Source organism: Mustela nivalis (genome assembly GCF_964662115.1).
Source record: "Mustela nivalis genome assembly, chromosome: 6".
Lineage (NCBI taxonomy): Eukaryota > Metazoa > Chordata > Mammalia > Carnivora > Mustelidae > Mustela > Mustela nivalis.
Window position 1 is genome coordinate 146,271,572 of NC_139025.1, and position 144,179 is coordinate 146,415,750.

Sequence of the window (144,179 nt, forward strand, 5' to 3'; positions counted from 1 at the left end):
AGTGTTAGTATTCATGTGATCTCACCCAAACCCACAGATGAGGGAAATGTTTTAGAGGAAATATATAAATACATAGGCACATAGACATATATTTATATATGTGTGTGAATAAATATACATATATATGTGTGTATCTATCTATCTATATCTATATCTATATCTATATCTATCTATATCTATATGGAAGAAAAAAATTATGCCCACTGGCCACCCATAGATTAAGAAAAAAAAGCAGTATTTAATTTGGTACTAACTTATGAATCCTAATTTCAAACTTTGTCTCCATTCATAGGGACTCTTGGAGCTGAGTTTGAGTACACATCTAGTGAGTGATAATCACATTACATAACAAACATGGTCTAAATTGGATGGATGGAGGGAAGTCCTGTGAAGGAGGTGACAGCAGGGAAAGGATGGATGAGAGCATGAAAGAGAAACCCAAGAAATTTGAGAAACAAAATATAATATAAAATGTTCCATTTTAAGTCACTTGGGAAATAAGTTGTTGGCTCTCTTTCAACATCCAGATTTGTCATCCAATATCCAATGTCCAATAACGTCTTCCACATAAGTTGTTGTTTTGTAGAAATCAAGAAAGGAGTTGAATAATCTTTCATGTCAAAGTGTAAATTAAAATAGAAAATAGAGGTGTGAACAATAATTCAGAAGAATCAGAAAGTTAGGACCAAAGCTAACCATGAAAAGGCAAAGCCCTTCTTGTGGCTACAGACATCTTAGGCAGGGTACTGGGCATTTACAAGCCAAGAGGATGAGCCTGTCTTACTGGGGTCTTACTTGGTCTTAAGAGGCCAAGGAGACATTTATAGGGAAAATAGATGCTGGTCAAGGTGGAGGTAGGACGACCATACAACCAGGTTTGTCCAGCTCAGTACCAGTGTATCTCTGTTGTCCTCAGGTCTTGTCAACTTTTGCATTTGCCCAGATGTTCCATTTTCTAATCAGATATCATGACCAATGATTATATCAAAATAAGGCAAGTTGAGTTTGATAGAGGTTTCGCTTTGCAGTTCCAGCTTTTCTTACAACCTCTAGCAACACATAAGATGCATGTGCAAATGGCTAAACCTACATACCACCCCCAACTGTTTCAAGATGAAACAAACTTAACCATTCTCTCTCAAATGACAGCAAGCAAGTTACCTGAGGATAAAATGAACTGGGCTTGGACATGAATGTTTGGGAACAGCTAATTCTGTTGATTTTAGGAGGAGGAGGATTTTGTGCTGCTATCCCCAGCCAACCCCATGGTCTGGGTCACAGTCTGAAAGATGCATAAAGTCTTTGGGCTGACGTTGGCCAGACCAATGGAAGATGTGGGAGGAGGTTAAGTATGTGTGTCAAAGTTACCAGTTGTTCAGGAAAAACTTCAATTTTCCTTTACTCACACTCACAACACCTCTCACACGAGTTGTGTGGGTTTTTTCCAAGCTGACCAGTTCTCCAACACCCGCTCAGTGTCCTATAATTCTCTTCAGTTCCAACACCATCTACCTGGAGACAGCATCAGATCTCACAGGTTAAGGGCTCGGTCCCATAAGATGTCCCACATTTCAGACACAATCACAAGCCCTACTTGGTCGCTTGTCTAAGCAACCAGCTATGAATCAGAGGTCCCAGGACCCCCTCATGAGTTAATGTGCTAAAATTGTTCATGGAACTCAGAGAAACACTCATATTTATCAGTTTATTATAAAGGATGTGATTACATTTTTGTAAACAGATGAACAGCCAGAGGAAGAGATGCCTAGGGCGAGGTCTAGAAGGGTTCCATGTGCAAAAGCTTCTTTCCTCATGGACGTGGACTGTGCCATTCTCCTGGCATTTAGATGGGTTCAACCCAGGAGCTCTCCAACCCCATACTCTGGGGATTTTTATAGAGTCTTAATCATGAGATCATGATTGATTATTAATTCATTTTCCAGCCCATCTCTCCTCAAGAATGAGGGGTGGGCCTGGAAATTCCACAATTTTTATCATGGGTGATAAAAATCACCCAGTGCCTATCCAGGAGCCCCACCAAGGGTCCCCTCAGCAGAACAAAGGGTGTCCCTATTACTCAGGGAATTACAAGGATTTTATGAGTGCTCTGTCAGGAACTGGGGTCAAAAAGTGAAAAATCAGCATGAGCAGGAGTCAGAGATGTATATATCCCATTATTTCAGAGTTATTTAAAGATCACACCTGAAGACAAGTTCACATATGCAGTTCTGCAGGAAATATATTTACATATCCCTCTGAAACATGAGTTGTCATTTAGATCAAATGAAAATTATAAAATTTAGGTCATTTAGGCCCTTCTAAAATAATTTTCTTGCTGTTCTTCTAAGTTTTCTTCTGCTTATAAAAAAGCAAAGCAACAGCTGTTGATGTGCCAGTGCAATTAGAAGAACAAGAACTTTGCAAGCACAAGATGCTTCAAGTAGAAAATGAGGTTGATTCCCTAAATGGTGTAATTTTTTCGTGAAGTTTACAAAATTCTAACAAAGCTTTTTGGAGGTCATCCTATTGCAAAAGTGAAACACCTCTGAAATTATTGTAAATGAACTATAAATTCATTTATAAAAATTCAACATCAAAGGAAAAGGTGTTTGGGGGATGGTATTACACACAAGTTTTGATGGAGGACAGCATCATGAAAAAAAATATTGTTCTAAATTAAGAAACCGATGGAACAGAAGTCCTCTTGAATTGGTTGCAGCGAAAATAGTCCATAATTGCTTCCAGATAAGCAGTGACACTCTCTCAATCAGAAAGAAGCTGGAGTTCACAAAATTTATAAATATTTTTACATATATTCAGGGTTTAGATAAGCCACATAATTTCAAGGATGGGGCTGATGTTGAATTAAAATATATTTTAACAATCTGAGGGGTTTGAAGGGGCAGGAGGTGGGAGGTTGGGGGAACCAGGTGGTGGGTATTAGAGAGGGCACAGAGCTCCCATGGAGCACTGGGTGTGGTGCAAGAACAATGAATACTGTTAAGCTGAAAGTAAATTAAAAAAATTAAAAAATATATATTTTAACATGGTGGTCATGTTTTCTTTGATGCGGATCATGTCCTATTTTAGAAATGTTTGACTGTTGGGAGATTTCTCTTTAATCAAATGAGGTGATCTAAAATGTTATGAAGCAATTTTGTAAATGAGTTCCTTAATTTTGTTTGTGTTACTTACCGAGACTTATAACTTGCTCATCAAGTCCCCTTCAGATTGCCAAGTTGTGCCCACCCATCCAAACTGCTTATGCTGTGAAATGTGTCCAGTCCCAACTGGCTCCAGCTCAGACCCTTAAAACTCTCCTCCAGCCTTAAAACTCTCCAGCTCAGACCCTAAAGCCTAGTAAGTATCCTTCTCTAATTTCCCTATTTTGAGAAACCACTAAGACTCTGTGGCGGTGGTATTCTCCCTCTCTGCAGAAGGTCTAATAAACTCAACTTTACAATTTCGAATTGATTGGTTAGTTTCAATCAAATGCACCCTGATTTTTTTGTACTGAGTGTGTCTTTCTTCATCTATGCTGGCACCATCAGTTCTACCTCTGTGTTTCAATTTCTCTTGTGAAAAATGTTTTCTCTCCACAACTGATGAATTGTTCAGTGCTACCTCTGAAACTAATGATGTACTATGCATTGGCCAATTTAATTTAAATAATTAAAAATAAATAAATAAATAAATAAGTAAATTCACCTTTACTGAGGGAAAAAATTTTTTTTTTCTCTGAAAATTATTCTCACTACTTTTCCTGCCACTTTGCAATATCAATCATAAGATTAACAGTTTTCTTTCATCTTTATCCTTTTCCAGGGCAGGTGAAGGGTTTTATTTCAAAGAAGAGGCTGATGATCTACCAGGGGCTGAGGTAGGGGAAGTGCAGAACTATCTGGCCTTTAGTCACCATTTTTTTTCTCTTCATGACTTTCTCTTTTCCACGAACTGAGACTGAGAGCAATTGTCATGACTCTTCTAGAACAGGACAATCACTGGAAGGGCTTATTAAAGCCTCCATTCCCAGGCTTTTCCCCAAGATTTGGATGGTGGTATTTCTAGGGTAGAGCCTACAAATTTGCATTTCTTTTTTTAAGATTTTAATTATTCAGTTGAGAGAGAGAGAGTGCGTGCGTGCATCTGACTGGAGGGAGGGGCACAGGAAGAGGTGACCAACTGAGCTCACCAGGCGCCCCATGAATTTACATTTCTAACTGAGGTTCCAGGTCATGCTGATGCTGCAGGAATGGGGACCACACCTTGAGTAGCCCTACCTCTCCAAGTAAGTAAAGCCGCAGATATTATCCGGTCGTTCTTCCTCTGAAATAAAGCAGTATGTAATTGCATTAAGATACTGCAGTAAACAGGGCACCTTGGTTGTTCAGATGGTTAAGGGTCTGCCTTTAAGCTCAGGTCATAATCCCAGGGTCCTGGGATTGAGCCCTGCATCAGGTTCTCAGCTCAGGCAGGAACCTGCTTTTCCTTTCCCTGCTCCCCCTGCTTGTGCTCTCTCTCTCTCTCTCTGTCAAATAAATAAATAAATAAATGCATAAAATCTTTAAAAAAAATGATACTGCAGCATTACTCACAATAGCCAAAACATGGAAACAACCTAAGTGTCCATGAATACATGAATGGACAAAGAAAATGTGGTATGTGTATACAGTGGACTATTATTCAGCACAGAAAAGGATATCCTGCCATTTGCAACAACAGGGATGGACCTGGAGAGCATGGTGCTGAGTGAGATAAGTCAGATAGAGCAAGACAGATACTCTGTGATATCAATTATACATGGAACCTACAAAGCCAAAGTCATACAGAATAGAATGGTGGTTATCTGGGGCTGAGTTGTGGGATTCAGGATGTGTGGGAGGGAAACAGGGGAGATGTTTAAGAATACAAAGTTGCAACTAGTAGATAAATTCTGGAGAACTAATGCATAGCATAGTAATTATACTCAACAGCACTATATAATAAACTTCACAGTTGCTAAGAGACTAGATCGTAATGATTAATCATCACAAAAGAGAAATTACAATTATGTGAGGTATTAGCTAATGCCACAGTGGTAATCATATTCAATATATAAATGCATTAAATCCACACATTGTATACCTTAAACTTGCACGGCGTTATATGCTAATTTTACATAATTAAAAAATTATGTACCAGAGCAACATTAAAAAGATTGGGAGGTTTATCACAGCTAAGAATGCTACCATTAACTGAACTGTATATATCCTATCATCAGGATGCCCGGGAGTGCCTGGTTCTGTTTTCAAGATGAACAGGTGCCCTTCCTTGGGGTTGCACGGTGGTGCTCTCCTGTGATGTCTGGCCCGAGTTAAGGCTTGATATTGACATCTGGTAAAATCAAGAAGACCTTGAGTGCTCTAAGAGCAAATTCTCCTTCCCACTCTCTTTCCATGGATACGGTCTTAGAGCCAACATCCCTCCTTTTCCAAGGGACCAGGCACAGCGCCTGCTTATTCTTAAGTATGGGCTTTAGTTCCCTAGGATCCCATAGAACCACTCAAGCCAATCCTATCCCCCTTCAGGAACCAAGAAGCAATCATCCCCATGGCCCCAGAGCACAAATCCTCCTCACCATCGGGGTGAAAAGGAGGCAACTAACACATGCATTTCCTGTAACAGATACAGTTTCCTAAGAGGGGGCACGAGGCTGATTCCAGGGTTTTGAAGTGAAAGCAAACACAAAAGTATTGCACCACGCTGATATCTAATTATACCCAACAAGCTCCAAACCTAATATTGAAACAGGCAGGAGTCGCGAATGTAAATACCACAACTTCAGTCACTTGAGATCCATGCACTGTGTTAATCACCATTCTAAAAGAGAGCGCAGAGATAACAACAGGCTTTCCAACCAGGGGAAGAAGCAAAATCTGTCCGTGTAACACAGACTTCACCAAGCAGATGAGACCGTCTTTAAGGAGGGACCAGGTGGGCTCAGCAGGGCCCTCTGCCATCTTACCGCCTCCTCCTGTCCATGGCACCCCCTTCTGCATCCACCTCCATAGCCTCAGTCCTTATGGCCCATTTTAGGAGTAAACAAAACTCCCAGAGTGGGAAATAAGCCACAGGAGATCTTGATTTCAATGATCCTTGTCACAGATCATCTTTGTCACTGTGGTTAAGTAACTGGGCATGAGCCTCGGACAACTCCAGAGGGTGCACAGCTTTGTGAAACAGGTTTCCAGGTGCTCCCACCATTGGAAGGTCTCCAGGAGGTGTCCAGTCAGGTGTCCGGCTCAACCTTTCAGCATTTGAGATGACCAAGGACAGGGAATGAGAACTAATGCATGTAAATATGCTTCCTCACTGTCAGCGATGGTTGAGAATGAACTGAAAAGCAATGTGACTCCTCAGATGTGCCTTCTGGAGGCTTCAGTGCATTCTCTGAACATGGGCTGCTGCACTTAGTCCAAGTAAGAAGACACAGGCAGATTTTCTCCCTCAGGACACTGCTGTGCTCTCTGTGACTCAGGGAGGCCTAGAAGCTCACTGTTTTCTCAGTGTGCTCTGGCAATTGTCCAACAGCATGAGACCTCTCAGGGCACGACAAGCCTCCCAAGAGCTGGGATATAATCCCTTCACTGAAACTGTTCTTGCCCTGAAATGTGGGAAGATTCTCCCAGCGCTGACCCCCAGCTGTCTCTACTAAAATTCATCTTGCTCACACATCAATTCTCTTGTCTCTGGCCCTAGAAACAGTATTTCTGTCCATGTTACAGGGAACAGATTTAAACTGCAGATTCCTGGGGTATCTGCGTGGCTCAGTGGGTTAAGCCTCTGCCTTTGGCTCAGGTCATGATCCCAGGGTCCTGGGATCGAGCCCCGCATCGGGCTCTCTGCTTGGCAGGGAGCCTGCTTCCTCCTCTCTCTCTGCCTGCCTCTCTGCCTACTTGTGATGTCTGTCTGTCAAATAAATAAATAAAATCTTTAAAAAAAATTGCAGATTCCTGGGCCTCTGTTATGCCCTAGCCAGGTGTCGAGGAGAGGTACAAGATAACAGCGTCCACCTCGACAAGTGTAGATAAGGAGGATCAGTTATAAGACAACATCACAATGCTGTGACAGCCAAGAAAAGAGCACTCTGGAGCACTTTGGAGGGCACCTTGCTCAGGCCTTCAAACTTTGAAAGGACAGGCATCAGCCATCCCTATGTCCATGATGTTGTACCATCTCCAACTCCTTCCTAAGCAGAAATTATCGCTCCCCAAGTCTGTTCCTCATCTTGTGTTTGTAAAAAAATGAAGGGGGCGCCTGGGTGTCTCAGTGGGTTAAGCCACTGCCTTCGGCTCAGGTCATGATCTCAGGGTCCTGGGATCGAGTTCCACATCGGGCTCTCTGCTCAGCAGGGGCCTGCTTCCCTTCCTCTCTCTCTGCCTCTCTGCCTACTTGTGATCTCTCTCTGTCAAATAAATAAATAAAATTCTAAAAAAAAAAAAAAAAATGAAGGGTGCCCATGAGTAGAATAAAAAGTATTAGGATATAAACCTTAAAAACCGTGAATAAGAGAAAAACTAAAACAAAGGGAACTTGAATATTTAGAATGTTGATACGTAGAAAAAGGATGAGACGTCAGACTTCAGGAAAAAACCCTAAAAGAATGCAAGAATTATACGCAACAAGACAGTGATGATAGCAGAGTTTATAAAACAAATTCTCTTGGCCTGGGTAAAAATAAAAGTCCTACCATAAGCTGTTCATGGAATGGTACATAAAATAATTTAATGCCAAGCTGGATACAAAGTTGGTTGGCCAAAATACTCTAAACAAATATAAGCAGATCTTAGATGTAGGCAATGCAATATTAGGTAAGGTAAAATTCAAGGAAACCAGGGACTAAAAGAAAAGAGAAACATTTTAAATTCATCAAAGGTATATTTCAGCAAGATCTCAAAACCACAATGAACCCCGAAGCATCAAACAACCTCACATCAAAGCGTGTAAAGCAAAACTCTTAGAGATACAAGCACTCGACAAAGCTGTAATTAAGGTGGGAGAATTTTAAACCTCTTTCTCTAAATCTGACAGATCAAGTAAACAAAATTAAGTAACTTTAAAGATATACTTTATTTCGACCCAATTACTATGAATTGAAAGCTTATTTAAAATTAATTTGTCCTCAGAAACAAAGAGAAAAAAATTTGAAAATGAGCAAGGGACTTGAATAGACATTCTTCCAAAGAAGATACACAAATAGCTAACAAGCACGTGAGAAATGCTCAACACCATTAGCCATCTGAGAAACGCAAATTGAGGAGTGCTTTGGTGGCCCAATCAGTTACACACCCCACTCTTGATTTTGGCTCAGGTCATTAGCTCAAGGTCATGAGATTGAGCCTCATGCTGGCTCTGCCCTGGGTATGGAACCAGCCTCTCTCCCTTTTCCTCTGCCCCTACACCCCCACCCAACCTGGCTCATGCTTTATCTCTTTCTCTCTCTAAAAAAAAAAAAAAGAAAAAGAAAAGAAATGCAAATCAAAACCACAAGATACCATTTCACGACAGTATACTAAAATAATTATAATAAAAGTAATCTGTGAATAATGTGTTGCTGCAGATGTGGAGAAACTAGAATGCTCCTGATGGTTAGTGGGAACGTAAAATGGTGCAACCACAATGGAAAGCAATTTGGCAGTTCCTCCAAAAGCTAAACAGAATAATCGTATGATCTAGCCATCCTACTCCTAGGTATATCCCCCAAAGAATTAAAAACAAGGACTCCCACAGATACTTGTTCAGCCGTGTTCATTGTTCACAATATCCTAAAGGTGGAAACAATCCTAGTGACTGTTGGAAGTTGAATAGATGAAGAAAATGATTCTATTTATATAAAATACCTAGCAGAGGGGCGCCTGGGTGGCTTAGTTGGTTGTGTCTGCCTTTGGCTCAGGTCATAATCACTGGGTCCTGCAGATGGGGTTTCCTGCTTGGGTGAGTGGAGCCTGCTTTTCCCTCTCCCTCTGCTGCTTCTCCTCATTGTGCTCTCTCACATGCTCTCTCTCTCTCTCTCTCTCTCTCTCAAATAAACAAATAAAATCTTTAAATAAATTAATTAATTAAATTAAAAATGGAAATATCTGGCAGAAGAAAAATCATAGCCACAGAAAGTACACTGAAGGGAGCAGGAGTCAACGGGGAGTTATTGCTAATGGATCCAGAGTTTCTGTCTGTGGTCCTGAAAAAGCTTTGAGAACAGTGTTGATGGTTGCACAACACTGTCAATTACTTAATGCTGCTGACTTTTTCAGTTAACACGGCAAATTTCATATTCTATATTTTACCACAATAAGAAATATTTTTAAAAAGTAAATTTGTCCCTTTGTAAGAGATCAATTATTTTTTGAAAAAAGGATTAGAAATAAAGAATAAAGAAAACAATGGAATCGCTTGATTTTAATATTAACTCAAAATTTGCCATCATGTGCCATAAATGCATTTCCCCAGGATCAAGAGGTACATTTTTCTTCACTCACTCCTTTACTCACCCTGTATTTGTTCATTCTTGGATGACAATGTCTTACAAGTATTTCATATATTCTGGATCCTGCACCTTTTATACTTAATTATTGGACTTATTAATAAAGGCAAAAAAAAAAAAAAAAAGAAGAAGAAGAAGAAAATAAAACATGACAGAACTGGATCTGTCAATAAAAATACTCATGGGAGGGGCAAATGGCTGGCCCAGATGAACTCTTGGTTTCAGCTCAGGTGGTGATCTCAGGGTTCTGGGATCAAATCTCATTGGCTTCCATGGTCCGCATGGAGTCTGCCTGAGATTCTCTCTCTCCCTCTCCCTTTGTCCCTCCTACTCATGCTGTTTAAATAAAATCTTTTAAAAAAATTATCATTTGAACATATGTCAGTTCTTCAGAGGCCCACGGGTGCTATCATTTGTTAAATTCTTGGTCCCCTGAGAATTCCCATGAAGGACAAGGAAATGAGCTTTTGTTTTATGCCAAGCATATCAATGAATGTTTTATCAAAATCTTTGCAACCTTTTACCGTTAGGAACCATCACCTTATTTTATAGATGAAGAATTACACACGGAGAAGTCAAATGAGTTGCCAAAGGACTCACACTCACAAGCAAGTATTACAGTCAGGGAGGAATCCTGCCTTCCCGGATTCCAAAGTCCAGGCTCCTCCTAATATATCATCCTGCTTTCCTTGGCTGAAGGGAAACCCAAAGAGACAAACATTGCTAGATTTGATCATAGATGATAATAGGAATAGTAATCACATTAAGATAAAGAAAAGGAGGAGGAGGAAGGTAGCACCTTGCAACTAACACATCCATTCATCATCTCATTTCATCCTCAAAACAACCCTCAGAGGTAGAACAAGTCTTATCTTCATTTTATAGAGGGGACCATGGAGACTTATGGAGCTCAAATAACTTGCCAAAGTCTCACAGCTAGAAAGCAGGGGACCAGGAAGAAATATTTTCATAAGACAAAAAAATAAAAAATTTAAAATTTAAAAGGTGGCAATATTTTGAAATCCCTTAGACCTTGATACAAACATGCCAGAATTAAGTTTTTCTTTGCTTTGTTTGTTCTTTTCTTTGCTCTCAGAGACTAGCCACTCCGGGGTGGCCTTAGCACTGTTTTTCTGGGTCATCTGTCCCTAGATGGCCATTGTAACCAAGACTAACCTAGGGCCGCCTCACCTTCAGGTCTGTGAAGACTTCCTGTAGCAAAAACAAACTGGAAGGGAAATTGAGACTGTTCTTCTTGCCAAGTGTGCTATAGGATCCTCAGAAACTTGACCTGGAGATGTGAGCTTAATAGAAACAATAGCTACGTTTTTGGAGGCTGCCACTGGGACTGGATGAGACTGCAAGAGCCTTGCAGAATCTGTGCTTTCTTTGTCTTCCTAGGCATATAGCTAGGCAAACTTTTCCATCCCTTTGCATCCAAATGTGGCCACGTGATGAGTTTTTCATAATGAAATAGCCACAGGAACAAAGTGTGGTTGAGAGTGGTGTAACTTCTCCACACTCCCTCTTTTCCTGGCTGCCTTTTACCACTGCAGTCTGAATTCAGAGGATAATATGGCTCTAGAAGATAATGGAAACAAATAATGACAGTTGTCTGGAGCCTTGAATGACCACATGGTGCTGAGCCCCTCACCCACAACTCACATTGCACCAGACATGAGAAATAAACTCATGTTGTGCGAAGCCACTGAGACTTACGGGTGCTGTGTTGTGTAGATAACATTATTGACAACAACCAGAACAGTCGGTGTCATGACTCCTATTTTGCATGTATGATAACAACAGTTGGAACTTTCTGAACCTTTCTTCCATACCAAGTGTTCTAATTTAATCTCTTGCTATCCTTATTTTACAAATAAGATTAACAAAGAGCCAATAGGTTAAGTGAACTCTTAGTCTCACAGCTAGTGCTTGGTGAAGCCAAAACATGACTCCATGCCTGAATATTCTGGCCCCAGAGGTGGTCTTTACCAATGGGGTAATGCTTAAATGGGGTGGGCAAGGTCCCTCTGTGACTTCTTAGCACCCATATTTTTCTCTTACCCACTGCATCACAACAAAAGCCTTTTGATTTCTGAACTTGAACAGTGGAGCTTATGGTAAAATATCAACCACCACAAATAGGACTGGCCACTAAGCAGTTGTCAGAGAGAGCTCAGTTTATGGAAGATGCCGATGACCTTGGCTTCAGGATAGAGGTCACTGGTGCATTATTTTGCCCCACCCCCTTGGTTCCACCACTGGTAGATTTAGAAATAATGGAATAAATGGAAAATAGAGTCTTGGACAGAGGACAGCTATACACTGCATGAGGCTGTGGTAAAAGGAAAGTGTACTTGGATCTTTCTGGAAAATATGTTCCACTGGAAGTACTCTACATTGTCTAACAAACCTAGCGGTTTGCATGCTTCTGTACTTGTGGTCACCACTGATAGCCCCTGGTTTATTTTTGCAGGAGTGTGAAGCAGCTGAAAACAGAGATGTATGTTTGTCATGTCTGCTGAAAACAAGAAGGTAAATCCGTTGCCCCTTCTACTTCTACTTCTACTGCGGTGGTCTCCCCCTAAATTGTTTCTGGGTTCCTGCCTCTCCTCCTGTTAGCATGAATTCCCCTTTGATGTGGCATGACTGTATTTCTGGCTGACCCATTAGCTGCTATTCTAGCTTCTTACAACATTTTCACTAATGTTGAAAAATTATAATAATTATTAAAACTGTTGACATTGATTACAGAGAAAACATCAACGATGTAATCCTGGCACTTACTAGTTGTATGTTCTGTTCCAAACTCATCCACTCTGGCCTCACTTTTCTCCCAGCGAAATGAGGTCATTGATGTAGATCTCTGAGGCTGCCTAATGTCCAGTGAGCAGATTTAGACTTGAGTGTGACTGGAGGATATGAGAGAAAAACATGATAGGAGGTGCATAGTGGGTGGGAGCCCAGTGTAGGGAAGAGGCCACTCGAGGTGCCATAATACAGTTCTTACAGAATGCCTGCCTAGGGTTGGCTCTTCCTTTGGCTGATAACATGGGATTGTTAAGAGTTCCGACCTGTTCACTGATTGCACAGTCCTTCTATCTGGAGTACATTTGTGTCTTGAGTCTTTTTCAAAAGTCCTATGACAATTTACTCAGACTAGAAGAGAACAATGCAGGTAAAAGTTTAGGGGCTATCCATGAAAGGTTTTCTAGCTGAGACCTTGACATCCACCGCACAGTTTGTCCTTGTAGACTCGACACGTCATGCGATGATGTGTGACTCTGAGATTTATAGATGTATCTTTTCTCCAGGCCCTTCCTGGCTTGCTTTGATAACATGTAATTAGCTATTTCCCTCCTCTATTAAACTCTCCATATTATCACCACCATTCTAGCTAAATCAGTCTCAAGAGGCCAGTATTAATGAAACAAGGATTGGGAGATCTGTCTTCATTAAGTGAAAAACAGAATAACTGAGAGAGTCAAGATGGAAAAATAAACTACAGTGTGGGGAGGCCAATGAGAATCCATTGCCTAGATTTCAAACATTTAGAATTTAATTAAAGGCATGCCATAGTTTGCTGCAAGTTCTGGAAGATGTTTCCGCTTCCATACACATTCCATCTCCAGTTGTGACTGTGATCCAACGGTTCATTGTTTTGGAGTGGAGTGTCTGAATTTCTAAAATTGTATGAGAACATGAATTGTATATTTCATGTTGCAGAAATGAATGCTAGCCTACTTGACTCAATTTCTTCTTCTAATTCCACATCAGTGGAGTATAAAGTCACAGACCAAACATTACTTGCCTCCATTTGAAGTTGCTATAGAAAGTTGGTTTTATCTGAGATGAACAGCTCCAGACTACAGACTTGTGATGAGAAAAATGGACTGTTCATGTCCCTTCCTTAGTTTTAGAAATGTTTCCATGCTGCATTGGTGATATGTGCAAATGTAAAACACTATCCATCAGATCTGTTCCCCTAGTACAGCTGGTATCACCACGAAAGTGACCACTTGCCAAGATATAAAGGAAGAAAAAATGCCTTAACTCAGGGGAAGCATCCAATTTGTATGCTTCTATGCCCTGTCCCCTTCGCTTCTCTCGGCTTCAGACTTGAAGCATTGTCCCTGAGTCATGTGTTTAATTGGAAGAAAGGGATATTACATGGATGCACACAAATTAGCAAGAGAGGGCAATTTAATTACAAAGGAGGCAGGATTCTTACTGAGAAATATTGATGGCTCTGTCCTGAAAGTTTGCACCTCGTCTGAAATGTATTGGAACTGAAAACTAAAGAGGACGCTTTAGTGCACGCTCTATAGCAGGCTTAATATGGAAGACAAATAGAAAAGTAGTTTAAATGTGTCATGTAAGTGCTATTTTTGCTCATGAACTAAAGGCATTTTATAATCATTTTCTCAATAATCTTCCCTCAAAGGCAACTTTACTAATCAGTTTAAAGGAAAAAAAAATATCAAGATTAGGCCCCATGTGCTACTAACCAGCTCCACAACCTTAGAAGAGAAACTGTAATCCACTGGTCACCAGATATAAGCCAGTATTGTGCTAGATACCATCACTTCAGCAGACATGCTCTGATTCTCCTTTTATTTTATCAGGCACCAGGTAAGCTCTGAAGATGAAAAGATGAAAAAGACACAACCCTTTCTTTCAAGACACTTTCGGTCTAGTGACAAACATTAAATCAGTCAGGGGGGTCAATGCTATACTGTACATAGAGTGTAAGGTATGGTTGGGGGGGCGGTCCAAAAGGACAGAGATGTCATGCATTATATCTTTGAACCCTTCTTAGTTGATTCTTATCCCATTTTAGCAGAGTAGGAAACCAAAATATTGGAGATTATCACACACTGCCAAAGCTTAGGCTTCTTCTACTACACCAAGGAAGGGAAACTTTATACCTCTTTTTCTACAGAAAGAGATGAGAATACCACCCTAGGGCAACAAGTAGTTTGGTCGGATAAAAACAAAAGCTCTAATACTCATTGATCACATACTAGCTTCCAGATACTTCTAAGCACCTCCCATGTATTAAATTATTTGTTCCTTTCACTGCCTGTTAAATTAGGTGACATAATTATCATCCTCACTTTACTAATGAGGAAAAGGGATATACAGTACCCTACTTAAAATGACACAGGTGATAGGGATTTGTGGCATGAGGCTGTGAACCCAAGCGGTTTGGCAGAGTGCTGAGAAGTGAGAGGTACTGGGGAGTCATAAGGTTGTAGGGTTTTCCAATAGTAATGCTCTTGGTGGGGGTGGGGAGGGGTGGGGAGGAGACAAGAGCCTGGTTCTATCAGAAGGCAGGTCCACTGGGGGCATTCAATTCCGACTGTACATAATGTGGGGAGAGCTCAGGACCTCACTAGTTGGAAGACCGAGGAACACTCTGGAAAGACAGCCTTCTAAGGAAAGAGCAAGTTAGAGGGGCACCATTTAAATGCAAGGCTGTGTGTAAGCTATGAAATGCCCATATTCTGGGCTCTTAACTCCTGCCAGGGTTCTGCCTATCTCCCTGGAGGAGGCTGGGTGTTATGGCCAGGAGTGGATGACCATGTGCCTGTTAGCCCTGGGAAAGGCAAGAGTTCACTTCCAGAGCACTACCATTCTGTGGAAGAATGGCTGGTTCACTGATCTTTCATGGTTATGGAAAATGTACTCCATGCCTCTCTTCTTCTGAGAGGTTAGAGTGGTGGCATCTTTGGAGCAACAGGGCTGTCATGTCCTCAAAGACTAACCACCATGGTATGATTTCCCACTCTGCTTTTAAATGACCAGTTCACACATCACTTCTTATTAAGAAGACCAGTCATTTTTTACCTTAACCAGGGCAACCACTTCACCTTGGTTTGCTCAGGACCCATCCAGTTTTAGCACAGAAAGTCCCATGCTGCAGGAAACCCCTCAGTCATGGAAAAACCAAGACTTGTAATCACCTTATTTTACTTGGATCCCATAGGGTCTCTTGTGAATCTACAGCTGGAGACTTAGTATATATGTTTCATCACTGTATGCCTCTCCACCAGGTATGCAACTCCTAAAGGTCTTTGTCCTTGAACCTCAGTAGATGTGCCTCCCTCATCCAGTCTCCTAGAGGTTCAATCTATGAAAGAAACAGCACATGTACACCTGTGACTTATAATGCGCAAAGCTCTTTCCATGTGTCATCTCATAGAACTTTCCAAAAGCCCACAGAATAGGCTGGGCAGTATTTAGAAATATTCTGACTTTATAGATAATATAGTAGTTGTTCAGGTAGAGATGGCTTACTGAAGATAAGTCAGGGGATGACAATGATGGTTTACAACCTCCTCTGGACTGCCCAGGGAGAACCTAAACCTGGCCCCCATTCTCAGAGGTCAGAAAGAGACCAAAGAAAGAGGCAGTCCACTTTAGCTTGTAGGGTGGTGGGTTTCACAAGCAAGGGAACTTGCATACAAGGCATGTCTTGGGTGGCCTCGAGATGAGTAAGTAGATTTTCTTTACTTGCTTACTAAATCCTAAAAATTTATACTGTTATTAAGTTAATTGTGTTCAATTGTATACACAGCCCTGATGGTCTCAACACCACATCACTTTTGGGGCAGCTTCTGAGAGTGGGAAAGCCAAGCAAAGAGCACATTCCAAGGACAGGGAGGAAGGAGGAGCCTCCTGTTGCTGGGTCCAGCTCGTGGATCAACTGGCAGTCACGTCCTCTCAATGACCTTCCCCAACAGGCAACGTTAGCCCTTCCTTTTTCAAGATCATGGCTTTAGAATCTAGCTCACATTCAAATCCCGGGACAGCCATCTACAAGCAATGTGACGTTGCACAGGTTGTATAACCTTCCCGTCACTCCACTTACTCATCTGAAATTTGGGCCAGTAGCCCAAAACTTATTGAAGTGAATGAAGCCACGTGTGTATATGATAAATGCTTGGAAAATGATACCTTTTGGAATCGTTTGTCGTTGAATAGTGTGTTGTTTCTCATGGGTGGGAGGACCATTTGAATTAAAGGATTCCTTGTCAGAGGAAGAGGTTTAAATCTTCCCAAAGGAGCTCAAATGGGTGAATTAGTCAGAACACGACGGTGTGTAACCCAGGATGGAGAATGAGAGTACCAAAGGGGAAAGAGACTGGCCCATTCTCAGGGTAAGCTAGGAGATGGAGAGAAGAGAGAGTGAATTTGGAAGCCCAGTCCTGGAGCTCTTCCCTGCATGGCGCCCCCTGTTGTTACTCCCCATCGCTGGTCAACCATTTATGCCATTCACACTTTTCTTTTTTTCTTTTTTTTCCCCCTTAGCATATTACTTTTTATTAAGCCAGGAGAAGTTTCAAATTATTTTTTAAGAAACATATGGCCAACTCGAAAATCAAAGGACTCATTCCCCGGGCTACCTGGTGGACTTCTTGGAGAGTCACAGAGTACCCACAGTTCTCTACGTGCAACTCTTCTTACCCCCCCCCCACCCCTCAACCAAACCTCTAAATTGCCAAAACATTCGTGTATAGTCACAAACCAGTGTCAGTGAAGCTTACATACTTTTGTTTTTTAAAAAGATGAGGTGGTAAGGGGCTGGGCAATGGTAGTAAGCAAAAGATGTTTATAAACTCCCATAATGCCATCAGCCAGACCCCTGGGGCTAACACACACAGGGCTACATTTGCTTCCGGTATTTTGTCGGTTTGTCTAGACACACCTGTGGATACACCTGAGTGTATGTGTGAACACCTGCTTTTCTGCTTTTCTGAATAGCCCCGCCCTTTGCTCCCCCTGCTGATAGTCCAGCTCCCTCTGCTTTGGAGAAGCAGCAATTCCCCACTCCCATCACACAGATGTGGAGAGGGCTGCTAGTCAGAAAACCCCAGCCTCCCCAGCCTCCGGTGTGGTTGTTACGTGACCCTCGTGGGCAGTCTGTCCCCAGGAACTGAGTAAGCGCCTGTAATAGAGAAAGTTTATTTTCCACCTTCATTGCTGAGATGGAGACATGTTAGCTCACATTCATTTTAGACCCTAATAATAAATTAAGTTGTTTTAAAAGATTAGACAGATTTATTTGTTTGCTTATTTTAGAAGGGAGAAGGAAAGAAAAAGAGGGAGAAAGACACTCTTAAGCAGGCTCCTTGCCTACGGCGGTTTAAAAGGTTTAAAAGGTTTAAAAGAGAAATGAAATGAAATGAAATTGTCTAATAAACAGAGTGGTGAAAAAAAAAGTCCATAGCACTTGACAATAAGGTAATAATAATACTAGCATATCCTAACGACTTTTGTGTCATATAAATTCTTCCTAAACATAATGTTTATGTTTCATGCTGACCCTGGTAAATAATGCTGCTGGACAGGTCTAACATATTTGCTTTATTAGATTCTAGAGGGAATTTCATGGTAGTGTTCTCAATGATCATTTGTATATACAATTTTCAGGATATGTTGCAACCCTTCCGACTTCATGATTCAGTAGAAAGGATCCACATAGCCCCTCCTAGTAACCGTTGAAGAGAAACACAACGATCTCTGTTTCCACTCTCGTTTGCCCTTGGAACAAACACCTATTTCACATTGTATTGGAAGCTAAAACAAAAAAGCTTGCCCTGTAGGTGGTTTATGGATGTGAAACAGTTTCCTCAGAAAATATTTTTTCTAAAGATTTATTTTCTAGGACTATTAGTGGTGATAAACGATTTTAAAAAGTTAAGAGGATCTCTATCGGGGTCTGATTTTCTGATGTTCTCAAGTGCATACGAGCTCCCCAATGTTTTGTTTTCCCCATTCTCTTCTTCATGCTGTTTGTAATAGGACGTTGGCTGTTTCATCAAGGACCAGCTCTGAAATTCCACACCCTGATGTATAGGCTGCCTCTTTTTCCTTACTAACGTGGAGATGGCAATTCCACTTTCAACAATGCCCCATGAGGTCAGCTTTGCTTGAGGAAATAAAATCTCCTAGAAGCAATACTCTGATCATACACATCTATTTCTTCTTTCTCAAAAAAGTTTGTTCACCCTGTTTTTAGATAGTTGAGAATGCCCATCACATGTTTTGAAATAAGTTTTATATGGTTGCAGTTACGAATGTGAAGCCATAAATGCCATCAGATGCGATGTTTTGAAATATTTTGAATCAAACAAGATGTATTTTCTTGAGAGCTGATTCTACGTAAGCTAGCAAAAAAATACAGAACAGATCTTTGCTCCTTTGTTCAGGATGAGGCGATTCTGGTTGGGCCCGAAGAGCAGCAAGATTTTCAAAGAGAGCTCTGTCGTCTTGGTCTGTGTAACATCCGTATTGGTTTCCTAGGGCTGCCTTGACACATCCCTGCCATGCTTGTAGCTTAAAACAACAGAAATTTATTTTCTCACAATTGTGAAGCCCAGGGACCCAAAGTCAAGGTGTCAGAGGGGCCGCATTTCCTTTGAAGGCGCGAGGGTAGGATCCCTTCTTTGTGTCTTCAAGCTTCTGGTGGCTACAGGAAACCCTTGGCATGTGGCTGAGTGGCTGTGAACCGCCCATCTCTGCTTCTAGCTTCACGTGCCCCTCTTGTCTTCTGCCTCCAGTCTCCCTCTGTCTTTCCCTTCTAAGGACACTTATCATTGGGTTTAGGGTCCACCTGGATAATTTGGCGGTGATCTTGTTTCCAGATCCTTAACTTAATGACATTTGCAAAGACCTTTTTTTCCCAAATGAGGTCGCATTCCCAGGTTCTGGGCAGACCTATCTCTTGGGGTGTCCCCGGCACCTCACTACAGTGCCCGATAATCCATCATTTTTTTTAAAAAGTAATACTTGCAAATTGACCTAAACCAGTGTAGTTATCCATCATTACTAGGTTCTTGCTGCAGCTGTTGGGAATGTCCAGTGGCTGAACGCAGGTGAGAGAAGAGAGGTTGAACAGAGGTCTCCTCCCCCAGCTGTTCGCTACCTGGTTGAAGGTTACAAGGCAGACAAATTGCAGACCACATTCTAGTGGACACAAGAACATTCATTAGCTCCTCCACACAAAATCATGTGCCCATCTTTCCTGTAACTCCACGACTCCCTCACTCCTGGCCACGTCGGGCTCATGTCAGTACCTTGCAGCGCAGGCGTGTGGCATATGCAACAACATTCTAGCGACGGGATTCTGCTCACTCTCTAGGCTAGGATTTTCAGAATGGTTGTTTGCAGCCCGCTAAGATGTTCTGAAATAAATTGAGTGCATTGCAGCCGGCAACTAACAAAATGAAATAGAGTAGAAGAAAATGCATCACATAAAGTGAGGGTAAGAAACGCTTTCTCTGGACACTCGTCCTTTCAATGTGCCTGTGTGTGTGTGTGTGTGTGTGTGTATTAGGTTAAGATGTAAAAAGTATTTATCACTGTGATCTAAAAAGAATAAGAAATTATGTCCTAAGGGGACCGGGGCACAGGATTTAATGGAGCCCTTTGATCAAGGTACCACTTAATAATTATTGACTGGGAACCTAGACTCACAACCCATATGTAGGAGGGAGGTTGTTTTTCTAGAATTATTTCTACTCAGTCTACAAGACTCAATATAGCTCATTTCACCAGTAAAAAAAGTCATTTCTAACATAATTCATGCTAATCAGCAAATTCTCTAAAGATAGTTGATGGCTTGAAACAGCTTCCCTAGAAGGGGAGATTCTGGTTAAATTCATTAAAATGCTAACTACCTCTGGAGTGTGTATCCTGATGGGAGTACCTCGACTGTTCTCTACCTGTCACTAAAGGATGAATAAAACAATATTATATTCTGTACACAGAATATCATATGGTGTGAGTGTGCACAGATGAAACAGTCAGCATTAAATTTATCCTGCCCTGTCACCTAGGGCTGATGGAAAGGCTCACAGAGGAAATAGTCATATTAAAAAGAAGATTATAATCTAATACATGGCACAATATTGTATTATAACGGTTGATAGTCAATGTAAAACAAGCCATAAGAAAACCTACCTCCAGAAATCTCACGGACACCTGAGTTAATGGAGTTATACACCAAAACTAATCTAGGGGATTACAAGGATGTAATCCCAAATCTCATTGTTTAGTCATAGCTCAAGCAGTGGTTTCAGATGTCTTCTCTTTATTTGGAGCACTATCCAGTCCCTAAAAAAGATGAGTAGTTACCCATTACCTGGAACATAATATATATGTCATAATAAATAGGTCAGAGGCAAACTCTGACCTCCATGCTCTGCTTTTCTCTCTCCGTGAGCCCATCGTTGGGAGCTCATGTATCAAAGTATATGAGAAGAATTGCCCCGAACGTTTTTTTTTTTTTTTTTAAAGATTTAATTTATTTGACAGAGAGAGATCACAAGTAGGCAGAGAGGCAAGCAGAGAGAGAGAGAGGGTGGGGGGGAGGAGGAAGCAGGCTCCCCGCCCAGCAGAGAGCCTGATGCGGGACTCAATCCCAGGACCCTGAGATCATGACCTGAGCTGAAGGCAGAGGCTTAACCCACTGAGCCACCCAGGCAGCCCTGCCCTGAACTTTTTTTACACATGGTACCCAAAGACTGAACTTGGAAGCCAGTTACGTAATTCTCAGGGTCCAGTGAAAAATGCAAATGAGGAGCCTCGGGGTCCCTCAGGGTGGCTCAGCCGGTTAAGCGTCTGCCTTCGGCTCAGGTCGTGATCTCAGGGTCCTGGGATCGAGCCCCACATCGGGCTCTCTGCTCAGCAGGAAGCCGGTGTCTCCCTCTCCCTCTGACTGCCTCTCCCCCTGTTTGTGCTCTGTCTCTCTGTCAAATAAATAAATGATAACTTTTTAAAAAAGAAAAGAAAATGGGGAGATTCCTGTCTTCAAAAAAGCAGAAGAAACCTTTTCTATCCCTTCTGTTCTTTTTTCCTCAACTGCGCCTAGTGGGTTGTTTATTATTATTATTATTATTATTATTGGCTATTAAATTCTGTGCCCCCTTTGTACCTTGGATACCTGAGGAGTGAGAGCTGACCTTCACAGGCGCTTGGCCCTGCCCTGTGCCTCGGTGCATATCTGCAGAAACCATCCCTCCCTGAGCCTGTCCCCAGGCCAGCAGCTGTTCCTGGGCTGGGGGGTGGAGTGGGGATTCTGGGCAGCAGGCAGCAGAGCCCCACGTGAGGGAGGGGGCAAGGCTTTACGCCTCTGGTACATGTTCCATTGTCCCATTGGACTGCACCTATGTAACACAAATTCAGCGATACAAGTATTAAGAATTTCCAGACGGCATCCGTGGACCACCATCCCTAAGTGCAGGAGTTCTGGGAGCAGAGCCTTGTAATAGTACTGGCCGCATGCTCGTGACCTTGGCCCTGATGGGTATGTGCCTTTGTCCAGGGCTCTGGTTTCTAGGGGCTCTTTCAGCAGTGACGCCTTTGAGAAAAAACATCCAAGATTCTTTCTAGTACATTTCGCAGAGTCAGGGAGGAAAACACAGCTATCTTCATAGCAGTACTAACAACAGCTGAAAATCTAGAGTATTCCCTATTTAAAAGACTTCATGTGTTATAATTCGGACAGTCCAGAGGTCAGCACCTAGAAATCTGGGGGTGAGGCTCAAGTTTTTAACCCTTACCCATGGAGAGTTGAACCCTGTGAAATTCTCAACATTCAACTGCTTTTGTTTTCCCCAACTCAAACAGCAGATCTACAGTGAAGGTCAGGGTTCAGCTGAACGTGCCACTTTCATCCCCTGTGGACGTCATTCTTTTCCTGTTGTATAAACTTTTCTCAAACGCCTCCCCAACCCTTCACACAAGATGTCATTGATTAAACCACACAGTGCGTCCCCTTAGCTGTTGCGGTCATGTGTATGGGGACTTTCCTCATGATGATGCCGTGTCCACTAGGGGAGGACAGGAGAGGTGAGAGTACAGGGCAGCTGTGAGGGAGACCTGGAATTCAGGGGTGACCTTTGGCCTTGGGCAGAGTTCTTCAGGTTCCCTTTGAGTTTGCAACCACCCTCCCCTTTGTGGCTGAGCCCACGCAAACCACTCTGGTGTACCTTCTCCTTGCTTTCTCTTCCCCTCTCCTTCAGGTCTGGCTCACCCACCTACAGTTACAACTCCGCTCTGAACACTAGCTTACCCGAAGCCGAAGCCTTTTCTCTTCTTGTACAAAAGCTTCTTTTGATCTTTGCGTTCCACCCGACAGGACTAATGGCTTCGTAATGGAAGACAGCCTACCTGCCTATGGCTTGGTTGCATCGATCCTAATTTTATTGGATGGTTTTCTCAGTAAAAGTTAATCAGCCCTGATAGTGAAGGGTGATACTGCTGGCTCTCCGAGCATATTTACATACTACAGGAGGCCCAGGCTTAGCAAGACGTTCACGGATACATTTACTATATAAAAAGCACCCCACTGGGTCTTATGCTTGGACTTAGACACTCTGGGGAGATGAGGTTTGGGATGTAAATGATGGCTGTAGAAGACAGAAGAGTGATGGTATTGGTGAGATGAGGAAAAGCCTGGTCTTCGGTGTTGCACGCTCTCAGGCACGGGAACAGACCCTCCCGGTGCCCTGGAGTCCTGCTTCCCTGTCTGTACACACACAAGACTGTGAGACCAAAGTGCGGACTGCAGAAACGCAGGGCTGGGGGATTTTGCTGCCCTATTCTGTTTGAGAGAAGAGACATCGGTTTCCCTGAGCACCCAAATTGGCATCCAGCATTGGAATCTTGGAGCTTGAGTCATTCTGTCTCACCATGAGCTATTGCCCCGTTGCATACTTTAGAAAGTTGAGGCTCAGGGACTTAGCAACTGGCTCAGAGTCAGAGAGCAGCTCGAAGGCGGCACCAAGAACCAAGTGCAGCTGCATAAGGTAAGGTTTCTCCTTGTGGACAGAGCTTATGGCCTGAACAGACCTCAGTGCCAGCTACCCTAAAATTCCCCAAGAGCCCTGTACCCCTCCGAGTGCTCCCTGCACAGCCACTAAACGCACAGCGGGAACTCAATGCTCCCACCTCCCAGGACCATCAAAATCCAGCATTTGTTTTGTCGACACTGCAGGGCAAGGGAGAACCACCGCATTCATAGGTGCCTGAGGCTACCTTATGGTTCGAATCCTAGCCTTCTGGGCCCTGGAAGACCACATCGGTGGAATCCAGAGAGACATTTTAGGACTAAGAAGGATTTAGCTCTTTGTTAAGAGCAGAGACCCTTCCCCTGTTTCTGTCCACAGGCCCTTTCTCTCCTCTTTTGAAGTTTACACTGAATCTTGAACCCTGGAGGAGGAAAGGGAGATCTACCTCCCTTCTGTCCCCTCAGGGCACCTGCTGCTAAAAACAACCAGGGAGTGTCTGGCTTGAATAGCTGAATAGTGGGAGGCTCCCCCACCCCTCCCTAATCTTTCGTGTTTTTCCACCCACAAAAGGTCCTGGGGCCAGCCACCACTTGCAGAAAGCCTGACAGCACTTCCCACTGCCTCTTTCTGAGCTTGCTTGACTTCCCCCTCCCTGGACACGGTAATTGTGATACCCCCCCGCCCCCCCCCGCCCCCCCAACTGCTGCCTCCCCCACCTCCTCAAAAGAACAGTTTGAAAGATCCATTTGAATGGAATGGCTTGATTACAATGGGGAGACAATTGGTTGAATAAAGTCAATTATCTTTCCAGTGACAGGTGCCCACTTTGAAGTCTGGGCACCTGCTGGCGTAATCACTGAGGCTGACATTTCCAGGCCCTTATTAGAAAGGGAATAATAGAATGCCAGGCCTGAATTTTTTTTGGTGGTTTGTATTTATTTACTTATTTATTTATTTTTAAAACAGGCCAAAAGGGTGAGAGTGATCTACAGCTGTTGGGTCATTACCTTCCCATTAGCTAACAGAATCATGAGCCGGGGCCCTCCAGTGCTGCCGGAGCTGTCTAAAGACTCTACCCAGGCCGGTGCTGCCTGGGGATGTGGGAAGGGTAATTAACTCCGGGTAGCAGACCAGCAGCACTGGGCTCCCAGCTTTAAGAGAGTTAACCACTCAAACCTGGAAAGTCATTCAGTTCTGAATATTTAGCTACAGGAATGAGGGGGAATCAGGGCATTTCTTATTAAGCTAATTAGGGAGACATCCTATAAGGATGAAGAAAAGATGATTTCCCCCATGCCAGGAGGGCATTCGCGTACCCCCTCCCTGTCACGTGTAGCCCGTATTCTCAGCTGCACCTCCCTCCCGGCCCGGTCTCCTTCCCTCTGCCCCGTCCCACTGGGCTCCTTCTCCATACTCACTCGGACAAATGGACGCCATGTTTGTTAGAACAGCAGGTGGCTAGAGTATCTGTGGGCTGTGGCAGCAGTGGGAATATCTGGGGACCAAGGAGAGAAGGCAGATTTGTTTATTGCGTTAAAATACATCACTGAGTTAGTTATGCATAGAGAAGAATAAGCTTAGGTACTTGCCCTCTAGGAATTCATAATTTAGATCAGGACTCAAAATCCTATACTTATAGGACTGGACAGGGCATATAAATATGTGCCACTGGCCGATATATCGAAGGCACCGGTGGAGACTGTGCAAACTAGAGAGCCCTGTCCTCTCTAAAGGAGGCCACCTCCATTCGGCTCTGGCCGAGTGGTCACTGTGGCTGTGTGAGCCCAGGGTCGCCAGAGCTTCTGATGGTGTGAGAGAAGCTAGGGTCTGGATTGCATGTGACACTCGCCAGTATTTTTAAATGGTATGTTAGCCAGTAAAACACTTGCACACTTTGATTCCAGTCTATGGGCCACCAATTCATACCCCACGTTTCAGAGCAGGTTGGCTTCTCATCCTGGAGAGGCTAACAAAAAGGGAGGGGGTCATCATGAGCATCATTCTGGCTTCTTTTCTTTTCTTTTCTTTTTTTTTTTTTTTACAGAAGTCACCATGGTGTTTATTATTTGCCCTTTACCTATGACTTCCATTGTATTTCTATCTCCCACTCAAGATTAATAACTTCTTTTATAAAAATTTAACTTAATTTAATTTGTGTGTATGTGTGTTCCAAATTCATTGTTTATGCACCACACCCAGCGCTCTATGCAATACGTGCTCTCCTTAGGGCCCACCACCAGACTCATCCAAGCTGCCCCTCCAAAACCCTCAGTTTGTTCAATCTTTTTTTTTTTTTTTTAAAGATTTTATTTATTTATTTGACAGACAGAGATCACAAGTAGGCAGAGAGAGAGAGAGGAGGAAGCAGGCTCCCCGCTGAGCAGAGAGCCCGATGCGGGACTCGATCCCAGGACCCTGAGATCATGACCCGAGCCGAAGGCAGAGGCTTAACCCTCTGAGCCACCCAGGCGCCCCAGTTTGTTCAGTCTTGTAATGCACCAGGCCCTTCATTATCTCATTCAGCCTCATAGTATAGGACAAGGGCATCACTATGTCAATTTTATAAGTGAGAAGACTGAGCCAAGGTGCCTTCTATCAGACTCTAGGCAAGAAAGAGAAGAGACACTCAAACCTGGAAATTTAGGGACTTTTAATAAAGGGGCTAACTACAAATGAGTGGACAAGAAGCAAGATTTGGAGAACTCAACAAAACATGGTATCATACCCTTGGGAAAACAACAGTGGGGAGCTGTTTTTACCTCTGCATCTGAAGATACAAGGAGAGAGTGGTCACACTCCCCTGTGCGTTGTTATACTGAGAGGGTCGTTGGTCAATGGTGACAGCCTTTAGTGACACCCACAGTGACCAGACACGAAGAGGACCAGGGGAGAAAGTGTGCTGGCCTCACTCTCCTCCCCACCTCCAATGTGCTCCCCATCTACCCATTGGCCTAAACTACTGCAGGCCCAGGGGTAAGGAAACTCACACTATGATCTCAATATCTGCATCCCCCTAAAGTTGATATGTTGAAATCCCAACCCTCAATGTGATGATAGTACAAGGTGGTACATTTGGGGGATAATTAGGTCATGAGGGTGGAGCCCTCCTGAATATTTGTACCCTTTATACATAGGATTCCAGAGACTTTCTCTTTCTTTCCACCATGTGTGGATCCAGTAAGAAAGCAGCCAACTACAACCCAACAAGCTGGTGAGAGAAAGTTCTCACCAGCAACAGACCAGGCTGGCACCTTGATCTTGGGCTTTCAGCTTCCAGAACTGTAAGAAATACATGTGCTGTGTAAGGCACCCAGCGTATGGTAATTTGTTACAGCAGACAGAACTTCTGACACACTTAGTATAGCTTAGCCTCCTGGGATGCAGAGCAGGGTAGAAAAGGATACAGAGTGGATGTAGAGGGGTAAGGGCACGTAATCTAGCACACCACTTGGCTGAGACCCCAAATCTAGTAAGTGTGAACCTAGTTTTATCTGGCACTTCTGAGTCTATTTTTTCCATAAGACTAAACTGTCCCATTCTGCCTATAAACAAAGACTATGTCAGATTCTCTATCTAGCCATTCATTTCTAGATTGTACGCTGTAATATTTAAGGTCCCAAAGGTTCTGAAATCAAACAGTATGGGGTGTGAATTCTAAATCTACTTTTCACTACTAGCATGACTTTCCAGGAAATACCTAATTTTTCTTAGCCTTAGTTACCTACCATTTATAATGGGGTAACTGCACCAGACACAGAGCATTTTACATATAATGTGACTGTATAAGTAAATCAGTTACTACAGTGCCTAACTCATACAGAGAATTCAGTAAATGATCATCACAATGATTATACTGATGATGTATTGGAAAAAGAAAACATTTTCTTTTAATAAGATTCTAAGCTCACATTCTCATCAAAGATCCACATACCATGTTCCTTTATTCTGCTTCTCACCTAAAAGTAGATTTTTTTCTTTCTTTCCTTGCCATTTACTGGGCTTAAAAAAAAGAAGGAAATCCTCCAAAATGTGACAACAGGGATGAACTTGAGATCATTATGCTAAGTGAAACAAACCAGTCACAGAAGGACAAATACTGCATGATTCCACGTAGATGAGGTTTCAGTGGGACAATATCTTCAATGCAATGAGAGAAGCAACCAACTGAAGTAATTATATAAGAATGGAGATGAAATAAAGACATGTTCAGCAAAAGAAAAAAACAAGATTTACCAACAACTCACTCTTACACTAGAAGAACTTCTAAAGCCTATATTTCAGGAAGGAGAAATTCCCAGAATAAACATCTGAACTGGAGGAAAAAATAAGGAGCAAAGAAATGTACTTATATATGGAATTTAATCCAAACCAACAATGACTGTATAAAAGAAAAAGAGAATAAAATATAACAGTCAAACTCATAGATGCAAAGAATAGAATGGTGGTTGCCAAAGGCTGGGCGGGGGAGGAATAAAATTCCAGTTATGCAAGATGAGTAAGTTCTAGAGACCAACCGAACATTGTGCCTGCACATAAAAATACTGTCGTGTGCACTTAAAAGCCTTTTAAGAGAGTAGATCTCATGTAAGTCTTTTTTACTATAATTAAAAAAAAAAAAAAAGGAGAAAGAAGTAGATACAGCTAGTTGTCAAAAAGGCTACTAGTTGGGTTTCCCTTCTGCTTTGCATTCAAGCTGAGTTTGCTCCCAGCATTTGATTGGAGAAGGACACTAAATGTCTGGAATATACCCACAAACGTATGACCAGCTTGGTGAGAAGATCTGAAATCATACCATGCGTAGGTGATGGTGAAACAAACCATTTTCATGCATATTGGAGAAGCTACTGGGCCAAGCACACAGTGCCTTCACATCCTGGAAGAGGATAGGCACTAGTTCGTCCCCGGTAGATCCTGGACCGACACAGCTACTTCTTTGGAAAGGTGAGAGGGAGTCTAGAAGCAAAAACATTCTGCCCAGAATGACTGCCTCAAAGGATATCAGTTGCTCTGCCCTAATGGTATACAAGAAAACTCATTTAAAAAAAAACTCTTTGTCGGATGAGCATTTCAGTGGTGTTTAGATGAATGGTCTTGTTACAAATAGGAAGCTAATGTGTAAGACAGGTGGCACCCAACGACTCAAAATACACACATTGGTTTTGAGTTCCCAAAGTCCACATTGAATTTTCAAGATACACAGCTAACACGGTCAGTCCATCACGATGCTTAGGTACATGGAAAATCGTGTAGATTACTTTCTGTTGTTAGCCCACGGTGGGTTTCAGAATCAGACAGTGCCATCTTCGTAGAGGACAGGCTGGGAAGCAAAACACAATTTCTATCACCACACCTTCAATGGCTTCAGTAGACAGATTGCTTCCTTTATGTATATGCTAGTTTTTTCTTCTCATAGCACATTTAAGGGAGAGTCCTATTCCAAAAAGTCAAAAATATTTTCCAAGACACCGTATTCGTAGTTGACCATTCTCTACACTAATACCTGTAAAATCATTAGACTTCACACATCATCTGTCAATAACTTGCCCTGTTGATAACTGTGCGTGGAGTGCTGGGCAGGAATGTCAGCTACTTTCTTGTACACTCACCGTTAGCGATTTTGAAGCCATAGTCTCCACCATGGGGGTCAAAAAGACAAGTGACTCCTGTCTGCTGCCCTGAGAGCCTAATAAAAAAAAAAAATCTTCTCAGGAAGTCAGAGGCCTTCAGTTTGGCAGTGTGCACGAAAGGAGCACGTGTGACGTCCCTGCCTCAATCGGAGCAGACCTCTCTTAGCTTTGTAATTTTTCTAAGACACCTAGAAACTGGCATATTGAATCTTTCGGTGCTGGAGGCCTGCAGCCAGAAGCCCCATACCTTTCCTGCGAGAGAGGGAGAGTCGAGAGTCTGATAGTTTACAGACCAGAATGGTTCGCCAGTTGGGTTGGGGTGGGGAGGTGGGGGTGGGAATTCTGTTGTCTGACGTTTGAAACATTAATAACACACCACAAAATAAGTGTGTGGCACACATAGTCCATGCTTTATCCCTGTTGCCCTTGAGTCTGTGATCTTTGAAAGGACCGGTGTTGGGAGGCTGCTTCTAGGTTTCCCCAAACAATTGTTTTTGAAAGATAAGGAGGATTTATAAGAAAAAATGTAGATGTGACTATATTAATGCCCTGGGTCATTGGATTTCAAAATTCAGAGGGACCTGAAGTGCTCATCTAACAACAAGATAAATACTGTGTTCTTGAAGTTCGATGTGCACTGAATGCATGATGACTGCCTAATGTGTGATGCCAACCACAGCAGTGAACAAGACAGATCTGGTTCTTATTTTTCTTCGAGTTCATGTATTCTACAGGAGGAAGACAGACAATAAATAAGCAAAGAAGTGAAGAGGATAGCTTCTGGTAGTGACAGAGAATGTGAGAAATACGGAGGCAGCATAAGAGGTTGAGAGAGAGAGAAACTCTAGCTAGTTTTCACATGGTGAAGACCAGAAGACCTCTGGGAACCAAGCGCAGGGACTTGTTTAATAAGAAGACCTTGTCGGGGACAAAAGGACAGAGGATGAGGAATTTGGTTTTTGCTCACTTGCCTGACTCCTCCCCCATCTCAACTGAGCACCTGCTTTGGCCCCTGTCCCTGCCAAAGTCTTAGTGATGGAAGCTTTGGGCAGTGGTCTTCATGGGTTTGTTTCTTGAATCTGGTGGTTTATCATTGGTGGCTCAGGGACTGGCAGGTCAGAAAAGCGACCATGGTACAAATATGTTGAATATTGACAAATACCCCTTCCTGTCCGGATGCTCTGAAGGGAAAGCTCTAAGCTGGGTTAAGGTCCTGGCTCTGAAAAGGACTGGACTAATGACTCTGGTCAAGTTGCTTGTACTCACCCAGTCCAAAATTCTAGGTGCCTGTGATATGACCAGGAAGGAAGTGTGGTCTTCTGGGGAGGGCAGTGAGGTCCCTAGGCTCTGTTTCTTACCTCCTCCCAAATACCCACCTCTTACCGATCTCTTAAAAGTTTTCTGAGCTTACAGCACCCAAACTAGTTCTCTCCCAAGGGAAGGAAAAATGCATTCTTGGCCTAGAACTTTCTACTGCGGAGAGATGGCTAATGACTCTATAACGTTACATGGAGCATCCCGTTCTCTCCTAGATACAGAATCCTGAATTCTGCTTTTCATGAGTATAAGAAATCACCTCTCAGTAACAAAGTCAACCCAGAAATGTACTGAAAGGCAATATTAATTGAGTTTCTACCATATGCTAAATGAGACACTGTAACGAGATCTGACTTTGAGTGATTTACAATCCGATATGTCAGAAGTTATTCTCAGAGTAATAGAGTAAAGGGGAGGGGGCTTTTTGAAAAGCAAATCTCCCCTCCACCACCACCACCACACACACACACACACACACACACACACACACACACACTAGGATGTGCGATAACTCTAACCTCCTCACTCCAAATCATATGCAAGCACAAACATCAGACACATAGAGGGGCTTCCATAATTCTTATTTTGTAAACTGGATTTCCCAAATCCCATCTCCCTAGTTTGGCCCCATCCCAGCACAGCCTTACCATCTATGCGACAAAGGGAGGATGTGGTTTGGAGAGTTGGGGACATCTACTGTTTCTCCAGAGAGTCTACCTCATCCATTGATATTCTAAATAGGCCAGCCATGGTGCCTTACGTCAAATACCTCAATATTTTATTTATTTTATTTTTTATAAAATAATAAAATATAATACATAAATATAATATATAAATAATATATATGATATGCATATTTATATGTAATATAGAAATATAATATATAAAATATAATAATATAAAATACATATTTTTAAAAAGATGTACGTATTTATTTGAGAGAGAAAGAGACAGAGTGTGCCAGAAGTGGGAAGGGGCAGAGGGTGAGGGAAAGCAGACTCTTTGCTGAGCTCGGAGCCCAACATGAAGCTGGACTTCACAACCCTGAGATCAGGACCTGAGATGAAATCTGGAGTCAGATGCTTACCTGACTGAGCCACCCAGGTGCCCTCAAGCACCTCAACATTGTAAATTCCAGATTTTATATACCAAGAAGATAAGTATGCATTCTTCATCCTTCCCCAAGACACACTTGCAGAGACCTTACAGAAGACGTTCTGTAAGTTAGGGCAATACCTATAGGAGGGTGAGCTAAATGGGAGAATTTTTATATAATTAAGCAGCATGAAAGGAACAAAGGAGTCGCTGAGAAAAATCTCCTGTCTTCCGGCACCATCCTGCCCGGAGGAGGAATGAAGTGTGTTTGTCATCCCAGACCTCCTAATAGTTAATGTGGGGTCTCTCCTTGGTGCTGGTAATTGGATCGGGTGTGGAGGTGGGGAGGGGAGGCTGCTTTTTTCTGCTCCCCTAACCACCTCCCCAAAATAACCAGAAGTAATAAAAGAGGTTATTGATGATAAAGTGGTAAATGGACAGGCAGATAAAAAAAAGAGTTGTGAACCATCCCTTAAAAGTCATCAGTTGCTAATTAAGTATTAATAAGTACCATTTTGGAACAAAGCCGCTAGACCCTCTGTGTACAAATGAGCACTGTTTCCTTCAAAGGAGCCCCTTCGGGAACATAAACCGTTATTCCAGCAATGCTGCCATTGATCAAACTATTTCTGGAATTGGAACATTATCTTTCAAGCCAGTTTACTAGTCACACCAGAAAAGAGCCCCATTTGATGATTTCATGTCATTTTTCATAATCAGAACCAACTCTGCACAGCTTGAGCATCTATCAGAAGTTTCCAGAGCTCCCTTGGGAAGCAGGAAGGCACTGGCCTGGGGTTGGGCTCAGATGGGAGGCGGTGGCAGAGAAGTGTGTCACCCGCAGCGTCTTCCCTTTTACTTGCAGAGTCCATGTTACTCCCACACCTGGGGTCCCCCACCTCTCACCTCATCAGTGAACCAGTCATCATCCTGGCTTCTAAACTCAGTTCTGACTCAGTAGGCTCCTCAGGCATCACAGTTTTGGGCCGCGGTTCTTATGTCGCAGAGTTAATCTTGGTTATTTTGGACACCATGGAAATGCACCTCGAAGGCTTCCATCAGCAGGGTCACTGCTCCAGAGGCTGTGCTCTGCATGAAGGTAAAGCCTCCTCCACTGGCTACTCCCAGCCAATCACAGAGCAAGGAGGGGACACCAGGGAGCTATGGGACTCCTCTGATGGCCAGTAATGCATGGGCTTTGGCTTGAGGACTCCCTAATAAACTCTCAAACCTGCCTTCGACTACCTGTCATCCAGGAAACTTCTCCCCAACCAACCTTCCGTCCATTTCTCCACCCCTAGGGACCAGCTGGGGTATTGCGGTCTGATGACCTTCTCAGCCTCCCCGCACCTCCCATTTTCTCTCCCATAGGCATTTCTTCTCACTTCATCTCAACACCTGCTTCTCCCAGGACTCGGGCTAACAGTCTTCGCTACATCCTCAGTTTTACCTCCTTCTGATCCCTAGCTCTCAAGTGTCGTTAGCTCTTCCTCTGTAACTGGCACAGTCAGCATCCAGAGACTGTACCTTCCAATGGCAAATGTCCTTCTTGGTCAAGCCCTGGCCGGTCTCTCAGAGGGGGTTTCACCTCATCCCTTCAATTCACAGTAACAGAGTTTATTTGACTTCTGGCTACTTGCCCCATGGCTCCTTCTTAGCAGACAATGCACAGATCCTGAGAATATCCTAAAAGGACACAAAAACTCTGGAGACAATCCCCAAGAGGTCATCCCAGGTGCCATGACCACCTTGAGCCCTGAAATCAACACTAGCATAAATATCTAGTATCTGATAAGAACTATGTCATAGGCAACACCATTCATTTTGAAGTATATGTTCTGATTTGTTTGTTAAAAATAGTCACAGGGTGGTTACGTAGCCTCCCTTTGTGCACTAGAAATAAATATAGCTAGCTTTGGAGTGGGGGAGGGGGTTAGGTTGATAGGAGCAGAACTGATCTGAGTTAGGAAGAAGAATCCCAAATGTCCTAGCTAGGAACACAAAGAAACCATTGCTCCAGTTTTCAGAGTCAGCTCCAAACACTTTCCTAGGACGTCAAAACCTCAGGTTCTATCATAGACACTACCACAGGGACAGGGTACTTACTGTAAGAGTGTGTAAAACATCTAGCCCCATTCTCAGCACACAGAAGGTGTTCAGTTAACACACACAGTTAATTGGGTCCTTTCTACCCTTTCTTGAACTCATCCTTTGCTTTCAGGTACATTTTAGTAGAATCCCATAAAGCCATTCTCATTACAAAAATGTGCTAAATTGGGATTTTAGTCTCTCTTCATTATCTGATTGCCAAGATGGAAAACTTTAAATAGAGAGGTGGGGTGAGCAATTAGATGCTTTGATCCAGAAAGTATGCAAAAGATGTTTGCATTGCTAGGCACTCATTCCAGGATTTTTTAACATGCTGACCCAGAGCCAGATTTTCTGGGTGATCCTCCCCTGCACCACCTGTGTTCAGAGACTACAGCCAAGGGCTGCCTCTCGAAGCTTCGCATCTTGAAGCTTTCCCAACTGGGCTCTTAAATTTAATCCAGAGAGTTTTTATTTTGTGAATTCCTGGCACCAGGAGGATGGGAGGAAAACAATGTGTGTCTTCAGGGCCAAGGGCGACAAATAGGGTCACAAAACCTAGGTACATTGGGGAGTGTGGGAGTGGTCATTTATGAGACCTCCTTGGACTCTACCAAATAACAGGACAGTGTTGGTGTTCCGTGGTCCAAATGCTTGGAACAAGCAAGAAAACAAAAGAAACAAAACCAGGTGAAAGCGAGACATGCTTGGATTATCAAAATCTATTAGACACTTTAAAGTAAAATGTTCTGGACTTCCTGCTAGGGAGTAAACTATTCAGTAAAGGATTAAGAAGTATATACTATCAGGGGCGCCTGGGTGGCTCAGTGGGTTAAGCCGCTGCCTTGGGGTCAGGTCATGATCTCAGGGTCCGGGGATCGAGTCCCGCATCGGGCTCTCTGCTCAGCAGGGAGCCTGCTTCCTCCTCTCTCTCTCTGCCTGCCTCTCTGCCTACTTGTGATTTCTCTCTGTCAAATAAATAAATAATATCTTAAAAATAAATAAATAAATAAAAGAAGTATATACTATCAAATGGCTATTGCAAAAAAGGACAAAATATCTTTCTTTCAGTTAGAGTTCCAGCCGTTTGAAAGGATACCTTTTGAAAGGCATATGGTATCACACACACACACAAAAAATGTATGGACATCCATGCCCCAAACCATTACAATGATTAGTTGGCCCTATTAAAATGAATTAAAGACCTTCTAAGGTTCAGTGAGTATTTTAGGAGGTTTGCAGGAAAGTATGCCATTTCCCCAAAACCCTTTAATTGACATAACCTTGAACCTTCAGTTTCTACTGGGAATACCAGCAAGAAAGGGGGAGGTCCAGGACCAGAAGAAAGCCCAGTCTCCCAACCTGCAGCCCTTTGGTGGTCTGCAGGCACCACTCATGAGCAAGTGCTCAGGTTCCCCAGCAGTCTGATGCACCATTTGCTGATTCCACCAACCCTTTCTCTGCATTGGAACAACTGGTCTGAGAACATACAGCTTCATCTGTAGTAGGTTCAGGAAGCCCCTAATTTCCACCAGCAGAAGTCTGCCAGATAGGAAGACTTGTTCTCTCGTTCACAAACTGCATTCCCTTGCTCTAGCATGTGGAAACAGCTGCACAACCTGTATTTTGCTTCGATGTAGGAAGAGGTTTTTTTCTTTTTCTATTTTTAAAATAAAACTCCAGACGAAGTAATTCATTTGTGTATGGGTTATCTTGTATGAAAAAATTTATATCTTTAAAGGATAGCATCCCTCAATGTGAAGATTTTTTGCTATGTGCGGAGCAGGGGACCCAGACCCCCAGGAGGAGCAGCAGGTTTATATCACATGTTAGAACATGTGTTCTTTGAAAGATATCGGGATGAATCAACCACACTTTCCATCCTTGTTATTTTCCTCGCTGAGCTGCTACAGTTAAGTTCATATAAATTAAATGAGTGGGTAGCAGGTTTGAAATTTACAAACAAAGTTATACATGCAAGTATACAACTATATTTTTCTACGGCTGAACTCCTTTATTCATCAGGATATGCCAACAGTAGTAAAAATGACCCCCAAATCTCAATGCCTTAAATTAATAAAGGCTTGTTTCTCACTCATGATACATTCCAATGTGAGTCTATCATAGTCACTCACAACACCAGGGTGATAAAATCTGCTTAATGGAAGTCTTCGAGGTTTGCCAGCGTAGAAGGAGATGTGGAGAACTGCACACAGCACAGCCCATAAATGCTTCCACACAGCCGTGATATACACTGTTTTCATTCATATTTTAAAGCAAGTCAGATGGCCACAATGCACACAGACCACAAACTTTATGGGAATATGTGTCCCAAAGGAGAGAATACCCAGACACTGTTGTAAGCACTAGCAGTGTTTACTGCTCCACTTCCCCTGAGCATTTCTTAATCTTGGCACTTAAAAGGGGTCACTAGAAGTTCTATGCATGTCAGACTTCATACTTCCCTTCTCCCCCTTCCAATAAAGTAGCTGTCTCTAGACTTTCTCTGTAGTAATTCTATGATCTCCACTGAAGGTGACTCAATCCCTCCCAGTTTCAAACTGTCTCCTTAAGATCGTTATTTAATTGGTTCAGGCTTTAAATTCACTCACTTGACTTAAAACTCTCTACCAGGGCTGGAGTCCTCTCTCACTCTAGACCCCACTACCACCCGCTCCCTCGCCCACCCTCTACCCAAGCTGGGGGGGATGGATGACACAAGAAAGTCATCTCAAGCCCCAAGGACAATTCCCTGATGGTCTTGGTCATCTGAGGAGAGAAAGAACCGGTAATGAAGGCAACATTTCTGGGATTGGGGTGGAAGGTGGGGTACCATGAGATCTGAGGACATCATTTCAACTGTGAGAATAAGTCTCAAATCATATAGCAGAATAATGTTCTAACATCGGAAGTTCATGCGGAGATAACACAAACAGATAGCTCTAGTTAAGTGCGGAAACCTTTTTTTTTTTTTTTTTTTTTTAACCTGTGAGCTGAAACCTTGGGAACACATTTGTGGTGATTTATCACCTCAATTGCTATGCAGGAATGAGAAGTAAAAAATAAAAATCCAAGTCCTACTGAGATAAATGTTCCTCTGTAAATCAGTTTCCTTTGGCACCCACTCTGATTCTGGAAAGACTTTGAGAGTCTACTGCTGTGTGAAGTATTCCAGTTGGCTAGGATAAAGATGTCCTGGACCATATATACCCTGTTCCCCTCCAAGGGACCGTCAAGTGAAGTATTTAACCAAACAGTATTTAGCGAAGGGCATTAGCTACCATAGAAAACTATTTTAAAAATAAGGGTAACGATGAATGGGTAGCGTTCACTCCATGACTCAAAATAGTTATCTGCTCCACATAAAAGCAGGAATGGAATTATCCATGGATCTCTGCTTTGAGGTACAAGAGGGAACTGGAGGCCTGGGAAAGCTGTCTTAGTGTAAAGCCAAGCGAACAGGCAAATCCAAGAAAGTTTTCAGTTACCTACCTCTTAGCTCTCATTAAGAGTCACACACAGGGGTTACGTCTGTATCTGCAGACAAGAGCGTCCCCAAACAAAATTAAACTAACTGCCACCATCCAATGCAGGAATCACACTCCTTGGCATTTCCCTAACAGAGGTAGAAAGTGGTATGGATATAAGAACCCACACACAAATGTTTTCAGCCGTTTAACTCATAATTGCCCAAATCTGGACACAACCAAGATGCCCTTTGGTAGGTGAATGGATAAAAAAACTCTGGTACATCTAGACAATGGAATGTTATTCAGCACCGAAAAGAAATGAACTATTGAAGCCATGAAAAGACATGGAGGAAACTTAAATGTACATTACTGAGTGACAGAAGCCAATCTGGAAAAGCCTACCTAATGCAGGATTCTAACTCTATGACGCTCTGGGAAAGGCAAAACTATGGAGACAGTAAAAGGATCAGCAGTTGTCAGAGGTTCGGGAGGAGATAGGGATGAACAGGTAGAGCACAGAGGATTTTAGGAAAATGAAAATACTCTGTGTGATTCCATAATAATGAATACATGTCATTACGCATTTATCTAAGCTCATAGAATGTACTCTATCAAGACTGAACCCTAATGTACACTATGGACTTTGTGTGGTAACGATGTTTGAACATAGTTTGCCAGCTGGAACAAATATTCCACTCTGCTGGGGGATGTTGATAGTGGTGAGGGCAGACCACGCAAGGGTGGGCATAGGATATATGGAAATCTCTGTACCTTCAGCTCAATTAGCTACGAACCTAAAACTGCTCTAAAATTATGTGTGTGTGTGTGTGTGTGTGTGTGTGTGTATTTATTTATTTATTTTTTTAAGGTATCAAGTAATGTGTTTAATCTGAACATCCCTGGTGAGCAAAAAGTCCCTGACTGGCTGAAAACTATATCCATTCAATGGTAGAACAACAGAGGATGCTAGCATGGGTTGGCTGAGAATCCCTTGAGTTTGGCCAAATCAAAAATTTCAAAGAAATGACTTACTGTTGTCAGGAGACTGGACAGAGAGGCTAGCTTTCTGCCACTAAGCCCAGAAAATAGAAATCAGGGCACTTAAAGCTTTTGGGGAAGAAACAGAATTACACAATGTTAAGCCTCACTGGGAGCAGCGTACAACAGGGTAGTTGGTGCCTCTGAGTTTTGAAGCCTGAACTTATGACACCCCAGACTGAGAAGCCCGGGAGCCCAATGACTTGGGGCTTAAACTGTGACAAGTGGCCTTGGAGCCAGCTGATGCAGCACTGGGTGTCTTTGGAAAGTGTCAAGGGTCAAAGAAAGAAGAGATGCTGTGCTAGGGGAATTACAATGAACGCAAAGGAAAGCTCTCTCCAAAAGATCTCTAAGGTCACTGAATAATAATTAGTACAAAAGAAGGCACCAGATTTTGTAGGGGAAAGGACCCCCTTCACATTGGTCATCCAGACCACACAACGGCATGACATGGTCAGATTCCAACTGTCACAATGGTATGAGACACTGACCAACGGCCCCAATTTTCTTTCTGCAAAGTGTAATTGTATCTAGGATTGATGCACTGCATTCTGGAGGCCCTGGGAGTCTTGGGATTTTCAAGGAGAGGGAATTGTAAAGGTTGAAAAATGATATTCTTGCCAAAGCGATATGAGGCTTGAGCCATTTCATCACAGAAATAAAAAATGTTTCCTTATTTTGAAGCCCAAACTTTGTTGAGGTAGAATATATCCGTTCCAGAGTCATCTAGGCATTTGCTGTTTTCTTCAGTGAGAATTTGAGTTACTGGAAAGTAGAAGCCATGTTTATTTATCACTGTATATTCTGGAACATATTAGAGTTCCTTGCAGCAGAGGTTAACAAATTTTTTCTGTAAAGGGACAGACAATATATAATTCAGTCTCTGTGGGGCATATGGGCTCTCTCACAACTAACCAGCTCTCACTGTATTGCAAAAGCCAGAGATACTACATAAACAAATTATTATAGTTGTATTTTAATAAAACTTTATTTATAAAAACAAGTGGGGGGCCACAAGACTGTGTTTGTTGAACCTGCTTTACAGCAGAGTATTGGAAAGACCATGAGTTGTAAAGCAAGGTATATCCTTATTTCAGACTCTAGCTCACACTCTTCTTTTCTGAAAAAATGGAGTATGATAAGAGATCCCATGTTTAAATGAAAATGGTACGTACAAGAGATCCTTAGAATATTTGGAACATAAGAAAATACCCAGTATATGTGTTTTCCTAGTACAGACAACTATAAACACTACAGTTCCAGGATTTAAATTTGCAGATGTTTTACTTTTTTAAAAGTCACTTGACCAAAATTTCCTAAAGAGCTCTTTACATCTCTTCTGGAGGTCATGTTTGTCATTGATTCCAGCAGAAAACCCGTGCAATCCGAAAACTCAAATGGAATTTGGGTTATAATTCCTATTGATATAGGTTGATTTAAACTTCGAAGGCCAATGTAATAACTTATAAAATGGAAAGGAATCACGGAAGGGGAGACTTCAGAATTACTATGTGATTAACCTTCGACACAGGGAGAGAAAGGGCGTAATAAATGTGAGCGTTTGTTACACTCTTTGATGGTGAAATTAAAAAAAAAAAATAAGGAGAATCTCTCCATGTCAAGGGATCGTGCCCCACTGCTGAATCGGATTAACGTCTCAACAAATCATCTTCTGACGAATTCCATAGTGATAGCATTTATCGACCTGCACGCTGGAGAAAAATGTGACACCTGAAGAATTTGCTATAACACATGTGTTTAATGGGAAAGACAAAGCTGATCTGGGAATACATTTTTGTTTGCCAGGGATGTAAGCAAAGTATGCGGAGTGTTTATGTCTCCATGCCCCCGGTGGAGCTCTGTTTTCAGTGTTAGGCTATTGCTGGAGTAACTGCCTACACAGAGCATTGTGTGTTTCCAGTGAAAATGGCTGGAATCAGGAGCTCTGTCATTGCATTACTCAGACAAGCATTGCAGACCTCTAAGGCTGACTTCTGTGCCCTCCAAGCCTTTACAGCCTGTGAGGGGCACCTGTGATATCCCAGTGGGTGCTTCTCTTCTCTCCCGTTTAGCATAAGCTGGTTGCAGCCTCTCGCAAATAGCCCCTTTCCTAGGGACTGTCTGTATTTCCATTTACTTCTCCCTCTAAGAATAATGATTTTGCAAATTTATTTCTGAAAATCACGGTGGGGGAGATGGGTCCCAGAGTCTTGATAAAGTTGTCCCTGAGGGGAGGAGACACCAAGGCAGCGTGTTAAAAGCATGGTGGAGGTGAATTCTGACTATGAATGAATCCCCACTTGAAGGGGCCTGGTGTAACTTACCCAGCTGCTTAACTTCTCAGAATCTCTCCTCCTTAGAAAATGGAAAAATAATAACTAGTTTTCAGGCACTGGGAATTAAATGAGAAAGAATATAAAACACATGGCATAACATCAGGCACATAGGATCAATGAACAGTATCTAATGACTATTACATACATTTTTTTATTTTTATTTACCCAAATCAATGAGTTACCCTTTCCTGGAGAAAAATGAATTAGCCAAGGAAGTGGAACTGCTAAGAAAAGAATGCAAAGAAGAATTTCGATTAAAAAAGTTTTTCATCAAAGTGCCTAACCAAGTGTAGTTATTCAGTAACCTCTGGTTAATTTCATTTGACACCCACCATCATTCTTACGCTCTGCAGATTCCAAATTAGGCCATGGATAGTCTCTCAACTATTTTAATCAGAACCAGATGGAAGAAGAAACAGAGGCAATGCATATCATAATCGAGTTTACATCCGTCTCCAGAGGACAGACAGAGGAAATAACAGGTCTTTTCAGTCTTGCGTTTCAGTGACTCAACAGGGGCAAGGCTACTGGGACAAATGGGGCTGCTCTGTCTCCCTGGGTGCAGGATAATTTGATACAAGCAACCTTTCCAGCGACAGAAGTTAGGGCCGTGACTCAGCATACCAGACGGGCAACAGACTAAAAAAAGTCTGTGTGCTCTTCTGGACTTCGGATTGAAGGCTGCCTGTTCTATCTGGTCTCCTCCTTTTCATAGTACTCCACAATTGCACTAGGTGTCCTATTACAGCCTTGGCTTCCTGCCCCCAACCAAAGCCATAACCATACTTTGACATTACGCATAAGAATATTGATGTCAAGACTGTGGCAGGTGGCTGAAGTTCTGTTGAATGCAGCTCCCTTTTCATTGCCTAATAGTACATGAAGGGTGCACCTGCCAGACATGACCATGTATGTATGTGTTGGAGGGGTGCTCTTTGTATGCCTCTTCAGTGCTCGAACAGAGGGATTCAACTTCTTTTTCTGTGCATCTTCTATGCACAGGCTGAAGAGGTCAATGTTTCCTTACAGATCTTCCTAAGTTAAGCACTTTCCCCCTCATTGGAGTTAGGTTTACAGAATGTAGAAAGAAAGAAAGAATGAAAGAGAGAAAGAAAGAAAGAGAGAGAGAGGAAGGAAGGAAGAAGGAAAGAAAGAAAGAGGAAAGGAAAGAAAGGAAGAAATTCTAAGCCCCACAAGGTCCTAGAAGACCATGTGTGACAAAAGGATGCATCAATTTCCAACAAGACTATTTGGGAAAATGTGCTGTGTGATCCACAGCCCAGCACACACAGCTGGTTTTCCTTATTTGAGCTGTGCACACACACCCTCTCCAGTGAGCAAGGTAGACGCTATGAATGGCCCTGCACCCAGAGAAAATATTTAGAACTTAACCTTTCCTTTGAAGCCACAGGAAATTCGGAGTTCAAAGACCTTAGAAGGGCTGGGGGAAAACCATGTCTGAATCATCTATAGGTTTTCTGGACACTACTGGTTGGATTTAGTTCATTCCATTCTTTAGTTAACCCTGCCATAGTATTTCTTCTTCTTCACTAGCTAATTTATGCCACTATAAAAAGGATTTAATGTAGGGGCACCTGAGTGGCTCAGTAGGTTAAGTGCCCAACTCTTGATTTCAGGTCAGATCCTTATCTCAGGGTCGTGAGATTGAGCCACACATTGGGCTCTGTGCTGGGCATGGAGCCTGCTTAAGATTCTCTTTCTCCCTCTCTCTCCCCACCACTGCCCCACTTGTGCTATCTCTTTCTCTCAAAAAAAAAAAAAAAAAAAAAAAAAAAAGAAAGAAAGAAAGAAAAAGAAAAGAAAAGAAAGAAGCGGTTTAATGTAAACACAATGCATAAAGCATGGAAAGCATGACCAGTGAGTACTATATTTGTAAACTGGCTTTCTGGAGAAAGAAAAAATAAAGCCATGATTTATAGTCTTTGCCAATACCCATGGTGTAAATACACCCATTATGGCAATGTCAAGCTAACAACAGTTTAACAACTTGCTCTCAGAATTTCTGAGAATGGTTCACCTCCACTCTTTTTGCTGCATTTTCACATAATTATGTCTATACTATAAATAAAATATTATATTCTGCCTTTTTCCTTGTGCTTGCTTTTTGAATTTATTCTATGACCATGTTTTATTTATTCTTATGGAGTGCTTAGGTAGTATTTTTTTTTTTTTAAGGGAAGAAATGGCCCAGGCCTTGGAGGCAAACAGCTAGGTTCAAATAGTGGTGTCTCATCTCACCAGTGATGTGACCCTGGGAACATTCCTTTGTTGAACCCCATTTCTTTACCTTCAAGGAAGAGATAACAAACAATACTCATTTCACAGGGTAAAAATAGTTAAGATTTACTAAGTGATCCTAAAATCCCAGTTCTTTCTTCTCACTTCCAACCATCAATTAAGTAATTGGTTGGTTCTTACTGCAAAAACCAGTCTTACCAATGTAGAAAACCTTCCTGGTTCTCGCTTCATGAGAAAGAAGAAGCAGAACAGTATTACTGTATAAAGTAGCCTCTATCCTTGGTTGACCTTGGTAGTTCCTTATACATTCAGACTACATGACTTAAGCTGCTGTACTTTTTTCAAGTGATGCAATAAGTGGAGTGACCACACTCATGGACTAGCAGTCAAGAGGACTGAGGACTGTCAGCGCATTCTTGAGTTTATGTAGCTACATGCCTTCAGAGACTGTCATTGCTGGAAAAGACTCTATGGAAAAATTAGCCTCAATCTTTCTCTGTTCTTATGGAGAAGGAAAACTTCAAATAAGAAAGGAAAATATTGAATATATGATTTTATAAATCAATATCCTATAAATAAAATCTTATATTTAAAAATTTTTTATTATTTTTATTTTTTAAAAGATTTTATTTATTTATTTGACAGACAGAGATCACAGGTAGGCAGAGAGGCAGGCAGAGAGAGAAGGGGAAGCAGGTTCCCTGCTGAGCAGAGAGCCCGATGCGGGACTCGATCCCAGGACCCTTAGATCATGACCTGAGCTGAAGGCAGAGGCTTAACACACTAAGCCACCCAGGTGCCCCTAAATAAAATCTTATATTAATGTAAGATTTTATGTATATCATATATATATATATATATGTATAGATATAAGGATATATATATAATATTAATGTAAGATTTTTATGCATATCCTATATATATATATATAAGGTATATATATAAGGTATATATAGGTGTATATATATAAGGATATATATATCTTATATTAATGTAAGATTTTATGTATATCCTATATCTATAGATCTATAGAGATATCTCTATATCTCTATATCTCTATAGAGTTATCTCTATAGATCTATAGATATAGGATATACATAAAATCTTACATTAATATAAGATATATATATATATCCTTATATATATACCTAATACATTATATAAATATGCCTTATACAATCCTGTATACATACATATGTGTGTGTGTGTACAGAGAGAGACAGTATGTGCAAGATTTAATTTAAAAAAACAAACAAAAATAGGATGAGTGCTTTCAACATTTTTCAGGCTATAAGAGGTTTGCCATGATTATCTGAAGTGTGGTTTTAGCTGTGTTAATGGCATAAATACAAAATTCTGTACTTCCCCCAAACCAAAAGGCAGCAAGTCAAGGTTATAAACCATGCCCCCTTGACCTGCTGCCCTAGGCCCTCCAGTAGGGTGATCCCCGCGAAACCATGACCTGTCAGCTTTTCTCTCCAAGTGACCCCGGACCAAATCACAGCAGCCTAGCTAGAGCCATCTGGGCCTGAGGCCACGCGGCGCACTTGGTGAGATAGCTAGCTTATCACCCCTGTGCCTTAATACTGTCATAAGTGTGGAACTACAGTGGGAAAGGATTCTGGTCCCGAGGCCAGGCCAGGAACAGGTGGCCCTCCTGGCCCCCACTGCTTGACTAATTTTAGAATACTGTGCCATGGAAAACAATATTCTATATAATCTGATATCTAATAATATGTCAATGCTATCGGTATTGGCAACATTTAATGTATTCGGTGCAATCCTGATGAATTCTTTCTGTTGGAATGCACACTCAAATTAGAATAGGAAAAGTGTTCTATTTAGAGTGCTCAGTCTGGATGTTTCTCCCTTTTCCTTCCATTGGGAGCGATGATACAGCAGGAGATCCCGTCATGGGGGCTAAGGAGGAAGAAGGACAGAGAATCTACACATACCACGGACTGTTCGCTCCCATAGCTCCTGTGTTCCCACCTGTCTTACAAACAGAACGTCTGATGCCAGGAAGCTTGGGTCCTTGAGGCCAGCACCAGCTCTGCACAGCGGATGCTAGATCTTACTCTACATAAGAGAAAAAATAAATTTCTGGCTTGTTTCAAACTACTATTATTTTGGGTATCTGTCACATGCCATCAAACCTAATCTTACCTGAAATATCAGGTAATCCACATCCGGGAGATCTGATCCCCAAATACGTAGCTGGAATTGATTTGAAGAAGTGAGAAGCCCAGTCAACTGGACCGAATTATTGCAGCCATAAAAACTGCCAGTCAGTGATCTCCCATTATGTGCCAGGCATCACTTCAAGTTTGTCTTTTTATTTCTTTTAAGGATTTTATTTATTTATTTGACAGAGAGAGACAAAGCGAGAGAGGGAACACAAGCAGGGGTCCTGGGAGAGGAAGAAGCAGGCTTCCCGCTGAGCAGGGAGTCCGATGCGGGGCTCGATCCCAGGACACCGGGATCATGACCCGAGCCAAAGGCAGACGCCCAACCGACTGAGCCACCCAGGGGCCTCATGCTTCATGTTTTTGAATACACTGTTACTTAAGTGTGGAGCAGGTACTGCTGTCTGCATTTTGCTCAGAGTTGAAAGAAGGAAGGGGCCTGAGGTCACTTTAGAAGATTTGTCATGGAGCCAGCATTCAGCTCTAGACTTGTCCAGCTCTAGATCTCAGAATCGAATATTTGTTACCCACTCTTCCAAAGAAATAAGTACTCCTGCGTCTTTATTCCTGGTCTCTCAAAAGCTACAGACCTCCCCTGAAGCTTTCAAGTGTCTACCTGGGCCCCCATCATTTTGCAACACAAGGAATACTGATGAAAAGTCATTTTAATATTGATTTTAGGGGCACCTGGGTGGCTCAGTGAGTTAAGCCTCTGCCTTCGGCTCAGGTCATGATCCGGGGGTCCTGGGATCAAGCCCCGCATCGGGCTCTCTGCTCAGCAGGAAGCCTGCTTCCTCCTCTTTCTCTGCCTGCCTCTCTGTCTACTTGTGATCTCTCTCTATCAAATAAATAAAAATCTTAAAAAAATATTGATTTTAAATTATACCAAAGTTAGTCTCTAAATTACATCAACCACAGATTCCCAGTGGTTACCGAAAACACAAGTGATAAAAGTGCAGAAATTCAGAATTCTGCACTCCACACGTCCTTCCGCTCTTGCGTCTCCTGTCTGGCTGTAGATTTTTACAGGACAATGGATGAGTGTTCCTTTAGAACAGTTCACCTTCTCCTGATTCCAATTTCTCACTTGAATTCATCCTCCTCTGATCGGAAGAGAATTCTTATTCCTATGGCAACAAAGATTTTGTTCCCTCCTCCCTCCCTTTTAAAAATCCAAGCAGATATCCTTTGCCTCAGAATTGTAATAAACAGTGGGAACAGGTGACTCTATTTTTAAAACGTGTTTTTCTCCACAAATGGTCCCTTACCATCAGGTTAGGGGGAAATCGTCTTCACAACCTCCCCTCCCTTACCTTCAATTTTCTTCTGAAATATTTGTTGTTGGGGAAATCACAAGCTGAACTAAGACTTTCCCAGGGGAGCCTAGGCCCACAGCTGTCCAGTTACTGGGTCCACACTTTACTTTGGGATGAGGTGGAGCCGTCCTTTGGGGCTGGCTGACCCCTTTGAAAGAGTCTACAGAAAAGAGCAGAGATGCCCAGGGATGACAGAGAGATTTTAATAAGAGTAGGAGCGTAGAGTATATCTAAAAGTAGAATCAAACATTGCACTTCAGCATCTCCCACTTTTTCCAACCGCAAAGGGGGTCTTAAGCCCTGGCATTTTCAAGCATCAGAGGGCTAAGAAGTGCTCTCTGCACTGCACCAGCTGCCAAATATCTGGCAGAATGGGGCCTCGCTGGTGGGAACATCACCCCCCTGTCATACCCATAAGCTCCCTGTAGCAGCCCATGGCCTTCTGAGGTACCCTGGTGCAGCCACCCCCCTGCCCCTAGTTAGAATCCACCTGATATCCAGCCACTGATGGGTGAGTTTATCCATCCACTGTGCTCCCCACCTTCTCCACTCACTGTCAGGCAAGGGAATGCGTTGCATCAGGAATGCACCTACATTTTCCTAGGCTCCTTCTTTCAGGTTGCGCAATGAGGTGGGCTCTACAGTCAGTCCCTCACCGTTGGCGTTCAGATAGTTATTTGGCCTGTGTGAGTCTCCGTGTCCTCACCTGGTGTGGGGCTTTCCTCCATCACAGGTGGCTGGTGCAGCCATAGGCATGAAGCACCGGACATGGTAGAACCTGGCTCATTGTTTTACAGAGTGTTCACACTTTGTTATAAAGAATTTTTTTTAAGGTTTATTGATTTATTTGAGAGAGAGACAGAGAGAGAAAGCGTGCATAGATGGGGGAGGGGCAAGGGGGGAAGGGGACAGAGAAAGGGAGAGAAGCAGACTCCCCGCTGAACACAGAGCCCAACACGGTCCTAGGAACCCTGAGATCATGACTTGAGCTGAAACCAAAGAGTCAGACACTAAATGGACGGAGCCACCCAGGCGCCCCAAGTATTCACACTTTTGATATGGACTCAGTCAGTGCCAGCTTCTCCTCACCATGTTGTCATCATCCCTGGTATTGGGAACCACAGGCTTTGGTCTGCTGGACGCAGCAGTCCACTGTACTATCCTAGACTTGAGGGAAGCTTGAGTTTTTCATTAACCTCTTCAATACAGGGCTTTTTCTTTTTTTTTTTTTTTTTTTAAGTCACCACTGTTAGCTATCTTTTAGTGGACCCAGATTCATGTCAATGTAGAAATAAGATATTAGTGAAAAGACACATGCTTGGGTTAAGGAAGACTTTCAGTTAAGTCCCAATCCCCCACATGTCTCCTGGTGTCGTGAGCGTCCAATGGGCAAGGAACTGGCCTCTCCAGCTTCCAGCTCCCTCCCCAGCAAATCAGAAATAACAGTTCATTCTTCATGGGATTAATTTAGGAAACAGCAGATAAGGTAGATGGCAGTGCCTGGGGGGTGCCTGACATATAAATATTAACTCCTTTGCCCACTCTCGACTAACGTCTCCAACACCACTACAAGGCACCCAGTCTAACGCTCAGACGACAATGCTTTTAAAGCTGCTACATAACTTACTACTACAAAATAACACCCCAAGATTAAGGGATGAAAAAAACAATAATCATTTATTTTGCTCACCACTCTTCATTTTGAGGAGGGCAGGGCGGGAATAGCCCATCTCTATTCCATGCCGTGTCTGCTGTGCTAGGGGACTGCTTCACTGGAGGCTAGAAGGGTCACTGTCAAGGTGGCGCTCACACATTCATGCCTGAAAACTGGTGCTGCCCATAGACTGGGAGCTCAGCCAGGACCTTGAACCAGGGGAGTTTGGTTCCTTCTCCACGGACTTCTCTGGGGCCTGTTTGTGCTTTCTTACGGCAGGCCGGGAGGCTAGAAGAGTAAGCATTCTAGGTGAAGAAATGGAAGTCATAGGAATCTGACAACTCAGCCTTGAAAGTCACATGGTCTCACTTGTCTCAGGCCATTCGTGGGGGCAGCTGCAAAGGTCTGCCTGGATCCAAGGTGGGAGAAGAGAGACCCCACCACTCAAGGAAGAGTGCCAAGGTCCTATTTTAAGCAGAACACAGATGACGGGTAGTACTGTTGCCACTAGTTTTGGAAAATATGCTCTGGCACGAAAGTATTGCCTGGACTAGTTTCTGCATGGACTCAGTGATGGGGCCACCAGGAATGCTGTTGACTTGCCAGTAGGCTCAGCCCTCAGTCCTTGGGAAGCTGATTGCATACTGGTTAAGGCCCTAGAGTCAGAGTTAACTCTGCCATCTATTTACCTATGTGATTTTGAGCCAATAATTGAACTCCTTGGCTTCAGTGCTTATCTATAAAAAATAGAGACAGTAATAGTACATAACTTCATAAGACTGTGCCTGGAGAAGTATATGAGTGCCTAACACACAGTAAGCAAGATAGACACTATTTTTTTATTACTTGTTATATGTATTGTTTCTTTTGATGGAAAGAACATTTTCCTGGTTCTTGGTAGAAGAGTGATAGCTTTTCCAAAGGAAATCTGGAAAATGACTGGAGGAAGGACACAGGGGCCATGACACATCTCCCCAGCTCTTCTTATGGCAAAGGAAAAAAGAAAAGAATGTGGACAGAGTCAGACAGACTTTGTGTATATCCTGGCTTTCCTTCTTAGCAGCATTGTGACTCTGAGGTCACCTCATCATTCTGAACCTCAAATATTAAGGGGACTGAGGGTTAGTTGGAGCACCAAATTAAATAATGCGCATGATAGAGTATTTTGTACTGCGCAGATGAGAAATAGTCATAAAGTTAGCTAATAACAATGATGTGAATCCTAAGTGCATTCATGAAACGGGCTTCCAGGTCAAGGAAAAGTTGAGCTAGCTTGCACAATGTTTGGAAATCTTGGTTGGAGTGGACCGTGCACCCAGGGCACCCTTGTGGTATGATGTAATGCGAAAATCTACAGGACAAAGAAGTCAATAGACCTGGAGGCCAGAGAAACACCTGGTAAAGCAATCTCCCCTTTGTGGGGAGATCTGAAATGCACTTTGCATGGTAGATCAAAGACGAACTCATAACAGACCTGGTTGCGTGAAAAATAACCTAATCAAACCTTCATGCTTGGGTGCTACAGTAGTTTGGAATAAACAACTTCATTTTGTGGGAGCCTCCCCCTTCTACTTTCCTCTCGAACTGAAACTCTCACCTCGATCAGGGAAAAAACACAACAAAAAAGGAACACTTTGTGTCGGGAAGCCTGTTCTCTGAGCGCTGAATGCGATACCATCTGGAACACCAGCAGCCACAGAGACCCCTTGATCATTAAGAAGCAAGCATTCTTCCCAGACACATACCTCCAACAAACTCTCACCCAGTGGTTAAGCTGTAAAGTGGCCCTTCCGCGGACTATAAACTAAAAGCAAAGAAGTTCTAAGAACAGCTGCTTTCCCTAGAACATCAAAGACAAGGCAAACCAACCTATTTCCCAGAAGTGCCCTGTGATTTAATTACTTGTGTTACCTCTGTGCTATTTTCTCCTATTTTATTGTGAGCACATGGTATTCCTCCCTTTTATGAGCTGAAGTGTTTTGGGAGGTTATCTTAGAAACACACCAACATATGACATTGTTTCTCAAGGTTGGTCATTTCCAAGTTCTCAACAGTTGAATTAGAAATAAACTTTCTGATCAAATGAATCTTTTGTTTAGATTAGAATTACTTATATCACACAGTGTATCTGCCAGGTGAGATCGTCATGATTGCTTCTTTTTCCAGTTTTTTTATGGAAGTTTCTGAGCATACACCCCTAGTTTCAATACTTTGTAATACTGTGTGCATTTTGTTCTTCCTCTGTCACACACATTCTTTCCTCTCGCTACTGGGGCATGCTTAGTGGGCACAGTTTATTCTCCACCAAGATGCTCTCAGATCCCTTTATCAATTTCCCTGTTCCCCTCTTTAAGTTTCAGTTTTTTCCTCCAAAGACCTGCATCTAGGATTCCTTTTCCAAGGCCCCTCTGTGGGTTCTGGAGGTGCTTTGCCCAGGCAGTACATGGGGGTTACACCCTCTGGAGTGATCTTTAGCAAGTTGATGAATCGGTGGGAAGTGAGAGCCCAACTCCCTGGTTTAGGGCAAAGCAGCTCTGAGGCATAACTTACATGACAAATTTCCCCGAGGGTTGAAGCTGAAGCTACTCTTCATGAGACTTTGCCTGAAATCATGCTGTTCGTGACTTCTTCTCCCTCCTGCCTTGATTTCCTGGCCCTCTCACTATCAGTCTCTCCTGGGAACACTCCATACTGTGTTGCTTGCATACAAATCCTAGCATCGAGTCTGTTTCTGGGGACCTGGACCAAGACGGGGAATGTTATCAGGAAAATCCCAGGCATCCAGCTTCACTCATATTTTCCAGTGTATAACTAACAAAGACTTTGTTTCTTTCTTTTATAAGTATGATGACTATATTATTATACATAAAAATGTATTATAAATGCTGAATACTATCTACTAGAGTCTCAATAAGCTTAGTCTTACTAATCAGACCCCATATTGCATACATTACATGAGCTTGGTACATTCCGTTTAAAGCTCTTCCTCTCTTTCTAATGCCACATATTTGTTGAAGAAATCAGATCATTGATTTTTAAGAGATTCTCCATTATGATTTTGACCAATTGCATCTTTGTGGTTTTAAGTAATGCTAATCCTTAATCATTCCTGTAAACCAGTGGTTAGATTTAGAAGCTTGATTAAATTCAGGTTTGCCTTCTTTGTTGCAAAACCTCCTCAAAGCTGGGGATATGTTCTTCTCACCACCTGACATCATGGGGCCCATGATGTCTGGGTCTGGTTTTACCAGCCCAATCCATCCACTATAGAACTAACTACCAACCTTTCCAATGAGTGTTTACAAACACTGTATTATTATGAGTTGCAAAATAGTGAATACTTCTTTATTTGTTCTCTGCATTTCTTAGCTGAAATTTACCTGTAAAGAATATTTGTTTACCAAACAGAGAGAAAGAATATTCTCTTACCAACTATTTGGTTACCCTGAGATATAATCTGTGTAAGAAGGCAAGATAAATACTTGATTTCTTACTTCTATTTGCCGGTTTTTACAACAGTAACTTGGTATCCTAGCAACATCCAGAGGTGACCAATTAAGGTAGTATTTTTATGAATTCTTACATATTTGATATATTTTAATCCACTGAGGTCACTATTCTCTTTGATGCTTAATTTGTGCCCCAAATTTAAGCGATCCAAAATTCATTTTCCTTAAACTCACCAGTCATGATCAAATGACAAAAAAAAAAAAAGAAGCTTGCAGACAAAGCAACCAGCTAATCCTCTTAAATTGATAAATTTACCAAAATCACAGTAGATTTAAATTCTGTTGACTCTGTATCTTGTGTGCCATTTATGTAATAATTAGGTATCTATATAGCATTTCTGCTCCAACATCCATCTGGCATATCATTTGTAAGCCTAAAGATGATGGCATATTTTTCTGGCCTATAGAGAAAAGCAATTGGAATGTGGATCATGCTTCTGGGGAAAATTCAAAGGTCTGACAGAGACCATCTGCTTCTCAGGTCAACAGAGAGGGCCCAACACAGAAACATTAAAAGGGAAAAAGAGATGGTGGACAGATCAAATAAACCCACACATTAGGAAACCCTCTAATACACACTGATAAAACAGAAGTACCTTTACTTACTTGCTCTTTGAAGACATTACCACATTCTCCAGGAAAGTTCAGATGATTGAAAATTAAAAAAAAACATGGATTATCCTCACTTTCTATTTGCCCCAAATCCTCCAAGTTTTCCCTCCAAGCAGTTTTGAACAATCCATACTACTGTTTCAGCCCAGTTTCTACTTCTCTGTGACAGTAAGAAAGTTTATGAACTTCTCCAATCCTCAGTCTCCCTGACTTTAAGGTTTAGATGGAACCTTTTTAGAAAGTCACATAAAACTTGAAAGAAAAAGAGCAGGTAAGGGCAGGAATAGGGTGTATTGTTCAACTGGTATCTGCTAACGCCTTCCTGAGACCCAGGACTATAAAGAAAGAGTGGCTGGAATTGTGATTAGCTGAATTGGTACCGTTTCAGATCAGGAAAGACAAAGTTAGCAAGTGCACCCTCATCTGGGCACTCTATTAGTGGAGAGGGAGAAGGAGTGTGGTATAGAAAATACACAGATGAGAACAGTTTCTAGCTCCAGGCACCAGATGGTACCATTGGCCCAGAGCACTTAAAATTGGAGAGAATCTGGTCAGAAGGGAAGAGGGTTACTCTGAGTTTACCAGAATGAGAATACATTTGGTCTTTGGAAATTTGCACAACAGGCTATTTGTGAATTGAAGTTTTGTTATTTCTTTTCTCAGTTCAGGAAAGAACTCTTGGGAACATTGCACTGGTAGTTGAGAGAGAGAGAGAGAGAGAGAACTGTCCTTTCCAGGGGAGACAAATATTTCAGAATTACGGTATTTTAAACAGGTAGTAGCTCAGAGAACTTTACTTTTATGGAGAGTGGTTATCATTTTACCTCTTGGCACAAGACTGTATGCTTCTCCAAAAAAGAAAGAAAGGGTTGGGGCCCCTGGGTGGCTCAGTTTGTTCAGCCTCTGCTTTTGGCTCAGGTCATGATCCCAGGGTCTTGGGATCAAGCCCCACATCAGGTTCCCTGCTCAATAGGGAGCCTGTTTCTCCCTCTCCCACTCCCCCTGCTTGTGCAGCCTCTCTCTCTTTGTCAAATAAATCTTTAAAAAAGAAAAAAAAAAAACCCATCAGGTTATTTTGTCTGCCCAATTTGGGTCACATGATTGCAAGTGTCAGACCAGGTCTCAAAATTCAAGTGACTTTATTTTATTTCATTTTATTTTTACTAACACTTAAAGTGGTTCCATGAGCTTAGAGCTTTATAAAGAAAACTCAAACAAATGAATCATACTCTGTAGTATTTACTAGGAATTAATAAAGTCAGCCATATAGTCAGAAAATTATAAATAATACACTGATACAACCTCATTATGCAGTGGTCTGAGAAACAGTCTTTATGTGTGTTGCTGGGCAGATCTTGGAGTCAGACTGGGTGGGTTCAGATGTTGATTTTACCACTTACTGTGTGAGTAACAACAACAAAAAGAAGCGAAGGGGGAGTCTCGCTTACTATTTTTCTGTTAGCCACATAGTATTAACAGGAGCAGAACGGCTGGGCAAGTGAATTGCAGTACTGAGACATGTTTGCCTGTGTTGGTGTCTGTGGGTCCTACTAAGTTTCCTATTACCACATCTCCCACCCATCCTCTCTGTCTACATTCAAAAATCATTTTCAAAATTGAGTTATAACTTCAGAAAAGTTTGCAATTAAATTTATAGTACAGTTAACAAATCTTTTTACAATTTTTTTTTAAAGATTTTTATTTGACAGAGAGAGATCGCAAGTAGGCAGAGAGTCAGGCAGAGAGAGAGAGAGGAGGAAGCAAGCTCCCCCACCTAGCAGAGAGCCTGATGTGGGGCTCGATCCCAGGACCCTGAGGTCATGACCTGAGCTGAAGGCAGAGGCTTAACCCACTGAGCCACCCAGGCGCCTCACAGTTAACAAATCTTATGTGCAGAGTGTGATGAACTTTTAAATGGAACGTATGCCCATGTAACCACCAGACATCCAAAGATACAAAATATTTCTATTCTGTATCATTTTATAGGTACAGATGAGGCTCTGTCGCAACCCTCTCCTCCTCAGGATCCTGCCCCACTTTCCTGACTTCTCTCACATAGATTGGGCCACGTGAACCTTCGTGTCTAACTTAGTTCATTCAACATTACGGATTCATCTGTGTTATTGTATGTGTAAGTAGTTTGTATTCTTTTTTTCCCATTGCTGTGTGTAATTGCATTGTATGAATGTAATACAAATTGTTCTCCCTTATAATTTTGAGGGATAGTGTGTTTGCAATTTTACATAATTATGAATTCAGCTTCTCTAGCTGATCGTTTTTGAATATGTCCTTCGGTGAACAGAAGCACTCATTGCTGTTAATATATACTCAAAAATAGGGCTGCTGGGTCATAGGGTATAGAAGTGTTTAGTTTGTGAAGTGCTGAGAAACAGTTCTATAAAGTGACTGTAGCAATTGAACATTCCAACTAATAGTATGAGAGTTTCCAGTGTTCTGTATCCTTGCCAAACTAGGTATCATCAGCTTTTTAAAACTTAAGTGTAGTTGACAAACAATATTATATTAGTTTCAGGAGTGCAACATAGTGATTCAACATTTATATACATTACAAAGTTTCACCCCAGTAAATGTAGCTCCCATCTGTCACCATGTAAAGTTGTTACAATATTATTAATTATTTTCCCTGGGCTATGCATTATGTCCTGTGACTTACAAATTGGAACTTGGTACCTTTCAATCCCCTTTTCTGCTTTAATCTGTCACCCCATCTCCCTTCCCTTTGGCAACCACTGGAATGCTCTCTGTATCTGAATCTGTTTCTGTTTTACTCTATCTGTTCATTTTGTTTTTTAGATCCCACATATAAGTGACATCATGCAGTTAATATTAGCCTTTCTGGAAGGTGTGTGGCAGTATCACATTGTGGCATGTACGTGTATGTACACATGTATATATGTATTTTCCCCTATGTTGTGCCTTTCATCTGTGTGACTTATTTATTTTATAACTGAAAGTCTGTACCTCTTAATCTCCCTCCTTATTTCACCTGTCCCTTCCCCATTCCCTTCCCCCTGGAAACCACCAGTTTGTTCTATTCACAGGTCTATTTCTTTTCTTTTCTTTTTCTTTTTCTTTTTTTTTTTTTTTAAGATTTTATTTGTTTATTTGACAGACAGAGATCACAAGTAGGCAGAGGCAAGCAGAGAGAGAGAGGAGGAAGCAGGCTCCCTGCTAAACAGAAAGCCTGATGTGGGGCTCGATTCCAGGACCCTGGGATCATGACCTGAGCCAAAGGCAGATTCTTTGGCTTTAGCCCACTGAGCCACCCAGGTGCCCCCAGAGGTCTATTTCTGCTTTTTTCGTCTGTTTGCTTTTTCAGATTCCACATGTAAGCAAAAATTATATGGAATTTGTCTTTCTCTGACTTATTTCATTTAACTTATTACCCTTTGGGTTTATCTGTGTTGTCACAAATGGCAAGATCTCTTTCTTTTTTTAATGACTGAGTAACATTCCATTCTGTGTGTGTGTGTGTGTGTGTGTGTGTGTGTGTGTGTGTGATACACATATGTCACATCTTCTTTTTCATCTATCTATGGACACTTAGGTTGTTTCCATATCTTGGTTATTGTAAATAATAACACAATAAACATGGGGTATACATATATGTATCTTTTCAAATTAGTGTTTTCACTTTCTTTGGGTAAACACCTAGCAGTGGAATTATCAGATCATATGTTATTTTTATTTTTAATTTTTGAGAAATCTCCATAGTTTTCTATAGTGGCTGCACCAATTTATATTCCTGCCAACTGTGTACCTTCTCCACAGCTTCACCAATTTATTTCTTGTGTTTTTGATATTAGCCATTCTGACAGGTGTGAGGTGGTATCTCTTTGTGGTTATGATCCACATTGCCTTGATGATGAGCATCTTTTCAAGTGTCTGTTGGCCATCTGGGTATCTTCTTTGGCAAAATGCCTATTTAGGTCCTGACCTAACCACATTGTGGTTTCAATTTCCATTTTATTTAATCACTAATGATATAGAGAGTCTCTCTCTCTCTCTCTCTCTCTCTATATATATATATATATATATATATATATATTTATGTATATGTATGTATTGGGGGAATATTTGGATATCCTATTTTGTAAATTGTTGTTCAAGCCTTTTACCCATTTTTTTAGTCTATTTGTTTATAATTGATTTTTAGGAGTTTTTAGAAACATATTCTGGATATTTTAGATTTCTGCCTTGAGAATTGTTATTTGACTCTATTCATAGTGTCCCTTTTAAATAAAATCTAGTTTATCAACCTCTTCTTTTATGATGAGTGCACTTGGTACCTTGTTTAAAAAATCATTGCTTATCCCTATATAATGAAAGTATTTTTCTCTGTTCACTTTTACAAGTTTAATTGCTTTAGGATACAACCTATGCTTCAGCTCAAAAGAATTTTTCTGCATGGTGAAAGGTAGCAGTCAAAGTTCATTTTTAAAATACAGATATCCAGCTGACCCAACACAAACCATTGAAAGGATCACACATTCCTTACTAAGTTCAGTATGATAAGCCATTTAGCTCAAATTTTTTAATTTTTATTTTTGCATTTCTATTCTTCCTTTATCATGAATGAATTCAGAATTTTATAAAAATTACTTTTTCTGTATATTATGAAATAATCATGTGGTTTTCTTTTATATTCAGCTACAGTAAGTCACATTTTTTTTCAAATTTAAAATAAACTTATATTTTTAGGATAAATTCAACTGAGTCCTAAAATATCATTAACCCATTTATACTTTGCTGGATTTGGTCACCAATACTTTGTGTAGGAACTTTGCATATATATCTATGATAACATTGGCTTATAATTTTCCTTTATCATACTGATCTTTTTGGTCTTTAGTATTAAGGTTAGTCTAGCTTTATAAAATAAATTGAAAACTCTATACTCTTAATCCTCTGGGAGGTCTTATGTATGATTGGCACCATATATTCCTTAAACATGTCATATAACTCACCAGTGACACTATCTTGGACTCAGAGTGTTTTGATTCTCAGGGATATTCTATGATAGTGTATTGATTATGGAATCTCAAGAAATGAAAGAGATAATAATGCTTGACATTTATATAGTTGGAAAATTTTCAGGTCTGGTGGGAAGAAACCTAACATGAGTCCTCTTGTTATGGATTCTTGGCTTTTTACCAGTTCCCAGAGGAACCCATGTACACTGGGAAGAGAAAATATAAAGACCTTCCAGAGGTTATTAGAAATTGGTTCAAGGGGTGGTTGGGTGGCTCAGTCAGTTAAGCATCTGCCTTTGGCTCAGGTCATGATCCTTGGGTCCTAGGATCCCCTGCTCAGAAGAGAGCCTGCTTCTCCCTCTCTCTCTCTACCCACTCCCACCCCTGCTCACTCTGTCTCTCTCTCTTTCTCAAATAAATAAATAAAATCTTTAAAAAAAAAAAAGAAATTTGTTCTGAACTTTTGACCATCCTCAGACACATGATTGGCATGATGGTCAGTTATTCAGAGCAAGGGTTTTAATGGGACTGAGGTCTCAGAATGAATAGTGGGACCAGATCACTTAGTAATTGGTACATTGTCCATGGTTTTCTTACCTGTAGAATGTGGACCATTATAGAACGAAGGACCAAATGGAGACCACTGGATCTGCCTCTTCTGCCATGATAGCAAATTGAAAGCAGGAATTAATCCCTGGGAGAGATGCAGAGATTAGCACAGCCACTGAAGACTTGAGACTTATAGAAGTGGTGAATCTTAGCATAAATCTCTTGATTTGCCTGTATTACTGGTGCAAAAGCAAGATGGACTTTAGAAAATGGCAGCAGATTATTACAAGCTTATTCAGGTAATAAAGGTAACCAAGTAATAAAGCCAATCACAGAAATGATTTCAGAAGCGGCCCTTTACTGGAGCAGATTCACAGACTTCCTCCTGCGAGGTAGGTAGTTAATGACCCAACAAATGCTTTATCCCTCCATTCTAGACAAAAGGAGTTTGTATTTATATGGCAGGGACAACAATTTGCTTTTACGGTATTGTTTCACGGTGGTGTAAAACTTTACTACATTGTCTCATAGCTGTGTAAATTCTCTCATTCTCTCATCTACTATGAGCCAAAGGAATCTTGCTCCTTCTGAAGCTCTTAGAACATCATGGTGATTCATTATACAGATCAGATGATGCTAACTGGATCTAGTAAGCAGAAGGTTTCGAGCATTCTGGATACCTCACTGAGACATACAAATGAAAAAATATGAGAGAGAAACTTTAAGAAAGTTTAGGGGCCTGCCATGATGCTAAAGTTTTGAGAAATCTATTGATCAATATAATGTTGGAATTTCCATCTTAGAAAAAAGGTATTGCAACTTACTCTGCCCATGTCTAAGAGAGAGGATGTTGGAGGTCACATATGCTATATTTTGGAAAGTTTCTATTCACCAGGTACTCCTCAAACACCTTTTTACAAGTGCCATTTGTGGGTTAACATAATCAATGACCCGTTGCCATGGGTTACCATACATCATCATGTCCATCCAGAGCACATATTTTAGAAGCAAAGAAGTGCAGTGATGGGATACAGAATATAATGTCTTCTTATGTGCACTAGCTTTCACTAGCTGTGTGCTTGATAGAACAGAGGAAGGCCCTGGTACAGGCTCTGTTTTATTGCTAACTAGAAGAACTAGAAGACTACTACAAGGCTGAACATGGTATATGTGGTATATGTCTTATATGAATGGCCAACATATGGCATCATCGCCCCAGAATGCATGGGTCTGAGAATCAAGAAGTGGGAGCAACCCTCTCATTTTTACATATAATAAGTAACTTGAAGAACTTTTGCTTCTTGTTTCTGCGACCTTGGGATTGGTGGGGTGAAGATCCTACTGCCAAAGAATGCTTCCACCCAGGACAGGTGATGGTGGCAATCAATTGGCAGCTGGCCGCTTGAGCTTCTCATGATGCTGAACCAGCAATCAGAGAAGAGCAGGACTGTATCTTCAGGTATTCATGGTGTACTTATTGTCAAGGGAAACTGAGCTGCTCCTTCTCATCAAGGAACTCCCTTGCCCAAAAGATCTCCATACTGGAATACTGTGGAAACAAAAACAAGAAGGAAAAAAAAAACATAAAGAGCTCAGATACTAGAGAGATTAAGGTTTGAGTCACCTCAACAAGAGGAGAGTTCCATCCCACTGAATTGCTGGCAAGAGTAGAGGAAAGGAGAGTAGAAAGCAGCAAATGCAGGGTTCCCAAATTCAACCAAAAATGGACTACCAAACTGGGGACTATCGGAGCTATATTTGTTACTTATTCTGTTGCCCCATTTTCCTCTAGTATTTTATAGTAGAATACTGATAGTGGCTTATGTTTTAGGTTTTAGCTGGAAGTACAGTTGATTTTATAGCATCCTTCAATAATACGGTAGATGATAGGGCTTCCCTTGTCCTTTGTGATCAACAGAAACTCTTCCCACCCAGCTGAAGCAAGAGTGAACGTTGAAAGGAAATGGTTTGAGGAATGGCAGATGCATTCTAATTTGCTTTCCTGATTTGCACCCCACCCTCTTCTACCATGCTCCCTGTGAACTTACAAGAGCAACAATTGTCTCCCTTGCCCTTTGGTTTCTGACGGGTTTTGGCCACAAGAAGATGGGCCAAGAGAGAGAGGAGAGGAAGGGAGGTGAGGGAGGGGTATTTTCCTTCCTGTCTCCCTCCCTGTATGGCTTCCTAAGGCTGGTTTGTCTTTCATCAAATGGTCACTGACACTATCTAGATCAGCCTCTCAATGCCACCCTCTCCTTCCTGCTCGGACAACCATCACCTCCCCTCATCCCTTTGGGCCAAGTGGGGAGAACAGCTCTGCTGTTACTACAGGAGGGGTACGTCCTTCTTCCTTGGGACTTCCCTTACCCAAATTTGAGGGCATCATCTCCCTCCTGCTGGGACCCTGGTTGATACAGCTTGTTTATCTATATTCTCCTTCCATACACATTCCTCCAGGAATATCACCAGAATGAACCTAAGTGGCTTCCACCCCCTCTCTTTGGAACCTAGAGCAAAGAATATTTTCATTTAGTTTAAGCTTTTACAAAGGACAGGAGGCATTGTTCTTCCTTATACATTTTGCCCCACCATAATGCCATAGGCAAGGAATTACAGGGACTTGTCTATCTACATAGAAAACATGGATGGAAAGAGAGATAAACAAAAATTAATACCTTAAATGTATTCTGATAAAGACCTCCCTGTTTGGTGATTTGCCTGCTGTTAGCCTGGATTTGGATGTTCTACTTCACTCAGTGGCTTCCTCTACAACACACTTGGCAATAAAAACCTAATCAAAGAAGGGCAGATGCATTTCATTTCCAGTGTCAACCCTCATTGATTGGCTCCTGGGGCATGGTATAGGGAGGGATTCTGAGGCCTCATCCCAGCTCAGCAGGAAAAAATGCTGTAATCAATTAGGGATGCCTCTCAGGAGCAGGGGGCCGGAGGTCTATCAGCCAAGAGCTGCCTATTTATCATCTCCCTTCTGATCTCTTCCTCTACCTAAGCAGTAACCCCTTTCTTGGCTAATTAACCATCAGGAGTTCAAGAGGGAAAGGGCCATTTTTCTCCTGGAGAAGACCAAGTTGAAGGCTAGGGCAAGAACTGTGGGCTTAAACCCTAATACCTCCTTAGATATAAAAAGTGGTTGCTCAGTGTGAGTTCAGCCGACAGATATCAGTGGATAAGGCTGAACAGATATCAGTGGATAAGGGTGTTATCCTTTATAGTCTCTTATTCTTGCCATAACATGTGTTCAGAGATTTTCACCTTAAGTCTTTTTTAGAATAATATGCTTTCTAACTTTCTGCTAATTAAGCAGAAGAGTTGAAGTAGGAAATAATGAATTACTTTGATCTAATTGAAGCATGCGATCAAGATGTTTTTGCCCACCTTTCAGCCATCCCAGAGTCCCAGCACCTGCCATAATTGCCGTGCATCTATGTCTCCAGGTCCTCGAAGTCAGACTCAAAATCTTGAATTAGAGAGGGAGACTGCAGTCTCAGACTACCATCGCTGAAACTTAGCATTGGCCAATTGGCATATCTTGTTCCAGCGTTTACCAAGGAGCTGCCACACTGCTTTCCCAACAGACCCCAGGTCCTAAGTCTTGGTCATCATGAGCCTCAACTTGTAGCATTGGGTTTCTGCTTCATTCCTCCTAACCTTCCTGGGGATGGGACCATAAGCCTCTTGCTTGCAGGAAGGTTCCTCACTACTCCTTAAAAATCTTCTCAAATGAGGACTTCCAACCACAATTCCCCTCATCATCTGTGTCCTCCTGACCCGTGGAGCCCCATAACATCACTTCTGCTGCCCTTACATTGGCTGGGTGAGTATTAGATGTCCCATACTTGGTGCACACTCTAATTTTCTATCCCTCACCCCCGGGTTGCTGTGTGGAATCAGAAAGATTTTCACAACCTAAAACTTCAGAATAGATGTTCTAGGCACCAGGCAGCCCATATAAATGAATACCACTGATCAGGTGGGAACTATGCAAACAGCAAAAAGGGGCGGACGCAACTCAACCTTTGGCACTGAAGCCAGAAATCCAGATTACATGACACTTACCCAGTTGCTGATGTTGTCAGCTAACTCGGGTTTCTAAACACGGATGCAATCCACGCATCACTGGTTTGTGATTTCCACTTTAAAGTGAGGTGAAAAGGGCTCCTGGGTGGCTCAGTGGGTTGAGCCTCTGCCCTTGGCTCAGGTCATGATCCCAGGGTCCTGGGATCAAGGCCCGCATCGGGCTCTCTGCTCAGCAGGGAGTCTGCTTCCCTCCCTCTCTCTACCTGCCTCTCTGCCCACTTGTGATTTCTCTCTATCAAATAAATAAATAAAATCTAAAAAATATATTTCTTAAAAAAAAAAAGTGAGGTGAAAAGTAATCTGGTAATGTGACTGGTCACCTTTGTACACCCCAGTTAATGGTGGAAAGCTGATCCTGAATTTCTCTGTATACAAAGGAACAAATTTGAAAAACAAAACAAAACAAAACAAAGCAGTCTTTCTTGGCTGGGTTGCCCTGAACACCAATTTAAAATAAAACTTTATTTCAAGCTACATTGAGTCCCTAAGAAATTAGATGAAAAGAGACCAAATGAATCAGCCAGACAAGTGAAGCTCTTTATTCACCCCCAGCTGGCTTTGCTCCCCGAGGTACCCTAAAACAAACACAGAACGCATGTCTCCTGAAGATGAAAGGTTTTACATGTTTGAAATTAAAAGTACCATAAATTGCAGTGAAAGCAGACTCTGTCATCTAAGTAGGAAAGTGAAACCTTTCAGGGAAGATAATAACATTATTCATTGAGTCAGAGGTTCAGAGCCTGGCGGGTCCCGGTCATACAGGTTTTCCAATGAAACTTAGAAAGTCTGTTTGTCAATGTTTTTAAGCCAAACAATGAAAGTAAACCTGAGACGGCCAGATGATGAGTTATTTTGAGTTAATCTTTTGTTGTTGTTGTTCTTGGATGAGATTGGTGATTCTTGTAGAGTTGCATCAGAGCAAACTGGTTTGGTCAATGTGGCCATCAAAATAACCAGCTGTTAACCCATTCAGTGCTTGGCAGTCGATCTGAATTTTAGGGGATGTAGCTGACTCATCTGTGCATTTTTATTTGGTTTCCAAGGTAGAGGTGTGGACAGTGAATTAAATACTCAGTGTTGGTGGGAAAGGTCCAAAGAACCTTTCCAGGTATATAGTACTGAATTGCATCTTTTCTCTTGTTTTACTTTATTCCCCTCTTTTTAAAATTTTTTTATTAATTTTTAAGTTTTTTATTTAAATTCCGATTAGTTAACATACAGTGTAATATTAGTTTCAGGTGTAGAGTATAGTGATTCAACACATCCATACGTCCGGTGCTCATCACGACAAGTGTGCTCCTTAATTCCTATTACCTGTTTAACCCCCTCCCCTCCAAATACCTCCCCTCTGGTGATGATCAGTTGAATCTCTGTAGTTAAGAGTCTGTTGCTTGGGAATATCTGGGTGGTTCAATTGGTTAAGTGTCTGCCTTTGGCTCAGGTTACCATCTCAGGGTCCTGGGATTGAGCCTCACACATGGGGCTCTGTGTTCAGTGGGCATTTGGCTTCTCCCTCTCACTATCCCTCTGCGCACGCTCTCTCTCTCTCTCTCAAATAAATAAATAAAACCTTTTTTTAAAAAATGGAGAGTCTGAGGCACCTGAGTGGCTCAGTCAGTTAAGCGGCTGCCTTCGGCTCAGGTCATGATCCCAGGGTCCTGGGATGGAGCCCCACATCAGGCTTTCTGCTCAGCAGGGAGCCTCCTTCTCCCTCTCCCTCTGCCTGCTGCTCTGCCTACTTGTGTTCTCTCTCCATCTCTCTAATACATAAATAAATTAAAAAAAAAAAAAAAAGGAGAGTCTGTTGCTTGGTCTTTTCCTCTCTATCCCCCCTCCTTTGCTTTTTAATTTTGTTTCTTAACTTTAGAGGAAAAGAACGTGGAAATGCTAAGTTTGAACACAAATAAGCCAAATTGTAGTAAAGTAATTGCTTGTGTGGCATACCTGTAAAAATATTAACAGGGTAAGCAAGTGACTAAAGAAAAGAAAGTACCCATCTTTAAAGTCCAACTCAACTTTTTTTTTAAAAAAAAAAACACTTGTTCAAAACATAATAAAGAACATTCTGAGGGAATGCCCTGTAAACATTGATTAACTTCTGAAGGTACAATTAAGCCCAAGGTACTGTGATTCTATGCAGTACTGGCTGTAATTAAAATAGCGCTGATAGTATCTACAAAAATGTTTTCTCAAAAAAGGCACCTCAATGGCGGTTGTGAACCTGACTCCTGAGGTCCATTAAACCATAGTTAGTACTTACAGAACTCTGAAATGGTGGTTGTTCAACTTAATCGTTTTATAGTTTTCTTCCAAATATTTACAAAGAGAGATGCCATTTTACATAATGTCTTGAGTGAGGTTTCTCAGTCCTTCTCAGATAAATTGAGAACCAATTTTTGCCATTTTTCTAAGAGCATTGCATTTTCCACAAAGATCATCTACACCATTTCTTGATCAAATTCCATGACACTCAGTGCACATGAGCTCGATCAGTTGACTCTTCTCTAGATGTTTTCTTTATCATGAGGCAGGATCTAGCCTTTTAAGCAAGAAGCAAGGGAGAGCAAAATGCTATTGTAGTCTAACAATAAAAAGGACTTCGGAGCTCATCCAGATATAAACAAAATAAGCAACAAAAATGTTTAAACGATGCTAATTCCCTTTGGTTGAGTTGTCGCATCTCAGAAAGATTAGTTAATTAACCAATTGCTCAGCACAGCTTTATTGAGGTTGTCTGTGTGGCCTTTGCATGGAGCCACAAATATTGATGCAAAAAGAAATATAGTAAGATGTTATGCTATAATAAAGTATGGGTTAAGGACACATGTGTATATGACCACTCTAGAGGTAAGGATGTAGGCTCTCAAGCCAAATTGGATTCTAGCCTAGTTCTGCCATTTATGGGTGTTTGGCCTTTAGCAAATTAATTAAACTTTCTGAACTTTAGTTTCTTTACCTTTTAGTTTTCTTTACTAAATGTAGATAATAAAGGCATACATCTTATCGGGTTGTTGTAAGCACCGAATGAGTTAAATATATGAAGCACTTTTAATGGTGGTTGACCTACAGTGAAAGTTCAGTCAATGTTAACTGTTACTATCATTATTAGGAGACCTATTTGGGGTTTTCCAAGAAGGAGCACAAGGGGAAGTTCTGCCAATTCTAACAGAAATGTTAGAAGGTGACATTTGACCCAAGCCTTGAAAGATGACAAGGTAGGAAGAAGAAGAGGAGTAGGGAGAAGAAGGAATTTTCTAAGCAAAAGGATGGCACTGTGCTTTTAGGATTTTATGAGTAGAATGCTCTAGGAGTATAGGAGACAAATGCAGAAATCCAAGCAGGCAAGGATTAGGACCTTAACCAGTTCTGTTGTACAGGAAATGAAGAAGAGGAGAGAGATTGGTATTAAGGAGGGCACACATCGCATGGAACACTGGGTGTGGTGCATAAACAATGAACCTTGGAACACCGAAGAAATAAAATTAAAAAAAATGAAAGCTGAAAAAAAAGAATAGTGAAGCTATAGGATTTGTACATGACTAAATGTGGTGGGTGAGGTATGGGGAGGCCTCATGATGACTTCCAGATTTCCCACTTAGGTTGGTGGGGATCCTGTATAACTGATACAGGGAACATTAGGAGGAGAACGATATGAGGGTACATTTAGTTTTAGACATACCGACTTCAGGAGTAGGTGAGACATCCAGGTAGAAATCATCAATAAGCAGTTGGATAAAGTGGTGGCGCATCATAGGGACTCAATAAACATGTGTTGAGTAAAATAAACTAGAACACATGAGAGAAAAGTCCGAGTTCTAGATAGACTTCCATTCAACAATTTTTAATACATGGAAGGATTATTTTCCCATAAGTATCCATGGATATTTTTTAAAGCAATAACTCACTTATTTTTCAAAATAAAAATAATATGGCTTTTCTTAATTATTAAAGCAATATGGCTTTAATATATTATTAAATATGGCTTAAATATGGCTTTTCTTAATTATTAAAGTAATACATACCTACCATATATCTATGGTATATATGGTATACATATATATATATATATATATATATATATATATGCACACACACACATATATATATTCAAATAGCAAGTTATAAATAACAATGAGAAAAATACAATAAATTATAGAGAAAATCACTAGTAACCCCATCAGATTCACCCAGAGATAACCATTAACATTCTGTTTTCAGAATTTTTATGATGAAATGTGCATAAACATACTTTTTATAAAATTGGGTCATAACATTTATAATATTTTATAGCCTTCCTTTTCCTATTAACAACTTAGAAGAGATAACTGTTTATGTCTCTATAAATGAACGCATGTGACCATTTCATGGTTATGTTTATCCCATAATTGAAAAGGTTCCCACTTTTTTGATATTATAAACAATATAGCAATACTTTATATATATATTGACTCACATATCCAATTATTTCCTTAGGATGATTTGCTTAGGATAATTCTGAAGTAGCATTTCTGTTTTAAAGGAAATGCCCATTTAAAATTGGATAGACATGCCAGATTTTCCTCCAAAGGATTTGGAAGAATCTCAATTTACCTTACCAAACTGACGTAAAAGAATGCCGTTGCTCATGCCCACTGTACCACCTTCATCAACATTAGCTTTGAAACATTGGTTTATGGTAAGAAAGGAAAGGAAATGTGAATTGTGGGAAACCGGAGGGGGAGTCGAACAATGAGAGACTGTGGACTCTGAAAAACAAACTGCGGGTGTGGAAAGGGGTGGTGGGGGGATGGGTGAGCCTGGTGATGAGTATTATGGAGGGCGTATTGCAAAATAAAATAAAACTTAAAAATATACTAAAAAGAAAGAGAGAGAGAGAGAAAGGTAAGCAAAGGACAGATCTCTCAGAGACCTGTGAGTCAGGAGAGAGATTTAGACATGGGTGGAGATTTGAGAGACCTTGTCTTTGCAGGTGGTTGAAGTCATGGACATAGTCAAGATTGTCCCAGGGAGGATGTGTAGAGTAAGAAGGAAAGTGAGCCTAGGATTGACCTCCTGGAAAGCCTAAAATGATAAGGGCTAATGAAGGGAGAAGGGTTAATGAAAAAGATGAGGAGAAATTAGTCAGAGCAGAGTCAACAAGAGACACGGAAGCAAGCTCTCTATTTAATCCAAGGGGACTTGTGATTAAAACCTTCTGTTTAATTCAAGGGGAGCTTCCATAGGTCGTCATCACTGGCTCCTGAGTCAAATTCAAGTCCATGATTCCTTTAAGATCTCCACTGATGTCATTAACCAGGGTCAGGTAGGGTTATAGAAGGTAATTAACTCTACAAACTAGACATTTTCAGAGAGGCTAAAATATTCATTTATCTTTCAATTTCTAACTTCCAAAGCAATCTGAGCTTTGTAAGAATTCCTATTAATGGTTCTAGATAAGACAACAAGAGATTTTAAGCCCCTGAGTTAAAAAGCCTGATCGTAGACATTGTAAAATTGAAAAAGAATGCAGGCATTCTATTGAAGTAGGACTAGAGATGCAGATATATCCACATTACAGAGACAACAGATAAAAATAGGATCAAGAAGTGCAACAGAAAAGTAACTTCAAAATAAATAAAAAATTGCTCCTTATCTATATGCTTTCAGTTTCTGGCATGGGTTGAGACATCTGTTCAGTTGGAGGGGGAGGGGGCAGAATCAGCTGAGCCTAGCTTTCCTTATTCTTTTTCAATAAATCTAAAACTTGAGAGCTACCACTGGTTAACCTCTCCTGTCCCAAAAATAAAATAAAGCTTCTTTAAAAAATGTACATACCATAGGATATAGCAGAAGTAATGTTAATACAACATAGATTTAAACATCTTAAAAAAAATTTTTTTTTTCTCAAGTGGGTGCAAAACTTACTTTGGGTGAATATTTTTAGTGACTAACAAGTCCTTAGATAAGAAGTTCCTATAAGGTATATTAGTGACTGATAAATTCTGAGGATAGTGAATAGGAATTTAATAATACACAATGTCATGCTTTTAACAATTCTATAAAGTGCAGGATTTTCTGGAATTTTCAACATAAGGAGATCAGTCTCACCTTCAGTAAATATTCCTTCTCTGTTTTTTTTTTTTTTTTCTTCCTCAGTTATTCTTCTGAAAGGAGAAACTGCTGACGGACACTTAAAGGAGGAAGCATGGAAATGTCTTTACTCTTGTCAATTCATGACAAGTGAAATTATTGTACACTTTAGATTGCCCACATAAGAGAATCAGCCATCATCCCCAACATCTAACACTTGACACAATCAAGTTGTCAAGACAACAGAAAAAAAAAAAAAAAAGTCTTAGGCATGTAAGGTCTTCGAAAACGCATAAAATCTGCCTCAGGGGTGGGGGGGACTTACTTTAGGGTATAGTTCCATCTGATTGGAAGATTAATTTAAATTATGAGCACAGAAATAGGGTAGTGTGGTGGAAAAAAGACTGGCCGTATAGGAACGAGCTGACATACTTCTATATAATAGGATGACAAATATGACCACAAGATGAAACCAACAGAAATATTCATGAAAAGGGCATCTGGCTGGCTCAGTCAGTGGCGCATGTGACTCTTGATCTCGGGGTTACGAATTGGAGCCCCATGTTGCGTGTAGAGATTACTTAAACAAATAAATAAATCTTTAAAAAAGGAAATAAAAACAACAAAAAGATATAGTGTGAACAGTATAACCTAATATCAGTGACCTGGGTCCTAAACTCCAAAATGGTCTCAGATGAAAATTCTAATCCTTCCAAAGAAACCAGAGGCTAGCTAATCCTTTACTCTTCAACCCACAGCTACCCAATATTTTCCAGCTCTCCAAGCCATGCAACAGGCTTTGACCAATAAAATGGGTACAGAGATGTGCACCCCACCTCCAGGCCTGGTGCACAAAGCCTGCCCCACAACTCTATTCTCTCCCTCTTCCGGCCTCCTTCCTCCCTCTAGGTGGCGCTCCCTCTCTCCCACTCTCTCTCTCCCATACCCCGACTGGAAGTAAACACCCAGGGCAGCTTTGAAAGTCACCGTCATCAGTCTGGATTCTGAAGTGACTTCATGAAGCAGAATCCACTCCATCCAACCCCAGCAAACTCTACATGAGTGAACTATAAGCTTCTTTGCATGTTAAGCTGCCAAGACATTGGATTTCATTTGTTACAACAACCAGCTTTACCTTAACTAATATAATATTCTACTCAAAACCTGTAAAATAGGGGCGCCTGGGTGGCTCGGTGGGTTAAGCCTCTGCCTTCAGCTCAGGTCATGATCCCAGGGTTCTGGGATCAAGCCCCGCATCGGGCTCTCGGCTCAGCGGGGAGCCTGCTTCCTCCTCTCCCTCTCTCTCTGCCTGCTTCTCTGCCTGCTTGTGATCTCTCTCTGTCAAATAAATAAATAAAATCTTAAAAAAAAAAACCTGTAAAATAAGTCTCTTTGTTAGGAACCCCAGTACCCTTGGGGAGTTTCTGGGAAAAATCCTGAACCTGTGGACCATCAGGATTTATGACCAGCTCTCCTGCAACCTCTCAAAGGTCACACTACTACTACGATCTATGACCGCCCCCCCCCATCCTCTGTATTACATCATCGGCGTGGGAGGGAGGGAGGAAAGGCAAAAATCATATCAGTTTGATAAAAAAATAAAAAGCAATTTATTAACTCCTTCCTAAAAAAAATGTCAGACATGTCTACATGGAGATTAAATCCACAAAGGAGTGGTAAAAAGGAGAAAAGAACATGATTTAATTTATTCTCAGCTAACAGGAAACTGAAATCCATATGGCTTTCCTCTCTCCTGCAATCGAGATGGGTTGCAGGGCCGCATCTGTGAGAAATACGCTTCCGTCAGACTGGTTAGGAGAGTCAATATTACACATGACCTCTTTCTCTTTAAGGGTAGGCAAACTCCATCATCCATTTATTTCTCTGGTGGGGCTTAAAGAAAGGCCTTAATCAACTTGCCTTATAACCTGAAGGCATTTGGAAGAAAAATCTATATTTGTTTCCTTACTCAGATTGTTGAAGCATGAAATGGATGTCTTGTCCTGCTGCCTTTGGTGGAAATGCCATATATTCTGTTTATTTATTTGGATGGGGGTAGGGGGGGACTTGCTGAAAAGTTTTATATATTGCCCACTGACTTTGAGCGATGTGGTTCAACTGCTAGGGAAAGACGGGCAGATGCTTTCAATGGGGGAGACTTAGAGAACAATGTTCTTCTAAAACACAGGAACACATAATGACTACATTACCATCCACCTGAGAATAACAAGAAGAATTCTGAAATTATTTCCGGTTCAGCCAACTTCTTTGAGTTCCTTAATTGGCAGTATTACAAACATACATTCCAAACATCCTCTGAAACGGATCTGGTGGTAAGCCATCAGAGGGAAACGCAGGCTGGAGGAAGGGCTGCACTGGACCCCAGTCCTCAGGCTGCAGGCAATGTGATGGAGATGAAGGGGAAAGAACAGGGTGTTTCCTTTGGCTTGGGTCTTAGACAGCCTGGACATGGAGGCGAAATTGATCATCATGACGGGGTTCTCCCAACCAAGCTCCCTCTCAAAGGAGGTACTTTTTTTCAGTGCCCTATAGACAGCTCACAGACTGCCAGGATGACAGGAGAAGCAGGTTTGGAAAACGGATCATGACAAGGGAGACGGGGCAGTAGACAGGATCCACTGATGAGCTGCCATTGAACTCAGGATGGCAAAGCTTGCCCTGATGCCTCTGTCACCCATGCTGGACACTGGCCCTGGTGGCAATGCTGCCATTAATACTGTGGGCTCTTCACTGTGCACCACTACATAGGTTCCTATTAAAAACTGTGGGTGAAGGGGTGCCTGGGTGGCTCAGTGGGTTAAGCCTCTGCCTTTGGCTTGGGTCATGATCTCAGTGTCCTGGGATCAAGCCCTGTATTGGGCTCTCTGCTCAGCAGGGAGCCTGCTTCCCTCCCTCCCCTGCCTTCTCTCTCTGCCTGCCTCTCTGCCTGCTTGTGATCTCTGTCTGTAAAATAAATAAATAAAATCTTTAAAAAAAACTGTGGGTGAAGGCATTTGATTAATCCAACCTGAGTCACGCGAGATGCCCTATCTGCCTGCCAGGGGTTGGGAAAGTGTCTGGCCTTTCGGAAGGAAATTTACGGCGGAAGGAAACTGCATCTCAACAAGATTCCCGCTGAGGAATTTCCAAAACATAAGAAGGAGATCCTTAGCAATGTCCAAAGGATGACAAAATCTCCCACAAGGGGAATGTTCACTTTGTCCAACTAAACCGAGAGAAACGTGGGGCAGGAAGAGGCAAGCGAAGTGGAGGTGACAGAGAAAGTTCACAGACTGGGGTGACTCCGGGATCACTCTTTTTGGAGAGATTGGAGAAAAGATGAACTTATGCATCATTTAATTTAAGTATCTAGCTATAGGAATAAGTCATCTTGGAACATAAATATTGATAATTAACAGAAGTTATTATGGACATATAAACGTTTTTATTTTTAAAGACATCTTAGCTATTAGTGGAACATGAATTGTTGAATCCAAATCACACAGTAAACATGAGGACCTATGTTGGGAATTTATTATAAGAATCCTTGAGAATCTGAACAAGTCACAGAGCTCTCCGGACCTTCAAGTCTGCATGTTTATACACAGGAATAGCAGATTAGCTCTCTCAGTACAAGAAGAAATTCTGGATTCTCTCTCAGGATCAGCAGTCACTGGAAGACAGCTGAAATCTGCCCATTATATGCCCGTCTGGCTCCACACAGAATCAGCATAAATCTAAGCCAAGATTTGGATGTTCCCTCCAATCTACCCAAGTAGAGTTGAAATTTCCAATTCAAGATCAGTAAATTGGGGAAGAAACACCAAAGTCAAATGAGATTTCCAAATCCCCAGGAATAATGGTGAGCTACATTTCTTTTGTAGGTGGGACTATTCAGGGAGGAGAAAAAAAAACTCAGATTGTTATCCACAAATTTTTCAAGGTGAAATTGCTTTTTTAGTTTATCTTTTAATTATAAAAATGAATTTTAATTTTATAATTATAAAAATGAATTTTAATTTTAAAATTATTCCAACAAGTTGGAATAATTTTAAAAATACCAAAAAGAATGAGAAAGAAGCAAAGTGATCTGAATTATTCCCCCAAAGAAGGACGATCTACAAATAATAGTTGTTTCTTTCTAACTCTTCCATTTGCCTACATAGAAAACCACTCGCCATGCCAATCTGTTCTACCAGTGGAAGGTCAGTGCCAGGTACAAACTCATTCGGATCATTCTGGCAAATTGCAGCTCCATAGCCTTCTATTGAGCACCACATTCAGTTACTTCTGAAAGAATCTGGGCAGGAGAATCACGCAGCCCGGCCAAGGATGGGAGGTACATTCCTGCCGATCTTTACCAGACCATCCTAGCTGCCCAGTACATAACCACGCAGCAGGTCACCAACCCTGGACTGGCATGTACTTCACAAAGCACAGGCTTCAACGTGGTCAGAGCTTTCTCATACTTGGAAAGACCTTGCAGATTAATCAGGAGCTGCCCAAGACAGCAGCCCTCTCTGCCAGCTCATATATACTATGTAGGGCTGGTCCGAGTGCCCCAATTTGTAGTTATCTATTGTCTGCTGTACATCAGTATTCACGGACTCTGCATGTTTCTTCATAACTAGAGCATTTTTACCTTCTCCTGGATTAGCAGAATATTAATGCATATTTACAACTTAAGATTTTTTCAACTGGCCCCAAGTTACGATATACTGTATTTACATGGAAAAAATTGCTTTCTCCTACAGGATCACTTTAAAATCAATGTCAGGGGTGCCTGGGTGGCTCAGTGGGTTAAAATCTCTGCCTTCGGCTCGGGTCATGATCCTAGGGTCCTGGGATCGAGCCCCACATCGGATTCTCTGCTCAGCAGGGAGCCTGCTTCCCCCCTGCCCCTGCCTGCCTCTCTGCCTACTTGTGATCTCTGTCAAATAAATAAATAAAATCTTTATAAAAAATAAAATCAATATCAATGTTGTATTATGAAAATGATGCCTTTCTCCAAAAATATTTTCTTACTTAATGGTGAGAAAATTCACTATTTCACATTAAGATTAGGAAAATGCCAAAGACATCGTCTGTTATCACTCCCATTCAGCATCGTACTCAAAGGCCAAGCCAGTGTGATAAGACAAGGATATGAAATGAAATACAGATTAGAAAAGAAGAAATGAATAAATAAAATCTCTTTTTTAAAAAAAAAATCCCTATTTGCAGAAAACATTATTATCTTCTTAAAGAATCTTCCAAAATGCTCCCAGAACAACTAAATTACTTTAACAAGGTTTAAGAATTATAAAAATCAATAATTTTTCTGGATGGCAGAAATTAACAAGTGGATTTTTAAATTTAAAAGACTCTATCATTCATAATAGCACACTCCCACCCCCCTGTGAAATACTTATATTTAAATCTAACAAAATAGATTCAGGAGCTATATTCTTCAAACTATAAAATACTGATGAAATAAAGGAAGATCTAAAATAACATATTCCTGGACTGGCGTACTCAACATGGTGAAGATGTCAGTTTTTCTAATGCAATCCCAATCAAAATCTTAGCAACCTTTTTTATGTCGATATTGAAAAGCTAACTCTAAAATCTACATGGCAACACACACACACAAAATACTATAATAACAAAACAATGCTGAAAGAGAAAAATAAAACTTGAGGATCTATGCTACCCAATTTCAAGATTTACTATAAAGATATAAAGACTTTGGCAAAAGGATAGACACAAAGATCAATAGAACAGAATAGCCCAGTGGTGGGTATGGAGGAGGGCACATATCGCATGGGGGACTGAGCGTGGTGCATAAACAATGCATCTTGGAACACTGAAAGTTAAAAAAAAAGAACAGTATAGCCCCAAATTGACCCAAATATAGTCAATGGATATTTTGAGGAGGGAGGGGCAAAAGGAGAGGGAGAGCCAGAATGTTAAGCAGGCTCCAAGAGTTCTGGTGATCGACTCTATTCTGCCCCTACCCAAGCTGCAATGAGTTTCTACCAGAGCCCTAACAACAAGTCTCAATAACCTTCCTCTGCAGATGAAGCTTTTATTCTGGGTCAATGAGCCTGGGTGCCTTTTGCAGGGGTTATTCCTCTCACAGGCACCACAGGTGAGAAGGTCATGGAGAGCTTCCGTTGACTTCTCCTTTATTTTCCCTGTGAGTTCCTGGAGGAAAGGCCAGGAGAAGGGTGAAAAATCCCCGCTCATCTTTTGCCTGTAAGGGCTGCACACTTTTACTCTAGTCCATTCTTAGTGTTTAATAGTTTGTTTAGATTCTAGTTTAATCTCCCCATCAGTTTATGTAGCAGCTGGTGTTCTGTAAGCTTTGCTCAGGTGCTATGTCTCTCTGCAGGCACCTATATCTGGATAAAATTCAATTTTAGCTGTCTACTTTGTGATCTCAATTCTCTGACAGTTTCATGAAAAGGTTGCTGAATTTTTCATTTGTCCAGCCTTTTCTTGTTGTGGGATTGGAGCAATGTTCCTTCCAGCCGTTGATTGAGTTCTGATCATCTCTGAACTAAACCCGGACATCTGGTCAACTGATTTTTGACAAAGGTATAAAGGCAATTCAATGAAGAAAAGATAGATTTTTCAACAAACAGGGCTTGGAGAATTGGGTATCTATATGCAAAACATAAACCTTGACACAGAACTCACACTTTTACAGAAATTAATTCAAAATAGATCAAAGACATAAAGGATGAGACACGGGGTGTTTACAAATGGCCCACACAAGTGAATTTTTAGGGAGATGGAACGATCAATATTGACTATTAATATTGGGGGAAGCTGGGTGATGAGTACATGGGGAATTCTCTGAGCTATTTTCATAATTCTTTGGTAAATCTAAAAATGTTTTAAAATTTGAAAAGAAGTCTTTTAAGTCAATAGTAAGTCTTAATTAACTAACTGATGAAAAATGAAGTAGAAAATAATTTTTCACCTGACATACTGAGTTATAAGATGGAAAATCCAGAGGATGGATAGCTTAACTAACTTATATTTTAAAAATTAGAGAATATGTATAGTATTAACTGCCAGCTTTAAGATCTCATGATAATTGATGACCTATTTAAGTAATAAGACAAAACAGAGAATAAAGTATCCCTCTTTTGAAAAATGCAATAAGAATGAACATGGGAATGTGGATATTTAGTCTAGAGCCAGAAAACTATTGCTTTGCATTAAAAGGGGGGAAAACTCTTCACTAAGTCCTATATAAGTTCCCTTCAAAAGGTATAAAAGCCTACAGAATTTAAAACAACTTTATTTATTTTTATAAGTTAAAAAAAAATCATTGAGTGCTCTGAAAAAATACTAGGATGTATTGTACACCTGTACCTGTTAACAAATATGTTATCTTATTTTTGTAATCAGTGTGTTTCATTCAACCAATCTAGGAAAAAAATGAGGTCAATTTATTTTCTTTTTGAATTATTAATGATTTTTTTTACTCAAGTGATATAAGAATACAATGATCTCTTTTTCTAGTTTTACTGAGATATAACTTGACAATAAAAATTGCATTTAAAGTGTATAATGTGACATTTTGATATGCATAGACATTGTGAAATAATTACTAAAATCAAGCTAATTAACATGTTTACCACCTCATAGTTACAGTTTCTAAAAACACACAATAGGGAGAGGGTAGTCTCTTCAATAAATGGTGTTGGGAAAACCGGATAACCACATGAAGAATAATGAAATCAGACTTCTATCATATATGAAAAATTCTTCGAACACTTAAATGACGTGTTCCCTGCAGCTTAATGGATCCCATTCAACTTGTTGAGAGCAAGTCTGTCTTGCCACTCTAGAGTCTTATCTAACATGATAAATCCAAGTCCTTTAGACTTGCCCTCTCCCAAGTCTTGGTGCCCACAACTTCAAGAAGACAGAACCAAAGTCCCTAACCCCACCAGACCAGAAGCTGCCTGAAATTCTGCCCTAATTGCTGTCCTTGTCAATTAGTGTCCTTCTTGAAGCAGGTAATCCAACCACTCCCATGCCCCTCTTGTCCTCTTATTAACAGTTGAAGTCAGCAGTTCTCAGCATGTGGTCCCCTGGCTAGTAGCATCAGCACCTCCTGGAATTCAGCACAGAATGCAAATTCCTGGGCCCCCTCTAGACCTACTGAATCAGAAACTCCTTCATGGAACCCATCAATCTGTATTTCAACCAGTCCTCCAGGTGATGCTGATGGATCTAAGAACCACTCATGTCTGGTGACCAAGTCACAGGCACACACAAAACACACAAGACTTCAAAGGTAAGTGTGGTGTGATCCCAGCTCACTGAAGGAAAGGCCTTCATTGACAAGGGCTTCCCCTGAATTGCTGGTTTGCCACTGCATTCTCTCTAGTTATGAAGATAAAAAAAAAAATTCCTTTCTCCTTCCAAGTCAAGTTCAACCATGGTAGCTCCATGTCATGGTAGCCATAAACTTGCCATTGGATGGTTCTTTTGTTATATACCTACACAAGTAATTTTTTGAAAGAATATTCATGGAGACAGGGTCAAGTGATCTAGAGGGTTTTTTCTTTTAAAACACTTTGTACCTAGAGCTCTCTTCCTCAACTTCATCATCCAGGTCTCCAAGATTAGATGCACTAACTCAGTCTACGTCCCATGGCTCTAATTTTCTATCCCAGATGAATGAGTTCTAGGTGGAAAATTCTCATTTGCAAATATGTATTTATTTTAACATATACTTTTTCTTACAATTTAGAAAAATGACAATAAGAAATCTGGCACTGTTCTTTGGCCACTAAGATGTTGCTATCTCGTGATGTTTGAGAAGGTGCAGCATGGCGATGGCCTTGTGATTTCATCCTGAAATTCTGAAATTCGAGTTCAGTCCATCTCATGGAACCAGATGGGCCACCTGTGAACTATGGCTTCACTGCTCATCACTCCTCACCGCTCGGCAGCAAAGGAAAGGCATTTAACACAGCAGGTATCCTTGGTTTTTTGGGCAAAAAGCTATGGGGAGCCTCCCTTATGCCTCTTGTTCTGGGTAGACTGAGCACCCTGGAGGGATGGGTGGGGAATGAATGGGAATTGGAGGGATACCATGCTTTCAGGGAAGCTTCCTTGGCAAAGCTCCCAAGAGCCCACAGCCATTCCGACCTCAGCAGCTGCACACCAAATTCCTCTATTCTGGCATTTCAGAGAGGAGGGCAGTCCTGTGTCAGCTGCCTTCCAGCTCCTTGTATTCTTTTGAATTGGGAACGTCTTACTGATCTACCAGGGCATGATCACATCTGTGTGGTTCATAGTTGCATGTCCAGCCTCTAGCCTGGTGACTGGAACATACCAGATTATACTTTGAATGGATGATTTAATGAACCTCAGCTCCCTGTCCGCTCCTATTTCAAGTCTGCCAAATCTAATAGCCTCTTGCACAGCCCAGCACACTCAGGCTTAGCACGTCCCTCTGCCAAGTCCAGTCCAAGGCCAGAATGTCTGAGCTCAACACCTAGCTCCCTGCTTGTATTTGCTGACTCAAATCATTCAACTTTCTTCCTTGTTAAACAGGAGTGGAAACACCTACGTGGCCAGGCTATAGTGAGGATAAATGAATGCTGCATTAGGATGCCCTTTGGGAACTATGAGGGTCTACTTAGATGTAAGAATTGATTGCCACTCCTCAGAGAGCAAGAAGGGGGCTGGCTAAGCCCCTTCTTGCCCAGATTCCCATTGATTGGGGTGTTCAGAGGCCCCAAACCCCACATTGTTCACCTTTCCTGGGAGACTCTCTTACCATTTGGCCTCCTGGGTGGCTACCGCTCTTACCAGAAAGATCTGTGCTTAAACAGGTTCACTGATACTTATTCCAAAATTGGTTGCAATTTCCTCTCCTCTTTCATTCTTTGAGGTGAAAGTATATTTATTTTCACTTCAGCCCCAGCTCAGGTCTCCTGGCTGTGCCGCCCTCCAGCAGTTATTTCCCTGTCCTTCCCCCAGATGCTTACAGCCTCCATGAGCCAGCACACGCCTCCACTCCACTCCCATCGGAATTAAACAAGATGCAGGAGCAGAGAGCTGTTGCTTCCTTACTTGCCGGACATTTGCTGTGAGCTGGAGCAGAGGATGAAAAGGCAGAGTGGCTTAAGCTGCTTCTCCCTGCTTTTCCAACCCTGTCACCTTCTCCAAACTGTTCTTAGCTCTCTGAAGCCTGTGGAAAGCCAGGGAACAGAAGAGAGGATTAAACACTTGGAATTATACCTTCTAGTCTCCATGCTTCGGTTAAAGCTCTCTGTCCTCTCGAACCACTCATGCAGCCTCTCTATACTTTGGTCCCCAAAGCTGTGATTAGAGATAATGTCATCAATGGATGCTCTGGGGACTTCGGGAGATTGAACTTATAAAATGTATTCTTTAAGGTCGTCTTAGGAGAGATTGAGAAATTAGGCCCTTGGAATTTGCAGCATGCCACCTTAAAATGTGCTTTCTGAGCATTTTACTTGTACAACAAAAACATTAAGTTCTAAATCAAAACAAAATCTTAAAATTTCTTCATTTTTCATTTTTAGTCAATATTCGATTAATAGGGTGAGATGATATTTACTCAAACATTTCTGAAGATGAGGTCATATTTACCTGAATATTTGTAAGGAGGCATGATGTCATATGTACATCAATATTCAATTATTATCTAGACAGTATCTCAGTGTGGCTACTGGAGTTCAGAGGTGAATGGGAAACACCCACAGCATGTGAAGAATGGACCATAGAGTGGTAGAAACGGGTCATTATAGACTGAATGTTTGTGCCCCCCCCCCCAATTTCATATGAGGGAGCCCTAATCCTCTCTGTATTTGGAGATGGGGCTTTGGGAGGTGTTCAGTTTAGAGGAGATCCTGAAGGTGAGGTCCTCGTGAGGGGGAGAGAGTCTAACACACACTCCCGCTCTGCCATGGAGAAGAGATGACAGAGCCCTCACCAGAACTCCATCATGCCGCCCTCTTGATCTTGAACTTCTGGCTTCTCCAGAACTCTCCAGAACTGTGAGGAATCACTCAATGTTGATCGAGCCACCTTGTCTATGGCATTTCATTCCAGCCGCCCAAGCAGATAAAAACTCAAGTATATAAAATTCCATGTACTCTGTCCGGTGTCAGGGCTCTACCACTGATATAGCCCAGGAATAGCAGGAACACAGGAGACGGAGTGACTTTCTTGCCTGAAGGAGGTCACAGGTAGCTTCGTCAAGGAGACAGTATATAAACCGAGCCTTGAATTCATTCATTTATTAAATATTTATTCCTCCCATGTTTATGGAAAGTGAAGACATGGTGCATTCAAATATGCCAGCGATGAGACAACTCTGGTCTCCTGGAGTGTCAGACATCTAAAGGGAAGGCCAAGGGACAAGACATTAAGGCAAGGAATGGCCAGACTGGTAATGGCCTTATTTCAGGCCCCTGTGATGTATTTTCTTGACTATCAGTATGCAAAGGTTGCACTTGCTAGATGCCGTTTAGGTTTAAAACTCTGTGCTTATGGCTGCGACAACCTCTTTCACGTAGAAATTCCTTTGGGGGAGTCATTGTATCTGCAAGTCTGAAACTCTCTGCCAGCTCGTTTTTATTCACCAAACTGTTGTTAGCAATGGTGCACCTGTGGAGTTGACTCACGGAGGAACCATCAACACGGAGCAGGGTCCACTGCGGCGTGCAGAGTCTGTCCAAGGACTAGTGAGCTGAGCTGCCTGCCTGTCCTCTTGAGCCTGTTTCCTTCCCAGACTGTGAGCCTGAGAGCAGAGATTATTTTCTAAGTTTATCACTGAATTCCAGACATGCCTCTGGATGCCTGGCACATAGTAGTCGCTCAACGATGAGCATGCTGTATTAGAAAGTTTGACATTTCCATTGTAAATGCTAATTATTCACTTCAATAGAGCTGCTTGATTGTATTAATTTTAAATACACTAAAGGGGTTCTATAAATCATTTAAAGAAGCATTCTATTTTCAAGGGAATTACATAAAAACAAAACTTTCTGATCCTTGGAGAATTTATTCATTTCACACACGCCTTCTCTTCCCAGCATAGAGGGAAATCTGTCCATGAAAACTACCGAGGTCCTCGGGGGAGATTTCAAGCTGACAACCAAGATTTCAGAATCCAATTAAAAAAATAAAAATATAAAACCGAGTCTCAAAATTTAAAAACTAAACAACTGTATAAACAAAGCACTCATTTAGGGGCACCTGGATAGCTCAGCCAGTTAAGCATCTGCCTTCAGCTCAGGTCATGAACCCGGGGTTCTGGGCTCCAGCCCCATCTCGAGCTTCCTGCTCCCTGGAGAGCCTGCTTTTTTCTCTCTCCTTCTGCTGTTTCCCCCTGCTCATGCTCTCTCTCTTGCTCTTGCTCTATCTCAAATAAAGTCTGAAAAATTTTTAAAAATATACAAATAAAAAATTTAAAAAGAGGTTTGTGTTTTATATTTGCAATAGGGGCCCACAACCGGGGGGCAGGGCTCAGCCCTGAATGGGGATCACTTTTGCAGAAACACAGACCAGCCATGAAAATACTGAATATGCTGCCAGACATTTCTTTCATCTTTGGAAGGATCTGTAAGGAGACCCCGTGAATGAGCACAGCAATGTCTCACATTCTTCTCCTGCCTCTTGCCTCTTGCTTGTCATATTTGTTTCTCCCGTGAGTCACCTCAAAGTTTCCTGCCTCTATTTCCCCAAGCTCTCCAAAGACCCCCTCTCCTGGCCCATCATGTATTATAATTTTCTTGCCCTCTCCTTGCAGTTTTTCTTCCACCTTTCTTTCTTCCCCCCCCCCTCAAATAATTGTCAGCTCTTTCCAAAGAAACTTCCGCCCTTGCATCTCTGGTTTTATGTTTTTTCACCATCGTTCTGATTAGGCCCAACAAAAGAAGAGGGGGCCAGTTCACCAGCTTCCTCATCCACTGGGCAGGAGCAGAGAGTCAGGAGCTCTGAGGCCAAAGTGGGATTTGCCCCACTGTGCAGGGAAGGGGGAAAGAGTTGTAAACAGTATCATGTCAAATGTCTTTATTTTTTATCACCTATGCAGAGTTGCTTTATTGTTGAAACTGTATCAATATCTATAGCAAAAGGAGAGAAAAATCCAAAAAGACCTGAAAATTTATGTTTATATTTATATATTCACTCCATGAAAGATGTCTCCCCAAGTGAGGCATATAATGAAATGGAATCCAGAAACCAAAGTTGGTGTGAGATCGAATGAACATGAGGGTTGGGGGAATTCTGGGTCTGGAACAGGGAAATCAGGGCAAAGAAAACAGGTGGTAAAAATGGGACCCTACGGTGAAGAAGACCCAGGTTCAAATCCTGCACTTAGAACTTAACAGCTGTGGGGCTGTGGGTGGGTTATTTAATGCTTCTAAAGTTCTGTATCCTTGCTGGAAAAATAACAAGACTGACTTTAAACTGTTAGAAGGCGAACAGTGAGTTCGACACAAAGTAAATGCTCCTTAAATGTCCGTTATTCTGTTTATTTTTATTACAATCCAACCTCAACTCCTGGCCTCTTCATTCTCAAGGCATTAGGTTTCGTATGGATTAACTTCATAGAACGTTTCTTATTTTTTGTGAGATCCACATTTTTTGCAAAGTTCTTTGTTTCCGCCATTCTTTTATACCTAATAAGTCTTAAAACAGTCTTAAATAACTCTTAAATAAGGCTTAAATTAAAGATTTTCAAGTTTCAGGCCTGATGGAATATCACAGAGGAAGCTACTGTGATATAAACACACACACACACACACACACACATACACACAAGCCTGCATTGTTGCATGAGGATGTCTGAATGTGTGCTTTTGTAACCTTACCTGGCTGTATTATTTAAATGACCAGCTACAGCCAGTCCTCTACTAGCATCAGCAGAATAGTCAGGCTCAGCCGAGGGCTTTCTAAATGTGTGCTGCAGGTTTTCATATACATTTTCCCATTTATCAAGCCATACCGAAATAATAAGCTATACGCCAGGCAGCCTACGGCAGCCTCCTGAAATTGTTATGATTTGTTTCTGAGATACAGTACAAATTCCATGGCAGTCTTCCCCGAATTTTAATAAGGGTGAAAGGAAGACTTAATTAAAGAGTTCTATGTGGCTTAAAAAAAAAAAATAAAAAAATAAAAAAAAAAACAAACCCACAGCCATCTGCAGGGCAGGCACTTCTTCCTGGCATCTTATCGAGGCGGTACAGACACAGGCACGTCTCTATCATGTGGGGCAGGAGCTGAGCTGCAGAGGCACACGCAAATGATGTCTATGTGCATGCTTTAAGGACACCACACTGCTGGCTTCTCTTCCAGGCCTCTAACCCCAGTGGAGTTCCTTCTGTGCTTAGTTGCAAGGTGCTATTTTTACGGTATGGCTCTTCCTTCCCCCTCTCTCTAAGCATCCTGGTCATTGCCTTTAGAGTGTGGTCCTCTTTCTAGAGCATAAATCCTGCTAGGGCGGAGGCCAGTTTGTAAAAGAGCATAGTTTTGATTCCAAAGTCCAAATGGGGACTGAAGAGTATTTCAGAGAGTTTAGCTTCTGTTCTGATTTCTCCAGCGACTTACCCATTGGGCACGACCAATATAAAAGCTGTGTAACCTGAACCCTAAATGATAAGCAACTGGTTTTTAAAATGAGGATACATCTAAATGAAGGAATGCTTACCAGGCCAGTGTGGGAAATGATTCTGAAGAAGAATGTATGTTACCATGCAACTCCGACTACAGTGCGTTAAGTGAAAAGAAACAAAGCCACCTGTGCAGCACGATCTAAGTTTGCTTAAAACACAACTAAAAAAATGTTAATAGGATGGTTATTGTCACTTCTTTTCCTTATCTGCATGTCCGTCATTATCTACAAGTAGGTATTATTTTGTAATTATGCAAAAAATCTTTAAGATGTGAGTTGTGTCCTGGTTGTAGAGAAGATGGAAAAGAAGACTCACGATCCGTCCTGCTGAATGAGCCCACAGATCGTGAACAGCCCACAAGGAGAAGGCTCTGAGAATGCTAACCATGGATATTAGCAGATGGGAAGGGGAAGAACACTTAACATTGAAGTCCCACTGAACCAGCAGTGAATTTATCATTTTTTCCCTCTAATCTGCAGCCAGGAATCAAAGGCAGCCTAAAGCCCAGAAATACACACCAGGGATGGACAGAGAGAACATCAAGAGAACACCTCCCTTTCTTGTTTGTGGAGTGGAAAAAGGTCAAAGCAATTGAGAAAAATCCCCTGGGTTCTTTTTGCTTGTTTGTTTGTCTCTCCTCTTCCATGGCCACCTCCAAGTAATCCTTTGGTGGTACCAGTTGGTGGCATGGTGACAACAATGGCAGTGGGCAGGCACCTGAAACTCTGAGGAAGGGCAACCATCTCTCTGATCAAAGGGACTGTGGTCCCAAGAGTGTGCAGTGAACACATGTAGCTCTCTATTTCTTGGCCCTTACCCCTCCCACCCCCTGGACATAGACATGGGCACAGTTGCAGGAACAGCAGGGAAACGAACGCCACAGATTTCTGGTCAGAGAACTGGGAAGAAAAATCCCAGAGAACAAGACATTGTTGGTGAAGCAGCAGGGAGGAGAGAGACTCCATTAATTTGGGTATGAACTCCTGAGTACACCTACCACCTGCCCATGTGCTGGGCCAGCATACCGGGGCTTTGAGAACCGAGCACAGGGTCACAAACCAGCCATCCTGACTGATCTGAGTAGCCCCGAAAATACTTTCAAAACAGAACTGGGGGAAAACCAGAATGCAGAGAAAGCAGGTCAGCATTTATGTCCCAAACCTCATCTGGTGGTTGCCTACCAGAATACCACCAACAATTGGAACTACCAAACCAAACTTCTCTACAGAATTAAAACAAGACCCAAGGTCTCTGGACATCATATTTGGAATTCCCAGGCTATATGCCAAAACGAATCAACATACAAAGAACCAGGAAAGCCTCAATTCACAATGGAAAAGATAATTAACAGCTGTCAGCCCTGAGGTCACACAGATGTTGGAATTAAGAATTTAAAGCAGGTCTTATAACCATGTTCCCCAAAGTATATGGCCTAAACATGCCATATAATAGATGGAGATGGAAAATGTCAGGATCCCTAAAAAAAAAACCAAAACCAGGGAACAACTAAGCCCCAACACTCAAATATATACTGCCTTCGAGAGACTTTCTTCATACATGTATGTCAAAAGTGAGTGGGTGGGGAAAGATACAGCTTGCACACACGAATCAAAAGCTGGAGTGTCTACATTAATGTCAGACAAAGTAGATTTCAGAACAAGAAAAATTACCTGGGCTGAAGAGGACACAACATATTGGTGAAATAAGTCAAGCAGAGAGAGTCAATTATCATATGATTTCACTTACTTGTGAAGCATAAGGAATAATACAGAGGACATGGGGAGATGGAGAGAAGGAAGTTGGAGAAATCGGAGGGGTGGACGAACCATGAAAGACTGTGGACTCTGATAAACAAACTGAGGGTTTCGGAGGGGAGGGGGATGAGGGTTGGGTGAGCCTGGTGGTTGGTATTAAGGAGGGCATGTATTGCATAGAGCACTGGGTGTGGTGCTTAAACAATGAGTCTTGGAACACTGAAAAGAAATAAAATAAAATAAAATGAAATGAAAAAAAAAAAGTTCAATTCATTAAGACTCATAATAATTGAAATATGCATGTACCCAACACCACAGCCTCAAGATTTATGAAGCAAAAACTGATAAGCCTGGAAAGAGGAATGGACAAATTCATAATTATAATTGGAAACTTTAACACTCCTTCAGTCATCAATCAAATAAGCAGATGGAACATGAACATGGATATAGGAAAAGCTGAACATCTCCATAAACTCAGTGCACCCAATTAAAATTTCTAGAGCATTCCACCCAATGATAGCATAATAAACATTTTTTTCAAGTGCACATAGAACATTCATCAGGAGAGACTATTACTGGGTCATAAAATGAATGTTGACAAATTTAAAAGAATTTAATAAAGTATATTCTCTGACCATAATAGAAGTAAGCTAGAAATTACCAAGAGAAGTGTATTAGTGGGTCAAGTGTTTTCAACAAATGGTGCTGGAATCAATAAATGTTAATATGCAAAACCTAAGCTCTGCCTTAGCCTTATGCCATAAACAAAAATGAATTAATTCAAAATGCATTATAAATCTAAACATGAAACATAATATAAATATAATGTAAATCTAAACATGAAATATAAAACATTTAGAAGAAAACAAAGGACAAAATCTTCATGACCTGGAGTTAGGCAGAGACATCTTAAAATGCCATTAAAAGGGACACCTGAGTGGCTCAGTGGGTTAAAGCCTCTGCCTTCAGCTTCGGTCATGATCCCAGATCGAGCCCCACATCGGGCTTTCACTTCAGCGGGGAGCCTGCTTCCTCCACTCTCTCTGCCTGCCTCTCTGCCTACTTGTGATCTCTGTCAAATAAATAAATAAAATCTTTTAAAAGAACTTTTTAAATGCCATAAAAGCACACTCTATAGAAGATAAGTTATCAATAAATTAGATTTTAGTAAAAAATAAACATTTGGGAGGTGCCTGGGTAGCTCAGTCGGTTAAGCAGTTGGCTTCCAATCGGGTCATGATCCCAGGGTCCTGAAATCCAGCCCCACATCGGGCTCCCTGCTCAGCAGACAGCCCACTTCTGCTCCTCCCCGACTCATGTTTTCTCTCTCAAATAAATAAATAAAATCTTAATAAAAATAAATATTTTGTGGGATGCCTGGGTGGTGCAATTGGTTAATGTGCCTGACTCTTGGTCTAGTCTCAGGTCGTGATCTCAGGGTCATTAATTGAGCCCCACCCCCAACATTGGGCTCCATGCATAGTGGCTCAGTGGCTTAAGCATCTGCCTTTGGCTCAGGTCATGATCCCAGGGTTCTGAAATCGAGCCCTGCATCGGGCTCTCTGCTCAGCCGAGAGTCTGCTGCTCCCTCTGCACACTGTCCCTGCTCTTGTTCTCTCTCTCTCAAATATATAAATCTCTAAATAAATAAATAATAAATCTTCAAAAAGAAAAAGAAAAAATAATAAACATTTTGTGCTAGGCAAAATACCATGAAGGGAATGAAAAGACACCCACCCAAGAGCAAAACAAACAAACAAGCATAAACGTTTCCAAATCGCACATCCAAGAAAAGGCTTATAATCAGAATGTATTTTTTCAAAACTCTCAAAACTTAACAGTAAGAACAGAAACAACCCGGTGTAAACAGAGGGAAAAGATGAACAGAACTTTGACTGAAGAGAATTTAAGGATGACAAATAACACACAAGTGCTCAGCCTCATTGGCCGTTAGGATAATGTAAATTAAAACCATGATGAGAAATCACAACACATCTTCCAGAAAGTAAAAGACATTTTTTTTTTTTTTAACCGACAGAATCCAGCGCTGGTGAGGATATGGGGTCAACTGAACACTCCCATTTCTGGTGTGGATGCAAAACGGTACAGCCACTCTGCAGAAATACTTTAGCATTTTCTTATAAAGGGAGGAGAATTTCACATCCAAACAAAGGTCAATTTTCTGTAGGATAATTAAGAAATTTATTTGGATGTCAGCTTTACAGATGTTCAAAAGAGAAATTTGGTAACACTGTTTTTATGTCACTGACCACCCACAACATGAGATGCTGGTTAATTCACATTTTTTTGATTTCTCCAAAAATACCAGTCAGGTATTGTCATTTTTTGTGTTTTTTTTGGCTAAAATTCTTAATGTCATCTTTCAGTATCAGATATGTAGATATAGACAAGATCTGTTCCTTGGGATTATATTTACCAGAGCAGCAGAAACCTAAAAATAAAGGGCTAGAAGGCTAAAGCCAGAAAGTTGCTCTCCCACTGGAGACACAACATGATCCTTACCTTGACCCACCAGGTTTTTCACAGACTTTTCTGGTAGAACTGATTCATGATTTTAGTTCTGTATAGCAACAGGCCATTACTGTGTTATCAAGATATCACTATGTCTAAGGGAAGGGCATCCTAAGCAGAAGGGAAACTTTAAGTAGGAGGGAGCAAACCTGTTGGAAGAGGGAAGACCCAGGCAGAGAGTTCAGATACACAAGCTCTAGTCAACCCAGCTAAGTATTCTTGTTTTCTTTTAAGAGTAGGAATACTTTGATGGTCTTTCCAGTAACACGATCAAATTCAATCCTCCCCCTACATTTTTTTTAATTGCAACAAAATATACATTACCTAAAATTTACCATTTTCATCCTTCGTAAGTGTATAGTTCAGTGACAGTAGGTATATAGCTACATGGTTGTGTAACTATCACCACCACGCATCTTCAGAACTTTGTCCATCCTCCCAAACTAAAATTCTATATCCACTGGACACGAATCCCCCACTCTCCTCTTCCCTAAGCGCCCAGCGACTATTGCTCTGTTTTTTGTCTCTATGTATTTGACTACATAGATAACTCATATAAATGGAATTATCTATTGAAGCATATGTCATAATTTCCTTATGTAAGGCTGAATAATACTGCAATGTATATACTATAACACATATTGTTTATCCCTCCATAAAAACGCCACTGTGAATATGGATGTGCAAATATCTGTCGGAATTCCTGCCTTCAGTTCTTTTGGGCATGTACCCCAAAGTGGAATTGCTGGATCCTATGGTAACTCTATGTTTAATTTTGGGGGGTATTTCAATACTGTTTTCCATAGTGGCCAGATTTGTTTTCCAAGACTGTTCCACCTGTGGTCTGACAAAAAGATGAATAGTTCTAGAATGTTTATGAGGGGACCAGTTAGGAGGTGACCACAGGAACCCAGGTCAGAGATGGCAGTGGCTTGAATGGTGGTATTGGTGATCTTTGAGACAGAAGAAGATGGATACGAGAGATATTCAAATGTAATTGATAAGACTTTGGGAGGAATGCACATTTACCACCTAGGGATAAGGAAGCCATATGTAAGGCAACATGTTAGACACCATGATCCATGTGTCATCATCAAATAGTGATGGCTGGTGACCATGTGGGAAGGGCATTCATGGCATTGGGAGAGTCACTGTGAGCTGGATGACCTTCTAGTCTGTGGTTGCCCTGGGGTTTGCAACACATAGAGTTTCCTTCTTTGGGAGATGACAATCCATTTCAAAGGGTGCAAAAATATTCTTTGCAAAAGAGCTATGATATGAGTAAGAGGCAAACTAAGAAGGAACTGACTTTTTTTTTTTTTTAAGAAAACCTACAAATAGTTTTCACTTCATCTTCCACAGCTGCAGCCACCCTGTGTCCTAAGATGTGGTCGGACCCTGTCCGCAGCTCTTCTCTATTTCAGGGACCTCAGACCCATATACCACAGACCATTTCTCAGAAAGAGATTCCCAACCACAAAGAAAAATAATTCTCAGAAAAGTATAAGGATACACAAATTACTGATGAAATGGGCTGGGTTGCCAAATTTGGTCAGTTCCACATTTTTCTTCCCCATTTTGATGTGTAAGAACATCACCATCTTGCTGAAGAAAGAATGGAGAAAGAGGAACACCTGCCAGAGTGTGGCTCTCCCTTACCTCCCCGTATGCAGCCTTTCAGTAACACATAGATTCAAGAACACAGTTGTAGAGCCATACAAGGCCAGAAATGTGCTGCAAGTTTTATGTGTATTAGCTCATTTAATCTTCACAAAAGCCATGTGACATTCATTAAAAAAAATTTTTTTTTAATTTACTTGAGAGAGAGAGAGAACAAGAGAAAGAGTGAGCACAAGCCCAGGGGGAGAAATAGAGGGAGAAGCAGACTTCCTGCTGAACAGGAAGCCCAATGCAGGGCTCCATCCCAGGACCCTGGGATCATGACCCGAGCCAAAGGCAGATGCTTAACTGATTGAGCCTCCCAGGCACCTCCCCCCCATGTGACATGCTGATAGCTGATTTCCATCATGATTACATATCAGGGGAGTGGAAGTTCAGAGGCATGGAGTTCTGGTTCCAAGTCACACACTCAGTAGGCACAGAACCAGGTCCCCATCCCCCTTTTCACTATGCTACTCCGCCAGATGAGTGATAAAGGGAATAGACATTCCAGAGGTGAGTATAGGAAAAGACTGCCTGCATTGGCAGTGTTCTGGGATGTAACAGGAGTGGAATTTGGATGGCATCTTGAATGGCAGGATTTTTCACTGGTAGGGCAGAGGACTTGTCGAAGTAGAAGACATGTTTGGAGAGTCCCCAGTGGTTGAAGGAACTAAGGGAGGGAGGGTGCCTGAGCAGGACATTCCAGATTAGGTGTGGGAACTCGGAATGAACTCTCAGCAGTGGGGAGCCACAGAAGGTTTAGAGCAGAGGGGTGAAACGAGCCAAATACTTATAACCCTTAAGAAAACATATAACAAGGGTTCTAGCCTCTGTTTCAGCTGAGGCCTGATGATATTCAATTCTATAACCCAAAGTGAAGTGTAAGAACACCTACCTATTTTTTTTCAGCTTTATTGAGATATAACTGACACAGCAGAGTGTAAGTTTAGGGTGTACTACATGAGGATTTGATACACATATATGTAGCAAAATGATTAAAACAATCAGTATACTTAACACCTTCATCAACTTACATAATTACCACTTGTGTGTATGTGTTGAGAACACTGAAGATCTACTCTCTTATCACTTCCAAGTATACAGTTCAGTATTATTAAATATAGTCCCTATGTTGTACATTAGAGCTTCAGAACTTATTCATCTTGTAGCTGGAAGTTTGTGTCCTTGGCTAACATCTCATTTTCCCCACCTCCCAGCCCCTGACAGCAGCCATTCTACTGATAACACCACTTTTTATGACTTACAAAGATAGTGGCCGAAACTAGGTTTCTGACTCATAGTGCCTAACCCCCCAACCTGGGTCCTAATGGGGTCAGGAGGGAGACAATATTATTTTAGGAAAGAGCAGTCAGCTCTTAAAATGAGGTTATGGTATGAGGTTGTCAGGGCCTTTGAGCTAGATATGGCCACAGGGAGAGACATCTGGCTGGGCCCTCTTCACCCCGCCCAATAGAGCTGCCTTCGGTGGAGGAAGGACTCCAGAAAGCCTGGATGCTCAGAGGCTGAGGAAGGGGTCATGACCCAATGCCTAGGAGCTGGAGGCTCCATTAAGGAATTGCATAGGAGACATTACCATCTGATGGGGATTCTCTGGAGATCAGCAGCCAGTTTTAACCATCTGCCAAGCCCAGAAAGTATTAGTCAAGTAAGAATGTCTGCTCCTTGTCTTCCCCTTTCTCCCTCACACTGAGTCAGAAGCAGCCTAGCGAACTGGGGAAAAACTGTAAGAGCTCAACCTCTTCCTAATGCAGGTGAACAGTTTTCAGTGGCTTCAGGTCAAGAGAGGAGAAAAACTTAATTTTGCATGATTAAAGTTTTTGTTACTGTGACAGTTAATTTCATGTGTCAACTTGGCTGGGTAGCAGTACCCAGATATTTGGTCAGACACCAGTACAGATGCCTCTGTGAAGGTATTTTTTAGAAGAAATTAATATTTAAATCAGTAGACTTTGAGTAAAGCAGATTGTCCTCTATGGTGTAGGTGGGTCTCATCCAATCAGTTGAAGGTCATAAAAGAACAAGACTGAAGGCCTACAAGAGAGAGGGAATTTGCCTCAAGACTGTCTTTAGAATCCAGCTGCAGCATTAACTCTTCTGTGAGTCTCTAATCTCCTGACCTGCCATGCTGACTTTGGATTTGCCAGCCTCCATAATCACAATCACACGAGCCCATTCACAGTAGGTAGGTAAATAGATAGAGAGATAGATAAAAGATAAAAAGAAAGATGTATATAACTATCATTATTAGAGTAGTCTGTGCAATAATTAAGTAACAGAGACTATTTGTGGCAAGAAGTGACCAGAGGTTCTTTAATTATCTAAGAATGTGATGACAGGTTATGAGGTCTGCCTGAAATTCCATCCAAGAAGTGGGGAAGAATGAACACCATGGGCTGGATTTGAATGGATAGAGGGAAATGGGTTTTTCTGAATCCCAACAATTTATTACCAATGACACAAACAAAATAGAATCCAGTAAAATGAACAATAGAACCTAGGAGGGAGAGATTCCATTTAGAGGCTGCGGTCATAGTCTATAAAGGCGCAATAGAGATCTTAGCTTACAGATGGCAACACGAATGTAAATGGGGAAAGCGCCCGGAAAAATATTTGAGAGGATGTGATGGATTAGGTGAGAGCCAGGCAGTAAAAGAAGTTGTGTAGAGAGAGAGGAGTGGTGATATCAAAAAAGTAAACTGAAGCCAGAAGGCTCTAGTGAGCCAGGGAAGCAAGGATGTGACCAGACAAGGGATGAACAGGAAGCAATATTCAACTGGCTCACATGAGTTCAAACCAGAAGGCTTGCAAAGGAAAATTGCCTCAGAATCATGAGGAAGGCATTACTGTGGGAGAAATGTGGCACATTTTGTTGAGAAATGCAGAAGGGAAGGGACGAGAGATGGATCCAGAGCTCAGGGGGCCGACAATGCTTATAACTGAGGGGGACATCTTTAAGAAGAAGAACACATGCAAACACAACATTGACTATAAATATGAACATTTACTTACAATCAAAACATGTTACAAATTTTTAAGGAGTTTATGAGTACTACCTATGCCACAATATACTAAAAAAAAAAAAGAAAAAAAAAAGACATGATATTTTTAGGTTGAACTTTTGACACACCTTTTCCCTACAGCCTTGGCTACCCAACTGCAAATCACCTCTTCATGAAACCACAGTTTCACAATAAAACCATTTTCCCTTGATAGAATAGAAAGATAATTCACTCTTATAAGATGGTTGATGGAAATTTGTTTAAATCTTGGTAGTTTAGCTTCATCGTTTGTCATCGTAACGGTAATGTCAAGTTTAGACATCGACACACACAAAGCCTCGACTTCTCCTACAGAGGTCGTCCCTGGTGGCAAATACAGGAATTTTGAGAAATTCTCTTTGGCTCAGTTCCTATCAAGTGGGCTGGAGTGGTTTCCCAATTCACCCTCCCCACACAAAGTTGGCTAACCACAACTTAAATGTCCTCAGAAAGGACTGAAGACCATATAAATAGACCTTATTCCACTCAACTACTCAACTTTCCCTTCGCCGAATCCCAAAAGTGCTCAAGATCACTCTACCAGCAGCCAACAAGAGAGGAAATGGAAGGGAAGAGGTCTGTATTTTGCGAATATTGCAATATCATCGGATGGCATGAACATGTTTCCAGGCTCCTTCTAGGGTCTGGAAAGGAGCACATACAATGAGGGCCCCTGAAGCTTAAGCTCCATTAGTTTCATGGTAAATCTGCATCTTGTTAGAACAGAACCTGGAGGGACAACCATCTTTGGGAAATGAGAGACAGAGAAATTACCACAATTAAATTCCAATTTAGGATAATTGGTTTTTTTTTTCATGTGGATTTACAGGGCAGATTTTCCATTTATTTATTTATTTCCTTTTATTTATTTTTACTTATATAATCAGCCATTCATTGACCCTTTGCAGGGCACTAAGGGTATACAAATAAATATGACTCTCGGATCTCTTTAAGATTAGCTGCATGAACAAGTGCACTGCAGTAAGGTCAACGGTGGGAGCCCCAAGTGGAGAACAGCCAGCTTGTGGGGCTGGGGTGCTGTGGGGGCCCAAGGCAAGCTTCCTAAGCTGGTACACCCCTTGAGTATCAAAGGGCCACACGAGTTTGCCAGGTGAACAAAGAGGGCAGATGTTTTCCACACAGAGGTTGGGTGCACATGAACCAAGGTGAGATACAGCAGAGAGTTCAGGGGAAAGCAACTGGTGTGCTAAGGCCAGATTCTAGGGCGTATGATGGGGAGAGGCTGGAAAGGAGGCCAGCACAGAAGGGAGAACATGGCAGAAAGGCCTGGATGCAGGACAGCTGCAGGAGTGAGCGCACAGGCTAAAGGTCCAGAGAAGACAGGAGAGCTGTCTGAAACTGTGATAAAGTTTTGTTTTTTTTTTAAAGATTTTATTTATTTTTGTGACAGAGAGAAATCACAAGTAGATGGAGAGGCAGGCAGAGAGAGAGAGAGGGAAGCAGGCTTCCTGCTGAGCAGAGAGCCCGATGCGGGGCTCGATCCCAGAACCCTGAGATCATGACCTGAGCCGAAGGCAGCGGCTTAACCCACTGAGCCACCCAGGCTGTGATAAAGTTTTAATGGCTATGTTAGGACTTGATAGTAATTTACCGTAATTTGAGTTTGATAAAAAGAAAGAATTTCTATTATGAAGGCTTAGACTTCATGTAACTATAATTGTAATAAACTCTTATTAGAGAAGCTTTTTTTTTTTTTTACATGTTGTGGAAGGTGGACTAGGAACTGGGAATAATTTTTTTTAAGATTTTATTTATTTATTTGACAGGGAGAGATCACAACTAGGAAGAGACGAAGGCAGAGAAAAAGCTGGGGAGAAGCAGGTTCCCTGCTGGGCAGACCCGATGCGGGGCTCGATCCCAGGACCCTGAGACCATGCGCTGAGCCGAAGGCAGAGTCTTAACCCACTGAACCACCCAGGTGCCCTTAGAGAAACTTTCAAGTACAAAGTAGAAGTAGGAGAAACTTCTTGATGAACCCCATGTACGCATTACCTGGCTTCAACAATGATCAACATTTTGCCCATCTTGTATATATACCATTCAAGTGATTAATTGGTAAAACTTACTGTAGAACTCCAATAATCATAAAAGTATAACAGTAATATATGAATTGATACATTTTGGTTGGTATCTCAGATAACTGAGGAGAAAGGAATATCCAGTTAATAATGTGGGGCGGCTAATTACTCATTTGGGAAAATAAGTAAGTTCAACTTATAGCTCACGGTATATTTAAAAGGTGTAATGGGTGAAAGGTTTTTAAATGTCATAAAAATTAGAATAAAACATAGCTGCATATTTATCTAATTGTAAGGTTAGAAAGAACTTCATAGGCATAAATTTAACAGAAAAATAATTACAAAAGAAAAGATGTATAGTTTTCACCAAAAATGTTTCTGGAAAGCCTCCTGCAAATCAACGAAAGTGCAAAGGAGATTCAGAGAAAAATGACAAGATCAAAAATAAAGACACATTACAAAGAGTTTATTCCTTTATGCAGTGCCCTTAAAAATTAACAGGAGAATGACAAATGCCAATAAAACAAATTAGCAAAGAACATGAACACACAAGCCTCAGTAGAAAAAAGTTAAATCACATGACCATATAGAGGGGAAAAATAACGCTTGCTAATCAAATAAATTATAATGAAACTGAAAGTACACTTTGGCTAATCAAAAGTGGCAAAATTAATTTGTAAAGAACATGTTTTGCATCGATGGAAGTACTGGAAATTGAATGCCTTCTCTACCCATAATAGAAGGTAATTCACTATAATCTTTCTAGAGGGCCATTTGACAATTTCTTTTCTATTTTTTTTTAAAGATTTGTCTATTTATAAGAGAGAGAGAGAGCGTGCACACAGGAAGGAGCAGAGGGAGAGGGAGACAAGCAGACATCCCTCTGAGTGGGGATTCCCACACAGGGCTCGACCCCAGGACCCCAAGATCATGACCTGAGCTGAAATCAAGAGTCAGATTCCTAACCAACTGAGCCACCCAGGGGCCCCTCATGGACAGTTTCTATCAAGAAGTTTACAAATTGGAAACACTGATCCACTAATTCCACCCTTTGTAATTATCTTAAAATAATCAAAGATGTATACAGAGATAGTTGCACAAGGTTGTTGATTACCGTGTTGACTATAACAGGGAAACAATGGCAATGTTATAAATATTCAATGGGCAAATATTGAAATTTATTGTGATTGTGGTAAATTCATGCATGGAATATGATGCAGCTATTAGAAAATCGCATTTTCAAATTCTTTAATGACACAGGGCATTGCTCCTAATGTATTATGTATTGTGAAAATTATATGACCTAATTTTAATTTAGAAAGAGATGTGTGTATGCATAGTTGTGTGAGATATTTATCTATATCTATCTATAGAGATATAGGTATCTATCTCTATCTATATCTATAGAGATATATAGTTATCTATATATAGATATCTATATATCTCTATAGATAGAGATAGATAGAGATAGATAGAGATATAGATACATAGCAAAAAGCCTGGCATTAAATACATTAAAATGTTAAAATACATTAAAATGTTAACCATGATTTTCTCTCAGGAATAGGCATCTGAGTGACTATTTTTATTTTACATACTTTTCTGTATTTTCTACCATGAGCATGCATTACATTTTATAATCATAAAAAGAATGTCCTTTTGTTTATGGAAGTTCATTTGTTTGCATTCTGTTCCTAAAATGATTTCCATATTGAAAAAGGAATAGACTCATTACTTCACAAATATGAAGAGCAACATCAAAATCCATAATGTGAATATTTGTTTGCCCAGGGGGCACACTTTCCAAATCAAGAACCGCACAAATGAATAAAGACTGCAGCATATTTGGAGCCTGGCTGTGTGCTTTGATTTCATGCATAATATCAAGACTTGTATAGTTCTCTCCAAAATATGACCTTAGTGCCCAGCTTCATGAATCAGTTTGCTGTTCTAGTTTATGCTTCGCCATGCATATATATCAAAGTATGTCTGAACCCTCAAGGAAAAGGAACCCTACTGTGCTGCCCCCACCCCCTTACAGACATTTTTCTAGCCTGAGATTGTCACTTCCAGAGATAGGAAACATTTCTTTCTGGGGTGATGTTTACGGTTTTAAATAATGTTCAAGACAGGATAGTCAGGTAAAATCAGATAGTCTGAGAATTCCTCCCCTGCGTGCTCCCCTCCAATCCTGAAGGGGGGCATTTCCATTTATCTCTAAGTTTCTTCTCTCCAAACGTCCTTAGTTCCTTGAGCTTTTCCACATACAGTGCAATTTCCCAAACTCTTCCCTCTGCAGATATGGTTATAGTGCTCTTCCCCATTGCCTGGAAATGTGGTATCAGATGTGTGCATGGTCTTCAGATGTGGTTTGACCTGTGCCGCGTGCAGGGGCTCTGTCCTCTTCCTGGGTTTATTTTCATAAACACCAGCAGTGCAGGCCAAAGTTGCTTTCCCTGTGTTCTGCAGTTCTGGCCAGCACCCCTCATGCATGGAAGTCATGATGTATTGTCAGGACTCATGACGTGACACAAGTATGGTCAACAAAACAAAACAAATAAAAACTCTTCCCAAGGGCTTTTCTTTTCTTTTTTTAAAATTTATTTATTATTATTATTTTTATAAACAAATAATGTACTTTTATCCGCAGGGGTACAGATCTGTGAATCGCCAGGTTTACACACTTCACAGCACTCACCAAATCACATACCCTCCCCAATGTCCATAACCCCAACCCCCTCTCCCAAACCCCCTCCCCCCAGCCACCCTCAGTTTGTTTTGTGAGATTAAGAGTCACTTATGGTTTGTCTCCCTCCCAATCCCATCTTGTTTCATTTATTCTTCTCCTACCCCCTTAACCCCCCCATGTTGCATCTCACTTCCTCATATCAGGGAGATCATATGATAGTTGTCTTTCTCTGCTTGACTTATTATGCTAAGCATGATACCCTCTAGTTCCATCCATGTCATTGCAAATGGCAAGATTTCATTTCTTTTGATGGTTGCATAGTATTCCACTGTGTATATATACCACATCTTCTTTATCCATTCATCTGTTGATGGACATCTAGGTTCTTTCCATAGTTTGGCTATTGTGGACATTGCTGCTATAAACATTCGGGTGCATGTGTCCCTTTGGATCACTACATTTGTATCTTTAGGGTAAATACCCAGTAGTGCAATTGCTGGGTCATAGGGCAGTTCTATTTTCAACATTTTGAGGAATCTCCATGCTGTTTTCCAGAGTGGTTGCACCAGCTTGCATTCCCACCAACAGTGTAGGAGGGTTCCCCTTTCTCCGCATCTTCGCCAGCATCTGTCATTTCCTGACTTGTTAATTTTAGCCATTCTGACTGGTGTGAGGTGATATCTCATTGAGGTTTTGATTTGTATTTCCCTGATGCCAAGGGCTTTTCATATTAAACCTTTTTATTATATACTCAGGCTGCCATAGCAAAATATCACTGAACAGGTGGCTTACACAACAGAGATCTATTTCCTCCCAGTTCTGAAGGCTGAAAGTCCAAGATCAAGGTGGAAGCCCATTCACTTCCCCAGGAAAGCCATCTTCCTGGCTTGCAGACAGCCACATTCCTGCCATGTCCTCACAGAGCCTTCTCTCTCTGTGCATGAGGACAGAGAGTGTGCACACTTTCTCTTCTTATAAGGACACTAATCCTATCAGGTCAGGGCCCTGACCTTAGTTATTTTGTGACAGGCTCCATCTCCAGTCACACTGGAGGTCAGAACTTGAACATATGAATTTGACGGGGGTGCAATTCAGTCCATAACACTTTTGTACAAAAGTCAAGAGAGACTCATCTAAGTGTTTCCACTCTTGCCCACCCACAATTAAGGTCCTATAGAACAACCAGAATGATCTTTAAAAAAAAAAGAAAAAAAACACAGGTCAGATCAAGTCAACTGCCATGTTCCAAACTCCTCCAAGATATTCTCTTTGCACCCAAAATAAAATCCAAACTCCTAATGGTCCCTTAGCAGGCCGTATCATTGGGCACTGCTCATCTTCCCAAGTACCACTCCTCCCTCCAGCCCTATCTCTCTGCACTCCCCAGACTGGCTTTCCATCCATCCTGCCCCAGGCCCTGATGCTTCCCATGGTCTTCTCTGGAGAGTCTTGACTGCCTCACTCCCTACATTCCTTTAGACCTCCACTCAATCGTCCCCTCCCTGTCCCCTCCATCTGGCCAAGCTCCTTCTCATAGTTTGTTTTCACACAGAGATGCCTATCACTACCTGAAATTACATTTATTCATTTCACATTTATTTGTTTACTCTGTATCTCTTCCACCTTCCTTCGTCCTGTCCCTTCCTCCCTCTTTCTTTCTTCCTTCCTTCCTTCCTTCCTTCCTTCCTTCCTTCCTTCCTTCCTTCCTTTCTCTTGTTTAGCACTGTACTTCCAAAGCCAACAACAGTGCCTGGCACATAGAAAATGCTTGAATAAATGGATCCTTGTGAGGAAATTTGAATTTTTTCCTCATTATGTATAGAATTTTACTTTGATCTAGTTAAGTTTTGCCTCTAATTGTTTATTTTTCTGCTCACCTTTTTACCTGCCAATATTGTTTTAAATGTGATTCTGTTATTCATCATATTAGATATTTCTCTCAGATATTTCAGCTCATGTAAAATGTCAAGTATTCCCTCTAGGCCTCTCTACAGTTATAACAAAAATGTAAAAAAATACATGCAAAGTTTTTACAGGCTGTAAGATATCAAGCAAACATTATTTACAACATTTATGTTATTTATATGATATATGTGGTTATTATACATGTACTATGTACAACTATGTGATTATTATGTATTATGGACTACATATGATTTCAGCAGTCCCCTGCCTGCCTTATCCGTAGGGGATATATTCTAGGACTCCCCATGGATGCCTGAAACCTCAAATCCATCTCTAATTTGGTCCCAGAAGAGTGGATGATGTTATTTAGATCCAGTCCAGGGCTATGGCAAATGATACTCATAAAGAACTAAATACCTTAATCCTACCCAACCAAAAGGAAGGGTGAGATAGGGAAAACACATTATTTAACACAAAGAACTTTACATATGTTCCCTTCTTTCATCCTCAAAACAATTCTCAGTTTTCCTGAATTTTACAAAAAAAAAAAAAAAGTGAAGTTCAGAGAGATTTGGTAATATGCCAAGCTAGCATGTGACAAAGTCACAGATCCATCTGACTCTTATAGTCTTGCTCTTCCCAATATACCCATTGTCTCCCCTAGTTCTTTAGATGGGTACTTTTATTCTAGCAGCCATGAGAGATCCACATCCACCTGGAGGACTTTTAAAGGGGTGAGAGTCAATTCTCATTGAGCATATTTGTGAAGGCATTCTGCTCAGCACTGTGAAGGACACAGAGCTAAACATCTCAAGGAGCTTAGAATTTAATACAAGAAAACCCTTCTTAAACTTGGATTGCACTTATGTTTTTGAAGGGCTGATTTGTCATACTGTTATTTATCTCTGAAATATTTCTCTTCAACTTCTCTCTCTTGACACACACAAACACACACACACACACACACACACACACACACACACTATACCTCTCTCTCTTCCCACACACAATGGAACTCACTGGCCAGGGTCTCATCTACTTAGGTAGATTTAATAGCAATTCAAACATGAGTAGTGTTAGTATATGTTTCTCTCATGTTTGAATTGCTATTAAGTCTACCCAAGCAGATGAGACCCTGGCCAGTGTGTACCATTTCCCCCACTTGAGAGATTGCTAAGATCATTTGGTTTATTTTGCAGTGGCCTCTCTTTTTGATATTCATTTTGGGTTCTGATAAAGAGTGTTGACCCATAATGGCTAAAAGAATGTGACTAAATGATAGTGTAGAGCCTGGAGAGGAATGAGTAGAAACAACATACATATAAAGCATATCATACAGCACGTCTAAATATTCACTTCATAGTGACTCAAGATACCTCCCAGAAACTGGTTTACAAAAGACTATCAAGCAATTTAAGAGTTGGTGAAGGTTCTTTGCCATTATAAAGTGCAGTATTATATAACACTGGTGCCCATTAGGATTAACCAAAACTTAGATGAATGGCAACCAGAAGAAATCTTGGTAGTAGTCATCTTAAGGGTTCAGGACAAAGTGTGTAGAGAATGGGAGAACACTTTCTGGCATTAGCCTCCAGAGAACACAACTCCATGGGGCCTGTTGTTTAAGGACTTCATAGAGCACTCAACATTGGGCACTCCCAATACAGGTAAGAATGCCTTATGAACATTAAACACAGGGAGCATATGTGTATCCATATAGGCAGTATTTGGAAAAACACTCGTTATAACATCAAGAAAAACACAAACCTGAAGATATTTGACTCCATGGGATGGTCCTATCAAAAACAAAAGTGCAAAACTATACAAATAAAAGAGACAAGGCAGAAATACCCAAATCTGTTTACAGTGATTGTCTTGGCTGCTAAAAATTGGAGTAGAGTTTTCTTCTTCCTCTCTCTTTTCAAAATTCTCTGAAGTAATCAAGTTGTTTTTTTTTTTTAATCTTAAAAATTCTATCTTTTAAAAGATGAGATTTACTTTGTTCTCTTTCTTTTTCTCTGGATAGGACACAATTTTTTCTTATGAGCTGCCCAGCTGCTGTTCCTGGCACACTATTAACCATCACCCAAGACAGCACACAAGGTTGAGCAGATGAAGAAAATACGATATTGTGAGGTGATGCTTAGATTTGGAGGAAGCTGACTAAAAAGCTTGATTGCTTACTCTTCCCTGAAAAACTCTAGGAGACCCAACAAATGCCACATAGTACCTATCTCCTTTCATTTTTATTTCTAATTTTTACGACTAAGTAAGTGTCATGGAAACCATTCTTTTCAACATGAAACTCAGGACACAATAACCAACAAAGGATTTTCAAGCTGCCTCTGGGAACAAGCACTGTCTGGAAAATATACATACTTAGTAAGTGACATTTGATAAACGTTTTGATGGTTCATGGGGAAACAGGACAAATATTGAAATCAAAATGGTTATAGAACACTATTGTATTTGATAATTGTACTTAAAATGCTGGACTGAATCTGAATGTGGTTGTTTGTTGTTTTAAAAATTTTTAATCTCCATTATTTGTAAGATCAACAGGTATCAATAGGAGTAGCACCAAAATGCATTGAGCTTGAAGGTATGATGCAGGAATCAGAGTGCTCAATCTCAAATTCAAATTCCCTGAAGTCTAAGACCATGTGCAAGTTATTAAACTCTCTAAGTCACATTTTTCTGATTTGTCAAGTAGAGTAATTAGGATATTTAGAATGATTAAATGACATAATTAATATACAATATTTATGTATTGTCTGGTCCATATGAATCTTAATAAATGGTAGGCATCATTGTTATCATCCATAATATCAAATAAGTACCAATAGAACCTGGTCCTAAGCTTTTAAATCAGTCCCTGGCTATGAGAGTGACTGGATATCTGCATCTGATCCCACCTGAGATGTACTGTCAGGAAGCCATGTGTATCTGCAAAAAGCCAACATGTGTTGTAGCAGGCGGATAAAACTTAGATCCTAAGATGCTAACCATATTTAAGAACGTCTTGTGCCCTCAGTTTTCAATGAAGGGAAGAGCAGCTTGAACATGTTGGGAGTGTTAAGTACAGAACATGAATTTTCCGGCTCTGTGTCCCTTGGAATACAGGCTGCTAATTGTTGTCAGTGTTGTCAGAAGAGAGATTCATTTTGGCCAGAATGAGATTATCTCCTTTTTGGATTTTTCAGAATTTAACATGCCAGATACTAAGAAGCTCAGTTGTCCATGCAAAAGCACTAGAAATGGCATCTGGTGAATCTCCATATCTTTGCCAAATGACTCATCTGCCCTCCCTCACTGGTTATAATCCTTTACTGGAATAGAGTCTAAATGAAATTTTTCAGCACTTCAAATATTTTAGTCTCTATGGTGTACAAATACCAATGCTGAGAGCTCAACATAAAAGGTGGTTATATAATGGGAAAACTCCCAAGAATCTGGACAAGTAAGTGCAGAACCATGTCTTAGCAACACTTCCTCAAATAAGATTGTATTTGATTTCCACAGAATTAATAATTCTTCTCACTGAAAGTGAACTCATAAAGAAAAATTAGAAAACACATAAGAAAACAAACCACCAGAAGATTGTAGGTACAATATTAGAAAAATTGGCACACAAGAATTCAAATTCTAGAATAAGAGATTACTTAAATATTTGTGTTTAAAATTATTAAAGAGATAAAAGAAGGAAAAATCACAATGAGGGACACCTGGATGGTTTAGTCAATTTAAGCATCTGCCTTCAGCTCAGGTCGTGGTCCCAGCATCCTGGGATTAAGTCCTTCTTCAGTCCCCTTGCTCAGTGGAGAGCCTGCTCCTCCCACTGCCCACCACTTACTTCTCTGGTTTGTGCTCTCTTTCTCTCTCTCTGACAAATAAATAAACAACATATTTTTTAAAAACCACAATAAAACAAAACAATAAAAATGATCAGGCAAATTTGAAAATGAAACGAGTGGAGTTTCTAGAAATGAAATCATAGTTACTAAGATTAAGCTCAGTAGAAAAACATAATCACATATTAGACACAGCCAAAGAGAGGATTACAGCATTGGAAGCTAGAATTGGGAAGAAAATAAACATATGTGTGAAAGTTTTAGAAACATAAAAGGTAAAATGAAATTTTTTATTTTCATAGAATGGAAAATATTTAAAATAGTAATAGAAAGCAAGAGTATATTATAAAAGATAAAAGTAATGTTGGATTGTCATATTGATGAAAGATATGAATTGATGAAAGATATGAATACTCAGTTTGATGCAGCACAGTGACTCCCAAGCAGGATGAAGAAAACTAAAAATCATTATCTAGACACATAATTACGAAATTGCAGAGCCCCAAGATAAAGATATAATATTAAAAATAACCAAAGGGAAAAGACAGTTCTGTACCAAAGAGCCACAATGAGAACAATAGCAACTCCTCAACAAGTTAATAAAGGCCAGAAGCCAATGAAAGAATGGTTTTAAAATGCTGAAAGTCAAAGATCAATCTTTTATACTCACCTAAAAATTCTATGTTCAAAATTCCCCACTCAGGGTAATTTTTAAGATATTTAAAAATAGATCACCAGGGGCACCTGGGTGGCTCAGTGGGTTAAAGCCTCTGCCTTTGGCTCAGGTCATGATCCCAGGGTTCTAGGATCAAGCCCCACATCAGGCTCTCTGCTCCGCGGGGAGCCTGCTTCCTCCTCTCTCTCACTCTCTGCCTGCCTCTCTGCCTACTTGTGATCTCTGTCTGTCAAATAAATAAATAAAATCTTTAAAAAAAAAATAGATCACCAAAAGATCCTTACTGACAGAACTCTAACTTATATATTCAGGACAGAAAAGACTAAACTAAGTTAAGAGTGGTATGCAGGAAACAGTAATAAACAACAACAAAAGTAAATATGTAAGTATGTAAATATCTAAGTAAGCATGGGAAGTTAATAATACTAATAATAGTATTATGATGAATTTGGATGAGATATTAGTAAAAAAAGTTCAACTAAACTGTGAGAAAGATCATGAGTCAACAGACTTTGGTTCTTGGCCTAGTGTTATCAGCTACATGAACTTTGGGCAAATCATTGTTCTCATTTATAAAATGATATTCAGAGAGGGTGAATATTAAGTTTCCTTAAAATTTAACATTCTTTGATTTTACTATATTACCTCCTGATCACCTTTCCCCTCAAGAAAAGAATGCAAGCTATTGAGCTACACACATATTTGCTGCTTTACAAAGTACATGTATAGTTTAGTTGACCATTCCTTGAAATCCCCAAACTGATCCACAAGATTTATATCAACATTATGAAAGAGAAAATGCCCACTGGTTGTTGTTTGTGCTGAATATGTAATAAACACTTGCAGCATGCTGGTGTTGCACAGTGCACAAGCTGCCCTCCCATCTCTTACCATGTTACATCAATCAGTCCTGGTGTGAAGCATCCAGAGATGCTTCCTACCCTCTCTAGAAAAACTTAAAAATGAAAAAGAAGTTGGAAACAAAGTATAGTAATCCTACTTATTCTGTATTGGCAGGGGAGTGGGGGAGGGAAGAATATGCAATGTATTCCTCCCTAGAAGACAGTGAGAATGATTTCTTTTTGTCTGAGTGGAGTGTGCAGTCTGAAGTCTGAGAACCACTTTATAGATGAAACCTTTTCCCCAAATGCTCCTTTTAGTTCTGTTAAGTTTCTACAAGTTGGGGAACTATTTCTCTGTGTTTAGTTTGTTTCAAAAAAATTTTGAGTCATTGTTCACAAACAGGGCAAGAATATGCTGTCAGAAATCTTTATATTCTGGAGGATTATTGCAAACCCAGCTTTTCCTGCATGTTTTAAAGCAGCATTTCATGGCCTATGTCCTCACTACATCTGTAGACCTTCCTTAACCTTCTACTTAACCTTTCTACAGATGGTTAGACAACTGACAATCACCTGAACATTTTCATATACATGATTCTTTCTGCCTAGACTTTACATTTCCCTTTCTTTAGAAGACAGCTCCTTCACATTCTTAAGGATGCCTCTTCCTTCCAGAAGCTGCCACCTAACTCCTCTGAATTACACACAGTGTTAGGTCCCTCTTCCCGTGTGCTTCACAAACAGAAAACTGTGTCACTTCCAGGCAAAAGCATTTAAGCATTTAAGAATTCTCCATCTTCTCTTTCCTTCCCATATCAACTGGGATCATAGATTAAGGAGGGTGAAGCTCTGGGGCAGCTGAAATTCCAATGTCCTGGTCAGCCAAGGTGCCATATGAAGAATAGTTTTCATGGAAAAATGGCTATACCCACAAAGAAAGTGGTGTAAGAAAGCAATTAGCCTTCTCTTTGCTCAGTCATTGAAACCCTGCGGCTGTTTATTACTGCAACATATCCTAACCTCCATGACTAATACAGTATCTCTATAGTGGTAGTTTTGACACTTTACCACATTTGTCTTGTTTTCTTGACTGTTCTCTTGAGATGGAAGCTGGGACATTTACTTCTGTATTTCCTGGCTCCAAGATAGTGACTGACATATAGTAAGAGCTAAATCAATTTATTGAGAGTCATATAGTAGGAAGAATGACAGTGTATATTGGACTGATCATTGTTGGAGGTCTCATTACTTTATAGAGCTATTGTTTCAGACCTGTTAAGCAAATAGACAACTATGTGACAAAGGATAGATTGTTTCCCTTAAATTGGGCCCAAAAATGTCAAGAATTGTCACTTAAGCCACACAATTTTGCACGTGATCCAATTATACTTTTGGCCTTACTGTTACCTATAATCTTCTGCAGAAACAAAAATTGCCAAAGTCTTTGAAATCATGCCCAATGTTCTCATCCTTCATGTGTGCCTTGGCTATGAAGAAACTCTTAAAACCAGGGAGTATAATTTTTCCAACATGTGTTCTTCCAAAATTGTATTGACTCTTCTAAGTTGTTTGCAATTTCATGTGAATTTGAGATTCAACTTGTCAGTTGCACAAATAAATCCTCTTGGTATCTTGAATAGGATTGTGCTGAATCTATAAATCAATTTAGAAAAAAATCTTAATACTGTTTCTTCCAATTCATGAATATGGTTTATCTACTTTTATTAGGTTCTTCTCTAATTTTCCTCAGTAATGTATTGTAATTTTCTAGTAAAGCCTTACAAATTTTCTATGTCTAATAATTTTATGTTTTATTCTATTTAAGTAGAAATGCATCTTCCATTTCATTTTCCAATATTTTGTTATTACCTGAAGTTAACTTCGTATATTACAGACTTTGTATCCCATGACTCTGCTAAAATCACTTATTATTTACAGTAACTTTAGACTGTGTAGGATTTCCTAAACTTAAATATGTGTTTACTTCTTTTTTATTCTTTATATCTTTTGTTTCTTTTCTTATTGCACTGGCTAGGACCTTCCAGAAAATGATGAATAGAAGTGATAAGGTTGGAATCCTTGTCTTGTTCTTATTTTTTAAGAGGAGGCATCCAATAATTCACCACTAACATGATGGTAACTACAGGTTTTTAATAAATACTTTTTATGTAACAAAGAAGTTACCTTTATTTCTAATTTTCTGACATTTACTATCATTAAAAAGGTATTAAATTTCCTCAAAAAACTTTTTCTGAATCTATTAAAATTATTGTTTTTTTCTTTATAAGTTTAATATGATGAATTATACAGATTTATTTTTTAATTAAAAAGCTTACATTCCTTAGACATATTCTCCTCTTTACTCATGAAGTTTTATCTGTTCTACAATCCAGAAGATTTGATTTGCTCATATTTCCATCAGAATTTTTGTGCATATGTCCATGAAAGATATTGGTCTGTAAATTTTCTTATTTTGTAACATCCTTGTCTGCTTTTGGTATCAAGGTTATGCAAGCTTTATTGAATGAATTGGAAATGTTTTCTCCTCTTCTATATGTGTGTGTGTGTGTATTTAAGTTTGTGAAAGTTTGATGTTATTTCTTCCTTTAATGTTTGCTGCAAAGCATCAGATAAAACATCTGGCATGGATTTTTCTTTTGGGGAAGGTTTTTTTTTAACTAAAAATTCTATTTTTATAATAATAGTAGTTACTTAGCTGTTCAGATTTTCCGTTAACACTTGTATCTGTTCTGGTAATTTTAGTTTTTAAAAAGTTTGTCAATTTCACCTGAGTTTAAATCAATTCATAATATTTTCTTGTTACATGCTTAGTATCTGTGGAATCTGTGGTGGTATCCTCACCTTCACTGGTTTATTTGTTTGTTTGTTTCCATTTTTCTCTAGGGTTTATGGATTTTATTAATCTTTACAAAGAAATAACTTGTGTCTTTGTTAGTTTTTTCTATTGTTTATTTCTGTTTCTCTCTTTTTTTATTTCCTCCTAGTTTCTTTGGGTTTGATTTGCTCATTTTTTTTTTCAAAGTTTTTTAAGTTAAAAGTTAGGTAATTTATTTTAAACCTTCTTACTTACTTTCTTTTTTTTTTTTTTAAGATTTTATTTATTTGACAGAGAGAAAGATCACAAGTAGGTGGAGAGACAGGCAGAGAGAGAGAGAGAGAGAGAGAGGAGGAAGCAGGCTCCCTGCTAAGCAGAGAGCTGATGAGGGGCTCAATCCCAGAACCCTGGGATCATGACCTGAGTCAAAGTCAGAGGCTTAAGCCACTGAGCCATGCAGGTGCCCTAAAACCTTCTTACTTTCTAATAAAAACATTTAAAACTATAAACTTCTTTCTTAGTGCTGCTTTGTCTGCATCCTACAATTACATATATTTATCTTTATTTTCATTCCATATAAAATAGTTTTTAATGCTCTTTCCACTTTAATCTACAGGTCATTTTAAAATAAATGTATTTTAAAGAGATAATTTCCAAAAATTTGGAAATTTTTAATTTCCAAAAGTCAATTTAATTCCTTGTTTTTATAGTTTTACTTTTTTTGCTGAATTTCCCTATCCATGCACTCCTTATGACAGTCTTACCCTTTAGATCCTTGAATAAATTTATATGACCTATAGTAATGTATTTCACCTTGATTTCCATTCCTTTTGAATGCTTTGACTCTTGACTATGAGTCACAATTTTCAGTTTCTTTATATATATATATAGTTTTTTATTTTTATTACTGAATACTGGATATTATAGAAGATATGTCCATCTAGCCAGAAATTTACTGGATAATAACTTGAACTTGTGGACCCTTGGTATTATATTTTCTATGGTGAATCTGCTTAGGATTTTTTCTCATTCTTAGAATCCTTAGATCTGGGTAATAGCATTCACTCAGCAAATTTTCCTTCTGGGTTTCAATGGAAAACCCAAGGTGTTTACTAAACCCCTTTCTTAGATGGATCCAGGTTGCAAAACATCTCCCCTGCAATAGACAGCCGCTGAAATTTCTGCTATGATTTTTAACTCCAGCTTTTTCTTTCTTTTCTGCTGCTTGGAGCTTCTCCTATACACATACAGTTAAAGATCTGATAGAAATTTATGACCCAGCAATTGCACTATTGGGTATTTACCCTAAAGATACAAATGTAGTGATCCAAAGGGGCACATGCACCCGAATGTTTATAGCAGCAATGTCCACAATAGCCAAACTATGGAAAGAACCTAGATGTCCATCCACAGATGAATGGATCAAGAAGATGTGGTATATATACACAATGGAATACTATGCAGCCATCAAAAGAAATGAAATCTTGCCATTTGCGACAACATGGATGGAACTAGAGCGTATCATGCTTAGCGAAATAAGTCAAGCAGAGAAAGACAACTATCATATGATCTCCCTGATATGAGGAAGTGGTGATGCAACATGGAGGCTTAAGTGGGTAGGAGAAGAATCAATGAAACAAGATGGGATTGGGAGGGAGACAAACCATAAGTGACTCTTAATCTCACAAAACAAACTGAGGGTTGCTGTGGGGAGGGGGTTTGGGAGAAGGGGGTGGGATTATGGACATTGGGGAGGGTATGTGATTTGGTGAGTGCTGTGAAGTGTGTAAACCTGGTGATTCACAGACCTGTACCCCTGGGGATAAAAATATATGTTTATAAAAATAAAAAGTTAAATTAAAAAAAAATGGAAAAAAAAAAAAAGAAATAAGTCAAGCAGAGAAAGACAACTATCATATGATCTCCCTGATATGAGGAAGTGGTGATGCAACATGGAGGCTTAAGTGGGTAGAAGAAGAATAAATGAAACAAGATGGGATTGGGAGGGAGACAAACCATAAGTGATTCTTAATCTCACAAAAAAAACTGAGGGTTGCTGGGGGGAGGGGGTTTGGGAGAAGTGGGTGGGATTATGGACATTGGGGAGGGTATGTGATTTGGTGAGTGCTGTGAAGTGTGTAAACCTGGTGATTCACAGACCTGTACCCCTGGGGATAAAAATATATGTTTATAAAAAATAAAAAATTTTAAAAAAAAAAGCGGGTAATTTAAAAAAAAAAAAAAGAAAGAAATTTATATACAGATTTAGAGATTTTACCCTCTAAAGATCCCTCCCCCCCCCCATATTGTATAGCTGTCCTCTCAGTCTTAAATATGATTCTTTGAAACATCAAACCAATAAAATGATAACATTCTGCTTGAGATCTAGCTGCCCCCGTGCCATGGGGATTGGTGTATGTCTTCATGGAAAAACTATGTAATGGATATTTCATCTAGTTTTGTTTTCTTCATCCAAGTATTTGATTCCCTCAAGTTTCTCCCTCCTTTTGGATGCCGTAGTGCTTTCAATTTTTTTTTATTCTATCCAGAGCTTCATTGTTATAGGGATTATAAGGGAATTGCCTCATCCAAGCTACCCTGCCATTACTGCTACTCAAATGCCTTCAATAGTCTTTTAATGACATGTTTTCTGCATAAATGACCTGCATTGATTCAGTCAAGAATTTTGTAACTAGCACTAGTTACTTTGTTTGTAGCTAGCACTAGTACTGATCGGTAATTAAAATTGACATAAATTATCTACTTATATTCAGGTGTTTAAATCTTTAAAATCCAATTCCCTGCATGGAGCACTGGGTTTTATACACAAATAATGAATCATGGAACACTACATCAAAAACTAATGATGTAACATAACATAATAAAAAAAAATCAAATTCTCATAAGTATTACCTTTTTTTTCAGTTTATAAATTTATTTATTTATTTATTTTGTCTTAATTTTTAAAAATTTTTTATTTTTTTAATTTATTTTTTATTTTCAGCATAACAGTATTCATTATTTTTGCACCACACCCAGTGCTCCATGCAATCCGTGCCCTCTATAATACCCACCACCTGGTACCCCGACCTCCCACCCCCCGCCTCTTCAAAACCCTTAGATTGTTTTTCAGAGTCCATAGTCTCTCATGGTTCACCTCCTTCTCTAATTTCCCTCAACTCCCTTCTCCTCTCCATCTCCCCATGTCCTCCATGCTATTTGCTATGCTCCACAAATAAGTGAAACCATATGATAATTGACTCTCCCTGCTTGACTTATTTCACTCAGCATAATCTCTTCCTTACCTTTTGAAAACCCAGTCTAGGTAGACCTTTTAAATACCACTTATTTTTTAACTTTTTTTGAAAATGCATGAGCAACTGTTATTTCATGGAAGCTTACTCTTTTTGTATGTGGCAGAATTGTCAAACTGACTTTAAAATGGTAACAGAAACACTACTTTTCCAATGGGGTTGCATCAGTTAGGACTTCTGGTGACAAGTTATAGAAAATCATCTTGGGTTCACATTGACAAAAAAGATCACTTGGCTCTCTAGATCCCAGATACACTAGAAGAATTAAATTATGGTAAGATGGGTGGGGTGGTGGAGTGGGGGAGAGCCTAGATGGTTCAGCCTGTTGGGCAGCTCCCTTCAGCTCAGGTCATGATCCCAGGGTCCTGAGATTTAGCTCCACATTGTACCTCCTGTTCAGTGGGGAGCCTGCTTCTCCCTCTCCCTCTACCACTCCCCTAACTTGTTCTCTATCTCTCTCTCTTTCAAACAAATAAAATCTTTTTAAAAATAAAAATAAAAAATCAATAAATTATGGTTAGGGATGGATGAATTTGGCCTTCAATACAATTAAAGTCCAGGCAATCAAGAGTTCAAGGACTCTGCTATTTCCTTGTTCTGTTTCTATCTGACCATTGCTTTCATTCTCTTACCACCTGAGCAAAGTTTGCTACCAATACCTACTGAGTTTTACATACAAAAAAGTTCAAGAAAAAAAAAAAAAAAGAGAAATTCTCTTTCTTTGATACAGTTAGAAAAATACCGTGGATAGATGCTAATAAGCTCACTTAGACCATCATTTACTATGAGACAAAAAGGCAAGTTCAAGCAAAACCATCTCAAACAGACATGGAAAAGTGGTGGTTAGGGGGACTCCTGCCAGAAAATGGAAGAGACGAGATAAATCCCTTAAATTCCCCCCCACCCCAGGTATCATTTATAATGGTGGAATGAATATAGAAAAAAAGAACTTGGAGTGTAGAAGACAAACTTTGAAAATTAGGTCAATTTTCTGTTTAAAATACATTGAGTGGTTAATATGAGGGCTGTATTACCTATGCCTAAAAATCTCTAATGCACAAAACCTGCCTGAGTAAATATGAAGTAAAGTAAATAGCCTGGGCTTTGAATACAGCAGACTGGGTTTAAATTAGAGCTGGTGTATCATAATTATTAACTATTTAACTATGAGCAATCTAAGTAATCTCTTTCCCAACATTTCCTTCATCTCTAAATAACTCTGGTAAAAATTACTTAGTAGGCTTGTGGGGACGAAATAAAAAGACACAATAGTAGAGGTACTAAAAAAATCCTAATTGAGCACATTGAGAGTCAGAGCTTGTTTCCTTTTACAATACCAACAATTTTATTTTCTTTCTGAGGCTTTAAAAATTTAAATCCATGTATCTGATTTATTTGTACTTTGGAGAAAATAACGTAGAACAAGAATAAAAAAAAGTAATTCTCCTTCTGGCTATTTTGCTATTACAAATCCAGGGCAAATTCATTAAAATAGAGATTCCAAAAAAAAAAAAAAAACATTCAAGAAAGAGCATCGATTGCCACTTTATTACATTATTTATTAAGCATGTAATGGTAAGGTTTCACATAATTCTCAATGTGCTCCCTTCTCCTCCTCTGCTTCTCTTCCTGCTACTTCCTCTCCTTTTTCTGCTACTCATTCAACCTAACAGTCATCTGAAGGAAAAATTAATTTGGGATACTCACCATATTGCCACAAAAGTCTGTTCCCTAGACTTTAAACAAATCGATTTCAGGATGTCTGGGTGGCTCAGTCCATTAAGCCTTGTGGGACTCTCAGTTTCCACTCAGGCCATGATCTCACAGTTGTGAGACTGAGTTCCACGTTGGGTTCCACACTCAGCACAAAGTCTGCTTAGTATTCTCCCCCCGCCCTCCCCTTCTGCTCCCCACCCCCCCCCCCGCTCATACACTCTCTCTAAAATAAATAAAAATCTTTTAAAAAAAATGATTTCATCACAATACTTTACTTAGCCCAAGCTTAGGAGAAAATTTTAACTTATCCTATAAAAGAGAAAAATGTGTTTTACTACGTTCAAAGAAAGTAAGTTGAAATACATAATTCAAAGACAGAGGTAAACTGTTAGTTCAACCTGGTGTGAACACTACAGCTGTTAGAAACAGAACATGCACACTTATGTTAGTGCATATTTTTCTCTGTCATGCAGTCAATAATATGAGAGAGAAGGACAAATGAATGATGTTATTCATTCAATCAAGGCCCATTGATCTTTATTTCTTTTAAATTTTCTATTGAGGTATAATTGACAAATAACATTATATTGGTTTCAGGTATACAACATAATGATTCAATATTTGTATACATTGTGAATTTATCACCACAATAAAACTAGTTACCGTGATCCCATACGATGTAATTTTTAGGATTTACTTTCCTGACAACTTTCAAGTATGCACTACTATATTTTTTTTATTTTTTTTTTTATAAACATATAATGTATTTTTATCCCCAGGGGTACAGGTCTGTGAATCGCCAGGTTTACACACTTCACAGCACTCACCAAAGCACATACCCTCCCCAATGTCCATAACCCCACCCCCCTCTCCCTACCCCCCTCCCCCCAGCAACCCTCAGTTTGTTTTGTGAGATTAAGAGTCACTTATGGTTTGTCTCCCTCCCAATCCCACCTTGTTTCATTGACTATATTATTGACTATAGTCACCATGCTGCACAATACATCTCCATGACTGACTTCTATTATGACTGGAAGTTTGTACTTCTTGAACTCCTTTGCCTATTTCACCCATTCCCCAATCTCCTTTCCCCCTGGCAACCAACAGTCTGTTCTCTGTATTTTTTACCAGTTTTATTTTGTTTCATTGTTCATTTGTTTGGTTTTCTAGATTCCACATGTAAGTAATATCATATGGTATTTGTCTTTCTCTGACTTATTTCATTAGCATAATTCCCTTAAGTTCTATCCATGTTTCCCAAATAGCAAGATTTCATTTTTTATGAGTGTTTTGAAAAATTGAGGATTTTATGAAAGATTAAGATTTCATATCTATCTATCTATCTATTATAATTCAATATGGTTCCATACAATTTCTAAGAATGTTCTATTTCTGTGAAAAATGCCATTGAGTTTTGACAAGGGCTGCACTGAATCTGTATAATGCTCTGGGTAATGTTGATATTTAACAATAACACATTTAACAATCCATGAGCTTTCCATTTATTTCTGTCTTCTTCAGTTTTTTTCATCAGTATCTTAGAGCATTCAGTTCACAGGCCTTTTATCCCCTTGGTTAAATTTATTCCTTGATATTTTATTCTTTTTGATGCAGTTATAACTGGGGCTGTTTTTAAAATTTCTCCTTCAATAGTTTCTTGTTAGTGCTTAGAAATGCAACTCATTTTTGTATTTATTTTGTACCCTGCACTTTACCAAATTTATTATATTTTTTCATCCCCTCCCTTTCAGCTTGTGTGTGTGGTTATATCTGAAGTGAGTCTCTTGTAAGCAGCATATAGATGAGTCTTATTTTTTAATCCATTTAGTCACTATATGTTTTTTTGATGAGAAATTTAGTCCTTTTACATATAGAGTGATTATTGATAGGTGTGACCTTATTGCCATTCTGTTCATTTTTTTCTGTTTTTGTAGCTGCTTTCTGTTCCTTTCTTCTCTTGCTCTCTTTCCATATGTTTTGATGACTTTTTTTGGTGTTATGTTTAGATTCCTTTCTTGTAATCTTTTGTGGCTCTACTATAGATTTTTGCTTTATGGTTACCATAATGTTCACATACATCAACATCATTCATATATATATATATATGTATATATATATATAATATATGGTATAATATGCTTTATGTTACATGTTATTGTGTTATAATATGTTATTACATTATGTGTAATATGTTATATAATATATAACATCATATATATGACATATATAATGATGATATATATAATATCATACACATCATGGTGTATGATGTTTTATATATATAGATATACACCTTTTTTAAAAAAAAAGATTTTATTTATTTATTTGACAGATAGAGATCACAAGTAGGCAGAGAGGCAGCCAGAGAGAGAAAGGAGGAAGCAGGTGCCCTGCTGAGCAGAGAGCCCAATGCAGGGCTCGATCCCAGGACCCTGAGATCATGACTTGAGCTGAAGGCAAAGGCTTTAACCCACTGAGCCACCCAGGCGTCCCTGATATATACCTTTTTATAGACAGTATATATATAAAAAAAATATATATATAGCCATATATAATATAACACAGACATATATATGGATGTTGTATACATTGTATACTCATATATAAAACATATATGTAACCATATATAATATAACAGATGTCATAACCCCATATATATATATATATATATATATATATATATATATATATATATATTTGAATATAGCTGTTCCTCCCTTGGTCTGCAAAGTTTCTGCTGAAAAAATTTGCTGACAGTCTTCCTGGAGTTCCTGTGTATGTAAAAAGTTGTTTTTTTCTTGCTGCTTTAATATTTTCTCTTTGTCTTTAACTTTCGCCATTTTAATTATAATGTGTCTTGTTGTGAAATTCTTTGGGTTCATTTGATATGGAACTTTGGGCCTCCTGGACCTGGATGTCTGTTCCTTTTCCAGGGTAGGGAAGTTTTCTGCTATTGTTTCTTCAAATAAATTTTCCAAACTTTTCTCTCTCTCTTCTTCCTCTAGGACCCTAATAATGTGAATATTATTACTCTTGATGTTGCACTATTGTCCTTTAACCTATTTTCACTTTTTGAAATTATTTTGGATTTTGCTTCTTTGTTTTGGAGAGATCCACTATTCTGTATTCTAGATCCCTGATTTGCTCTTCTACTTCATCTAGTCTGCTGTATTTATCAGTTCAGCTATTGTATTCTTCAGCTCTGTGACTTCTGTTTGGTACTTATATTTTCTTTCTTTGTTGATGCTCCTATTGTGTTCTTCCATTCTTATCCTGAGTTTGGTGGCCATCTTTATGATCATTATTTTGAATTTTTTTTTAATCAGGTAGCTTACTTATCTCCATTTCACTGAGGTATTTTCCTGAGATTTTATCTTATTTTTTCATTTGGAATATATTCCTCTGATTCTTCATTTTCTTTGACTCTCTGTGTTTCTATGTAGTAGGCAAAAGAGCTACATTTCCAGTCTTGAGGGATACACATTGTGTAGGTGATGAATTTTATTGTTTAACCTTACCCTGGCTGTTAGGTAAAGGTCCCAACCCTTTATGTTACAATCTCAGTTAGCACCTAGTTGCAGGCTGATTGGAAGCCAGATCTTTAGGCCACAGCTTTTAAAGTATGCAAATATTTATAATCCCATGGGGTCGCAATCATAAACACTGTAGGCTTCCAGATAAGGATATCTGGACTTGTCCCCTGGGTGACTCTTGCAAAACTCAGGGCTCCAGAGGGTGTATCAGCTCTTTTCTGTGAGGTATTGGTGAGCTGTAACAAGGCCAGGGAAGAGTGCAGTGATGGTGTCTCCCTGCCCATGTTCCCTGAGAGCTCCTTCTTATTCTTTAGGTGTATGGTAGATCTGAAGCCTGTCCCTAAGGCTGAAACTCCACACAAGTAAGTAGGCCTTTTCCACAGGAAGACTGTGGATGTGCTTCAGTCTACTGTTTGCAATGTCCTGAAGATGATAATCTGCCAAGAATGGTCTTTCCAATTGTTACACTCCTATGGAGCCCCTGAATGCAAGCCCCCATGTCTACCAGGGCCAGACAGTCAAGGGACATCCTTTCTGCAGAGTGCACATGGATGCAAGCTTTAGCAATACCTCTGGAGAGTGCAAGAGTCAGGCATGCCCACCAGCCTTAGGAAGGCAGTAGGAGAATGCTTTGGCTATGTGTGTTCAACAGCTTCTGCAAGGCAGTGAGAAAATGCCATACCTGCATGCACATATCATCTCCAGAAAGGCAACAAGAGAATGCTGTGATTACTTGTACCCTTCAGCCCCAGCAAAGAAGTAGAAGAGTGCTGTGTTGGCACATGCCCTTCTTCACTAGAGGGAGAATGCACAAATGTCACTAGCCAAAGCCGCCATCTCTGGAGAATATTCTAAGTGTCCTCTGAACCTTAAGCAGATGCTTTAAGATTAGCAAATGAATCTCCTCCACATATAGTCTAGATGCTTTTCAAATGTCTTGAGCTGTTTTTGCCCTAGGTTCTATGGCAAGTAAGACCACAAGTCCTTTAAAAAGTGTATTTAAGAGACACCTTTGTGGCTTAGTCAGTTAAATGTCTGCCTTTGAGTCAGGTCATTATAAAAGAGTCCTGGGATTGGGTCCCGTATTGGGGTTCTTGCTCAGTGGGAAGCCTGCTTCTTCCTCTTCCTCTGCCTTTCTCTCTGCATGCTTGTTCCCTCTTTCACACGCATGTGCGCTCTCTCTCTCTCAAATAAATAAAATCTTTAAAAAAAAAAAAAGTGTATTTAAATTCCCTTTTAGATCCCTTGGATGTAAATTCTATTGCTTTCCTAGGCCAAACATTTAATAGCTCATGGCTCCTCTGAAGGTCCCAAATGTTGGGGTACCTGATGTGGGACACAAACCCCTTGCTCCTTCAGGAGAAAGTCCAGACTTATGGAGTCCCACACCAGGGGTGAGGTTTTTGGTGAGAACACGTCTCTGCCTCTCCTACTCACCTCAGTGTAGTTGTTTTATCCTTTGTTGCAGAGGAGCAGTTCAGCTATTTCCAGTTCTTTTTCAGAGGATATTGTTCTACATGTAGCTATAGATTTGGTGTGCCCGTGGGAGGAGGTAAGTTCAGGATCTTCCTATGCCAACATCTTCCTATCCCCCCTCCCACACTGATGACTAGATTTGTGAATCATAAATCTTACTGAGATAATTGGGACTCTTCCAAAAACTGGGATTAATATTGTTAATACATTCATTGGTCCTACTGCTCTCCTTGTCTTATATCTTCCTAATGTGGCACACAGGCCCTTCACCACCTGGCATCTAAATGCATCTCTAGCCCTGTCTGAAACTGCATTACTTTAGAACCCTACCCTTCACCAGTCATCCCTCTCTAGATCCATCCCCGATTCCTCCAAACAGAAGGCATTCCTGGATGGGTCTGCATCTGCACATAGCTGAAGTTCTCTATAATTGAGCTGAATATGGGCATGATAATAATGTGTTTATCTGTCTATCTATTGCTATGCAATGAGCAACTTGAAAGCAAAGCCTTTTATGTAATTTTTAAGTTGTTTTCATTGTGGTATACCTAGTATACCTTCACATAAAGTATACAATTTGATAAGCAAGAAAGACCACATTACATCTTCAAGGGTTCATCCCACCACAAGCAGCATTGGATTAGACAACATTCCTAAGTCATATGTGGTTATATTCAGGTCTTATCTGTGTAACTGGAAACATCAAAGAACAACTAAGTCAGTGACAAAAATAAAGACAGGAGTAGCCACCCTCTAGGGAAGGGTCTTCACTACTTAGATCCACCAACCATTCCCACTAGAATCAGTTTCCCTTACCAGAAAACAGAAACTCAGAGCCCATGGCAAACACAATATACATAACCTCCCAGAAAGAGCAGCAGATTAAATTCACCAGCTGTTTCTGACTAGAAAATTAATTTGTGTCTGAAGCTAAGGCCTGGAAGGATTAGTGAAGGTTGAAGCTGAGATGGACCTGCCTTCCTAACATAAAACTGTGCACTTGGAAAAGAAGGAGGATACAATACACATTAATTCCTTCTTTCCTCTGGCACCTAATACCTAATGGTAGCTGTTATTTTCAGATGTCCATCCCAGCTCCACAACCAGCTCTGGATGTACCTGTTCATCAGTTTGGGTAGTTACTTGGAGCTTTGGGGTTTCTTAATAGCAAGATAGTATAATGTCCACTAACTGAATAATGCTTAGGATTGTCTTAGCTGTTGTTGTTTTGCAACAACTTCATTATAAATTGAGTGTTTAGAAGCTCCATTTCTGTCGGTTCACCCTTGATTAAACACAGTCAGCCCATGGCCTACCAGGTCATGACTAGTACACAAAAACAGCCCAATAGTCCCCAGTAAGTCCCTGCTTACACTAGACCCACTGCCCTTTTTCCAAAATCATCAATTTCATTCTGGATTTTGTTACTAGTTCACTCAGTTTTGGAGACCAGTCAGGCTTTGTTTTACTTTTTAGGAAAGACTGGATACTGGTTCCAACTCCACCACTGTTCAGTTGCATGCATTTCTGAAAGTCACTTTATCACCTTCTATGCCAGCATTTCTCAACACAAATGGCTCATTAGAGTACCAGTACCTTGGACTTGCTCTCAGAAATCGCGATTCAATTGCCCCACAGTTAGGACATCATCCCTACATGATTAGGAACCACAAAACCACTGGTTCTTAATCACCTGGGAGGTGATTAAAATGCATACTTCCAGCATTCACTCACCCACTCATACCTGCTGCCTTTAGAGAGTCTAATTTAGAACATTTGATTAGAGACTAAGGATTTTCTATTTTAATGAAACTAAAACTCTCCCTGGTGGTCCAGGGAGAAATCTTTGAGAAATACTGATTAAAAAGAAGGGTCTATACCCTATGACCTTTGGGTCTATCTCAGAGCTAATGTTCTACAATTTGGAATTGCTCCCCATCAGAAGGAGTGAATGATTCCAACACTGATCCTGTGGAGGTTTAAGAACAATTATCTTAAGATAAAGAGCCTATCTGTCCCTTCACAGACTGTCTTTCTCTCCCCAGACTTGGTGATTACTCAGTGTGTACTCCTGTTCCTACACTCTTCTGCTCTCAAGGTTTAGAAACCAATGCTATTGACAATAAAATTTAAGAAGCATGAAACATTCTGGACTAATTTCCAGACCTGATTACTGGATTTCTATCCAGACCACATGAAATAAAGCCTTCCCACCTTAGACCTTAATCCTGTACAGACTCCTATGTTGCAACTTGTGCCTGAATCATTGTCTTGAAAACTGAGATGAAAGCCAGGCCACCTTGCTGCCTTCCCCATCCCTTTGCTATGTAAAGTAACATTCACAGATTCTAGGGATTAGTACATGAATATCTTTGGGGGCCATTATTGTGCCTACTACAAACTTAATGACTAAAATGTAGGCCAATAAAGGACAGAGAAGAAGGATGAAAAGTATTAGGACAGGTTCATTTGGTGGTGACAGAAAGTCAACTTAAATTAATTTAAGCCACAGAGGGGCATTTGAAATTAACTTACGCCATACATAAGCAAACTTCCAAAAAAGAAGGAGTGGGGACAACTCATCTTCAAGATAACTGATCCAGGACTGCAGTACTAGTAATTCTTTGACTCTGATCTTTTGTTTCTTTCTTTTTTTTTTTTTTTGCATATTAATGCAAGTCAGCTGATAATATCCAAAACATATAAGAAACTCAACCTTAAAAATGAAGGAAAACCTGTCATTTGTAACATATAGATGCACTTAGCATTGTGATAAGTAAAATAAGGCAGACACAGAAAGACAAATACTATATGGTTCCACTTCCATGTGGAATCTAAAATAACAAATTCCAAGAAGCAGAGAGTAGAATGGTGGTTGCCAAAGGCTGTGGGGAGGGGAAATGGGGAAGTTTTAGTTATGCAAGGTAAATAAAATCTGGAGATATGCAGCATAGTGTAGTATGCTATTTCTCTGGATTTCCCATTAAGGAGAAGAAGGCATTGGAATGGTGATCTTCACAGCTTCTCTGCTCATAAAGCCTTTGACACTGGGATTTCCTCATCATATGGATTGGCCCTATATTTCAGATCCATGTTCTTAGATCTTAGGTGATAGTTTGTTGATGTTGTTTGATTCTTTAAAATTAAAGCCAACTGAATCGCTTGACTTTGCTCTTTATATGTCATAAATGAAGATGCCAGGAACTGCTCATAGATTTCTCGCCTTCTAGCTGAGCAAGAGTGCTATGGCCAGAGAGATTAAGCCAAAAAGAATCTTAAAAGTGCAAATTCTCAGTTTTTCAATTCCAGTTAAAATGAAAAGAGGCCAGTGTCACTGTTTCGTCAATATTAGGCAAGTAGCACCCAAATCCACTTCTTTGGAACATTCTCTCCATCGACAGAGATAAGAAAGGAGTCTTTACTTCCATATTACTGAGAGCTGCTGTTTGACCATGCATTTTTAACAAATGCTGGAATAATTCCTCATTCACATGAACTTTACAAGGTAGGTAAAATTAAAATACCTCATTTTTAAACCTAACCTTCCAAACTAGTCGCTTTTCAGCCACCAACTATGGCAATATATCGAGGAAAAGTTAAGCCTTGCAAGAAGGAATTATTTCTCCCCATCTTTAGCCCTCTCTTGAGACAAAATAACAGCTAAAACCTCTAGCAGTACTAAATCCCAAAACTTATGTACCAGGAAGTTCAATCTAAAAAGAGAGGGCACTTTTGACCTGGATTTCCTGAAGTACTCCTACATGGTTTTCTTTTTACTCATACCCATTATATACTCCTTTCTTCAATTTATGTTTTTCAAGACTACATCAAAAGGAAGGAAAGGGAAGGGGATTTAAAAAGCAGGATTGTCACTATAAAAAAAACACTATTTCTCACTCTTAACTATAGAGAACAAACTGAGGGTTGCTGGAGGGGAGAAGGATGGTGGGATGTGCTACGTGGGTGATGGTAGGAGTGCACTTGTCAGCATGAGCACTGGACGTTGAACATAAGTGATGATTCACTAAATCCTACTCCTGAAACCAGTACTACACTATATGTTAATTAACTTGAATTTAATTTTTTTTAAAGAGTATTTCTCTGCTTCTCCCTTGCTTCCATGTTGAAGAAACAAAACCTTCTCCTAAATAATTCAGGGAATCTTGGAATCTTGGAGGGTATCTGGCTTGAGCTCAATCACCATGTATTCATCATTTTTCTCCACTCTTCACGTATGTGGCCCTGCTTTTCTCTTCTTCTCTCCCTCTCTCTCTCTCTCTCCCTCTCCCATACCCCCAGGCTTATCTGGCTTCCTGGCTAGGCCAGTACCTCTACACTTCATCAACAGGTGTTTCAACAGTACCACTCTAAATGGGACACTTATATTTCTATCCCTACTGGGGCCCCTTTTTGCTAGAAATTGCCACTGAATGACCCACATGGATCCCACTAAAGTCTCTTTTATTACTTACCCTATATTATTATGGTCCTTTCTCCCAGGATTTGAGGTGTGACACGTGAGGACTAGGTTAGACAATTCTTAGAATAATAAGCACTGAGCTGTGCTCAAAATCACCCTTCCTCTCTGACTTAGCCAGTTTTCCTTGGAGTAAATGTGTAATTCTTCCTTTGGCATGCTTTCTTTTTCCAGAAATATCTGATATCTACTTATCTGGTGTTCTATACAGACCCAGGTTGGTCTGAATCAGGGTGAACACAGAAAACATACTCTGATACATAAGTATCTCCCAAAGTTCCTAGAACTTGTTATTTCACAAAGAAAATTAAAATTGCCTAATTATTGGCTCACAATTGTCATATTTTTATCACTAATATATATGTACAACACCTTCTAGGTGCCAACTACTGAGTAAGAAATGGGGACATATTGTTAAACAGGACAATAAAACATGCTTTCACTCAATGATCTATAGTCCATTAGAAGAGAGAGATCAGATTTACAAACTAGTAATTGCAAGAGTGTAACAAATGATACATACATTTATGTTCTAGGTACATCAGTAGCCCAAAGCCTAGAGATAACTCTGCTTAGAGATGGAGAATCAGATGAAAAATTGTGAAGAAGCTTCAACTGTAACCTACAGAATCACTAGGTCATCAAAAGATGTGGGTGGAATAAATGACATGGACCAGGTAAAACACAAAAAAGCATATTCAGGGGCAGTTAGGAGTTATATCTCAAATGTAGGGCATGAAAAATGGAGTGGAAGAAGTTCAATGTAGGGAGGTGGGAAGAGGGTACAACAAGAAGGCTGGTATCCTATGCTAAGGAGCTGAACCTCATCTTTTCAGCAATGGAGAGCCATTGAAATATTTCAAGAAAGGGAGAGGTGGATGTGGCAGATAGATGGAGGCAAACTTGGAGAAAATGCTCCATGGAGGTAAGAATATGATAAGCATGTTGGGGTCTACCCAGATCATTAAAGTTGATGTGGAAGTGTGGAAGTGTCTAAAAACAAGTACTTAGGCTCATGTGCTAATTTCTACAGCCTGCTTCCTAGCACTATGCCCCACCACCTTTGGGGTCTGCCCTGGATCTAAATTTAAAGAACCTTTCTTTGGTTATGTGGTGACAAGTCCTAAACTGAGCTTAAGGGAGGAAGCTTTTGCCAGGACCCTTTATAAAATGGCCAATTAATATGGTCCTCTACCCCTTGCTTACACAGCACCAATACGTGAAAGTTGATGTTGAGAAATGCTTGTGTTACACCACTTGTTTTGTACACCTTTGCCTTCATCATTATATTTTTCCCTCACTGTTGAGCTCAGCCTACACAAAGAAGAAAAAAATGGTACCAGATGGTGTTGCTATGTAGAAAGCTTTCAATGTCCCAAGAAGGGTTCCAGAAACCTCTTTCGGCTTATTTGTAGGTCTCTAGGAACCCACACGACAGGTCACTCACAGCTCTGCTTGCCAACCCCAGCAGGTAGCAACTGAAATGCAACCACTCGTAGTGTGACAACTAAATCTCACCCAATTTCTACAAGATACTGAAGAACCAGAGCTTAAACATTGATCCAACATGTAGGGGGCTGCCAAAGCTTGTAAGACTTCAGAGATTCCAGTTAGTTTTCACATGAAACATAAAATCTCAGAGTTGGATATTTGTATTTTTAACGGCTCAATAACTGATTCTGATGTGCTGTTAAGTCTGGGAGCTTCTGGTGATACTGACAATGTTTGAGTTCTATCTCAAATATCTCTTCTGATCAGTTGACCAACAAAATACTTTCAGCAACAAGACCTCACTTCCTCCCTCCATAGTCCACTTCCTATTTAAACAAGTGAAACTATGGGCACTGGGGTGGCTCAGTCCATTAAGTGTCTACCTTAGGCTCACGTCATGATATCTGGGTCCTGGGATTGAGCCCCGCATACAGCTCCCTGCAACCGCTCCCCCCTCTACCTCTTCCCCTTCCCCTGCTCTTGCTCTCCCTGTCTCTCTCTCACTCTCTCAAACAAATAAAACCTTTATTAAAAAAAAAAAAAACAAGTTTGGGGCACCTGGGTGGCTCAGGGGTTTAAAGCCTCTGCCTTTGGCTTAGGTCATGATCTCAGCATCCTGGGATCGAGCCCTGCTTCAGGCTCTCTGCTTAGCAGGGAGCCTGCTTCCTCCTCTCTCTCTGCCTGCCTCTCTGCCTACTTGTGATCTCTGTCTGTCAAATAAATAAATAAAAATCTTAAAAAAATAAACCAAGTTAAACCATTATGAAGTGCTTTTCTATATAATCCATAGCAGGGCTCCCTTCCTGTCCCTATGTGGAGAAGTTATGAGGGGAATAGAGGAAATCCACTCTGCCATCTGCATTGACCACCAGGACACCTGATGATGGGTGGTCTTCTCAACACATGTTAACTTCAAGGGAAGGTCAACACTCTTCATTCCATCTGCCATGCTCCCCAAGAAATATCACCAGGTGCTATCTGGAACAGTTTCATTTGTGAATAATCCTGTACCCTTAAAGAAACAGACACAGAACTCAAATGGAAGTATAAGGAGCTCTTTTACTATGATTCAAGCAAGCACCAAAACAATAAAGACAGAAGGTTATGACTTGCTCAAAATCACTTATGACTTTTGGAGGAGGTGTCAGAGGACTTATGGTTGGGACCCTTATTGGCTGTACATGTAGATGTTCTGCATCTCCTTATCCTTATCCTTCTCAGTGACCCTCTTGTTGTTCCCAGTTCATGTCTTCCTCCTATAGTCACAACTCAACACTACCCCTATAAGAAAACTCCAGCCTCTTTACTTAAGAAAGGAAGACAAATCACCAAGGGACTTTCCCCATATGCTAGTGGAGGCTTCTTTCTGCCCAGTCTTCCCAAGCTTTCAGGGAACTGTCGAAGGCTTGGACCCTGAGAATGAGAAAAAGAAGACGGTGACTCCTATTCCATTTCATTCTGTCCTCCAGTAAGGGTTGCAACCTGTGTTTAACGGTATTTCTTAAAGACAAACACATCTCTCCTTAGCAAATATTCATTTTCTTCCAAAAACAACCATCTCATAAATCTCTTATTAGCACAACTTTGACTAAATCCCTTGTGAAATGTAACATTGTGGGCATTATTGAACCAAGGAGCATTTTAGCACCCTTCATCCATCTGTTTATCTTATAAAAGCTACAACATTGGCTGAGGTCTGGGGAGGTTACTAGGGATAGGCAGCATTGTTCCCAGAGATACTTTTTTTGAACTCCAACTTGTTCTTCTGATGGAAAGCAGTGCTTTCAGTTTACTCATACCCGGGTTAACTTCAAATCTCTCTGCCAGTGTTGTCCTCCTTTTGTTATTCAGGAGATCAATAAAGCATCATCCATCATAGAAATACAAATAATTTATCAAAGGCACGTTCCTTTGAGAGAATAGTGTGACAAAGGTCAGTTTTTATACCCTCCTCTGGCACAATCACCATTCTCAGAGACAGAATACATAACTGTACAGACAATTACTTTTGATGTGATAATTTTTCATACTCTACTACTCACTAAAAAAGTACTAGGCTTTATTTTTCAGATCCATATGTTTTTGAGACTTTTTCCATTACACAAAAGTTTCTTGAGGCAGAAATACACTGTTTTGCATAATAGTGGGTCATAGTGAGCCTAATACAAATGAGGAGTTCAAGTTATGTTTCCTAGAATGGAATGGATAGAAGTAAGCATAAATATGGATGGATGGATTGGGTGGATGGACAGATGGATGGATGGCTATGTGGATAGATAGATATCATGGGCCTAATGGGGCTCCAGCAGTGCAAATATCCCACACCTTTATGCTGTAGGTTTAAAATTGTGATTTCCCAGCCAAGATTTGAGGGGAAGAGGAGTCCTGGTTCTTACCTTAGGAGATGTGATTGCCGTGTTCTGTTGATTTTAGCTATTGCCCAAGCCAAGCAAAAGCAGATCCTGCTTATAAACATGATTACGCCAGATGGGAAACTGATTAGACAAGCCAGCTGACAATATCTGTTCATCTTAATTAGGGCAGTGTTTGAAGATGACTGCCTGAAATTCAATCTGATCACAACCAGAAGCAATGGAAATTGCCAAATTTACTGTTTCTTCCCTAAGAACATGAGTCTGGGATGACTGTAATTTCTTTAAAAAAAAAAAACTATTTCAGAGGAAAATTTATCTCATTTCTTAGGGCATCATTTGAGGGAGGTCCAAGTCGTGAGAGATAAATACGGAAAATGACAAAATCAATCAAAAGTTGATGATAAACAAGAAACTAGAGACTACCATTTATTTCTACAGGATTAGAATATTTTTTTAAAAAGAGAAATGAAAGCCCACATAACTGTTATATTTTATTGCCTCCCTCAGGGTGTCAAAATCCATGATTTTCTAAAATAAACAGTAGATTTTGCAAGTTGGTCCTGAACAAACACATCTACTTATTAACTGGGTGTAACCTAGGGCAGAACAATTAATCACTTTGAAACTCAATTTCCCTGTGCAAAAAAAAAAAAAAAATCAAAAAGAGAAAGCTCAACCTCTCCATCCCAGGTGCACATTAAGAGGTACACAAGCCATGAGTCCCACACCCTGTTCTAAGTCATCTGCATATGGTAATTTCTTGATCCTGGTTGGAGGAGGTACTATTCCACAGAAGGATCCTGAAGCACTAAGAAGTTAAATAACTTCCTCAAGGTCAAATGCTTAGCAAGCAGAAGATCTGTAATCAAAACCTAGGAAGTCTCACCCTAGAGCTCTCTGCTATACTGTCTCACACAGTTAGCTTTCAAGAAGTATTTCCTGAATGGGTAGATAAGAAGAAGAGAGAGGGAGGGAAGAATGAATGGATGGCCTGGCTGATAGACATCTCTTAAAATCAGTACAGTAATTCCATACTTTTTGCAATTCAGGCTATGGACAAACCTTCTCGTTATAATGTGACATTCTTGGTAGGTCAGCTTATGAGAGAAATCCTTATGTAATTGGGCCAATGCATAGGGTATCCCCTACCTGAAGCAAGAACAGAATGCTTATGACAAATTAACAAATTCAGATTAATGTTTATTTGTCATTCTCTAAACTTGGTTAATAAGAGTCAGTCTGTGAGAGAAGAGTCCACCGCCTTTGGCTGACAAGGCACCTTTAAGAGTCTACAAAATCAGACTGTGGGCCATACGGAATCTACCCTAGGAAACGCCAGCCTGCAGGCTCTTTACAGAGCCTGCTTGCCAGCCTTAGGCAGGAAGAGTGCCCTGGGAGCCAACAGGCTTTCCTCCCAATGTCTTTACGGCCAGTGGCTCATTTCTGTATTTCCCTGCCTCTCCTGCAGTGAATACTAGTCTTATGAGACTCTGTGAAGAGATACACAGTTGACCCTTGAATAACATGATGGTTAGGGGTGTTGATGCCACCCCTAACCCCCCAGAGTTGAAAATCTGTGTATAACTTTGATTCCCCAAAAACTTAATTACTGTTGACTAGAAGCCTATTCATTAACATCAATAGTCAACTAACATATATTTTGTATGTTATATGTAATATATACTGTATTCTTACAATAAGGCAAGCTGGAGACAAGAAAATGTTATTAAGAAAATCATAGAAAAAAAGAAAATCATAGGAAAGACAAAATACTTTCACAGTACTGCACTGTATTTTTTGAAAAATTATCCACATATAAGCAGACCAGTGCAGTTCAAACTGTGTTGTCCGAAGGTTAACTGTATTGCTAAATAATGCATATTACAATCTCAAAAGGTTTTAAAAATTCTTTTAAAAAATATATTCAGATACAACCTGATGTTTTCCAATCTTCTTGGCAATGAAGCCATTTTTTTCCCCAAAGTTATGTGGGGAAAAAAATGGCTTCATTGCCAAGAAGATTGGAAAACATCAGGTTGTATCATAACTTTCTTTAACATATCCTGGAAAATTCAATTCAACAAGCAAACAAAAAAATGAGTGTATACTTCATACAAAATAGTGGTCCTAGATTCTGGGGAAGTTTCAAGGATGAATCTAGGAGAAGGGACTTACAGTTCTGAATGTTCAGTGTTTGTGTAACTTACTTTGATCTTATTGAATGCATCTTCACACACACACAAAAGTGTCCGAAGGAGACATCTCTACTCTCATTTTATAGTGAGGAAACTGAGTTCAAAGACATGAAGTCTTTTTGTTCATGGCCCTCCAGATATTAACTAGTATGACTGCCTTTGAAGCCATGTTTGTTGCACAGCAGATTTTATATTCTTACAGTTCTATAACATGGGTCTTTTTAACTTACAGTTGAACAGAATAGACATGTCTGTGATTGTAAAATAGATGATAGAAAGCCCAGTGTCCTCAGGGAGGGATAGAATCTGTGCCTGCTATTGGGCATTCAAAGGAACACAACATTACTTTCATCTAGAAGATTCAAGAAAGGTTTGATTTATGAGGTGGCGTTTGAGCACAGACTAGACGGGAAGAAGTCGTTCCATATGGTGAAAACAGGGAAACAAACTTGGAAAATCTTAACTGTCTATAAAGAGAATCATCAATAACCTACATAAGAGTAAATATTCTCTTGTCTAAAAAGCAGTTAAATCATGGAGTACCTAATACGGGCAGGACATGATGAAGATATTAAAGTAGACAGAAAGTCCCTGATTTCATGGCAGTTTTACAGCATAGTAGGGCAACCTTCCTTGTAAGCAACCAACAAACTTGTGAAAATACAAGTGCTATAGGAAAGCAGAGGAGGTCCAGATTGGTTTCAAACAGAGCAAATCATTAAGAGCTTCCTGGAAGAGTGGAATTTAGGTTGGAGATGTATTTTTTTAAAAATATTTTATTTATTTATTTGACAGACAGAGATCACAAGTAGGCAGAGAGGCAGGCAGAGAGAGAGGAGGAGGAAGCAGGCTCCCCGTGGAGCAGAGAACCCAATGCAGGTCTTGATCCCAGGACCTTGGGATCATGACATGAGCCAAAGGCAGAGGCTTTAAACCCACTGAGCCACCCAGGCGCCCCTAGGTTGGAGATGTATTTAAACAAGAAAATGCTATAGAAGATGGGCCTGTGAAGCAAAAACATCCAATTGAGCCACAGGACAGAGTAAAAGGCATAGAGAAAGATGAAATATTTAGAATGAATGGGCAGAGCAGCCCAGAATCTGGGAGAGATCCCTCCATGGCCAGAGCACAGAGAAGACAAGGCATACAGGCTCTGAATCTGCCTTTATCTATGCTATATTCCTTTTTTTTTTTTTTTAATTAAAAAAGGATTGCTTTGCTTAACAACAGCTCAAAGCTGGAGCAGATAAAAGTTGGGTATAATGGTAGAAAAGATTGGAAAAGAAAAACATGATCAGTGATTCAACAGATTAACTCCAGGCCAAGGACTCTAGGTTAATTTAGTAGTCAATGAGTAGTATCAATTTTTAAAATAGAGATGTAAAATGGAGACACATGCTTCACAATTGGCCCCATAGTTTGTTGCTGGAGAGAATTGTGATGGTCCTGACTTAAAGACTCAGTTTCCTTTACTAGCTGTCCTCTGCTAATCACAGCCATGATCCTTGTGTGGCAGCAATGTCAGAGTGAAACCGGCCAGAATATTCTTGACTGTCCTTCCTTCATCAGACAATGGGTCCTCTCAAGACAAAGTCGCTTCTCCGCCATTATTGCTCCAGCAAAGACAACGAGAACCAATGTAACAAACTAGGATACCATCCCAGGAATGATATCCCTCTTTTGTCTCTGACTCCTCAGATTGAAGTGGAGAATTGGTATCATTAAGAAGAAAATAAAACATACAGCTTCCATTGAAATGTTTCTCTCAGAGAAAAGTGTTTGCAGGGAACTAGTAAAAACTATCCCAGTTTAGGTCAAATGTTAGGGTACAAACCCCTCACCCACCATTAACAGAAATTTTATCTCATCTATTCTAGTTTCCCTAGTATATAATTCAGGGGTGTTTGCTAAATGGTCATTATTGAAAGAACACCTAGAAATGAAAAAAATCCAATGCCATTTGGCCCCATTTTAAGAATTTCAAGAATTGCTACCAAATCACTGAGATATTGCAAATAAGAACATAAATTACCATTTCAGTTTTAAAATGTTTTCTGGGGAATGAGAGAATATCATAGTCAGTAGCTGTAGAAGATCTCAGCAGGGTTCCAGAATGCTCTGATTTCAACCCATGGGTGCCAATGCCAATATTCATAAGCTCACCAATATGGAAGAATTTTCCTCTCTTTTGAAAGATTGCTTTTAATGTTGAATAAAGATCAGGGATCAGAGGACAAATGAACCAGTTTCCAGTCCTCAGAAATATGCATTTTCAGGCAAACTGAATTAGATTAGCTCAAACATGAATTTTCAAGCAAAGTAAGATTAACTCAGTAATATCACTTTGCCATGATACATAACCATTCTACAGACAGGCAGCATATGATAGCCTTGTCACGCACCTTTCCAGCTGTACGTGTGTCCTGGGTATTTGCCTGTCCTCTCTCCAACCCGTCCCCACCCTTCTCTATTCTGCTCTACAGGGCTGGGAGTTCACAGGCTCTGCTGCTGGGTCTCCCTCACCTGCTGGTTTCCTGTTTGATTCTAGTAATAGGAGGAGCTGGCAAAAGGTCAGAAGGCAGGAAGACAAGAGAGGCCTCTGTTTGTGGCCCTAAGAGGGTGGCGGTTGCTGGATACTGGTGGGTGTGTTCATCTGGATTATTTCAGAATCTGACAACTCAAGCCCATTCCAGACCTAGATGCCCAGGTCTCTTTTCAGGGTATTCCTAACTGGTTTCTATGGGGTAAGGAGCTCAGCTTCAATTACATATACACGGTTCTCACTGAAGTATCATCTCTTCTTTCTCATTGAAGTATCATCTCTTCTTTCTTTCTGTTCCTCTAGTGACCCCTAAGTGATTCAGGAGGTATCTAACTCTTGAGTTTTAATTTCCTCATTCCTAAAATTGGGCTAATCATGTCTGTGGGGGATTAGGATTAGGATTTTTAGGAATCCTATGCACTAAAAAATGTGTAGTGACCCTCCCCATGTAAAATTAATAATAATAATAATAATAATAATAAACAGAAATATAAAGAAATCCACAAAATTCTGATTTCTAGCATAATGAATTTAAGAATGTTTTTATGTTTTTATTTTTTTAAGCGGGCTCCATACCCAGCATGGAACCCAACATGAGGCTTGAACTCACAACCCTGAGATCAAGACCTAAGTTGGGATCAGGAGTCGACATTTAACCAAAAGAACCACTGAGATGCCCTAATAATATTTTTAATATTAAAAAAATAGTGCATTTCTGGTATCCTAATTATGTACTTTGACCACCTATTGTGAACTAGCACTTATAATTCCCAAAATATAGGGTCATTCTGAGCGTCAGCAATAAGATATATAAAACACCTAGCTTAGTGTCTGGCCCATAATAGGATTCATATCTATGGCAGTGATGATTTTTTGCATTGTAGACCATTTTCACAGAGCCCATATTTTCTTAATACTGGTCACACTTTTTAATGTCATTGCTATTATAATATCTTAGATTATATTCCCATTATGCCTCCTCACAGCTAAAGGTGATGATCTTGGGAAGCCCCAAGCCGAGACTGCACAAGTAATAAAAATGAAAATCTTTCTTGATTCATTTGAATTTATTACAAGCCATAAACCAGAAAGTTGACACTCTTCCTAATAAAATATATTACAAAGCCTACTTAATTCTAAAGGGAAATAAATGAACATTTACTGTTGCCTGTTTTATGTATCAGATGATTTGCTAGGTATCTTTATGTGGATTATCTCATTTAGTCTTGTTAAACCAACTAGTTAGAAGATGATTTACTTTATTAATTGGACAAACATAAACAAAGACAATGGATATTGCCTGTCCTAATTAACAAGCAAGTATGTATTATATTAGGAAGAGACTCATTCATGTAACCAAGATTTATTGCATGCTTGCTAAGTGCCAGGAATTGTATTAACAACTAAGGAAACAGATTAAAATAAAAAGACATACAGGAACTGACTCCTACTGCCAGCTGCCTGAGTAGTGGCTGCCACGGGCTTACAGGTGAGCTCCCAGGAAGAGCAGCTTCACCCAGAAAAGCCTGCGAATCTCAGCCTCCCCCCAGGGCAGCCCAGAACAATGACTGGTATGAGGGTACAAAAAGCTCAACACTTGCCTTCAGGTGTGACAATTCCGGGATGCCGTTCACATTTCAGAGCTCTCCATAGGATCAGGCTGAGGTTCAACTCTGGTGCAGTCATTTCATCTTTTCTTATCTTCTTCATCACCCTGGTCTGCCTCCTTCCCTTTATTACAGGTTCTTCCTGAGAGCAATCCTTTGATAACCCCCTTGAACAGAGCATCCCAGAGTCTGCTTCTAGGGAAGCAGGTCTCATCTTGTCCTCAGGGAGCTTTTTGACTAGTAGAGAAACATACCTGTAGACATACAAACAAACAAAAATAAATCATAACATACAGGCATGAGTACAAACATACCAAAGTCTGCAGGTGCACAGGCATCAAGATGGGGGATTCTGTGCCCAACCTCCTTCAGGTGGTGTTCGGGTGAAAGTCAGATAAAAATCCACCCAGAATTCAAGTACAGCAGGGCATAGTCTCTAGAGTGGGATCATCAAACTTTTCCTTAGAGAACCAGATAGTAGATATTGTAGGCCTTTCAGGCCAAGACGAGAAATTGAGTATATCATATGGGTTCTTACATAACCAAGTGAAACATGACCATGGGCAGTTGACTAGATTTGGCCAGTAGACATATCTAGGACAGTGCTCTTCAAACACTGCTGTGCCTGGCAACCAGCAGAGGTTCTTGGGAAAACACAGATTCTGATTTCAGTACGCCTGGGTGGTGCCTGAAAATCCGCATTTATAACCAGCCTCTAGGGGATGCAGATGCTGCTGGTCACAGACCACACTTTGAGTACCAAGGCTCTAGACAGACAGGGATGGTAAGAGGAGAAATTCTAAGAGGAAAAAAAAAAAAATGGTTAACTCAGTAGCAGTTAGGAGCAGAGGAAGCAATGGAGAGTCTCCAGGCTGAGGTCAGAAGAAGTCCAGATCATTTAATTAACAGTCAACTCATTGCAAATCATGGCTGTAAGCCCCATGAGGAAAGAATCCAAGCTTCCACAATCATAAGCATATATTTTCAAAGAATCATCTAAAAGGTAGCCCAGCAGGGAAAGAAGAACCTGTGTCAGTCAGGGTAGAAAGAGCCAGCCGCTGGCAGAAATGTAATAGATCAAGGGATGGTACACGGGCTATGGCTCAGATATCAGTGTTTCTGGGGCTGGCAAATCATCACTCAGAGATTCGGGTTCCTGCTCAACTCTTGACTAGTTCATCAGTAGCCTAACATGTGTCATCTAATGACTTTGAGCTTCAGAGGTCTAACCTGAACATGCAAATATATCTACCTCAGAGAGTCATCATGAGGGTTAAATAAGATCTCGTCTCTGAAGGCAGCTGGCATGGACTCACCAAGTAAAGTTTGCTTGCCCTCCCTCTTCCCTTGGCAAAGACTTTGGCATGGTCACTTGTTTGTTGAAGTGTACAAGGATGGAGCCAGCAGTTGGAAGAGAAGACTGCATTTCATAAATAGTTTTGCTTATGAACACGTGAACTCTCTCTGAAAAGATCTCCAAAGAGTTGACAACATTAATGGCAGCCAGTTGGGGGAACTGAATGCATGAGGGACACAGATGAGAGATAAACTTGTGTGTCTCTTGACTCTGTTGCATGTAAGTACATTGCTCATTTTAAACAGAATTACACACACACACACACACACACACACACACACACATATATTAGATTGCTGAGTGGATCCATGATACAGATTTGTGAATGAGGTCTACTGGCAACAGCGGTGAGTGAGGGCAGTTTCAGTGTGTGACTGAATTTCTGTCCAGGAAACCAGAAAACTAGACTGGGGAGCTGACTTTGGGTTTTATTTCTAAACACTATTACACCCAAGAAGTTTCACTAAGATTGTTCTGGAAGGCTGTAGAAGTTCGTTGCTTCACTCAGCACCCATTCCAAACCTATTCTTTCCTACTTTTTTTTTTTTGCTTAAGAAATTAATTTTCCAGCCTTCCTTATAGCTAGAGGGGCCATACAACAGAGTTCTAGCAACTGAGAAATCAGCAGAAGTCTGTTGGTGCCACCTCTTGCCTTTTGTCCTTTTTCTGTCAGTCATGCTGGCCCAATGGCTAGAGCGCCAGCAGTCATTTTGTAACCACAGGGATGAGAGCCACAGGCAGAGGTCAGTACAGCAGGAAGACAGATGGTGCCTGAGCTCCTACAGTACCAGTGAGCTGCCACCTGAGCTCTTCCTTTGTACTTCTGTAAGCAAAACTAATCCCCTACTTGCTTACACTACTTTATTTTCTTTCATCTCATCTTATTTTGTTTTACTTTTCGTCGCAGTCAAAATCCATTCTCAGTGATGTAAAGTTTAAAGAACTGGTGTTCAGAAACAAGGCAGATAATAAAGACAGACTCTATATCCGGATCATATTGGACTAGCTGCATCCAAAATATAGACCTCCCTAGCATATCTCCCTCTCTTCTTCCTGTAATACAGGAATACAGTCCTCTAAACAAATGCATATATTTCATTCCATTCTCTTGGTTCTTTTTAAGATCAGACATCTTGACCTATTTTTTCTTTCTTTCTCCCCTTTCTTTCCTTCTTTCTCTCTCTCTCTCTCTCTCTTTCTTTCTTCCTTTCTTTGGTTATTTTGGGTCAAGGATGTATTACCAAGATGGTGGAGATGGCCACAGAAGAAAGGAAGATCCCAACAATTCAGCTTTGGGAACACTGAAACAGAGAAGTTCCAGGATCTCCAGCAGCTGGGGACTGGAGACATGCTTCGTAAGGCATTGCCCAGGATTATGCAGCTCCGACCACCTTCTATTCCCCCGTGTCTCGATGCAGGTTTCAAATTGCTAGGAGAGAGGATCTAATTGACTCAGCTTGGGTCAGGTATCTCTATTCTTGGAACAAATAGCCATGCCCAGGGGACGGAGTATATCATGCAGGCATGGCATTGGGGAAATCATTAGGAGCTGGGCAAACATCCCGGTTTTTGTCTCTTACCTTCCACCTTCTTGGCTGCTTGGGTGTGTGTGTGTCTGTGTGTGTGTGTGTGTGTGTGTGTGTGTGTGTGTGTGTACCCGTACCCTTTCTCCCATAGATCCATAGACGCTTCCATACAGCTAGAAGTAATTATTCCGCATATAATAACTAAGACACTCTCTGCTCCAGTGGGAAACAGGCCAATTTATAACCAGCTACTAAGCAAGAGACAATGTCATAGGATAGAGTATTTTTTCTTTTTTTTTTTTTCCTACATGTGATAGAGTTCTCCAGGTGATAGCCATTTGTACTATAGATTTATAGCAATTCTATCTCTGTATTCTCTAACTACATGTCCTATGAAGGGAAAGGAAGTTCGAGAAATCTAACTAAAGGTTAATAGATGTGATGAGCATTGGGTGTGATATGCAAACTAATGAATCACTGAACACATCTAAAACTAATGATATACTATATGTTGGCTAATTGAATTTAAATTAAAAATAATAAAGATACTTTATAAACCTATTGTAAACAGAAATGCCAGCAGATTTTTGCCTTTGTTGCTGAAAATGATTGTGAGAGTCTAGCTGACATTTCTGACTTCGTTGCAGACTCTTGCCTCCTGCTGACTCTTACCTATAGCCAGAAACTCAGCTAATGAGGATTCCTGGCCCTGGGGAAGTTTCCCGATATTTTCCTCCTGAATGGTCTAGGCCCTTACTCTGTCAGCTTACCCAGCATTGCAGGAGTTTCTGACAACCGTCACTATCAAGCATGGTTGCCCAAGGTGGTTCTTTTTGCTATAAAAAGTTGTCATTCATACGACTCAGCTCTGCTAGACCTGATCTCTCCACCTTACGTGTTCTGAATGCCAACAATAAAAGAGCATCTTTTTGAGGTCAGATATCTTTATCCCTGGTAGCAACTGACTATGGCCAGAGGCCCAGGATAAAATGGACATTCATCTCCAGGAACGGCTGACTGGCTCACCACTCCACGCTTTTCCTAGGCAAACAGATCCTTCCTTTACCAGTAGCTGTTTCCAAGGTTGTATATGAAGAATTGAACATCTTTTATACAACAATTTTTATGTCAGTATTAATTTTTTTCTCACATATAACAGGACAAGATATTCTAATCAAATATCAAGTATTTTAATGTAATGTTTTTCTCAAATTCTAAACCATGTATTCCTCTTCATTTAATTAGATTGTCTCACAGACCAATCGGGCAGGTAAGTGAAACAGTCTCAACAAATGGAGTAATTTTTGTGTGTGTGACCAGCTTGGTCACGTAGTTGAGAGAGCAAGGGCTTGAGAAATAGGTTTATATGGGGTTTTATCTAATCTTGGGCAATTTATTAGTTCCTTTCAGTCCCATTGTCTTCATCGATAAAATGGTCCTCATAATATCTAATTGATAGGCAAGTTGGGAAAACGTGATTAAACGGCTCATACAAGGTCCTGGTATAGTTACTGGGAAATAATTGACATCCACGAGTGATAACCAGGATCACCAGAGTCTGTTCTTCAGTCCGACCGAAACAGAATTTAGCAGAAAACACAAGAACAAGTGCCCCCAGTTACCTTTATATAGAGCTGAGAATTTTCCATCTTTATCTCATCCATCGTGTGCAACATGATCCTTCCCAGACTACTCCCCCACCCCACCCCCGGCCCAGACTCACTCCAAGGTGGAGCAAATTGACTCATGGAGGACTGTGCCTCTTCTGGTTATTTTTGCAAGATTTTTCTCATATGAGTACTGTCAGCAGAAGTGGGCCATTATGGAAGTAAACAGGGATGCTGTAGCCTCCGCTCAGCCTCAGGGGTAAGTCCTGCTTGATCCAAGCTCCAGCTCTCACTGTGGTCCTGGCTTCCCTCACACTTGTCATCCCCAAAATGCAAACATGAGGCCCTTCCTCCCCCTTGTTTTGTCTTTCTCCATGAGCTCTCACTGAACCATACATTTTTGCCTTAAATTTTCTCAACTCATTTTATTTTTTCCAAATAACCTTGATACAAGGTTATTGTATCAATAGCACGATAGACCTTCTCATCAGTATGCCCACTAAACAGTTGTGTGTATTTGTGTGTGTGCATGTCTGTTGTGATTGAGTAGTGTTGTTAATCATGATCCCTGTCCTTTCATTCTACACCCCAAATATCATTTCCACAAAATTTTTACAACTACAATCCATCTTTAAAGGAAGAATTTCCACGGCTAAGCCAAGAGCCCACAAATTTTCAACAATATTTTATTCAAGAAAATGGGGCAAAAATATTTTTAAGTCCATAGGAACACAAAATATTTGCTGAGTTGGGCTTCCAACTATATTTTTATACTGACCAAATATAAACCATGCAACATTGAGTCCTGACATTATTTCTATGCTTTATACGAAGTAGAGCAGGTTAGACTTGGCCACAGGGGCCCATGGGAAGATGATTGGAAGGTAGTAGAAGGAGGAAGCAAGGGTCTTTCTCTGTCCTTTCTGCCTGTTGTGAGAGAACCCTACGGTAGTAGAGCAGGATCTTGATACACTGGTGAAAGGCAGAGCCTCCAGCTTTTTCACATTTCTCTGAATCGAAATGCTTCCCCTCCTGTACCCCAGGCAACCCACTTCCCCAAATCTCCCAAATCTTGGGTGGTTTGTTAGTCCTTTGGAGATGAGTTTACATGTTACCAATTTCGGGAAACCTCCTTTCTTGGATTTTTTGGTCTGTTTGCTTGCTTCAATCCCAAAGAAGAGATTAGGGACCCCTCCCTTAGGCCTCCAGGAGACACCATGCTTATCCCTTTCTTATCAATGATCCCACTGCTCTATAATTGTCTGTTTTTCAGTATTTCACCCACTGGGCTGTGGGAAACTTGAAGACCATGCCAGATAGTTCATTGAAGGGAATTTGAAACAGGAACCACCTCGAAGTCGTTAGAATTATTGAAAGAACAAACAGGAAGAGATGAGGCAAACAAGAAATTAACACCCGCACCTGAAGCCACCCTTACCCCAGGGCTGGGAAGAAGAATGGAAACAAAGCTGCTGGAGCCCAGGTGCCAGGCTATCTGGAGGGAAGGGTAGCTACTGTAGGGCTGTCTCACAACAGGCAGAAAGGACAGAGAAAGACCCTTGCTTCCTCCTTCTACTACCTACCAATCATCTTCCCATGGGCCCTTGTGGCCAAGTCTAACCCATGGGCCCCTCTTGGCTAAGTGTAACTAGAAGACCCTTGGCAAGAAGCCTGAGAAGGGCAGAGGCTGAATCTGAAAGCAAACCAGCAAAAATGACTGGGGTCCTTACCAGTTCAGCTACTCAGCATTTATTCTCACTGGGCTACCCGGGATAAACTCTCACACAACAGCAGGTCGAGGCCTTCATACAGAGCAAAGCACTCTCATCTTTTTCTGTAAAGGAAACTACAGTCCCCATCTCTGGGAATTCCAAGCATAGTCCTCCCTGCCCCCACTGTGTAGTCCCAACCCAATGTCTCCTAGGTCTGAATTCTCTTTTTCACCAGCTGGTTCAGTAGCGCAAGGAGCCCCAAAACACCTGGGTGCAATTTTCAACTCCCAGATCAATAGGACCATTATAGTGTCTGCTGATAGTAGCATCCCTCCTTTGGGAATTAAGGCCTCTAAACCATAGTTGCTGATACAGGGGGGAAAATGTTGTAAATGGGGCTACTTAAGATAATAGTGGGAGGGACGCCTGGGTGGCTCAGTTGGTTAAGCAGCTGCCTTCGGCTCAGGTCATGATCCCAGCGTCCTGGGATCGAGTCCTACATCGGGCTCCTTGCTCCGCGGGGAGCCTGCTTCTCCCTCTGACTCTGCCTTCCACTCTGTCTGCCTGTGCTCATTCTCGCTCGCTCTCTCTCTGACAAAAAAAAAAAAAAGATAATAGTGGGAAAAAATGCTTCCACTTCCACCCTTAATTCCCAGACCCATGTATTCTGACTGAGGCAGAAAGAACATCTTACCTCTAGTACTGTGCAAAAGATACACCTTGTCCACAGGCAGCAGGGTTACATAGTAAGACACTGAAGTCTATGCTGAGACTGATGTCAACCCCTCTCACTATAAAATGAATTCCTTGGGCAGCAGCATGATTAAATGGGATATCATGATGGTGAATATGGCATTTGAGGGGCACCTGGGTGGCTCAGTGGGTTAAAGCCTCTGCCTTTGGCTCAGGTCATGATCCCAGGGTCCTGGGATGGAGTCCCGCATCGGGCTCTCTGCTCAGCACGGAGCCTGCTTCCCTTCCTCTCTCTGCCTGCCTCTCTGCCTACTTGTGATCCCTGTCTATCAAATAAAAGAAAAAAAATATATATATATGGCATTTGACAGTAACTCTGGGGGAAAGGGAAGATAAATCAATCTCCAGGATGGACCCCTTTTATATGGAAAGAGTTCGGTGTCATCAACTTGGTATGATGCTGCACAGCCCTGACCCTATAACTCCAGCTTAGGTACTCCCCAGTGGCAGCAGTCAGCTCAGCCTTGGTGAGGGACGTTCACTTTAGTTGGGCCTATGAATGGCCTTTATCACTGCTGCTCTAGCCACTTTGAAGTGGCTTTGAAGAAGAGGTCAATCGATATGCATAGAATAGGCCACTCTGTTCTCCTGATTATTAGGGACTTCCATCTATGTGGGTGCCCTATGGATACCATATTCATGAGGTGAATATACTCACATTCTGTGCCCTTTCCATGGAGTCCATCCACATTCCTCTTCTCCAGACTTCCTTGTCACCAATATTCCAGTCTCATTCATTCCCCATCCCTGACTGACCAGCCAAACACTAAGCTACTGCCATAAATTAATGTAGACACAAATTCATGGCCATATATCCTTCCTTATAAAGTAGATGACCACATATATTGCCAGAAGTTCCACTCACGTGGAGGAGTCCCTTCATTACTCCTAAAAAGAGCTATAAAGCAGAAACAGTCCACTTCCAGCTATTGTCAGGGAATCATGCAGGCCCATCAATTCACCAGGCCCAAGTTCTACTTCCTCCGTCAACCAGTATAGGAAACTCCCCATGAGGCATAGAAGTGGCTAGAAGGAGGAATGAATACCCTGGGAATCTGAGTTACTTCCTTATACACCTTACTGATGTCTTCTTGAACTTCTAGAGCCTGGCCTCATGTTTACTATTTCCCCTCGATGATGTAGTATTGTTGCACACACAAAGCTCGTGTCTTCACAGATCAGATAGCATCCAGTTCACAGTTGCCAGGTCAAGCCATCTGGTCTACCTGGGACTGTATCTCAAAATAAGAATAACTATCAGCAGAAGAAAGATAATAAGAAATATTCAGGCTTTCTTCTCCTCTCACCAGTTATCCTTCTACTGGTTGAAACCTAACCAGGAACCAGTTGCCAAAGAAACTTGAAAAATGTTGTTTGCAGCTGAGTGGGAGAACATCAGACAATGGGTCAATAATCAAAATGGCAACTGGCTGCATGCTGTTGTTTTCAAAATTCTGAGACTGTCTGGCACATCATGGGCCCTCAGTAAAATTTTATGGAGTGAAGAAAGATCCATTCATCCTCATCAGGCTCTAGTATGGACCCAAATGGCAGCAGATAAATAATGGTGTGTTGTTGCCTTGGGCAAAATTTGTCCTATTGTTAGCAGTTTTGAAACAATAAAGGAGTCTGGAGATGAGTCCCATTTTCGGTTTTTGAGCTCTATTGCCCAGGGTGGATTAGCTGGGAGTCTTGTCTGTGGGAGAGCTTCTTACCAGAGCTGTGGAGGGAGGGCAGCAATAGCCACCAACCGGAACACCTGTGTTCTAAACCCCTAGATTTAATCATTCCTTGCTCTGGACTCTGGCACATTCTAAGGCTATTATGTTAGACTGAAATATTTTAAAAGCCCATTTTCCATTGGATATCTGTTATTGTGATTTTGTAAATAGTCTGTGAGTTGATTTTTATAATTTTTCTCTTTTCAAAACAGAATAATATCATATATTTAATGATAAACAGGCAGTTTAGGAGAGAAGGTAATTAAGATAATAATCTTGATATAGCTCTAATAATGTTAACACAGACTTTAAGAACAAACAAATAAAACTCACACACCACTAGTATAGGCCAGAGTCTTGCCCCAGAGATACTGCCGTTATAAAGAATATTTTTAAAGCTATCTTTAGAACAGATTATAAATCACAAAGGAAAACCAATTCCTTGGCTTGGAGTACTGGATGCCTCCCCAATTCAATTCCCCCTCTTCCATAAAAAGACAATTTTCACCTTGGAACATGACTTCTTTGGGGCCTAGTGGGGTCATGTGACTAAGTTCTGGCAATGGAATGTTAAGGAGAAAGTCATGTGGTAGCTTCCAGGCCCCCTTCTTTGAGGGACAGTTGGGACATGCCCTCATCTTCTTGTTCATCCTTTCCTTCTTACTACAGCCTGGAATGAAGAAACTGCCAAAGGCTAAAAAACTGTACGTCATGTTTAGGGAGAGTAAATTGATAAAGCTAGAAGAGTCTGGGTCTCTGAGCACTTAGTAGCAAAGGGGTCATACACATGGACCACTTCTTACTGGACTTCATTTATACATGAAAACTAATATATATCTATGTAGCATCAATTAACTGCCATGTTAGGGTACCTGCCTGGCTCAGTGGGTTAAGCCTCTGCCTTCAGCTCAGGTCATGATCCTCGGGTCCTGGGATTGAGCCCCACATCAGACTCCCTGCTCAGCAGGGAGCCTGCTTCCTCCTCTCTCTCTCTGCCTGCTTCTCTGCCTACTTGTGATCTCTCTCTCTGTGTCAAATAAATATATAAATAAATCTTTTAAAAAATAATTAACTACCATGTTGCATATATACATTACTTCCAGCCAAACCAGTTATTCCACAGAAATCAGGTAGACAGAAGAACATTCTGGAATTGGCAGATTTTCCCTAGAGCTACCTAAAGGAGTGAATTTGAAAGACTGACTTAATGGGGAACCTGGGTGGCTCAGTTGTTAAGCCTCTGCCTTCAGCTCAGGTCATGATCCCAGGATCCTGGGATTGAGCCCCACATCAGTCTCCCTGCTCAGCAAGGAGGCTGCTACTCCCTCTCCCACTCACCTTGCTTGTGTGCCCTCTCTTGCTGTACCTGTCTCTGTCAAATAAATAAATAAAATCTTAAAAGAAAAAAAAAAAAGGAAGACTGACTTATTAGGGAAAGGACTAAAGGTGAGCTCATGTCTGATCAACTCAACTGATCCTCTTAAGTAGATGGCGAAACCAAAACTAGGAGAAACCAGCAAATAAGGGTGGAAGAAGATGGACAGGAAGAGATGGACAGGATCATGTCTCTCACTTAAGAAACAAGCACCAATTAAAGAAGATACAATGAATTTCATCCCTGAATAAAATAAAGACCATGGCATTTTCAGAAAAATGCATGTATCCTAAATGTTGCACAACAGCTCTTACCATCATCAGCCTAGTGACTGAAATAAAACAAATGAGCTGTAAGAATACTTACTTATTTTACGATTGTTAAGTCTGGGAAATCAAGCCAAAGCCTTGCTAATAAACTGCCTTCTTTGGAGGAAGTCAAGAAATTTGAGAAGTATATTCTGCCCTCTCCTCCAAATCCTTTTCTGCTCTGGCTCTTCCCTCCTAAAACAGTTGAGTCACTGGGGTGATAAGTACTACATAAATATATTGAGAGAAAAACTTATAAATGACTTCATTTAAGATCCTGAACTGACTTTGTAATTTTACGTTGTGTGAATCACACCAGCCACTGGGATCCCCACCCATCTCCTCTCTCCTACAGTGTTATAACCAAAGCTTTCAAACTTTACAGAAATTTTCTGTCTTCTGCAGAACATTGGCATCCCTGAGGATGTCAGCAAATATCCGATGACCAATTATACTCAGGAATGGTCCGAAAGAGGAGAATATTTTATAAATATTTTCCGGTGCGTTCTTTTAATGTCAGAAATCTTGTTGTCATGGGCTCCTCCCTCATAGCCTTCTTCTGTTGGGAGGAGGGAGCCAAGAATTAAATCAGCCTTTTTCAAGAGTGAAGAGAGTTTCTAAATCAAAAGACAAATAACCAAAAGAAAAACACTCTTTACCAATCAAATCAAATGCACAGTAAAAATTAGCTCTGAACTCATTTGAGTTTTGAGACTGAACTCATGTAGTTTTACTGTAAAAGGAAGTTAAGGAACTCAGCACATAATATATAAAAGTTCAAGTTGCCTGGAAAGAAAGTTCTGGGACAGGAAGATGGGGAATTTTGAAAGGAGAAGGGTAAGCACATGAGCAATTTTCCCTCACTTTTGCTGACATAAACTAGAAGATTTTAAGTCTTCATTTAGAAGATTGGCATTCAGTTGGTCACCTGAGCAAGAGGACACCTAAAGAACAAGAGTACATTCCCCAAAGAGTAACACAGAGATGCCGAAGCTTCCATATGTCGTAGGGAGTAAAAGAGGAGGTGCCAGTAAAGGTAGTGATCAGCAGAGTCTTCAGTCAGGACAAGGAGTTCACTATTTGTAGGGACACCAAAACCAGAGATAAATGATCAGAACTTCAGTAGTGGGCACCAGCACACCATGCCCCAAAGGGCCAGATGAGGCCTGTCAATTCTCAGTGGACACCAGCTCAGGTTGAACCAAATTTGACCCACCCATCCCTCTATAGCAGAGACCAGGACAGATTTAGAATACACCACCTGAATCCAAAGTCCCTTGTCCCCTTGTCTTAAAGATTTTCAAGGTAGGGAAGGGAAGGAATCTGAAAGACTAAGCTTTTCCCCAAAAGAGAGTAAATTATCCAAAATACTCTCTCCAACCTGGAAGAAATGGAGATACTATTAATTAGCAATATCTATGTTTGTATCCACCTTTCACTCGACAGCAGAATCTCATATATGGAAAGTTTCAAGAATTACAACCATTTATTGTTAGCCAATATGTGTCCTTAATTTTTTTTTTATTAAGGACACATATTGGCTAACAATAAATGGTTGTAATTTACTACCCTAAAATGGAGTATTCATGGAAAAGATTTCTGGGAGTTGAAAATTCAGATGGATTGGGTAGTAAGAGGTTCTGCAAAGCTTATACCTGCAGAGGTTCCAAAATTCAATTCTTCTTCTCTGCCTACTGTTTTTCTGCTACAGGAAATTGATTTTTTTTTCTTGAGCCTTATCTTTAACCCACTTTCAGACAGACTCCGTTACAATTTCTGATGACCTCTTTTAAAAATAAATGGTTCTTTTCTTTTCAAAGAAAATAAATGATTAAAGAAGATAGAAGAACCATTTATAAGGTTGGGAATCTGTGCTGAAATATTACTATTTCAAACATCTTTTTGTTTTTCTTCTATTAAAACTGAGCTCTTGCTCAAATGATACACTGGTGAATCCTACCAAATATTTAAGGTAGAAATTATACCAGTTCTCCACAATCACTTTCAGAAGATAGAAGCTGAGGGAATACTTCTCAACTCATCCTATGAGGTCATTACCCTAATACTAAAACCAGAAAAAGACATTACAGGAAAAGAAAGCTACAAACCAATATTTCTCATAAACATAGATGCAAAGATTTTTGACAAAATATTAGCAAATTGAACAATGCATGGAAAGAATTACACATCATAACCAAGTGAGATTTATCCCAAGTATGTAAGGCTGGTTGAACATTCAAAATTAATTAGGTAATCCATCACATCAACAAACTAATAAAGAAAAATCACATGATTATATTAATAAATGCAGAAAAATGCTTAGCAAAATCTAATACCTTGGAGTTGGAAAAGAGTATACATAGAAAAAAAAAATTGGCTTTGGGAACCTCGGTGAGACCAAGCTTTGCAGAACCTTTTAAACTGCCCAGCCCACCTGAATTTCCAAGGAACAAAGAGAAAATTCCTCAGTTTATAAAGATGGTAAAGAACACCTACAAAAAACTTACAGCTAACATCAGACTTAATAGTGAGAAACTAGAAACTTTCCTGCTAATATCAGGAACAAGGCAAATACGTACCCTCTTACCACTCATTTTCAACATCATAATGCTAATTCTTGCTAATGCAATAAGACAAGGAATTGAAGTAAAACTATAGAGATTGGGAGGAAGAAATAAAACTGTCATTGTATGTGGGTTACATGATTGTTTATGTAGAAAATGCAAAAGAAACATAAAGAATAACAAAAACTTCTAGAACTAAGCTACAGAATACAAAATCAATCGTTTTCCTATGTACCAGCAATGAACAAGTGTAATTTGAAATTAAAAACACAATCCCATTTATATGAACATACAAAATAAAATGCAATACTTAAGTATAAATCTAACAAAACAGATATAAGATCCTATGAGAAAAATCTAATAAAAGAAATTAAAAAAATAAAATAAATGGGGAGGTATTCCATGTTTGTGGACAGGAAGACTCAATAGTGTCCAGATACCAGTTATTCCTAAATTGACCTAAAGATTCAATGGAATCCAAATTAA